The following is a 137,861-nucleotide window of genomic DNA, read 5'->3' on the forward strand; positions in this document are numbered from 1 at the left end:
CAGCTTGAAATGATATGAGGAAGAGTGACAGTAAGATGGTCCCAGGTCTTTTGACAGATTCTCCTTTTGTGTAAGAAATGGTCAAACATTTGTCTAACAGTGGCTGTTTGAACCCAGAGCAGATCAATAACCCAGCGTCTCGCTCGTGCAACAAACGCACACACACACACACACACACACACACACACACACACATACATTGTGTCCCAGTATTTAACCCATCGCACCAGTCAGACGCTTAGTCGGGAAGCTATAGCTGCCATTGGCCATGTTTTGGAGCGTGTTATGTCACCAGGATGGGACCTACCTGTCTTCGCTGCGTTTTTTAACCTTTAATCTTCGCGACGTTGTTTTATGGCGTCCACAGTTACATCCTGAATAGTAGAGGTACACGGGGGGGATCACAGCTGTTAGGAGTGTTGGAGCTCACAAACATGTTTGCTGGTTTTTCTGTGTCCTTTTGTGGTGGTTTTGTTAAAGTTCTCAATGATATTTTATACTTTTTCTACCTCTGAGGTTTACCACTGTAAAAAAAAACACAAAAAAAAACAAGCTAGAACGGCCCATTTTAAGCTTCTTTTCCTTTTGTATTCCGTGTATGTTAACATGTGAAAGTGTGTAGCTGTGTTCAGCCAGCGAGTTTTTTGTTTTTTTTTACTAGATTTTTAAAATATATATGCTATTTATATTCTTAAAAAAATATGTTAACTGCGTAGAAAGTAAAAGACAAAGTCTGGTAGAGGAATGTCTGACTTCCTGGTGAATATAAATATTTATCTCAAAATTTAATGTAGATTTGAATGTGTCTAGAAGCTCTTGAAAGGTACAGGAGGGAGAATCCAGGGCATCCCCCCCACCAACCAAGACAATGACGGAGGTCATTTACATTTCAGATGTTTATCTCCCGTAATCAGAAGTGACAAAAAGAGATGATTGAATCAAAACATGTCACTTTTGCACATTGTCACTACTTGTAACCACCATAATTACTGCTGCAAGCACTTAGGGAAATACAAGCACAACCTTTTTGTGTCGGGAACCATTTTTGTGTTATTTTCTGTTCCTTACAGCCACACTGTGTTTGATTGAAAACTGATTTTATTTTATTGACAATCTCCATATTTATTGATTTGGATCAACATGTTCATTTTGTAACCAGCTTTTAAGATTTGTCAGAGGGAATAGTTTGACATTTTGGGATTGAGCTAGGTGAGGAGATTGATGCCACTCTCATGCCTGGACGGTAAATATGAAGCCACACCCAGCTGCCGCTTAGCTTAGCTTAGCACAAAGACTGGAAACAGGGGGAAACAGCTAGCTTAACCCCCTGTAAAACGTCAACGTTTACACTTCCTCCTCCGCTTTAGTAACGGTGCTGGTAGGCGGATTTTGTTACCTTTGGACAGAGCCAGGCTACCTGTTTCCCCCCTGTTTCCAGTCTTTATGCTAAGCTAAGCTAATTGCTGGTAGCTACTTATATACTGTACATGTAGCTACCATATGAGAGTGGTATTATCTAACTGTCGGCAAGAAAGCAAATAAGTGTATTTCCCCAAAATGTCAAACTGTTCCTTTAAACATTGTGCATAAGACAGCAGTTGGCTGGGAAATTGGAGGTGTGTGGCCAACAATGTCAGATTGAATCAAGTATTTTTTTGTTTTGCAGCTTTTGTGTCACAATTTCATATGTGGAGGAATTTTTTTTTTTCCTTTACAGCCTTGAGTTACATTTGCTTTTCTTATCTCATACTGTAAGAAAAGTTGCCTTTAAATTCTGTAAGGTTGAAGATGTTTTTCTCTGTGTCTTGTTTTTTTTTTTATAGTGATGCTTCCTTTCTACCATCTGCCAATTTATTTATCTGTGTTTTACATGTTTGTGTTTTCTCTAATCCTGTGGTTGGTTTTCCCGTCTTCATTTGTGTTTTACATCACTGACTGGCAGACTTAAAATCAACACAAACAGGCTACAATTATCCTTTTAGCACCTGTTCTCAATAAACCTCTATGAAATGTGCTACTGACCCAAACTACTCCTGACTCTTGTGAGTGTAGACAGTGTTTTGTTTTTTTTTCCTTTTTCTTTGCCAATTCTTAAGTGCATTTGCAGGAAAGTGCACTTACTTTTCGAAGGACTTTCAAAGGAAAAAAAAACGTATTTGTGCAAAACATGATGATGTTTCATACATGACTTGGCCAACTTTGCTCTCGACTGGACTTTTGTTTTTGTCATGTTGAGATATTACCTGCATGGGTATGATGGAGCGGTGGAAGTAATCGGTCCCTCACAATGAAAAAGGATGTGCGTCTTTTTAGGGCTGCCATTTTGTATTGATATTTAACATACCTGGGAAAAATCCATAGTAAGCAGAGAGAGTATTTTCTATTCTCAAGGTAGCAGAAAAGAGACCTGAATGTAACATTTTCATTACACCATAAATTACAACACTTTGTCAAAAAAAAAAAGACCCCTGGAATGTGTTTGACGTCACAAATCGATCAAACTTATCACATGAAAGTATCTGAAAGTGATTTTTTTCCTTCAAGATGAGGCTTTCTTTTTTTTTTTAAGAACCTGTCTGTCTTGACGTCACAGTCCAATTTTATTTCTCTCTTTTTTTTTTTTTTCATCCTGTTGTCTTGCAGTTTTCCTCTGTGCCAGTGGCAGCTATAGATGGGCAGCTTCAGAGCACCTTGCTGGTTACTAACACATCTGAATAGGGTCACTATTAGAGGCATTCCATCACCTTCCATCACTTCAACGCACCCTGCTTCCTATTTAAACTACGCACTCAAAGCAGAGACACACAAAAGTAGCGTGGCATCGATATGTAGCTCAGTTGTGCTTTTGTTCTTGCCCCCCCTTCCCCTTCAATAAATGCAAATGGTGAAACACACAGCAGGCTTGGTCTGATTTTTTGTGTGTTAGCTCGTCCCTGAGCGGGTAAAAGATTGTTTTGGCCAGGTCACTTAATAGTTAAGCCCCCACCCCCCACCTCTCCCCTCTGATCAGCAGCAAAGGGTTGAAAGTATTTTTATTAATGGCTGGGAACCACTGTTCCCCGCCCTGCACTCAACTCTTGCAGCTGCCTTGGAAGTTGCAGTGTCTTTGAATGCACCACAAAGAGATTTTAAAACCGTCCATGCTTGCAACCAGAATAACTGAAATAAATGAGACTTGTGGTGTGCTATGGATAATGGTCATTGAGTAGTTTGTAGCTGAAACATGCCATGCCACTAATGATGAAGGGGCATTCAAACAATTACACACATGCAGGTCAGTTTACTCGTCACGAGGAGCACTACTCGGCCTGCGAAAGCAGCTGTTTAATGTCTCCTGTGGCTCTAGAGGAGCTCAATCAAGTCTGAGAAAGTAACCCCTGATGATGTCATAGTGATGTCGTCGGGGGTTATCTCAGCTCGTGCTTGGAGACGACACTGTTTTAAAAGAAAGCATGAAGGATCCAGCGTTTTTTGAGTTTTATCTATACCAGGGATTAAAAGTCAGGATATCTCAGCCTCTGCTGCTTCAGTTATGACTGTTGTTCTTCTTCTTGTTTTGTTTTTTATCTGTGTGTTTTCAGTCTGCAATATTTTCTTTAAGGGGTATGATATAGGCATCCTTTTCAAAATGTATAATAGAGTAATTGGAAGTAAAGAAACAGCTCAGGCAGAACATTCTTTTCTCTTCTAATATAACGTTAGAAGTATGTGAATACGTATTCATTCAGAGCAAAAGCAAATGAAGACAAGTATGTGAACAAAATATGGTTTTATTCATTAATCTGCAACATTATTCCATTACTATATTACTATGGAGTAATAAGAGACGATTTCGCCAACAATTAAAAATGTACCTAAATCAGCAGTAAAGTCAATTATTTGTCATGATGGTCCATCCCGATGATGCTGAATGTTCCACTCACTCTTTTTCCAATTCAACAGAGTCATTCTTTACAGTGGCAACACAGAAAAAAGACACACTTAGCTAATGTTATCAGCTTTAATGGATTTCATTAAATAAGCAAACTGTCTGAAAAGACACAAGGGTTACATGTACATAGTTTTAAATATGATTGAAACAATATTATAGATTATAGTTCAACAGTGATGGATAGTGATATGCAGCAGCTCAAATTAATTCCAGTTAATTGCAACATCTGTCCTGGTCAGACTGTGTGACACTCCATGTCCCGTTGATCAGCAACACGACTGAATAGGACGTTACAGTTGAATCTGAGCTCTGATTATGGTTTTTAAGGTGTCGTTTTTGTTTCATTTTTCATCTTTAGTAAGAGTCAGATTTCCATTCCTCTTCCATATCTGGAAATTTGGAGAGAAAGAGAGCAAGATATTAGACTCCGAGTTGACACAAGCTAGGCATTTCTCAAGCAGGAATACCTGAGAGGATGATGGCACGAAGTATAAAATGTTCACAAGCAATGAAGATGAACTGTTAGTAAACACATCTCCCAAATAACCGTGAAAGATCCGAGCAGGTTGGAAAAAGTATATTTCCTGAAAATGTAAAAGTCCATTAAGGAGATGCATTACCTCCACCTAAACTCCTTTTGCCCATGAGTCCAACAAACATTTCCCCTTTATTTCCTGACGGAGACAGAAAGACAAAGATAGGGGGAAAAAAACGATCTTCAGGAGGGTTCAAAGAAACCCAATTATATCAAATCTGGTGGTAATCTCAAAAGGAAAAAGACAACACTCATAGCTTTCTTATGGTGTAATTATACCCACTTTTCCTGCCCAGTCTCACAGGTTGAGATGCGTCTGAAATAAAGGAGGGATAGAAATGTTATAGTGATAGTAAAAAACTACTAATAGGGAAACCACGTCGTGTCAGCAGGAATATTATACAGATATTACTGGAGATTAAGAAAAAACACAAAGTGCAATATAGCTACTACAAAAACACAATAAATCTCTTATAAAATCCCCACAAAGTGCAGTCGTGCATTTGTTTGTTTACCCGCGCTTCTTCCCATGAGGCCGTGGAACTGCTGTGCTTTGGAGCGCTTGATGAGGTCTGCCAGCCTGATGGTTATACCTCTTTCTAGCGGGTAGCCCTGCACACACACACACACACACACACACACACACACACACACACACACACACACACACAATAAAGGCAGTTGTGAGTCATTGCAGTTTTGGTACAAGAATGTATGAAGTTCAAGTTATTCCTCCCTGCTGTCTGATGGACTGGAGCTGCTGCTGTCCATGGTGCTGAAACTGAACAGCGCTCTTTAAGTTTAGCGTGCAATTCTGTACTTTTTGTAGTTTTAAATACAGTTAGAATAGGCTACAATATACATTTCACCCCCCCCCCCCCCCCCCCCCCCCCCCCCTCGATACACTCATCTGAATCGCTCACAACAGCTAATGCCTTGAATGCTTTCTTTGCCCTGGGTTTTGCCTCACGGGCTACTGCCCGAGCCTCTGATAGGTGTCGAGCAACATAACTGAATGTACTTTTGAGAGGGGGGGGGGGGGGGGGGGGAGGGGTAGTTTATGCAGTAACTCACACAGCTCTGTAATATCTTATGAGACTCATTCGGAAAGGCGTGACAACACGTTTCACAACAGTGTGTTTGATTTCTAAATTAATATACAGATGGAAACAGCAGGAAACAGCATTCACAAACTTCTGTCAACTGTTTGCTCAGTTGGTCTCATCTTCATCTTCTTGTTGATGATGAAGGGGGAAATAAATATTTCACGGATTACAGTTCATGTTGCTTTTCTGTGTTTCAGTATTGCCCACTGTCCGCTCTTCCGCCTAGAGGCTCTCGGTAACCGGGAGGTGACGTGACATCCCGACCGGGTGTCGCTCTCCGCGGTGCCCAGATGTGAGCGCCAGCTTTTTAAGCGCGTGGAACTCTTATTATTATTGAGGAAAAGCAAAGAAGGAAAGTTGCTTCGCCCTTTTTATTTCTTCATTTATTATATTTTTTGAAGATTTCACCTAAATCTGACACAGTTCTTCAGCTGACCACTGCCTTCATCTGATAGTGGAGAAAAGCGGGGAAACCGTAGAATTTAGCTTAGAAGGGAAAAAAATGTATCTTATCTTATTTCTATTTTTATTCTTATTTTACCTTTTATATTCTACATATTTGTTGTCAAAACAATAGCACCTTCAGACCACGGCAAGTTCCTTGTAATGTATGTTACTTGGCAATGAACAGTTTCTGATGCAGATACACTCCTTTATAAAGCTAAAGAAAAAAAAACATCTCTAAACACATTTCGGATGATTTATATATATATATATATATATATATATATATATATATATATATATATATACATATATATATATATATATATTTGTTTTTTTTACCTGCCAGTTCTCCACCGTCCAGATCTCTCCGTCTTCGTCTTCGCCGGAGAGCGGAGTCCCCAGCGCGCCGAACACCTGCACGAACACCACCACCAACAGCACGGCTACGAACTTCAGAGCCTCCATCGTCACCTAAGGGTGTCACAGTAAAAGTGGCTGCAGATGGTCAAGAGAAACCTCCCCGATTAGGACGCATACAGTAGCCAAATAACTTCAAGCCCCCCCCCTCAAAAAAAACCGAAATGTGTATTTTCTTGTGCACTCGTGTGCGTTGGTCCCGACTGAAGGTCTCCGTGTGCTCTTATAAAGTCCCCCTGCTCGCCCCTCCCCGCTTCCTCCAACCTCATGTTAAAGTGAATATATCCTGCAGGCCAGATATATATATATTTTTTTTCTTCTCCTCTCTGACTCAGAGGTGATGTGCGTCGACAGTGTGAGTAAACTTCACCTTATCTAAAGCTAACTGACCACTTCCCAAACTGTGAAGGATGGACGTGTTGATTCTGTTTGTCTCTGTTAACTCACCTGTGATTCCTCCTTTGTCCCCTTGATTGATTGACGAGGTCATTAAACGGCAAAATGTGGTATGGATGAACAGAGTGGGGGCATGAGGGCCGATGTATGACACTCCAGTGTGTGTCTGAGTTATCAGCTCAATGAACCACAAGGAAGAAGAAGAAGAAGAAGAAGAAGAAGAAGAAGAAGAAAAAGGGGGCCACGGGCAAAGACCGGACAGGCTTGATTTTACAGGTGGAAGACTGCAATATGCCAAACCAAATCACAAATAATACTGACAAGGTTATATTTTCAATTTCAGGCCTGCCTTCAAAGCCAAACCAGATCACATCATGTTTTGTGTCAACTTTATGGCTTGTGTCACCTTCTCCAGGTGCAATTTGATTTTCAGCTGTGATGTATTCATGCTTTGTTTGTGTGGCTCTGCAGGTGCCCAGTAGCATGATGAAGTTGTGCTTTAAATATTCACTAATTCATCTCTTCCCTCGCTCCGTGACCAGCACAAACAGTCGGGGGGGAGGAGGGGGGACTCTGTGATTCCTCAGACTCTTGTAAAATTTGTCAGACTGTAGATTTTCTGGGTTTGTCAATACTGTAGGCACTGTGTCTTTCTTTACTTTGTGCATTCTTGTGTCCCCCGTGACTCTAATATCTACCACAGTGGTTACCGACCTGGTGGTCAGGACCCCAACACGGGTCCCAGGGTAAATGTGAGGGGGTCACAAGATGATTAAAGGGGTGGGAAATGTAATCTCTAAGGCAAAGTATATTTTTGTTAATTTTATTCTGACATAGATTTTTTTTCTCTCTTTGAAATTGCCAGATACTTTCACCTCTTCAGGCTCAAATAAAACAATCTGAAAAGTAAAAATCACTCTGTAGTTGAACTGCTGACATTTCATGTTCACACTGAGGCCATAACCTTTGATGGGGTGTCCCAAGTAGACATTGCTTCATTTTAAGGGGTCACAGGAACATGCGCAGTCCATGATGTTGGAAGCTAAGATGTTGAACAGGGTAAACATTGCCTTCTAAACATCAGTATGTTAGCATAGTGAGCATGTTAGCATGTTGATGTTAGCATTTAGCTCATACCAAGTCACCATGTGCTTTAGTACGGTGTCACGGAACAGCTAGCATGGCTGTAGTCTTGTTCAAAAGATAGATGCTCCAATCGCAGGAGAGGAGAGGTAGAACTGTTTTTACTTTCTCAATGACATTTTTCCAACAACCAATCCATTTTGCTGGTGCCACAAAAAAAAAAAACACACTGCTTCCCTTCATGGGGTCTTATCTGTCTACACAAACAGCTGCCCAGGGATCGGCCTTGATAACTCTTAACCTTTATGATCATAAGGGAGTTTTCTGAGCCTCTCCGTAAGACTCAATTCCTCCTGGTGCACTGGGAGTCAGAACTGAAGAGGGATTGAGGAAATTAGACTTGGGCTGTATACAGATACGGATACACACTGTAGGGTTAGAGTATAACTCACAGGAGTGGAAGTGAAACACACGAACATGCACACACACGGCATCTTTACTAATACCTCAGTACACAACCTAAGAAGCTCTGCGTACATATGTCAGACAGATAATGACTAAATGACCCCCGATGATCTGCTCCACTTGTAGGGGAACTAGCTCTTCAAACATCGTCTTACTCATCTGATTTAAATCTTTGTAAAGTGTTGTTTGATGAGTTTTGACCTCATCAAACGCTGCCTCAAAACGAATTGTAAGGAAATATGTCTTACTTCCGTAAAATGTTCTGAAAGAAATGTGGTGCATGTGGTCTAGTGTGCAGAGTTGTTTGCCAAAGAACCTGTAATATTTTCTTCACTATCAAAGTACATTATCTCTAAATATATGTAAGGAAAAATGACACCCTCTGTCAAACGGGAGCAACATACATTCAGAGTGTCACCAATACCAGCCTATTCCACTTAAGGGTCACGGAGCTGACCCTCAATCAGTCATCTTTAACTGTGGCCTCCGTTATAAAACTATGGTTGACCACTGATTATGTCATTTATTCATTATTCACTTCTTTAATCTAAAGACAGTGGTTGTAGTGGTTGTTGACACTCATTGTTTTGAGGGTAGCTCCTCTAAAAAATACTAGCTGCAATCAGTCTCCTTTGACAATCAGGAACTATTGAGAATCAAAGAGGGAACATCATTCTGTAGTTCATGACTCTTATGCAACATGTAGGGAATCTTATGAAAAAAATAAAGCATCAAAGCATTTTCAGGCTTTAGAAGCGTCTACAGCCATGCTAGCATTTTCACAATGACAATGCTCATATGCAAATTATAAATGTTTACTGTATTCAACATCTTAGCTTAGTGTGCTAGCATGCTAACATTTGCCAATCCGCACTAGATACAAGTACAGCTGAGGCTGATGCTGGGAATATCGTTAGTTTTACAGATATTTGGTCATAAACCAAAGTATTGGACAAAATTGAATTTCTGACCTGATGAAGACATCAGATGAAAGGTCATCACATTTGTGGGAAACGTCAAATCCTGTAACTAATTTCACGGCAACCAATCCAATTTTTTTTTTTGCGACATTTCACTTAAAACCACAAATGTCAACCTCATGGTGGCGCTAGAGGAAGTCAAGGGATCACCAAGGGCTTTAGGGTTAATCATCTGGGAACCATGAACCTCTACATAAAAGTTTGTACCAATCCCTCCAGTCGATGTTGAGATACTGCACTAGATAAGTAAAAAGGTTTGTCTTGCTGGTGGTGCTACAGGAAAAGTCAGAGGATTTGTTGAAGTCACTAGAATTAATCCTCTGGGGACCATGAACAACATTTCGTACAACAACATACACACAACATTTCATGGCAATCCATCCAATAGTTGTTGAGATATTCGGTCTGGACCAAAGTGGTGGACCAACAGACTGATACTGGGCCCCAAAGAACCATGAAATAACCTTTGCAATTATAGGCGCACTTTGTACGCTTCTGCCAACAAATCTGCTATTTATCAAGTAAGCGGGAGACATCAGACTCGGATGTCACTCCCTGAGTTGCAAATGGTTACAAACGATTAGAGTCAGGTATTACGTCAGAGATTGTCATGTCAAACAGCACCGATAGATTGTATGCGATGTTTTTATTGTTTTTTGTTGGGAAAACTATCTCTCCTTTAGTTGAACACCTGCATTGTCCTAAGTTCCGGGGACCGCCTGCCTTGGCATGACGCTGGACTGCTCCATGGTTCACTGGGCAAAGTCGCCAAGTCATTACCTCCGTTATGTTTAACCATTCTACCATGATGACCAAGTGACTCACGTAATTGTTGATCTGGAGCTGTATAGAAATACTTAGTGCTCCTGCCTCATTTTCTGCAACTGGTCAGTTTGTGAAATGTAAGGCCCAATCACACACACACACACACACACACACACACACAACATTTATACTTATAAATAAATATAATAGCTTCCATCAGATATGTGTGAAAACAAGTGTGTTTTTTTTTTTGGTTTGTTTGTTTTTACATTAAAGCGACGGAAGCCGTCACTGACAACCCTCATCCGCTCTTACTAAAGGAACTAAAATATTAATAAAGGGTAAATAATTCAAACTGAATGTAGCACCTCATTAGAAAGCATTAGAAAGCACACCTCTGCCAGGAGCTGCAAAATCCTCAGAATTGATCGGTTACTGACTGGTTGCTAAGTACTGTGCTTAAGTAAAAGTTTGAGGTACTTTACATTTTATGTTACTTTATACTTCTGCTCCACTACGTTGCAGAGTGTAATATCGTACTTTTTTACTCCGCTGCATTTGTCTGACAGCTTTACTTTGTAAAGTACAACACACTGTTAAAGATTAAACCAGTGGTTCCCAACCCTTTTGGGTGACATTTAGTCACTTTTCAGATGTATATGAGTTGTTGACATTTCTTTTCTCTCTAACCAGCTCTCTCCATCTCTGGCTGTCAATAACTACAGAGGAAACTAGCCTTCTGCTAATTTGAACTTTCAGCAGCTGTTTGCCAATAAAGGTCCCAGTGGAGAAGTTTAAGTACAGATTAGATCACAAACACAAACACCGCCGGGTTCCATATCTGCGCTGAGTCGAGCACAACTGCACCGACTCTCAGCTTAAACATATTGCGTTCTACATTTATTGCCAGTGCCTGGGGGTGCGAAAGACAATTACGTATACAATGCGGTAAAGATTATGTGGATATTAAAATTCAACATCAAACTCTCAGCGTGAGAGTTGCCAATGGAGAGTTGTTGCTTGAGAACCCCAGATTCTAGTGCTGGCTGTCTACTCTGAGCTCTGGGAGAGATTTGACTCAACAAGATGAGCCGTGTGAAGATGAGGAAGGCGTGGATTTTGATTCAGGGTTGATTTCGTAAAGGCACGATTTCAGCTCTGGGTTTTCCCTGACAGCATATTATAGCGGTGGCGTCTTGGTGGCATCAACCCACAACGCAGCGATGATCATCGAGGATGCCACCGGGGTGAAAGTCGCTGCAGGTCATTTTATTTGGGCAGCTTTTTAAAGGTGTTTGTTGCCAATGGATGTTACATGAAAATCACATGGAAGAGGTTTCTACAACACAAGCAGGTGTTGTTATTTTTGCCTCTCCTCATTTGACTTTAAGGGTCCAACGCAGAAAGTTGTTGACTCGATGAGCGTTTATTTTCCCTTTTCTTAGCTCCCAGTCCTTCCTTTTGTCTCCCATTGCTTTTGCTTTTTACAGTAAATAATCTGTGGACAAAGATGAAGCTAAGCTTAAATCCAGTTAACCACCAAGGGAGCAGTTTTTGCCAAACAAAATAGGGGACATCATTCTGGCTGCCACCCCTTTCTCCAGGGATAAGCAACGGCAACTCATCCGGTGGGACGTGCCAACACACTACAAGATTTCTGTAATCCATTTAAGGCTAATTCCTTATTACTTTTTCCTCCCGTGTCCTCACGGCTCTGGTCTGCTTGGAAGGAGCAGAAGAGCCAATAAAATCCAGAATGTTAATCACCATAATAATGATAATATTAAATCACAATAATGATACCCAAAAGAAGAAGAAGAAGAAGAAGAGGAAAACAAATACATTTTATGCTATGCAATTGACTGGCATTCATTTTCACTTCGTTGTCAGCTTTCAAGCAGTTGTCAAGCTATTAAGTGTGAGCTAATGCTAACGCTAAAACTCGATCTAAGTTCCCAGCGGGCCTTTCGATTTTTCCACCTGGTTTGTTTTCAAATGAGAACCCTGTAAAAAAGGGGTTTTAAGCATGCACATGGTGGCTACATACATGCTATCGTGCTAAAAGACTGAGGCTAAAGCTACGTGTTCCTGTCAAAGAATGTCAGCATCCTCACCAATTGTTGCCGCTGGATTGTCACCAGCTGATGGTCCATGTAGACCTCTTGGAAATAAAGACACATTGTTGTTCTTGTGTTGAACCAACCCAGGTATTATAGTACAGTATTATACATACAGTGAATAAATTCATTAAAAATGTCATTAATGTTACTCGCTTGCAGGGTTTAGATGATTGCTATTAAAAATGCTTTCTTGGACAAGCAACGCAGTGGTTACATTTATGCCTCAGGCTGCATTCTTGTATTTGTCTTGGAAAGGCAAAAAAAAAGACAAGACCCTCTTTAGATACAGAGTATCATTCTAAGCTCCGTTATAGCTTAGTAGAAATCTGGCCGGGGGTTTATTTCATTTTATTTTCAGCCACTGGATTGAAGTGTTGGGAATATGTCGACACATTCCATTTTGGCTGGCTCATGACTTCGGTCGCATGCCATCTCCTATCACCCTGTCCTCCATCTTTCCGCGAACACTCCACTGTATTTCAAGTAACCCAAAGTGACACCGGTGTAACAAAAGAGAAAGGGACGTTTCCGTGCGGCCGCCCTGTAAATGAGTTGTGGCTGGTAAAAATTGAAAGGAACACCCGGGTCCGGGGTTGGCGGTGACAAGAGGCAGCTTCTTGACACGCGGCCAACCATTTTTCTGCCGAACCAATCAGCTTTTATTCGCCTGATCAGACTCGTCTCACCTCTCCCTCCCTCTCATCTGACCTCATTCAGCTTCCTCTCTCTCGCTGTCAGCGTCTCTGTCTGTCTGAACGGCAAATATTGCATATGCTAAGTCTAGTGATTTCATATTTGCTCTAGCGTGTGCCCAATTAGCCAGCTGTAACGATGCTATACACAAAGTGTATACACCAAAAGGTACACGACAAAACCTGACCAATGTGAATAATGGTATAAAACATTATTTTTGAAATGAAAAATGTATGTTTCATTTTGTGTTGCTTGATTTATTATTCATCTACTTATTTTGGTCATGCATTGTAGTGTACTTTACATCAATACTTTTCCAGACTCTCGGAGGAACGGCGAGAGATGAAAATAAACAAGGAAAAGCTTTGTGTTTAAGGTTAACAGTAAAATCCCCAAATCTTTCCACCTGCCATTACATGTACATCAGAGGAATTCAGCAAAACTGTATATAATTTCTAGTAGATTTTTTGGCTTTTGGACAACTCAAATTTCCGTTGTTTTCCGTGTAATTCCCTCTCTGGCCGGAAAGGTATCCTTATAGTTACGAAAACATTCAAGAGGTATATTGCAAAGCCATAGAAGCTGGCTCTCAGGCTATGAAATGGCAGCAGAAACAGCTATTGCTCCCTTAAGAGATTATGCAACTTTATGCATGTTTATGCGCGCATGCATCTCTCTCAAACATGTCATCCCAGCTTTTAAGGCCGACAGCGCTGAATCCATATCGCATTAATGTGCTCCATATGTTACAGGTCTCCGCTGAAATCCCTCCTGTTGAGCGGCACCACTACAGGTAATAAATACTGGTAGTAAACATGACTGGATGCTCCCCCCCCCCCCCCCCCACAACTTCATAATTAGATCGCTCAATCATTTGCTGCGCAGACCTTTGCCTTGCTGGGGGCTTTGAGAGAGGGAGAGCATTTGTGAGTGACGCTGTGTGTATTTAGCATGTGCTTCTGTGCAGCGAGTGTATTAGGGTGGCTGCATGTGCACGCTTACATATAACTTATTGATGCACGTGTATATATGTAGAGAGTTTATGCCCATGTGTTACAGGACTGAAGCAGGAATGGATCCTATTGAAACACTGGCTTGTTAAATGCATCTATCTGAAGCGTATGGAAGGGTTAGGGTGCATCGAATTTGTGTCAGAAGGAGAGATGCATGCCGCTAATTTCCCTGTTGCATCATGGCTTGGGATCACTTCCATGAAACAAACGCCGCTTTGTCTTTGCTAATTGCACTCAGTACTGTTCTATTGTTTCTACACCATAGAAAGAGAGAGGCTGAGCGTAAACTAACAACTAATTGCATGCGTTTTTCTTTCCAACTTCAGCCGCCGCACTTGTTCGCTCTCTGGCGGACAGGTGGATGGGAAGACTGATACCGCTTTCATGTCTGCACAATGATACGAAGCTTCCGCCGTCAGCCGGGTAGCTGAGCCTGAAGACGGTTAAAAACGGCGGGTTTAATCAGTGCAACTGAGGCTCCAGGAAGTTACTGGTCCTGGCCAGGAAATAGTCCCCCCCTGTAAATCAGTGAATTGTGGTTTTTACACTTTACAGTTTCTGTATGGCTTAAACCAGCACGGTATAACGCAGTTTATTAGTGAGCTTTAGACGTTCTGCTTGGAAAACTGTGTTATCTTTTGACAGAGGCTAGGCTAGCTGTTTCCCCCCTGTTCCTTTTGCTACGTTAACTTTAAACTTGAGAGTTGTTTAAATCTTCTCTAACTCTCAGCAAGAAGGCGTCTTGTTTTTGTTGTTTTACTACTTACGAGGTCTGTGCTGGGCCTCCCTCAACACACACACACACACACACACACACACACACACACTCACTCACTCAGTCAAGACCCCTGAGTTCACGCCCTGGGGTGTACTCCATTCAACCCTTGCTAACTGATAGCCTTTGTGTTAGCCTGGTGCCTGTTTGGTGACAATCCGCTCCACACACTTGTCATTACAATTCATATTTATGAATAAAACAGGTCCAGACCGGCATCCTTTGATTGATTGTATTTACCCGGTCATATTCACAAAGGCTCTGGAGGAGGACAGAAGTGGTATTTATTTGTGTGTGTGGCAGAGGATTGATTGGATTTATCAGGCACATTTAGAATGCGCACAGCTGTATCAGCAGCTGTATCAACATTGAGGAGCGGAAGATGGGGAATGAACCGAAGAGTGAGTGATGAGGAGGTGAAGGGGGGAGATATGAAGTAAACATGTTCTGCAGATAACATGTTTTATATACACACACACAGAGACGCGGCACTAGACTGGCTAATCGTGTCTTTTCACCAGTGAATCGAGCCAAATGAAGTGGCTCTCAAACTGCTTAAATGCACCAGCAGGAGGGAACTAATGCATTATTGAGAACACAAGGACATTTTCACTCCCTGTTTAATAATAGTGTCCAGCAACTCTGGACAAAGAGGCCTGACTCTTCAGCTGCTAAATGCTCCACTATGTTCACCAGCCAGTTGCTAACTTTGTCTGTCTGCTGTTTGATCATGGGCAGGTAGGGTGCACTGGTTTATCAGAGTTTGCACGGTGGGAAACCAAAAACAATGAGGCTAAAAGAGGCTAAAAAGCTCTGCATGTGTAGAACCAGAATGCACTCTCGCAGCATCCACTAGTGAATCCCCTGCGGTGCCGAGACACTGAGCATCACACAGTGCAATAAGCATGCTGCTTCATCGGCGTCGACCTGTATGGGGTGAATGCACACCACCACGCAGTAGCCAATGGACAGGTCCACATAGAGTTTCTCCTCCAGACTTTATGCTGGAGCGGGTGGTGATAAGGTGATAATTGCACAGCTACATGAGAACTGTAAGATTGGCCATTGACCGAGGAACCCGATGAGTCGTGTACAGCAGGGAAATAAGAATGTAATCAAATGTGATAAAATGTCCTTCTGAGCTGAATGAAAATGGAACCTGTTATGAATTTACCATGTTTACATTGAGCAGTGATTATCTCATCATCGGGGATATCTATTATTACAACTCTCTATTTGTTCACAAATGCTTCATTAATAGTTTGTTAAAAATCTAACACTTAAAAACGTTTCAACCCAAACTTTCAAATTATAAGTATTTTAATAGTTTGAAAACTCTGTTTGTTGACTTGCCTCCATTAGAAGTTCTTCATATGCACCTTTCAGATCTCTGAACCACAGCGCCACCTGGTGGTGGAGACTGCGCCACGATTACACTAAAGAATCAAACACTGGAAGAATCCAGACAACTGGACACCCCAGCTCCCACACCGTACTGAGCACCCAGAGCTCATGCTGGATGCCAGCCAAAACATGTGTCACACCTTTTTATGTTTGTTGTTTTTATGAGTGAAACCTCTCCTCCGCCCATGACAGCTTTTTAAGGTGAAGTAATCACCCTCACACTGCCTTAGCACCAGTCACATAAAGTAGTAAGCCTGTTTGATCGCTCGATACCTTTATTATCATCATCAAACATCGTGATTTCAGTGTCACAGTGCAGTCCTGTGTGTTTAGTTTATACTCTCCTCTTGTTTCGGTCTACTTCACTTCCTGCCCTTGTGTAGTCTGTGCCAGTTCATTGTATGCCACTGCTGTGTGTTGCCTGTCTTGGCTCCTTGTTTCCCCTGCTGTTTTCCCAGCGTCTTTGGACTTTTGGACCGTTTTTGGACTCTGATTCTTGCCGGTTCTGTTTACCTGTTTGGTAACCAGTTTTGACCCCTGCCTGCCTCACCACCTTGTCAGTCTTTGTTCCCCTGTTTTTTGTTTTTTTTTTGCAACAAAACCTTTTATCTGCATCTGTTCTGCCTGTGTCTGCATTTGGGTCCTATTCCCCCGTGTTCCTTGCTGCCCTGCTCCACCAGCCGTGACACAAAGCACAAATATGTAAGAGTTTACGCAGCACCTCACCAGAGCCTAAATAATAACATGTAATGGACATAAACAAAAAGGAATGAAATGGAAAAACCTATAAACTCATAAAAGCAAATAAAAAGAATAATATAATTGACTACACAAAAACAATTCATCAAAATTAAGTTTATAATTAGCATATTATAAAAAGGTGAGTAGACTTTAAACATTCAAGCACTGTGAGGTTGGGTAACACTCCACAACAAAAGAATAATACTCAGATTTTCACCACAGAAAATGTACCTTAAGGTATATGGTGTGGGGGCATAAGCCAGTAAGTTTATCTATAAGTAACCAGTTATTCTAAACATCTGGAACCAGATCAGATAGCCAGCCAGTCTCAGTTGTTCTTAAACCATGCTTAGCTGAAAGTGTCCTCGCTGTGCTATCAGGCCGTCATGGTGCTTGTGGGAGCTCTGGAAGAACTCCTTTCCCTTCTGTGGGTTCTGGTCTGACAGGAAGCGCTCCACCAGAGTCCGCCTGATGGCCCCGTGTTCGCAGACTCTATGGTGAACCCCGTGGCTCACGTTTCTCAGGGGCTCCACTATCAGCAGCCCGCTGGGGCCGGGGCTCAAGGCCGGAAACACTTTAACCTGTTGACAGAGGGAGGGGTCGTGGGCTGAGGCTCGTGCTTTATATGTTGTGTCCATGATCAGAAGTACGAAATTCTGCAACTTTGAAGTCATAACCGGAAAAAGCTAAATCTACAAACACCTAGCTAAAACGAATACAGTTTAATACAGCAGTCCTGCAAATAAGTCGTCATTTGTATCAATGTGTTCCATGATACCCGAGTTTAAAGTGTGAGTCAACATACGATGGACGCTGGTCAAAAGTGTATCGGGTTCATGCTTATGAATCATAACACAGTGGGAAGGCTTCCTCTACTGCTCTGTTTCCCAGCTGTATATTGTTCACTTTTGGTTGCATTTCACTACTGCTCCTGTAGACGGTAGCCTACTGACCTCTGGTGGTCATTTTGGGGAAATTAATCTTATGTGGGGGTGAGTCTCCCTGGATGTCTACAAAAGTTCCCGGGTCTAGCGGCTAGTAAATCATCATTCATTTCCCCCTATCTACAACCAGCAAGTACCGCTTTGAGCAGGTACTCTCTGTAGGTCTTGAGCAGGGGGTCAACGCGATGCAGGTAGTCCAGACTTAAGACTTCTCCAGCTGACGGGCTGGTCAGACGCTTCCAGTGGAGGAAGGTGTGGACGTGGAGGGCAGCCCCGTTCATCCATTGCTTCACCTGCACACGAAAGGTACGAGGCTTTAATCACCCTCACTCTAACGCTCACGCTTTTTAACACCAGCCTTACTACAATTGTGTTTGGAAAATTGGGCAAATTTGAGCCAACCATACAGCAGGGCAGGACCAGGAAGCCCCAGGTTAAAACAAACAGTTATCACACTTATTAAGTCTAGATTAACTGATGAATTATCACAGGGCCAAAAGCACTACTTGTGGTTTTTATACATCCAGCCAAATACTGTTAGTAGTGACACCAATAGAATTTCAATAGCAATGCTAGCATTAAAAGTAGTTGCGCAAGAAGCAGCTATCGCAGATGTACAAGCACCCTTGTTAATATAATATTAATATCATTTGTAATTCTGTAGTTGCTTTGCATCAGCAACAAAGCCAACCCCGGCAGAGCTGAGAGCGCCCCCCTCCGGCGACACCATCCTCCCGTAGAGATCCATCAGCTCGGATCGCAGCTTTCTCTCGTAGCTCTCCAGCAGTGCTGCCATCTCCTCCTGGTCATTGGCTGCACCAGGAATCTGCCGCGGGAGTTGGAGTTTAGAATGGATCGTCATGTTTCCAGACTTCAGGCTGGTTCATTGCAAAACATATTGTATTGTGTTGCTCGGGTCACAACAATACAAGAGTGATACAACTTGATCCATCATTTTTTTTTGAATGGTTCTGCCTTGGAGACATTTTCGAGGCCGTTTTGCCCCTGCAATTAAAATGCAGAGGTAACGCTGAAAATTACCAGTTGGGCTTTGTCAAAATTAAAGCGAGACTATAAAACTTCTGAAAGGAGAAATTGCACATTCTTCTTCTTACAAATGAAAAGTTAGATTTGAAAGTAATAATGCGTATGTTGCTACAGTACAGCCTTACTTGGTCTGGTGTGACCAGTAGCTTGTGGTGGCATCCCCATTCCTGTGTTACTGACCCTACTGAGTGAGTTCACAGACTCTTCTCTACTTGTGTGTTTGTTACACCATATTTTAGCATGTAATATTATCCTGTAATTGCCACTTGTGGCCACAGTGGCCGCTGTTTAACGAAAGTTGCAGTCTCGCTTTAAGGCTCAATCCCAAGTTTTCTTTTAATTTAATAATTCATACTCATGAGTGTGCTTAACCCATAATAATACAATTACCATGATTACTGGCCTACATCTGAAATCCATCCACCTGTTTGAGAAACTCGCTGGCAATGGAGCTGATGTCCGACCCCACGTCAGCCCCGAACATTCTGCGTATGGGGTCTGGAGGAGGTGGGTGGGCCTCAGGGCTCCACAAGCCCAACCTTGTGGTCTGGTGATGGGCTAGCATCTCAAACAGGACTGAGAGGGCAAGTGCAACAACACCCACACCCCCATAACTCACCTACAGACACACAGAGAGAGAGAGAGATTTGTACTGAATCATTTGGACATCATCAAACCCTTTCAGACAAAGTTGGTCCACATGGTGGATGCAAACCAAACACCAGTATGATCTGACCGTGGTGTTTCCCCCAAAGAGGGTGTGGAGGTCACGGTTGAAGGCAAACCTCTGCTGTCGGGTCATGCCGCTCTGCAGGGTGGAGTACTGCTGCTCCAGAGCCAAAGAGGAGTTCAGGGACAGCAGGGAGGCCAGTGAGGCATCCAGGGAGGCATCAGGAACCAGGCCTGCATGGCTGGAGAGTTACGGCAGTCTGGGTTGGACTGATGCAGTCGAATTTTCAGAACTTATATTTATCACACAGCTGCCTCAAAACCAGTCTTTCTGTTGACCACACGACCAAAATGTTCATCCTTTTTTGCATCAGTTGATCCAGCACGTCATCCCTGTGCCAAAACTGGGGTTACGTCGCGGTTAAGTTTTCACTATAGGTGATGACATTCTTTATAGGCTCAGTTCACCCAAATCACAAAAAATATACCACACTATACCAGGGAAAGGTGTTCAGTTGGCTGCCTCTTTGCATACCTGGCGGTGTCGTACAGACAATCTACGGTCTGTGGAGAAGCACTGCAGTTTACTCCCATCTCAGCGAGTGACTGGAAACGGCCGCGCACAAACTGGTGTGAAAATGAGCAGAGTTGCTGTCGCTGACCACTCAGCAGGAAATCAACAGTGTGTGTTCTAGCTTCAGTCACTTGGTACAAAGTCTAGACACACGCAGGGCAAACAAACTGTTCAAATACAAAGATAGCCGTACATACAGTACATGACACATCCCACAATACACGAAATCTAATGATCTGCTTTAAGGTTAGGGTTAGAAAACGATTATATTCAGTCCATAAGGTTTCTTGGGACATTATTGGGACAAAATGTCTCCATCATGTCTAAATGTTTGAAAAGCTAGCTATAGAAATGCAGATAAAAAGCAGTGAATTTACACGCAATTACACACAATTTTCCTCTTGTTTCGGCCTCAACATGTTCCAAATTGCCCATTTTGACATTTTGTTATTGGAGCATAGTAGAACTAAGCAGCTGGAAGATTAAATTGTTGGTGTTCGGCAGATTTTGGTTTTCTAGGTCTTGTTAGGAAGAAGAAAGGCATCAATCCACCTACAGACTGTAACAATAAAATACTGTAATGCAACAACCTGTCACTATTTCAACATACACACACCCCACTGTTAAATACAGTAGCAAATAAATACACAGCAAGCAAAGCTTTTAATAAACAAATGGCAAAAACAAAAAATGAACAGAAACACGATACAGTACTAATATTAATAGATAACTATATTGATATTATACTTGTGTCAAATACAAGCAAAACATTCAAATATGGCAGATCCTTGCATTTTAAAATGTGCACAGTTATAACAGTCATACAGTAACTATATTATGAGGCATACCAAGATGTAAGATTAAGTTTATTTAGATTTATGATATTATACAGTCTGAGTAAACTACGGATGTTTTGGGTTTTTTTTTCATTTTGAACATTTCTCATTCTGATTTGGAATCAAGTCTTTACTTCATGTTCACAAAGACCTGATCTCATGGCCGGAATGGCCTGGATTACCGATGCAATCAAATCAATTGTCCCTGAGCCCCGAGGCCAATCCGTCCTCCGAACTTCAGGAAATCCATTTTGAAGTGTTTCCTGCTGACAGACAGAGAGACTAACATGGGGGAAAACATAACCTCCTTGGCAGAGGTGATAAAACCTCAACTGCGAATCGAATAAAGGCATTTATATCAGTGTCCGACACATCAGGACACGTAATGTCATCTATATTACACCAAAACACATCAGCTGGTATGAAACTACATGAATCAAAGTGATAGCCCTATTCAATGTGTGTGTGTGTGTGTGTGTGTGTGTGTGTGTGTGTGTAATGTATTTTGAGCAGGCCACTGTAATTAAACTTATGTACACGTAAAATTTCTTCTGTATAAATAAACATATTGTTGAAAGTACCTAATTTGAAGTACACACATTAAAGTCAGTTATCCCTACTTTACAAAAACATTAAGACATAAGATTTTCACTGAGCCAACTGTGTTGATTTTTGGCTGGGATTAGTTTTTTTTCTTTACTAATCCTAGTACAATATTCACATTCTATATATATATATATATACAGAGAGAGTTACTGGTTGCTGTAATCATTCCTCCGGTCCATACTGGCTGTGAAGCGATCCCCTTCTGGTGGGACTACAGTGGAGGAAATGAGGGACAAAATCCACAGTACTGGGTCTACACTGGTATGCACTGCCTCCAGGGAATAGCCATATGCTCGCACTGTCTCGCACTCAATCTGACACTGACGAAGGCTCAAAGACACTCTCATGATACAACATACATACCAGTTGGGGTAGATGCGAGTTAAGTAAAAAACACTTCCTGATTTCATAGGTTGTCATCTTTGTGTAGCATACAGCTTAATAAATCCCAAAATACTCTATACCTTTAGAGGTCCGGACCAGGGTTTACCGAGGCAACATAACACTCAAACTTCCTGGCACTAGCCTGAGTTAGCTAAATCAAGTGAGTTCGTCCTGGCAGTCACGCACTGTAGGTTTATTGCAAGTCCAATACACCTACATGTAACCACGAGGACGCATGCCTAAGTCTATGGCTCAGCAAGGAAACATTGACCAGGGAAACACAAAGAGGGCATTTTGTACTAAAAGAAGAAATCCTCTTAAATTGTTTAAATCCTCATGTTAGCTTCGCCTGAACTTTAGAATGCATCGTTGAACAAAACAAGGACAGGCTAAGAGAAAAGCACAGGTGTCACTAATAACATTAATGATAACGACGATTAATGATGGCTCACATTATGCATAACGTGTGACTGCCTACCACTGCCCAGTAAGCCATGACAGTGTGACAGTGAGCCAGCATGCACAATACCAGGACCCTATAACTGAGGCAGCTAAATGGAATCCAGCCATGTGTTCCGTGAAAAGGCCTGTTGCTTCACCGCCACGAGGAATGATTACAGCACCAATAACACAGACTTAAAAAAACAAAAAAACAAACGTATCCTTTAAGTTAGCTACTACTATTTAGACTAGGCATAAGCACAGGAATAACCATTTGCTGATTCCAGTGTACGACTGCACAACATTGGCACACCTCTATGGTGCTTTAAAGGCGCAATCTCTGGTCCAAATATAAATAACCAGGTAGCCCTACCACCACAATTAGTAACTAGTTACTAACTTGACTAGTAATTGTAGTCACTTATATGGTCATGGCCTTTGCAGTCCCACAAATGACCACTATACAATTTGTACACTGATTCATTGAAAAGCAATTAAGGTTTAAACAGAGGCTGCAATGTGTTTGTTTGCTTGATTGCTTCCCTTTTTTGCATGCAGTGTGTGGGCGCATTTCTGCGCGCACGGCATTTGCCCTCACAAAGTGGTCGTGGAGTGCCGTGCCGTGACTGTGCGCAGGTGGTGAGACTGTGTGTGAGGGAGTGTGTGCGCGAGGCTGTGCACAGCGTGTCTGTATCTGGCCGACATGAGGTTGTACAGCAAAGGATTGACGGCAGCGCTGAGGTAGAAGAGGACGGAGGATGCCAGGTTGAAATACTGAGACAGATAGTACAAAAAATACAAGTGTGTGTCAGGGAGTGTGTACGTACTGTTGAAGCGCGTGTCATTGTGTGTGTTGTCATCATACAGGTCTGTGGGTGTCACAGTGTGTGCGTTTGTGCCTGCGGCGGGAGGTGTGTTATTTTGTGGGTTTATCCAAATGAGTGCCGTCATCTTCCCACTCTTGGAGGAGGTTTTGGAGTCTGAGTCGGCGTGTATATTGATATGTCTGTCCATGCGGACATCAGAGAGAGCGTCAGTGTCCAAGTGTGAGTTTGTGCCCGTGTATGTTTCCTGGCTGTCAGAACCGGTGCCCAGAGAAAAAGAGAAAATGGTCCGACCCACATGGAAGGGCAGCCAGCACAGGACAAACGCCAAGACAATCACTCCTAGAGAAGGTGAAGAGGCAGAGGGGCAAGGTGGGGGGAGAAAAACACAGGGGTGAGGACATTAGAATCATTCATACCGGAGCAAAGGTGGCGAAATATGTCTTACACTAATAAACACAGATCCCTATAATTAAGTAGTGTCAAAATACTGTTCTGGATTGGGTGGGACCAGCTATTCCTAAATCCTTCCTAAATTTACTAGCAGAACTAACTAGTTTCAAACTAGTGATTTAAAACTCAAAACTAAAGAAATGTCTTGGCTAGTAAAGAATTTAGTAATGTATAAACTGGTTGTTAGGAAATATATATAAATGTAGCGCCGTCCAATCAAAAGCAATCAACTATTTAAAGGGGAAGTCACTGTAGCATCATGAGCTGCCTAACAGCTAACATAAGCTAACGTAACTTCAACAGTTACATTACAGTTTTACGGAAGCAAACAATATATTAAACTCACGTGTCAATCCTTTGTAAATGTAGTTATTACCTTGTTTCTTTATATGTGCACACACCATTTCAAGTTTAAAATGCGAGGGAAATATCCAATTATCCTAATCTAACCGACTTTATTTGTCTTGCAAATTCAGGTTTAGTACATAATTTTCAATGTAATCGAAATATTCCAAATTTACATACATATCATTATGAAACACCATTTTGAAAGTGTCAGGTCAGATGTGTTGCATATTGCCTCTTTGGTGGCCGCTCAATAGAGGGCGCACGTGCAACACCCCACCAGCCAAAAACAAGTGTATTATGTATTCTCTTTGCTAATGGCCGCTGTCCCAGCCATGCAGTCGCACTAAGTCACCACCAGCTTCCCCCCCTGGTCCCGCCTCCATCTAATACAAGTAAATTGGGTTTGAAAAGGACGTCGAAGACAGCGCAAAAAAAGTGGTTAGCCTGTTTTTATTACTCACGCTATCGATAATTGTAGCTTATCGTTAGAGAAGCAGAGCCTTTTAGCCGCTCTAGTCCACACTTTTAAGAAATAAAGTATTAAATTAGGGCTAATATTTGTGTTATCAATACGACTTTTGTGGGCTAAACTCTATTTTTATATGCACTATAGCATATTTGCTGTAACTATCACAAAAGCAGAAAAGCAGAACATGACAACCAGCAGAAACCTGCAATGCCTGTAGCCCCACCAAAGTAAATACTGCTGTTTGTCAGTCAGTTCAGTTAACGTGGTTAGTGTAAATATTTAGTAAAAAGCTAATCTCTATGTAAGCACTAGTTTCTCTCCGGTTTTGTTACAATAAAGAAAGTGCCTATGGGTGGCGAGTGTGTGTTTCTCACCCAGCATTTTGACAGTATGCCGGTGACTCTGGTCTCTACGGCTGCTCTGTGGACGGAGCCACAGCGTGCGCCCAATCAGGCCGTAGACCAGTCCCAGGATGCAGAGGGGTACCAGGAAGTACAAGTTGGAGAGAATCATCATGGCCGACAACAGGCCGGAGGAGACGGCGTAGTGTGTGCAGCGGCACTCTCTGTTGTCCGTCTCTCCTCCGCGACCTCCATCAACACCTTCTTCCCTTCCTCCTCCCTCATCTTCTCTCATCTTATTTTGCCGCTCTCCCTCATCCTCCATCTTCCCTTCTTCTTCCCCTCCTCCCTCATCTGCTTGTTTTTCAACTTTTATTTTTCCTCCATCCCCTGGTTTCCTCTCACGTCTTTCTCCAATTTCCAGCTTTGTCTCTCCTTTTTCTCCAAACCATTTTAACTCTCCAACTCTTTCACCCCATCCCTTTTTCTCTTTTTCTTCCCACTTAATTCCCTTTAATCCTCCATCCACCGAGGCCATGTGTCCACTTCCTCTTTCCCCTCCACCTATCATAAATCCCCCCTGTTCTCCTTCCCTGCCCGTCCACCCTCCGTCCTCCCTCCATCCGCCGAGCCCTAGCTCCTCTCCCCCAATGTCATCCACATCCTCCACTCCAACCATGACCAACACCGGTGCTGCACTGACAGCCGCGCCCAGCCAGAGGCAGCCAATGAGAGCCCTGGTTCTGCGTCGTGTCAACAGGGTCTTGGCTGTGATAGGCCAACAGACCGCCAGGTACCTCTCCAGGGAGAGGAAGGTGATGTGGAGGATGGTGCAGAAGGTGCAGCACTCTGAGAGGAACATCGTCAGCTTACAGGCAAGGTCTCCTAAGGGCCAGGGCTTGGGCCTCCAGAGCTGGAAGAGACAGAACAAGTACTGTACCCTGACGTCATCTTCATCTGCACCTTCATCCCACTGCATGATAACACAGCTGTCACAGCTTTGACCTTATTTAAAGGGCATATTCTCAGTTCACAAACCAACCTTGAATGCTTAATTTGGAGTAAAAACGTGTTTCACAAAGAGGAAGAATGTTGATACAGGTCATCTAGACAGGTGCCAACAGAAATTGATCCCCACAAAGGTGAGAATGACAGTGAATGTGTGGTCAGAGCAGAACTGGCAGGGCATCAGTCACTGATTGGTTAGGACAAAATAACAGTTGAGGTAAGAAGAATTGAGAATAATTCTTAAACCCTAAGATATTGTTTATTTACGTTCATTTGATCTTCCATTGCAATTGTGCAGAGGAAATGATGGAAGAATGATCTAAGAGCTCTCTGGGTATGACGTGACCCTTGAGTGTAATAGAAGAAAACTTCATTTGGCAGCAGGGATTCCCCTGAGGGAAAGGCAGCGAGGCCTTGTGTAAACCACTAGTGGAACACAATTCTCGAAAGGAAGCGAATGCATCACGCCCCCGACTTCATTCACATCAGTGGTCTGCAATTTCTGTGTGTGTGTGTGTACCTTATACAGATCCAGAGGCAGCAGCAGGAGTATCAAGAGATCGCTAACAGCCATGCTGCTCAGGTAGAGGTAGGTCGAGCTTCTCATGTGAGGTCGGAGCCAAACCACCAGAATTGTTAGTATATTTCCCAGCAGGCCGAAGAGCATCAGTGGAATGTAAATGACAGTCACACACACTAGAATATGAAATATTGATATGTTTTTATCAGAACCACTTTGTATTTATTTCAGAACAGTACACATTGTCAGCTATGAACTGCACTCTGCACAGTTCCTATAAGAGCTAACCTGTGAAAAAGGTAAAGGAATAGTTTGGCATTTGAGGAAATATGCGTATTTGCTTTCTTGTTAAGAGTTAGGTGAGAAGATTGATACCACTCTCATGTCTTTACGGTAAATATGAAGCCACTGCCACTTAGCTTAGCTTAGCACAAAGACTGGAAACGTCAAAAGGTGAAAAGAAAACCAGCAGCACCTCTAAAGCTCATTAAGTAACATGTTGTATATGAAAACCAAAGCGCATAAACAGCATGTTGTGGTTTTACGCAAGTTTATGTGGTGAACCAAAAAAGACAGATCCTTATTCATTTTATTTATTCATTTATCTATTTAACAGGGACAATGGACATGGTCATTGACTGTCCCAGAGTTTGCTAGATAGCTAAATTTCATCGGTTCATTGCTAGGTCCTGATTGGTGCACAGAAGCATGTGTCACCACTGAGCCCAGCTTTCCACTGAAACCAGTTAGACAACCAAAAATACAGAAAAGCTGTGAAATGACCAAAACTGTTCAAACGTTTGCATAAAATTATGTGTTCATATAGAACCTTATCACTAAGGTGTATGAAGCTAAGTGGAAAAATGGTTTTCTGGGCCTTTAATGCTAAGCTAAGCTAACTGGCAGCTGGTGGTTGCTTCATATTTACCGTACAGACAGGGGCGTGGTATCGATCTTCTCATCTAACGCACTGCGAGAAAGCCAATAATATCAAAGGAACTAGGGAAACGATCTAATGGTGGTGAGTTTTGAATAGTGCAGTCCAGACACCACAATTTTCTTCAGTCAAACAAGATAAAGGTCAAAGTCAAAGGGGATGGGAGACTAAATCAATTGCAGCCCCACTTTATGATTTATGTTTTGTTTTTGTTCTGTTTTTTGTTTTGTTTTTCCCAAAAAAATCTTTCCTGGTGCAGCTTTAAATGTCCATTAACAAAACATTATGCAATAGTATTTGTTTTACTATTGTTTTTTACCCACCTAGCTCAATTAATCCAAACATAGGTTCCTCCCACTGGCACTCTTGGCTCGAGCAGTCCTCCTGGAAGCCCGATGCGAGGCCACAGTCTTCATCTCCACAGCCACTGCCCATGTCTCCGAACTCCATAAGATCCATGATGGCGCAGGGCGGGGTTGGACAGAAAAAGTGAAAGCTGGGAAAGCGGCAGGGGATAGGAGTGTGTCCCCCAGGTTACAGGGAGCAGAGGTGACGCACACAGATGGATTTCCTATGGCGCTCGATTGCAGCTTACACTGAAGTGGGGGGGGTCAGGGTGGGAAAGTGGAAAAGTCCTGTCTAGTCAGAACAAAAGAAAAAAACAAGTATGAAGACATTTACACAGAATCACACATACAAATGCATTTGATATACTGTATACTATATTCTGTATGTATACTATATAGTGAGTAAACACACTGCAGTTGCACATGCACAGAAGATGTGTACTTCGAGACAGCTAAACTCTACACTACAAGCCACTGTCCACCCTGCCCTTATTAGTTCCAAATCCCAAAAAGATCAACCTTTCGTAACACTGGCGAAAGGACTGTACACATATGGAGGCATACGCCTTCAATATCAACACAGTTAAGATCCATTTATTTTATTTCTTTTTTATCAGTGAAACCAGCAACACCGATGAAAATGACCCAATTAAATGGTCAGCTTGTCATGTTTGCATCCACCCACAAAAAAATCTGTGCCTAAAACTACATTAGGAAATGTCCTACACACACACAATTTAACTAAGGTTAAAATGATATACTCACTGGTTGAGAGGAGCCTCAGTGCCGGGCGCATCTCTCCGCTGCGGTCACACACTTGTGCTTTGGCAGTGACTTTAACACCTATGATCTACTGTATCTCTCCCCCTCACTCACTCTCCCCTCTCATCGCTTTCTCTCTCTTCCTCTCCGCCACATCTCTTACAGTAAGAGATGTTCAGCAACAGGCCAATTTATCAATTTATTTATATTAACTTCCTATAAGATGACTTTTTCATGACTTTTTCACCTTACTAACTAATTAATAGTCTCAAGACCAGGATATCTTGAAACTCTTAAAATGCTGTTTCATTAGTTCTATAATATACAGTACAGCGATAACCAGTGGTGAAGTAAGTACTCAGATCCTTTAGTTAAGTAAAAGTACCAATAAAAATACTCCATTACAAGTAATGGTCCTGCATTCATATTCCAACTGAAGTGAAATTACAGTAGTATTATCAGCTAAATGTATCTAAAGTATCAAAAGTAAAACTACTCAATGCGCAGAAAAATATTACTTTATTAAATCATCAATACTGGTGCATCTATGTGTGAGCAGCATTTTGCTTTTGTAGCTGGTCGAGGTGGTTTAGAGGTTGGTTAGGTTGACAGCGGTTCCCAACCTGGGGGTCAGGGTCCGGTTTAGGGTCACATGTCAAATCAGAGGGGTTGTGAGATGATTAAAGCGGCGATCACGTGACATTTGCCCCTCCACGTGAGTAGGTGGAGCCGGAAGCTTGGTGACGTAGTGACTATACTCGCAGGGCTAGTTGGTGAACTGCTGTAGCTGTAGCTGGCTAGCTGCTTTCTGACCAGGAAAGCTTTTCTAGAGTTGATCAGTGAGGGACTAGGACAACCTCTGGCCCTGAATCTTTACGGATACACAATAGATACGACATAAATTAAGGGCATATTATGTCACTGTCTTTTTTTCTTTTTTGTTGTTGTGTGTTTTTTTGTTGTCGTTGTTGTTTTGTTGACGTTTGGGAGGTATGGGAGTAGAGGGAAGGAATGGGGATGTGGGGATATGACTGATACTCACTCCGTACTGTTCTGTTTGTATGTTTATCCTCTGATTAGCGTACACTCTCCTGAAATAAAAAGACATTAAAAAAAAACAATAAGTTAGTTAGTTTGTTAGCTTAGCTCGGTTGCTAACAGGACAATAAGTACACATTCAAAAGACGTATTTGTACCATTGACTCCTGTTTCATAACTGTCTGCCAACCATTTCTCTTCTGTACTCCAACAGAGGAGGCTAAATAAATGTAGATGGTGCTAGCCGCTGAGAGCTTCCATTTTGGATTCTGGCTTTTTGTCTCCTCAAAAGTCAGCACTGTCAAGATGGCTTGCTATTATTGCTTATAGTCGATGGCGCAAATTCGCGGGTCAAAAATCAGGGGTTGAACTCTACCTGGAACATATGCGCGGATTAATTTCGCCTCCTCGAGCAGAGAGTCTGATCTCCAGGATTACATCGGCATGAATTTTTGAAAAGCATATTCTGAGAAGTGTAATGCAGTGCCTCATAGAACAAAGTCATCTATTTATTAACGGTGTAATAACTCCCTGCGCTGCTCTGTTTTATTGTTTTCATGTCTGCATGAAGCACCTTTCCTGGTCTATGTTTTGTTTTGTTTTTTTCAGGTTTTATATCTACCTTTGTGTTGTCACACCACTATAAAAAAGTTATTAGGAAAATAGTGTTCATGGTTAAGGTTTCATCTCTGGTCCACACTCCAAAGCAGGAGGTGGCGGCAATGCTCTCAGAAGAAGAAGAAGAAGACGAAGAAGAAGAAGAAGAAGAAGAAGAAGAGAAAAAAAAAAGAAGAAGAAGAAGAAGAAGGAGGAGCTCATGGTCCCGCCCACAGACATGTCTATGGTCCCGCATATATGAGACCCTACAGTTTGCAGTCTCCATCCAGAGCCTGAGCGGGACAAAATGGCACTGAGAGCTGCACTGAGGAACAAGTGCGGCGCACTGGGTATGTCTCTATGTGTAGGCACACTGTGAAGAGTTGACATTTTGTCAGTTTTGACAGTCATTCTAACGCAATTTCTTAAATGGAACAATTGCCACCTCGCCGCCTGCTGTTAGCCGCGCTAGCTGCGTTAGCTGCGCACCACAGAAACTGGAGCAAAGGTCGCAGGACACCGCTGGACTCTTTAACTTGAATAAACCTTTTTAAGTTAGTCTCAGCCTGTGCGGCTACACTTTAGGTCACAGCTGTTTTGATGTTGACAAAAGAGTTTTTCAGACCAGCCCCAGTATGTGCCTCTCGTGTCAACTTAAGAATATCTCGCCCTTCTTGTTGATATTTCACGAGATATCCACACATCATGAAAGTACGTTGAACGATATGTAGTGTGGATTTAATGGCCAAGCAAATGCATTTGGTTAAGGGTAGCTGCAGACTTATGAGTTCCCAAACTGACTTGTTCCCCTTGACTGTGATGCAGCTGTTAAGACTTAACTCTTACTGTGACAGTATCGACAACATAGCATTGATATGTTAGAAGAATTCGAAACACCTTCAGTGTTGTAATAATATGACTCTAATGGTGTGATAGTTGTAACTAAGTGTGGTTTATTTTAGATTTTATTATCTGATTTGCAAAACATATTTTAACACTTTGACAGCTACAGTCACCTGCTGAGTGATGAATGTGTGTGTGTGTGTGTGTGCGTGCAGGTCTTCTTTCCCAGTGGTCCTCCTGCAGCAGTCATGGCCGAGTGTGTGTGTCACCTGTCCTCGTCGCTCAGCGGAGGAACAACTCCACCTCGCCTAAGATCAAAGTGGATTTTGACCAAAGCACAGGTAAAGAATTTGCCATCATCCCCATCACTATTTTTTTTTCCTCTTAGCAGGTGGCTAGAGAGTAGCAAGTTGGGTAATACAGACACAGCTGAATTGTTTTGACGTCGGACGGCAGGCGTAAATATTTGTTTTTGTTGTTATTTTGTAGTTTCACTTTGGGATGAATCTGTAGAGAATTTCTGCCAAAGTATTCAGGCAGAAGATGATCGGCATCTCTGTCTCTCTGTAGGTGTGGCGGTGATGCACTTGCAGAGTCCGCCGGTCAACAGCCTCAGTTTAGATTTCCTCACGGAGTTCTGCATCGACGTGGAGAAGCTGGAGATGGATAAGCGCTGCCGAGGCCTCGTCATCACCTCGGTACAGTATAACCTCATCGTTTAAGGCAGCAGAGCGTCGGTGCAAGAGGTTTAAGATGCATCTTTTTCGGCCTTGTGGTTACGTGTACAGGGAAGTTAAAGTGCATTATAGAAATTTTTGTGATTGTGGTGTAGGAAATACTTAGTTATTTAATCAGTGTGGCTAGCACTTTCACTGCTGGAGTGTGGGACGCAGTACAATTGTTAGTAATTGACAGTTCACCCTGTGTGTGTGTGTGTGTGTGTGTGTGTGTGTGTGTGTGTTTTGCTTCAATCCAGAGCCAGCCCAAGGTGTTCTCAGCCGGGCTGGACATCATGGAGATGTACGGGAAGAGTCCAGAGCGCTGTGGAGAGTTCTGGAGAGCTGTTCAGGAGATGTGGCTGAAACTGTATAGCTCCAACATGGTCACTATCGCTGCAATCAATGTACGTACACACCTCTATTGCGGCTCTGGAAAAATCCCGCAAGAAGGGATGAGTTCTTACATTTACAGCTGCAGCAACAGTAATTCGATTGGAACCAATAAACCCTTGATAGTTAGCATATTCACTGTGGTTGAAGAACAACAGAAAAATAAGAACAATCTTGCACATAAGCCCCTTAGCCTACCTCCTCACTCCTTCCACAGGGTTCCAGTCCTGCAGGTGGCTGTCTGATGGCTATGACGTGTGACTACAGGGTAATGGCGGACAACCCTCGTTACAGCATCGGCCTTAATGAGACGCAGCTCGGCATCGTTGCGCCTTTTTGGTAAGGAATTACAAGTATGAAGTAACACCCATGACAGTTGTGGTGGCAGTGGTGTTTGTGTTCATGATGATGGCAGTGTTAGTACTACAGTAAATAAAACAAGTCATTGTTGACTGTAGTAAACAGTTACTGCTGCTGTCTGCAGGTTTAAGGACACCATGATGAACACAGTGGGCCACCGAACCACAGAGATAGCTCTGGAGTTGGGGCTGCTCTACAACCCTTCTGACGCCCTGAAGATAGGACTGGTGGACCAGCTGGTACCTGAAGACCAAGTCCTCACTACAGCCACACAGACCATGACCAAGTGGTTGGCTATTCCGGGTACGTTACACATTATATATCACCTTTAAAAAATATTAAATATACATCAGTGTGGTGATGTTGAAGTGTACTCCAGGGTACACCGTGACATCACTGTTGGGTGTGGTTCCAGGTGATCAGAGGTGCTATAGACTATAAACTTGTACAACAGGCCCCCATTGAATATTATTAGTTCTGGCCCTGCTCAAAATGTAAGCAATAAAATAATATAGCAAATATTTATTTAATTCTTTCACTGAGAGCCATCCACAATCAATTTAAAGGCCAATGGAGGTCCGCTAACTCCACTTTTTGGAAACGGTGAGCTAACTGTTCCTGTTCATCTGTCCACTTTACAGACCACGCCAGACAGCTCACCAAGTCCATGATGAGGAAGCCAAGCATCGACAAGCTAACGTCCAACAGAGAGGCTGACATCCAATACTTTGTCAACTTCATCACCAAAGACTCCATTCAGAAGTCTCTCCGCATGTATCTGGAGATGCTGAAAAAGAGGAAGGCCTAGAGGAGGGAGAGGGAAGTGTGTCTATATATATATATATATATATATATATATATAGACACACACACACACTAAGGTTATTAGAGGGACATCTACCTTCATTATTATGTGTTAATTGATGTCAAGTGAGCTAAGATCCTCAAATACAGCTCTACACAGCTAGCTCAGGGGTGACATACCTAGTGACAGAATGTTTCTATCGACATTAGTACTTCAACATTAATAAATTACAATTTTCAAACTTTATTTTGAGGAAAGTAATCGATCATTCAAATTGTCCGTACACTGAGCCCAGCTGTTGCTAGCTAACATAAGCTAATGCTAACGCCAAAACTGTGGAGTTGGTTGATACCTTACTCTCTGGCTGACTTCTTACTGTTTCCAGCTGTCTCATTTTAAAATGGGGAACCCCATAAAGGGGTCTTAAATATGTTCATGATGGCCACATACGTGATATAATTCTAAAACAGAAGATAGAGCTGCATGTCCTGTGCAAAACGTCAGAATCCTCACCAGGAGCAGCATTGTTCGAGTGTATACCTAGTTTGCGCTCGTGTTCTAGTACAATATTATAAATAACCATGTCATTGAAATGGTATTCGTTCTAACATAGTCCTTGAAGGTTTGTTTAGGAAAACATACTTGATTAAGGAACCCAGTGGTTAGATTAATGCATCAGTGTTTGTATTTTCAAACCGTATTCTTCATTTATACATGAGAAAAGGATTTGAGGATGAGGGATACCCGCTAAGTTTAGCGAAAGTAACACTGGCTAACGCAAGTTTGGTTGAAGTTTCTGGGATGTAAACTCTCCCCAAATCAAAGAAGTTCCAGTCCAGAGCAGGTACTTCTTTTAAACATAGCCTGTAACCCCACAAAATAATGTAGTTATCTTAACGGCATCCTCCTCGGCTTTGGCTAAGTTATGTTAGCTTACTATTGTACTTAGTAAGCTAGTTAGCCGAACATGCTGACATTTGAAGCTTACGTTGAACACACTTATTTAATCCGTTCGTTACACTTCTGCTCTTGTGTTTTTGGAAAAGCTAAAGAAATGTAAAAGTCAATTGCTGGGGGAGGGGTCAAGAGGGGTCTTCACCATTTAAAGTGCCTAGCCTCACTCTACCTTCAGGTACCAGAACAGGTAATGAAAGTAAACTTGGGTACATCGTAATAACCCACAATAGCCTTTATCATTCAATTTTTCTAACTGTTTTTTAGCCGTACTTTCTGAATAAATGGGTTCATGGTTACATTGTGTCATGATACGCAGATAGCTTCAGTTTTATGTGGCAAGATATCTAATTCCTGCCAACTAATACAGTAAATGAAACTTCCTGCTTCATATGTTGAAAAAAATCACAGCAGTGTGTCCTTTCAAAAGAATTGTCCCAGTTACTCTGGATAAACATTGCACTTTCCTTCAGAGGAAAGTGGTTAACAAATTAAAAAAAATGATCTCTCAGTAAGTGTTTGCAAGAGGCTTTTTTTTCATGCACCTGACCTTCTATGCACGTCAACAAGAGACTTAACTCATCTTTTTTTTTTCTTTTCTTTTTTTCTGTTCCAAGAAGCAAGTTTGCAACAAAATAATTAGGTTTATTTTGGTTTCGTAATTCATAGCTTCATGATTGGTGAGATTGCCCCCACTGAATTATCCTCATTCAGACTCCACCTGGAGGTCTGATGAACGGTGTGTGGGAGTCATGATTCAGGCAGCAGCAGCAGCAGCCTGGCCAATCAGCTTCACCTCCACGGGAAAATGGTCACTGACAGCCAGTGCCTGAGAGAGAGAGAGAGAGAGAGAGAGAGAAAACATGGTTGAACGTTTCCCTGGGGCGCAATTTGTTTGCTTTCCATGTTGGTCAGGATATTGCTTCAGTTTACACAGTTAAACAGAAAACCGGTGTTGCTTTCCTTGTTGTATTATGTACTTGCATTATTTAAAGACTATATACATGCATACATACATATACTTAAAATCTTGTATAATGCGCATCAATGCTGACCATTTTCCAAAGCATAAACAATCATTTTTTTTCTTGCCTGCAAATGTATGTTTATGCGAATGTATGGCCGTTTTATTGGGGGCAGCTAACTTCCTTGAGTCCCCTCTGGTCGCTTGTTCTACACTTCACACGAGATTTAACATGTTAATTAGTGAGCTTTAGAGATTCTGGACTTTGTTACCATTGGACATAGCCAGGCTGGCTGTTTCCAGTCTTTGCACTAAGCTAGCAGGCTGCTTGCGGTAGCTTCATATTGACTGGAGTCGTATCAATCTTCATCAGAAAGCAAATAAGCATTTTTACCCAAAATGTCAAACTACTTCTAAGAGTAACTTGCCCCCCACCCCCCCCTTAAAGAGTCTGTTGCACCTGTAACCACACCCAGCAGTGATGTCACCGTGCACCGACCACGCCCTGACTACGTCACTGCTGCAAGCAAGAAAAAACAAGATCCTTCTTTTGTACCTTGCAATTGAAGTGAATTGTATGATGGAGAGTTTTTTACCAGACTGTGGCTGAGATTCAAGTCCACCATGTAGTCGTAGACCGCAGCACTGCCGCGCACCACTCCCTTCATCATGTCAGTAGTGACCACAATCCTGCAAATACAGGACGAGGGGGTGGAATTAAGTGTGTGTGTGTGTGTGTGCGTGTGTGTGTGCGTGCATGTGAGTGTAGTGTGTCGTGTGTGTCTACCTGTCGTAAGGGCAGTTAGTGTGTGACACTGTGGTGTCAGCCTCGTCGGTGATCAGCCAGTGGAAACTCTTGTCGGTGAAGAGGCGGATCTGCTGCCAGTCGGAGCCCGCTACGTAATTGCAGCCTGTGTTGAAGTCGCCCAGCAGCACGATGTCCTGCAGGGTCAGAGTGTAGCGCTTCAACCCCTCTCAGTCCCCCCCCCCCCCCCCCCCCCCATCTCATATTTTACCAAATGAATTATCCTTTGCAATATGTTTTTGTAGATTCATGGATTTTTAGTACGTGGGTGTGTTTCTAGAACTGAAGAGGGTACTCACGTTGGTGGTCCAGCGGGTGCGGACGTCAGCCACCACATCGTAGAGAGCGTTGGCCTCCTCCACAGCGTAGTCCGGAGAGGTGTGCTGGGGGATCAGGACAAAGTTCCTCACCGCTAGAAGACAGGGAGTGAGTGAAGAGAGGAGTGCTCGAAGGAGAAGAGACAAACGGAGATCCCAACCCTATTTGGCTGATATAAATCCTCTATGGCAGTGAGAATTAGAGATTTTTAAAGGGGCATTGGTGACCAACAGACCTCATGACCTGCTACACAGGTCAAGTCTGGTGCTTAGTTCTCAGCTGATTCACCTAGTGAATGAGAAAATCCACTGCCGTCCAGTGGTGAAGAGGCAGTACCACTCTTACCGGTGTCTTTGGAGGAGAACATGACGACGAAGGGCTCCCTGCTGAAGGTGTCTGTCCCGCAGGGCTCACAGCCGTCATCGTAGGTGTAGTTTTTGGCCACGGCCACCGTCTGCTCCCTGAAGAAGAAAAGATACTGCGTAACCACATCTGTTTTACCGTGCTGTCGTGTACTACTTCTTCCTTCTAACTATGTGGAGTTGCTCCTCAGGGCATGTTCCCCCCCGTGGTTCAGCTTCTTCCCAGGTGGAGTTATTTCCTGTCAGACTTGACTTTTGAAGACGTTTTCCAACAGTTTGCGAGGGTCCTTCATCTCTATATCATAGTCAGCTATTAGCAGCATTGGTGGAGCACTTTCAAAAGTCATTTGTGACATTTACAACTTCATCAGTCCTGTACCCTATCATGACCACCAGGGGGCAGGTTGGCTCATCCTGAATGTGTGAATGAATGAATGAGGTGTGCACTATGTGTCACATACTGTATTTAACATGCATTTTATGCCAGGGAAATCAATGTAAGTGTAATCATCATAGCATTTTACATAGCTGTTTTACTAAATAAAGCTTGACACAAATGCATTTTGCATTCCCCAGCATTTTGTGCCCAGTGTGTGACACTTTCAAACGCATTTTGAATTTCACATTTGTGAGCATTTTGCACCCAAAAATAGGCTTCGGTGACACTTTAGGTGCCTTTGTTCAGAAATTACAAAAATTAAAAGATAGAGAAGAGAAAAGTGTAACAAAAAAACGTGTTTTCTGTCACAGGATCACCCATATTGATCTAAAACTGCTATTATCTATATGGAACCACCTTTCATGGAGCCAATGGTGGAAAGTAACTAAGTACATGTTGCATACTTTATAATATATGATCGATGGGGCAGATTAAACAGCCCAACAGTATATCTAGTGGTTCAAATGGGCTCCACCAAGACCAGCTACAACATTAAGATGCTTCTCACATGTTTATGCATCAGCATCAATAATCTGATAATGTAACATATGAGTAAGTGCATTTTGAAAGCAGGACGTTAACTTGTGGTGGAGTGTTTTAACAATGTTGTATGGCTACTTTTACCTAAGTATAGGGTCCTCGCAGACGAAGACACAGCAGAGCTGAAGTACATAAAGCTTTAGAAGAGAAATATTTCTGTTTCTGTTCACTGATGTTTGGTCTCAACGATGGATCGCTACGAAAGATGTGATGGCTCTGTGTTTGCCTTTCTGCGTACCTGTAGAGGAAGAGATATCTCTCCTTGTAGGAGCTGCGACCCAGTGGCTCACTGACGATGTGACTGTACCTGAACTGAGGAGAGCCTCTGGGAGAACACACACACACACACACACACACACACACACAAACAAACGAAGAGCATCATTTTGTTTATCATATGTCGTAATGCAAGTTCATGAACGGCCCTCCTTATTGCCATACTCTGTGTGTGTTAATACTGTGTGTGTGTGTGTGTGCTCTGTATAAGGCGTGTGGTCAGTCTAACTTGTTGACATGCTCCATGAGTTTTTTGGTGGCTGACAGGTCGCTGTCTCTGACCTCCTGGATCAGGATGATGTCATAGCGGTGGACAATCTGAAAAAAAAACGGAAAGCACAAAACATCTGGTCAAAGCTGATTTCTAGTGTAGTTCATTAAAGTAAGTAAGTAAAGTTTATCTATAAACATAGCTTAAGCTGACCAAAGGGCTGTACAAGAGAGGAACATGCCAAACCTGTTTCCTTGTTTAATTACATAATCTGTGTTCTTTATTGTTCCAGTAAAGGGGCACAAAAGTTTACTGGTCATGGGCAGCACTACTCGGCCTGTAAAAACACTTGTATTAATGTCTTCTGTGGCTGTGGAGGAGAAAATAACCCCGGTGATGTCATCCGGGTTATACGAGCTTGAGCTTGGACAAAACAAATGAATAACAGAAACCCTGCGTTACAAACAAGGGCATTTACCAGGAAAAGAGGGTCTAAAGAAATTATGTAATGCTAATGATTGCATTATGGGAAATGGAGGATCCAGTGTTTGGAGCTTGACCCATACGAGGGACTAAAATTCAAAATATCTCTGTTTTTTTGGCAATTTTTTTGAATCCATCTCTTGTGAGTCCCACAGCTTTATGAATGTGAAATACTAAAACTGAAGCGCCCCTTTAATATCCATATTCCTCTGAACAGCTGAGTGTAATGCCATCCTCATATTTCTGCTTATTACAATGGAAGGGAGGCAGAGTGCAGGCTAGACTTTGTGGTAGGGGCACTCAGCCCTCATTCAGAATATATTGCCTTCAAATGTGGTGACGACACACAGTCTGTGGACAAAAAGGAATACTGGATGCAAAGTGCAGCTTCGGACCGTGCTGATGATGCTCATCAGGGTCGCGTTGGAGGATTTCTTGTCCCCGAATGACTTGATGTTGAAGGCTCCCAGCAGCAGAGGGGTAGACTGCTGCAGCAGGGCCAAGAAGAGACCCAAAGCACACGCCAAACGCATTCCTGGGCCAAAGAGGTCACATAAATTCAAAAAAAAGACTTCAGGGGTGCGGCATAGCAGTCATAGCTATGATTTATGATTATCCAAATCTTGATCTTGACAGTTTGCATGTAATAGAAAGCAGGGAGCAGTGCATGCTGTTTGTCACGGGACCCTGAAAGCCCCCTCTTCCCTCAGCCTTACTGTGGGAGCGAGAGATGGACGCAACACCTGCCCCCCTGGCAGTTTATCTAAGGGCAAGTCGGCAACTCCTCCAGTAGGAGAATATGTTACCCCGTTGCCCTGGTTACACTGGTGTGGAAGTGATTACTGGGCAAAGGTTGTAAAATATGGAAATTGAAAGCAGCAGCTCTGGCGTGGTGACTTTTTGTTGTTACAGTAATCCTACTTACACAGTTTTTGTGTGTTACATTTAGCCAGCCAGAGTAAAACTACATCCGGCGTGAATGTGACATGAAGCACCATATTGGCCTTTAAAAGAAACAGCAGACCCAGTCACGCTGCATTACAGTTACTGTGCATGGGGTTACATAGCCTGTAAGAATTGTAATTCTACGCAACGAGTCTTGCTGTACTGAATAACTCATCTATGAACGTACTTGCCATGAGCGTAAGTTTTGTTCTGCCCTTTCTGCCTTAAAGAAGAGTCAGTGGTGCATATCTACCTGCTTCTGTGAGTCTGTGTGGAAGGAAGGAGGAGGTCTGTCGTAAAGCAGAGCACAGAGCCTTGCCTGTGTGAATAGTGTCTCCCGTGAGGTTTATATTTACCTGCAAGTGCATGTGACTGGGTCAGGCTGAGGGGGGGGGGGTTAAAGAAAGGAGGTGTGTGTGTGTGTGTGTGTGTGTGTGTGTGTGTGTATGGGGGTACAAGGGCTTTCAGGTATCACGGCAGCCATGGAGGTCCTTTCTGCCGATGGTTTGATTACAACGTGGCCGTTTCTGCGTTTCATTTTGCCACTGATTTGCTTCAGTTTCCAGCAGACCAGTAGCCTAGATCATTTCCTTTACTGCAGAAATCCCCACAAATAGGTGAACTTATACTTATTATGGTGTCCTGTCATATTATATCATCAAGCAAGGAGCCAAATATACACTTTCACTCACAAACAAAGACACACTTTGTTGAGGTTTATTGGAACGTGGCGAGCTATTGGTGATAGAGCCTTAGCAGAGTTTGGGATGACCTGCCGGTGGAGATCAGGGTGCGAACTCTGTCTCGTCTTTTGAAACTCACTTTTAAAGTTTTTTTTTTAATTGCATTCCATCTTGTCCGCTGTCTGTCTTGTGTAATTATTTAATATGTACTGGGTATTTAAAAGAGTACTTACTGTGTAATTCATTTCTATGTATGTTACCCTTTCACTCCCTGCACTTCTTCCCTTGCCAGAGGGGGGCCCGGTGAGTATTTCCTCGGAATCTACAGTGTCTCATCCGCCATCTTCAAGGAGCTGCACTGTGCCCATCTGCATCAGCTGTAGAGAGAATCGATGCGCTAACTTTGTTCTTATGGTGAGATTATGTTGCTGAAGAGATGAAAACTACCACTGAGATCTGAAAAGTTGCCAAATCTGGGGATAGAGTTGCAGCAGCCATGAGTCAGACACAACTGCAAGTGCAACTTTACAATGCAAATATATTTATTCAGTTACCAAATAGGTGTGTTGACGGATAATGCTTCATATGATAACAGTAAGTAAGTGTAGAGTCTTAAGATTAAGACATGTGTCATACCTTTTTTGACAACTATTATGGAAGTACATTGAAACAATTTAAAATGAAATGTGCAATGTGTTGTCTGAAAGGAATCTAAAAACAAATTTTTATGCTCTTGCAGTAAGTAAGTTTGAAAAATATCTGTAATGCATTAAAAAAAAAATTAGAAATGCATCAGATTTCCAAAAATATAATAGTATAAATCAACTGACGTTCAAAACTTGTGTATCGTTCATGTTTCCACGCTCACCTCTTCAACTCAAGCGTGCAGATGATCAATAAAGGCTATTTTTAGCTGCAGTATTTGCAGCAGCAATGAGAAGGCAACAGATGGCATGAATATGTGATAAAGAGAGTTGATTTAATGGTCATGTGTGATGGAAGCCTTTTTGCAGTATTGAGCCACGTTTGCATGGTTTTCATGCCAAAATGCGATATCTTCCAATAAATAAGTCAAAAGTTTGGACACACCTTCTCATTCAATGGTTTTTCTTTATTTTTTAGTATTTTTTACACTGTAGATTCATATTGAAGACATCAGAACTATGAAGGAACACCAGAATATGTTTTATACTTTAGATTCTTCAAAGTAGCCACCTTTTGCTTTGATGACAGCTTTGCACACTCTTGGCATTCTCTCAATCAGCTTTATGAGGCAGTCACCTGGTTTTCAAGGTGTGCCTTGTCAAGAGTTAATTTGTGGAATATTTTTTGCCTTCTTAATGTGTTTGAGCCCATCAGTTGTGTTGTGCAGAGGTAGGGTTGGTACACAGTTCTATACAGTGAATTGCCCTATTCAACTCAATTCAATAATACAAATAAAGAAAAACCATTGAATGAGAAGGTGTGTCCAAACGTTTGACTGGTACTGTATATAAAGTACAAGTACAAGTGAATATATATATTTGCTGTATGTGATGCAGGCAAAAACTAAATCTTAGCTCAACGTCCATATACCAGCTTTTTCCAGAGCTTTCAGCAGAAGACATATGGATATACAAACAAATATTTATATCCATAGATTCTAATGGAGAAGAACTAGATGTAATTTTAAACTTTTTTAACGAGGTAAGGAACTTTTTGTGGAGGAGATCCTCAAGATTTTATTGTCAAATTTTATAATGACTTTACCCTGGGAGGTAAACAGCAGATGTGATGGATGCCGCATTATTGAGACGGTTGACCTCAGAAATGGTTCTATTGTAGGCTACAGGGTGTTTTTTTTCAGGGAAATAGGACAAGTGAGTAGATGCTTTATTTTCTAGCTCACACTTCAGCCCAGTAGGTGGCGATAAAGCGCTGCCATGTTTGATACCAGCCGTCTAATCACTAGAAGAAAACGCTTTAGAGTGACGTCATTCGTGTAGCCGCCACAAACAGGAAGAAAACATCCAGTTGTTATCTAAGCAGGGAGAGCGCTGGCTAGCTTGGCAGCCTGTGTAGCATTGGCACAGTAATGAAACGGCCTTGCGAGTCGGGAAAACACTGGTGTTTTATCATGCTGTGTCCGGAGTAGTGACAGTATCGGCAGATACCCAAGGAATATAATTCTCCTCGACTTTCTTCCGGTTCGAGTGTTGAAACGAGGTACGTTGGTTTAGCAACAGAACGTTAGCTAGCGGCAGCTAAGGTTAGCCTGTATGCTAATTAGCAGGCAGCTGTTACACTTGTTAGCTAACTTTACCAGGTCACTGCGTTTTCGTCCGTTGTATTGTGACTGTGTGAGTGTTATTTTCTCACTTTAGTAGTGCGCTGGAATGTCGTTAGACCTGCAGGTAGAGAAGCGGTGTTGTTGATGTAGCAAATAAGTCAATAGTAACTAAATATGATGGATGGCATCAGTTACTCCTGTGTGTGTGTGTGTCTGTTCTGAAAGCACTTGTCATAACTGAACCGTTAAACACCATGAACTCCACCACGGCTTCCAAGTTCTTTCATTATAACGTTAGTGAGTTTTCAGCTACATTTGTTTGATGTTGTATCGATCAAACTATCGAGAGAAAAAAATGGGTGGAAGAGTAATTGCGAATGGAAATAATCGTTACCTTCAGCCGTAATATTATATCAGCTCTAGGTGTTCAGTGCAGATTAAATCTTGTCTCACCAGCAGCCCGAAACTCAAACTTATCCAGTTTACCGTCATAGAAGTGAACCAGTGAATTTTTGGTGTGTTTGCCTAAAAAGTGACATAAACAATTAACCGATTATTAAAGTGGTTGCTGTCAATAGACTTATCCTTTTAGCATTCAATTTCCCGGTTTGTTTTTGTTCATTTATCATTCGGGCTTTTAATAATTTCTCAACTTTCGTTACAGTTGTTCAATAAGAAATATCACTGGTTCTGGCAGGTTTGACCGTTCATTTCGCTTTTTAGATTGGATTCAATTCAACTTCATGTTGTAATACGTTCTTCAAAGTTTTACATTTCTGACAATGTTAACACCAGTAAAGTGATCAGTCAATTGGATACACACACACACACACACACACACACACTCACACACTGACATGTAGCCTCCTTCATCCCACTCAGTGCATGTTCTATGTCATGTAGAGTGAACCCCATTTTGATCTGTTTCAAGCTTTGTTCCTGGAGTTTGTTATCAGGTGCAAGATTAAGTCCTGATTCTTTAGACCGCTTTAACTCCAACGTTGTTTGTAAAATTTAAATTGCATTCCTGGCGCTGCTACAAAGCCCTCACTGTCGTAAAGGTGTTTTTCTCAAACTTGTACATACTTTCGCTGGAGCTAGGACTTACTGTTTCTCTGTCACTGGCTGTAAAAACTGGGGTTTCATTCGGCGCGATCGCTTAACTGTCTGTTCAGGTCGGAGTTACCGACACCTTGACCCATCGGACCTGTTTGTGCTCTCTGTTGGTCCCTGCAGGTGTGAATGAGTGACGTGGTGCCTCCCACAGCTCTCAGTGAAGTCCAGCTCCGCTTCCTCTGCCACGATGACATAGAGAATGTCAAGCTGCTCTGCGGTGATTGGTTCCCAATCGAGTAAGAATCATAATTCAGTGTGTAAAGAGTTTGAAGCTTTTTATCAAATCTGCATCCACTTACTCCCATTAGTTGCCTATAGCATACATAATGATTGTACTATTTACAGTCAGTTTTGAGAAGAGTGCTCGCTTGAAATGTAAGTTTGTGACATTTTGGTAGTTCACGGGGCATTTGAGTAGAGGAATTAATGAATTCAGTTTTTGTTATTATGTCATGCACACAGCCTGCACGGGCTTACAAGACACCAGAAATTCATATTAGCCAGATCCAGAGTGCTGTGTATACATTTTCAAACAAAACTACAAACATGTCTGAACTTTCACAATCAAACAAAGTTTTTAGACATCATTTTCATTTTCTACAACAAAATGAATAAATCAGTGACAAAAACACTTACTAATTTATATATATATATATATATATATAAGATCTCTGGCTTCTCGATAACCAAAACGTGCTGCATGATTTGGAGCCAGACTGTCAAATATTATGTATGTATTATGTATATTCTGTGTGTCCCTAATCCCATTATTTAGCTACCTTTTTTACCACTGGGTAACATATTCCTATACATGCCCATGCTTGAATGCAAACCTTGCAGGTACCCAGACTCATGGTATCAGGACATCACCTCCAACAAGAAGTTCTTCTCCCTCGCCGCCACCTTCAGAGGAGGCATCGTGGGAATGATTGTGGCCGAGATCAAAGGCCGGACCAAAGTACACAAAGAGGTACGATGTTCGGCCCTGGTATACAATCGCTCGCACACAACACAAGGCTTTTGTAAAGTGTATTCTTTGAAGTTGTACTCTGTAGAGTATGATGTCACTGAGTGTGTTGTGTAGTTCAGTTTATCCACTCACTCGGCTGCCATTTGGAAGTGTCTTAAGTGGAACACAGTCTGAAGCTTATGACTATCATACTATGCAACAGGCTGTATGCCGTGGTGGTAGAACTTCACTGCAAAAACAACAGGATACCTGGCAGTAATGAAATACTGGAAATGAATGCATTCCACTGGACTGGTATCAGAAATCTGCTTCTCTCACTTTCTTAAGTGAGGAACTTAATTTCCCTTCGGAAGAGTATTTGCATTTTGGAATCTGCCTTGCCAGTGGGTAATTTGCCTAGGCAAAAATGAAGACTTTTTTAATGAGCAGAACCCAGAGGGAGTGACTCCAAATTACCAAACTGAAAGATGTAGTGATGTTTGTGAATTCAATACCGAAACAAATGTAGTTTTTATTCCAAAATCCGTTCATCTATTTTGTGTTCATAGAGAATGGTAGGTCTTAATCTGTCATTTTCTCTCTGTCTGTATCTGTGTGTTTGTGTGTGTTTCTGTGTGTGTGTGTGTGTGTGTTAGGATGGAGACATCCTAGCCTCCAGTTTCCCTGTGGACACACAGGTAGCCTACATCCTCAGCCTGGGAGTGGTCAAAGAGTTCAGGAAACATGGCATAGGTACTGCCCCCCTTTCCCACTAGCTCTCACACTCACACACACACACACACACACACACACACACACACACACACACACACACACACACACACAAACGTGGCTTTGTCACTTTGGAGGACATTGTATTGACTTACATCCACCCCCATGACACTTGCCCTAATCTCAACCATAACCACTCCGTGCTGAGCCTCATCCTTTACCCTAACCCAGAGGCTTTCAAACTGTAGGAAGCACGGGAAGTTGTTTTTTGTAGTTTGACAGTTGCACCTGCAGCAGCTGATACGCAGATCGTGGAGGCAATTAAGAGACTTTAAACCCTTAGCCCCCATTGCTGCAATTTGCCTCAAAAATCATACGAATTCTCCGAGTTACAACTCACTGAAGTCTGAACACGCAGTCATATAACACATATTTTAAAATTCAGTGTGACTTACATGTCCTGAGGATAACTTTATCTCTGACCTCCTTGGCGAACAAACGTCCATTAATCTGCTCAAAAGTCGTAGAAAAAAGGTGCTCCTTATAACAGAACTTGCCTGAGAATCATCACCTTTTTTAAGTTTTCTTCAGTATCAAAGTAATCCAGTGATAGTTGTCGGTACATCCGTGTGTCCATTGCAAACGGGAACTACTAATAGCTAATTCTGCATAGTTTTAATGGAGCCAGTTTGCCAAAATGTAAACAAATATGGGCTAAAAAAAACCAAAAAACTAGACAAACGATTGAAGGTGAGTTGATGCAAATTGATGTTTTCATGTCGTCATCCACTCTTCACTCTGAAGAGGACCTGCAGCAGTCCAGTGTCAAAAAAGCATGAAAGGGAAAATCTCATTATGTATGACCTGCGGTCCACTTAAATGTAAATGACCTCTAAAACGTATGTTTAATTCATTTTCATCAGAAAATACTGTTTTGTGTGGAAAAACGCACACAGCACTGTTAATGTGAGATGAAAGGAAACTCAGATTGAAGTCAAGCAGTTGAGTCATCACATTTGATGTAGTTTGGTACAGAGCAGCAGGCTTCAGGCTCTCTCCCTCACACTGACTGAGCTCTCTCTCGCCACTCAGGCTCCCTACTGCTGGACAGTTTGAAGGAGCACATCTCGACAACAGCCCAGGACCACTGTAAGGCGATCTACCTACACGTCCTCACCACCAACAACACTGCCATCCACTTCTACGAGAACAGGGACTTCAGGCAGCACCACTACCTGCCCTACTACTACTCCATACGAGGCGTGCTCAAAGACGGATTCACATATGTGCTCTACATCAATGGGGGCCATCCACCCTGGACAATATTATATCCTTTTGTGGAAGAACTTACTCACTATTGTTTAGTGGACAGATTGTGTTTGTATTTCACTCTTATGTCAGAACTTTTCTCGCTCCAATGAGAAGAATGTGCAGCCTCTTGATTAGAGGAGATGTTTGTATTTTCAGGCAATCACACAGAATAAGCCCTAATTCTTCTCTAGTTCACATTTCCCTTAACGTCCTGTCCCACTGACTATATCCAGCACATTGGTTCAACCCTGGCCAGCCTGAGCCCCTGCTCCATCCCCCAGAGGCTATACAGACAAGCCCAGTCCCTGCTGCGCTCTCTGCTGCCCTGGTCCAACATCGCCTCCAAGACCGGCATACAGTACAGCAGAACAATGTGACACAACACGGTGGGTGGGAGTTGTGGTGACAGGAGCTAATAACATGGCTTTTTCTGTATGTCGATCCATGTCTGATGTTCTCTTCTTTCTTTCTTTTTTTTTTTTTCCAGGAGTACACCTTCCATTCCTCATCAGTCTTCCCCTGTACACACCAAGATGTACACGCACACTCACATTCTCGATCCCGTACAGCTCTCCGCACCCTGTGTATGACACAGGACTCAGGTTCGACCTGCGTTTGGCCGTTCCCACACTAGAATATTAGTCCCGACTCCATACGCATTTCGGCACCGTTCACTCAAGATCCGGGTTCGCAGCTGTGGTTCTGCTAAACAGGGTTGTTGTGTTACAACGTCATTAAAAGTGCAATGTTGGTTTTTACACTGACGGACGGTGTAATCTGGTGAAACTGTGGGGTTTCTTTTAATTATTCAGTTACTCTACTGTCCCACATATACTGCACTCTCCCATAGGCACTATAGTAACCTGTCATACCAAAGCTGAGCACCGTCAGACCCCCCCTTTCAAACCAGGCAGCAGACAGCAAACACAGGTCGTGGTTTTGGTGTGAAAGGGGTGTCACAAACACACACTGGGAACCCTACAGAGACTAAAGGTTCAACCCTGCCTATCTTTCTGTCCCCTCATCCTGTCCACCACTGTCACAGAGACTATGTATACTGTTTGTATATTATATATACTAAGCTAATATATAAATTTCTCTTAATATGTGTGTCTATTCTATGCTGTCAGTAGGCTTAGTTCAAAGATCCTGCCCCCCCCCCCCCCCTCCCCCTTTTGAGTATAGACTGAATCCAGAGTCAATTCCAGTTTGTAAAATAGAGACTCAATAATATGTAAAATTTTAATTGGACTGTGAATCTAGCTGTGTTAATAGGCTAATAGGGTAGAGTAAAGCTAATTATACGCAGGACACCTTTGACACAATGTAGATGGGTGATGTGTTTAGTAGTTGCTGATATTGTCTGATTTGCTGTGTGCAGTAACTGTACTGGAAATCGTACTAATGACATCAGTACAGACACATATGAACATGTTCTATCATGTCAGTACTTACTGCAACACAACCTCACATATTATGCACATTACATAAAAATATGATCTTAACTCAAAGCAGAATGGCCTTTCTACATTGTTTCCAAACGTTGCCCGTGTATAACTCATGAGAGAGAGAGGGAGAGTTGCTGGGGTCCTTATGTCAGAGGTTTTAAATGGCCGCAGCCCTGTCTGTCTGTCTGTCTGTCTGTCTGTCTGCTCTATGGCTGTACAATCGCTGCTAATGTAGAGAAATGTCTATTTGTTTGTCCAGTTTTTAAAAAATGTGGCCCAGATTAGATTTTTATGTCGGCCCGTAGACGAGATGAGAAAAAGGAAGTAATGCTCCCAAACACACACACACACACGTTGTACACCTTGTGTGCCTGCGTGCATGCAGGTATGTATGTATGTATGTCTGTCTGTGTGTGTATGTGCACGTATATGCACACAAGGTCCGAAATTAGCACCTAGCAAGTGCCAAATGTCTGGTCTGGTCTGTCTGTGAAACACAAATGAGTCAAGTTCACCCAGCAAGTTGACTGTGAGTAACATTGGAGGTTCTCAGTTTTATTGCATTCTGTTGCATTTCATAGTGAATTTCAAACCTTGATCCAATATATCAGTCAATGAGCAAATCTTAGATTTTATACATGACATAGCACTGAAAAAGGGTAAGGGCAGCTGTGTGGAAAATGTGTGTTCATTGTTCAAAGGTGAAGGCTTCTCAGTTTAGCAGCCATTGGCGGGCAACCCTAAAGTAAATTTCAGACATTGTGTATGCAATAAATTAGTTTCATTTCATTGATTGTAAAGACTGAGTCCGTGTGACTGTCCCTGCTGCGTGACTGTATTTTACACTGTTACAACATTTTCTTTGTGATTGTCATATTACATCCTCATACACCTGAGCCTTGTTTTCATTCACAGTATGCCATGGTTTCAACTGTTTGTCTTAAAGGGGCACTCCGCTGGTTTAGTGTTGCACTCCCATTCATTTTGGTGGGACTTGAGAGAGAGAGAGAAAACAAAAAGAGAATGGTCAAAAGTAAAGCAGCAGAGGTCAAGCTCCAAAAACACGTATACTTTGGAAAGCTCCTCAAGAGTCACAGAAGACATTACACAACTGAATAGTCCTCCCCACGATGGATGAACTGATCTAGGCGTGTAAAGCTGCTGGAGTGCCCCTTTAAATACATGGTAAAAGGCTTCCATTGTGTCCTTACCACCTAAAACATCTGGTGCCACACAAGCGCAACAGCAACATTAGCATCCTGCCAAAACAATGCATCTGAAGAACCGAGGCTCTTGTAGGGAATGGAAGATTTTCTCATTAAGCCTCATTCATTTTTAATATTGAGTGCATATGAAGTGGCTTTGCTTGGTCCAGGATCTGCACTTGATATTGTTTCAATATTGTGTTGTTGTTGCTGTTGTTTTTTTTTGTTGTTTTTTGTTTTTTAAATAGCAGGTTCCTGTTCCTGTACACTACCTGTCTGTGTCTTGTTCTCAACGTTGTACATTTTGCTGTTATTTAGCTGATGCTCTCATCGAGGGCAAGAAGAGAGGGTGTGATTGTTCCTGAAGAAGAGTAATCCGTAAGGACTCGTTTCTCCTACAAACCTTTGAGCCTCTTGTAATGTTACTCATAGACTGTACAGCAGCAGTCAACTTCCAATGTTTGGCTGCCCTTGAGGGACAAAAGACACTGCTAGATTTAAGTGTGAAATATTGGATGCCCCAGAGAAGCAGACTTACTTTCACAATTGATTATCTAATACACAGAAATAAAATGAAGGTCTCTACTTTGTGGTAAATCTGAATTGGTTTTTTTTTTGTGTGTGTGTGTGTGTGTGTAGATTTTGGTAGATGTTCCACCTCAAAATTGAAATGTACAATCATACTTTTTGGAAAAGTCCCTGCACATTAGAGTGGTGTCTGTTTCCAAACGGGCTGCACGCACACGTTGAAGATGGTCATTACAGACCTTCCCTTTATGTGAGCTGTTTTTAGCTATGAAAAGCTCAGACTGGATTTACATTTTTCCTCTACTAATCTGGTTTAAGAAGGCCAGGAAAATCATCATCATCATCATCCTCATCAGAGCATAGATTTGAAGAGCACACTGCCAGCCAGCGTCCAACTGTTATGATTTCGATCAGCCTCTGTATGCACAGCATGAGTTCTCCGTCGGCGCAGGACAAAAGAGTTAGGAGAAGGGGATCAGAGAATCTTTTTTTTTTTTTTCCCTACATGTTTGCTCTCAGCCTGTCTGGGAAAATGTGTCTGCAGCGAGCCATTTCTGCATTATGCGCTCTGACTACTCGCTGCTGTTACACGTTCAGAGAAACTGCAGACGGTTTTGAACACACTGACAAAGAATCAAGGCAACACGTCTTCTTCCTGAGTGGCACAAATTGTTGAATGCAACGTCTCTTTTTCAATTCAGGCCGATTTGATTGTCCTTTGTGGCAGTGTTGCTGTGACGGACAAGTCGCATATCTTTAAAGTGGTTTGTTTGTTTGGCCTGACCTCTGTACATCTGGAGGGCAAATGGGAGGCGGTCAAATCTCAGCCTCACCCTTTCTGAGCAAACTGTGCTCCCACAGTCTCATTCCTAAGGCAACACCAGTTTGCATGCTCTGCTCCGGCCTCTGTTCTCTGTTTTCCCCTCATGGGCCGTACACAAAAGTGTTCAGCAGTCTGTGGTGGCGATAAAAGAGACCGATTAAAACACGAATTCTAGTTATTACACATTACACAGCTGCAGCATTGTTTCATCAGCATCACATTACACGCAGTAATTCATAGAATTCATTATGTAACCAAAAAACACAGATACAGAAATTAGGCAACAGAAATCCAGTTCCTAATTTCTTTCAGCTGAAATAAAAATGCAGTTATGTCTCCCTCTGCTGAACCGTAGGAGGTGCTTCATGAGAAGCCTTGTCATTTTCCAGTTCAACCAGTTTCTTTTCCAGGTTATTTCTCGTAGCGCATTCTCTTTAAGTTTTCAGGTATCCTTACGTCCTCTGCCAGAGGACACAAATTGTCTCTAAGATAACAGGAAATAAAGACCTCTTAAAGTGACTCTGCGTACGTGTGTGTGTGTGTGTGTGTTAGAGCATGCATTACTCCTGTTGTGGGGACATATATCTGTTTACGCAGTCATATTATGGGGACTCGCCTTCTTTATGGGGACAAAACACAAGCCCCCATAACGTAAATCATAAAGTTTTAGGTCTTAAAGTAAGACTTGGTTTTGGGTAAGTTTAGGTTAAGGTTAATGTCAGGGGTAAGTAGTGGTTATGGTTAGGCTTAGAGTAAGTCTGAATGTGAGGATTGATGTGTGCAAACTAAAATGAAAACCATTATATTCGGTCATTTAATACTAGTTTTTCTATAGGCACATTAGAGAAATACAGTGATGTTTTTCAAAATTTTCCACCTGCTCCGTCATCATTGTCTCATATTAGGCCTTTTTCACAGCAGACATTTGGACTCGTCACAGAAAAAAAGCACAAACATTAACATGGCTCTGTTCTATTCAAATTCTACTCAAAGGTAAGCGACCTATTATTCCCTACTCTTGTGTTTTTCCCATTGTAGTTTATTTCATTTATTGTACATAATTTGGCTTTTATTGCTGTTGTGTGTTGTTCTGAAGGTATTTCCATAATTCTCAAAGACTTTTTTTAACCATCTGGATGGAAAAAAAATAATCCATCCGCTGCACCATAAATAAGATATTTAACCCATTTCCCAAGTTGTGGCTGTATTTCCTAATCCAGGTTGACAGCAATCACATCTCCTCGCTCGTTTTGTGTCAAACAGGAAAAATACAAACACGCTGTTTTGAAAATATCAAATAAAAAAAATGTAACAACAACATAGAAACAACTGTTAATAAAACTTTTTAATTGCAAATTGCACATCATACCAATTGACTAAAGACATGACATTACCGGGCACCGTCTTTGTTTCGATTCTGAAACAGTGGTGCAATTTGGGAAAGTGCTTGTATTGTTAAACGACCCTCTGTTTTTTTTTTTTTTTTCCAAGAACACGGGGGAACACAATCCAGCTGCCAACATTTGAATCCTCAGCAACTGGCGTCGGAAGCTTTGGAGGTTGTGGTTTTTAATTATTTACGGTACACTGCGTGTTTTCGAGGTCGCACTGTAGCGTCCGTTACGGTAAAGAGCTCACAGGTGTCGTCACTGTTGAACCAGTCACGCCCACTCAGAAACAGAGAGAGAGACACAGAGAGAGAGAGAGAGAGAGAGAGAGCTACAGACAGAGAGTATTTACGCCGCCTTGACTCTTGCATACTGAACCTGGACCCCTGTCGCGTCCTGTACGGCGGAGGAACAGACAACCAAACTCCTCTCAAAAGTTGTATTTTTTTTTTCTTTTTTCTTGGTGGACGCGTCCTCCTCGGCTCGAGAACATCCTTCAGCAGTGAAGTTGGAGGAAACAAGGTGAGTGATGCGCCCAAACACTCACAAACACACGGACAGGGTTTGTTCCGTGAACGCCGCGTTTAGCTAAGTTTGTTTTGGGTTTTTTTTTTTTTTTTATCACGAGCTAGCCGTCAAGTTGTAGTGCAAGTTGCTAGTTGTTAAAGAAAGAATTTGGTTCATGGAACGTTAATAAATGTGTTTTGTGGTCAAAGTGGAAAACGAGGTTGCTCTCGTGGCTGTCACTTGGCTTTCTCTTTCCAACTTGTTAGTGGCGTTCAACGTCCACCGATTTCCACACTCTTTCCTTTCCATTACTGATGGTGTTTTCCTGGCGCGGTCGTTTCCTTGGGAGGTGGGGGCCAACAGGCGAGTAGGAGGACACCAGCCAGCAACAGAAAGAAAGAGTGTGTGTGTATGTGTGTGTGAGAAAGAGAGAAGCTTTCATTCAGGGACTTGAAAAGGTTTTTCTCTCAGCACACACACACACACACACACACACACCTCTCATTCTGAGTTAATGAAGTGCTGGGAGATGAGCTTCTGTGGGCGCTTAAGAGCTGTGGGATGTTGCCAGTATCTATCAGCAGGCCATTATAGGATTGTGTGTTTGTGTGCATGTGTGTGTGTGTGTGTGTGTGTGTGTGTGTGTGTGCGCGCATTAATCACACAGGAGAGCAGAGGTGGAGGTAGAGGAGGGAAAGCCCTTGAAAGCTCAGGCCTGTTGTTGGTTGAAACAAAAAAAACATCAGCTGACGTGGTGGGCAAGGGGTTGTGTGTGTGTGTGTGTATGTGTATGTGTGTGTGTGTGTGTGTGTGTGTGTGTGTGTGTGGTTTAAAACAAAAAAAAACTCCCAGATTTGTAATGACGGGTAGTGGCTGTTGACACAGTTTCAGCCAGGATGTGGTTGGCTCCATAGAAGTCATCTGTACACAGATTAGCAATAGACCAATAGACCAGACTACTTCTGCTCTGCTCCACAGTGTGTCACACTGAGGCTGGACGAGGCTGTTGTCAAAAAAACACCTGCATCAGAATCAGAAATACTTTATTGATCCCAGGGGGCAAATTTTACAGTACACGTGAAAGGCTGCATGTTTTATCTTGCTCAGGGGCTGGCCAGACTTTCTGTCACTTCAAGTGAAGAGGCCTCTTACACGATCCGAGTGAAATCTAAGGTTGCACTGGTATTTCCATTTCAGGCGTCCAGTGGGTATTTTATTTCATTTGTAAACGAATAAGCCTCAAATTGTTTTTCAGTGCCGTATTCTTCTTATTCACAACACGAATAATGTGTCAAATATATATATATAATGTAACATTTCCAACTCGCCTTTAGTGGAATTTGCTCACAGGAATTATGTTTAACCGTTTAAAATAACAACTATAATCATTGAATTTGGTGGTAGTCCACCTGACATGAAGAGCAAAAGAATGTGCATCAACAGCCCACTCAGAAATCAAGTGTTTTTGTCAGCATACCAAATGTTTTGAGTGTGCTTGTTTTGTCACTATTCCTGTGTGAACACACTACAAAGCTGCTTACAATAGGTGTGTAGCATGGGGCAAAGCTCCAATGTCGGCAAAAGAGGACTAAGTGATATGATGTTGAGGATATTTCATATAGCCTGCACGACACTGCAAACATCCAGGTGAGGTCTTGGCCAAAAGGCCCACACTCTGCAAAGCGCCGTCCTTTTATTTGTCCACCCCATCATAACTGCTTGTTTACAGACCACTGTGCTGATAACTGGGCTGTTATGCCACCTTAAAGGCTAACTGTGGCGTTTATGGCCGCGCCTTTTACAGCCGTGGAGTCTGGAGATGGTGCTTGTCGTGAAGGCCTCGCATGTGGTTGTGCAATATGATCTGCTGTTATAGTCCCCTGTGAGCGCTGGCTGTAGGCAATAAAGCAATGACACTGAGTGAGGGATAGAGTGAGAGAGAAGGTGGGGGGGGGGGGGGGGGGGGGGGTGAGAGACATCAGATTTGATAACACGGAAGAAGAGGGAGGGAAGGGGAGGAGAAGAGAGGACAGTGGGTCCGTTGCCTCGTTGAAAATACACTGCATGGCCAAAAGTTTGTGGACACCTGAGCAAAAACCATGGGCATTAAGCTGCTGCTACAACAGCCTCCACTCCTTCTGGGGAAACATTACGTAATGTTTGTGAACCTGGCTGCAGGGATTTGCCCCCACTCACCCCTGGGGGCACTGTCATGTTGAAACAGGAAAGGGTCTTCCCCAAACTCTTGCCAGAAAGTTGTGAGCTCACTGCTTTCACATTCGGTTTTTGTAATTAATCAAATGAGATAAATAGTGTTAATTAGTGAGCTTTAGAGGTGCTGGTAGGTGGACTTTTGTTACCTTTTGGACGGAGCCAGGCTAGCTGTTTCCCCCTGCTTCCAAGTCTATATGCTAAGCTGCTGGCTGTAGCTTCATATTTATTATAGACTGACATAAGTAATCAGTAGACATCAGTATTTCAGCTCTAAAAGCAACAACTGGCACAAGCACATTGCTGTTCGATGGCCAGGCGTGTGTTGTTTTGGTGCAGAAGCTGAAACCACTCCGCAGTAAAACAGACAAAATGCGGATGGCAGTTTGGAGAGAAAACATGTAGGTGACGCAGGAAGATAAAACAGGTTGTTGTTGTCTGCATTCATCCACCTCTGTAAACTGTGTATATGAGTGTGCATGAACCAAATGCATGCATATGTGTGTGTGTGTGGATATACACATGTGTTTATTACCTGCAGTTTGCCTGAGGGGAAAATTCCACTCACTCCTTGAAATATGACTGTAATGGTTCCTGGAGGCCTTTCTGTGCTTATCTCCACATGACTCGAATTTATACACTCCCTGTGTGTGTGTGTGTGTGTGTGTGTGTGTGTGTGTGTGTGTGTGTAAGGGACATCATCAAAACAAAAAACAAGGTCGTACTTTGCTAAACCGGTATCGTAAAGATGTAGTCCTCAAACGTTGCATGTACATGTTGCTGCCAACATGAATACAATAAAATGATAAATGCTGACATTTATTGTAGCTCCAGTTGGTCTTTGCATATGTTTCATATAGATGATGGCATCCACAGCTTTAAGTAAGGATCTTTCTTTTGTGCTCTTGTAAAACCCCCATTAGAAAACCTGTCGGGTTCCTCTAGCAGAAATCTTGCTGTGTAATCTTGCTGGTTTTCCCTGAATCCCTCACACTAATTAAGAAAACTGTTTCTCATCTACATTACGTTCAGGAAATAAAGTGCACTGCAGAAAGCCAGCAATAGCTACAATACTCATGTGCATACAAATGAACGATTTCAGACCAGGGGGCCGTATTCTCTAAACACCCTAAGGCTACAAGTAGCTCCTAACTGGTGGGTTTAGGAGAACCTATAAGGGGCGTGTTAGTTAGCGTAACCTCTCTTTTTGGAGCAACACTCCTGTAGCTCTGAGGTTTATTGCCAGGAGTGGCGTCGTATTACACTGTGAGAAAGAGGTGTTCAGCAGCGTGTAAACATATCTACATGTAATACATGTAATAGTGTGAGTTTACAGTACATACAATACAGTACATGAGTCAGTAGAGCCGGGTGACTGTGCTGCACGCGACAGGTCAGGACACACACAGGTCAGATCAGGTTTCATGGGCCGTGTGGGGGTTCGCCATCTGCAGCACAACCTGCATGTGAGAATACCTTGATAGAGTTATACGCTCTATTTAGAGGACAACAACAGGAAGTCCTCACCCACAGGAAGCGACAAATCAAAAGTTGTGGCCGAAATCCAAACTGTCTCCCAAACAGCAGTGAATGTGGGCTCCACTCAGAGAAAGCTGCACTGACCCCTCCGAGATCTCTTCACTCTTTCGTCCTAGTGGATAGTCTAAGGCTCACTTCAGCCGAGGCCCCCCTTTCACATGAATGAGACCAGTCCGCTCATAGATGTGTCCCTCAAACTTCCTCTGTTCTCCTCTCCTCTAGCTTGGCCTCTGTCTGCCTTTTCTCTTTCAGTATCCGTCACTCTTCCCACTTAGTTGTCTTAAAGAGACAGCGCCAGATAAACCAGGATCCTGGGAACTTATGTCTGCTCCATTATTCTGCAGAAGCACACGTGCAGAAAAGTACCAACAATCTGTTATGTTTATAATTATGTAAGTAGGGGTGAAATAATAGAAGATAGATTGGCTGATTTGAAAACCAAACTTGAGCAGGAAAGGAATTCTGCTGCTGGCAGACGAGGAACATCAGAGAAACCGGATTCTACAAATAATTTAGTACCACATTGACAAATCAGACAATGAAGATGCATTGGAACGCAATTGCAAAACAAAATCGATGTCTGCTTTATTTTTGCATTCTGTCCTCCAGAACATGTCTCAAAAGTGTGTGTGTGTGTGTGTGTGTGTGTGTGTTTTCTATACCGCAGTCATCAAGCATCTACTCTTAACCAACTTCAGAGACCTCTGGTGTATTTCTTAAGTCTTTAGAAATGCGAAATAACTTCACTCTTATAGAGCGACCATGTAACTGTTGAAAGAAGACATTGCACCAGTTTGTGGAATCGTGAGGATTGCCGTTGTTAGGGCACCATGGGAAGTGGTCCTCCAGCCCTGCAGTATGAATCCCCCCCAGAATGTTTGAAACAGTCTGGGTTGTGAAACTTTCTAAGGAACACACTCAACACATTTTCGTACTCTCTGTTTGCAACAGATTTGTACTTGATTGCAGGGTTATGAGGGTAAAAATGTTAAAACCAACAGGAAATTGTAATGGGGGGGGTTGTTAACGGTGTACATTGTGTGAAGTCATCAGCACAGTGAGGATGTGACCGGTCACCCCGACCCAGGCTTGACATGAGTCCATACAGGGAAAAGGCAGGGGGGGAGGGGGGTTTGGGCCGTTGTGAAATTCAGTTTTTATCAGAAGTTCAAAAGTGGTACAAGTCTGTGGTTGAACTCCTTTGACTGAAAATGGTGCTGATCTGCCCATTCATGGTCCAAGTGAACATTAGTCTCTCCAACACTTCAATACTGAGGGGAAGAGAGGAGCCATTGTCGTTTTGAAGCTGTCAGCTGGGTGCAGCGCCTGATTGGAAGCTCTGCTGTTGATGCTGCTGTAACAAGCGCTCCATTGAATGATGGGACCGTCTCTTCTCTCGGTGTCTCATTCTTTTTCTTTGCGTTTTTGCTCTGTCACTCTCCGCTTATTGCGAGGCGGCGCTTCTTCCCACACGCCGGTGTGTTTTTAAAATCCGATGTGGTATGACGTATACGATCAAATATTTAATTCTTGGCCCGTATTCCAGCAGTATTCCATCAGCGACTAATCTGCCAATTATTTTCTCGGTTAATTGATTCATTGTTTTGTCTATGAGATGTCACAAAATAGTGAAAAATGCCCATCACAATTTTCTAGAGCCCAAAATTGTGTCTTCAAATTGAAGTTCAAAACCCAAAGACATTCAATTTGTAATGATATAAGCCAACGATAAGCAACATGCCTCGTGTTTCACATTTTTGCTTGAAAAATGACTGAAACACCTGGTTTGAAGTGGGCGGGGGTTCATTTGGAAAGATGTGATGATGAATTTTTGAGAGTTAAACTCTTAACTCTTATTTTGTCGCTCTTGGTATTATTCTTTTGAGGATAATCATGCTCTACAGTTCCCATAATGCTCTGGGGGATTTACACAGGAAGTATAATGTTGCTATGGATTCAGTGAGTTACACTGTGGGCTACAACTCAAGCCCTGTTTTTGTTTTTGTTTTTATTTTGGCCTATATTTGTGTACATTTTGGAAAATTGGCACCATTAAAAGCATGCCAAACTAGCTATTAGTAGTTCCTGTTTGCATTGTACCCGAGGATGTACAGACAACTATCACTGGATTACTTTGATACTGAAGAAAACTTAAAAACATAATGAATCTCAGGCAAGTTCTGCAGTTACAAGAAGCCCCTTTTTTCTGTGATTTATGGGCGTTTATTCGTAATGGACATCAGGGAGAATGTTATCTTCGGAAAGTGTCACTTTGAATTTAGTCATGTGTGTTCAGGTTTGACTGAGCTGTGACTCATTGGACAATTTGCGTCAAACTCTCCAGTGCCCCCCTGAAAGCCCCTATAACTTGAGCATTTCTGACTTTCTCCACTCTTAGTGATGGTATCATCATCAAGACACTGTAGTAAACAGCTGTATACGCCCATACCTTTCCGTTCTCCCCCTCATTAATCACCCTGCCATGGGGCACAGAGAAAGTGAAAGACTACACCAGTTTTCACTGGGAATATCTCATTTTTCTCCAGACAAAAACTTATGCTGTCAGAAGGATTTGAAAGATGATATAATCATATAAGAAGTATACACATGGGGGGTTTAAGAGAGCCCCAAAACAACCAAATCACACCCTCAGCAGCTAAAGCTGGTGATTGCACAGGATGAAACCTGACTGCTTCCCTTTCCCTGCTGTATCAGGAAGAGGCGGTCATCAAGTTTAGTGGTGACACCCTGAGGAGAGGGTCCAACCTGTAAGAATGAGGGGAGGACAGGACAGAGGAAAGGAGAGAGTGGGAGGAGGGAACTTGGTGGGTCGCATTGTCATCCTCGAACTACAGGAGCAAAGGATTGAGCGTCACGCCTGTGACATCTCACGTTGCTGTTGTTGACACTGACGGATCCTGTATCTTTAATACAGAAATATCATGGAGTTCACTGCCATTGTCAACAAGGACGGGCTTAATCCCACAAACTGATCAACAGCTGCTGAGTCTTAACAGCAGAGTATAGAGAGTGCCTCCAAATGTTTTAAAATACTCCACCACACAAGCTGCATAAAAGAAGGACATGCTAATTAACAGCTATTATGAATTTCACCTTTAATACAAAAAGCTCCTCACAAGTGCGCCGAAGTGCTCGTCTCAACATTCATCGGTTTGCTTTGTTTCGAGTTGGCTGAGAGGAGCTTCGTTTCCATGAGCTCCAAGGTTAATAACAAAAGATGAGGTGAAAAGAAAAATGAATAAAATAGTTTGATCAAAGGCCACGCTTTGACTCCTACAAGTATGAATAGATCGTCTGTTCAAAAGAGCTGCCTCTTTTGATTTTTATTTATGAAATGAATCAACCATAGACTTTTACAGGGCACTTAAAGCACTGTAAACTTAATCAAAAAAACAAATTGAAATTTGACTTTTTGTTTGAACGTGGAGAAAGAATGTAGTATTTGAACTGTAATGAACATGGCAAACATTACTCTTGCTTAGCACTCGCAGGTTAGCGCGCCCCTTATCTAAACAGGCCCTGAGGATCGCAGCCCAGATTAGCGCATGATGTAACCTGGTGCCCTCCGGCGACTTTATGAGCAGGTAATGGTTTTCGTTGAAGAGAAGTGAGTCGATGACGCAGCTCTTAACAACACGTCTCATTCACAGTAGGTAAGAGACACAGTAGATCCCTCCATTTGATTTTAAAAACTGGATCCCAGTTACCTGGAACGGTACGTGCAAATAAACATGACACCAGTGCTCCTCGTGTGAAGTCCAGGGAGGGAGGCCGCTGGTGTGAGTAACGGTGTGTACATTCGGCCGTCACGAATGTGTGCATGATTTGAAATACGTGAGATACTGCATTGACGCACATCAGAGGGTGAGTCATCAAATTGTAGGATCAGGACCATCTCTCTCGCTGTCACACACACGCACATCACATTTGGCCTTGCACACGCATACACAGGACCGTACACACATACACACCGACCCACTCACCCACACTGACTCCCAAACGCACAGAGAGCTCAACATAATAGGCCGTCTCTGTTTAAGGTTAATGCTTTCTGCCTTCAGTGCTCTTCACTGCATAATGAGTCTGAAGCAGCTTGCCTCATCCTTTGCGTGCACACAAGTCCTCCATAACCTTCCTGCTTAACAACGGAGACGTCACAATGACCGGGCGACCATCAACTACAAAGGTTCAAAGGCCGTTTTTCACTATTTTCTGACATTTTGTAGATCAAACGATTTGATTGTAGGCCGATCGGATAAATCGATAAATGCAGCAGAAGTCGTATATATATATTTTTTTTTTTAAAAGGACCGAAGTTGCAGTGTCAGGTGTCAAGGCTCACCTTCCCTGATTAAGAGCTAGTTTAAAGGGGCACTCCAGCGATTTAGCGTTGTACTTTCCCTACGTTTGGGGCATCACACCAAACAGATTTAAAAAAGAATGGTCAAAATCAAAGCAGCGGAGGCCGAGATATCTCGACTGTAAGTCCCAAGTATGAGGACAAAAGGCTGGATATATTATTTCCCACAATGCAACGTTGTGGTATCTACTGTTAGACTTTCCCAGCCTGGTAAATGCCCACATCTTTGAAACCCCACACCCCCAGTTTGTAACACAGGCTGGCTCTAGTCATTTTGTAGTCTTCATGCCCAAACGAATGGGCTTTTGTTCGACTTTAGAAAGTTCCCCCAGAGCCACCGAAGACATTAGACAACTTGTCTTCACAGGCTGACCTAACGAACCATACCAGTTTGTTGTTGTTGTTGTTGTTGTTTTTGACATATTTTGGATATTTTAGCAGCTACATTCTACAACAACATTATATTCCTGCCAGTGTGACGGAGGCTTTGAAACAATATTCACAACTCCATGTGGAGAAATATAATTGAACAATTAACTGCATAAATAAGGTGTGAAAAATCCTAATGTTTTTGACAATTTCACAGATTTTGGTATCTGGTCAAAAGCTAAACCAGCTGCTGGCAGAGTGGCATCTAATTTGGCATCCAACTCTCTCTCCAGGTAAAAGAACTGAACGTGGAGAAACACAGAAGGGACTGTGTTGTCTTCTGTTCGCTGGAGAAGGTTGTCGCCCACGGTGAAAAATGTTCCACTCCAGTACAAGGCTTGCCTAACACGTAGTTACAGGAGACCTTCGCCTCACTCGCCCTTAAATCTATGTTCACATTCAGGCCTCTATCTTCACGTTGCCTTTGTGTCACCTCGTTCTCGTTGGCGTTTCTGGGGGGGGGGGGGGGGGGTGAACAAGTAACTGAGTGAACGTCAGAGAGAGACAGAGGATAGAGAATAAAAAAAACGTCTGGAGGAAAAGAGAGAGCGAGAGATTGGGATGATAGTGTTAAAACTTTCAGCTCCTCACACGGTCATCCTGTTCTGCTCCCTCTGGCTATTTTTCTCACTGTGATCTGTCCTTTCCTGTGTTTTGTCTCCTGTTTTAAAATCCAGACAGTGTTTCCAGTCTGCATTGGTGTGACGTGATGTGTGTGTGCATGCATGCATGCATGCATGCAGCATAATGCTCTCAGAAGATTTGGGTAGCCTCTTGTGCATTTACTGGCATTCAGCCTTCAATAAACCTTTTCAGTTTTGGATGACAGCTGTGACATGGTGTTTCACTTCTTCTTTCATTTTGTTTTCTTCCATCCTGATTGCGGTTATATAATCTGTCAATCTCTACGTCTTTCTGTTCACTTCTTTTTCTCCCTCAATCTGTGACTCTTGTCTTTGTTTTTCTGTCCCTCGTCCAGCAGTAAGCCCTCAGCAGGATGGGAGGTGACGGGACTTCCTGCCACAGAGACACCCTTATTCAAAAGCAAAGCAGCAAAGAGCTCTAATGTAAAACCACAGCCGGCGGAATATACGATTATTACATTTTAGCCGCAAGTTAGATGAGAAGATTGATACCAGTCTTGTGTCTGTACGGTAAATGTATTGCTAGAGTCACTTAACTTAGCTTAGCTTAGCATAAAGACTGAAGACAGGGGGAAACGGCTAGCCTGGCTCTGTCAAAAGGAACCAAGAAATAGTCTGGCACATGACTCCCTAGAAAACTGCAACTTGACGGTTTTATGGTACTGGTACGAGGGAAGAACCAGCTATTTCCAGTCTTTATGCTAAGCTAAGCTAAAGAACGCAAATACATAAACAAGTATTTCCCAAAACTGTTCCTTTTTTAAACAAACTAAACCAGGCAGCATTAGCATTTTGTCTGTGTCACTGCACCAGTTCTTCGACGCCCTGATGGATTTAAAAACTGCTGTAACTTCTACATTCAACACAAATCCTGTGCAGGAAGTGAAGATTTTACAAACTGGCAGCAGGTCGATTGCCATTACCGTCACATTACTGTTTCATAAATCCATAATACAAAGCACCGACACAAACAATTACTTCTATAGAAATGTCAAGGACTATCCCAGTGCAAATGAGATTCTTTTCTCTGTGAATGCAGCTTTAGATGAATGGATCCGTTCTCGTAGAGAGTGCCAGACTGAAACTCTAAACCAGCCAATGGATTCATGAAGTGTATTATCCTGCCTGTGCAGAGACTGTGGTCATACAGTATAATGGCCTCATCACATGGGCAGTGTTTGTCTCAGCAGAGCCGCGTGTGAGCTAATGTACATATGCACATGTGCATGATAAAGTGTGTGTGTGTGTGTGTGTGTGTGTGTGTGTGTGTGTGTGTGTGTGTGTGTGTGCCCCACTGGGCTGGTATTTGCTGTATCAGCAGGGTCTCTGGGTGGCGTGGTGGTCGGAGAGCACTATCATGGAAAATTCCATAGGACACAGGTTTAGTCTAGTGTGTGTGTGTGTGTGTGTGTGTGTGTGTGTGAGCGAGAGGTTCAGTCAGAGTCGATGGCTTTGTTTCATATAGAAGGAATTAAAAAGAAAAGAAGCCATTTATTTTCCAAAGCTCCAGATCCACTGTTATAGTAGTGATCATTACTGATAGTGATGATGACAGGACAGGGGGTCAGACAGCTGATTTCATACCAAAATAACTTTTCAGATAATGTGATAATGTTTAATCTGATGACTTTATTCTCTCTATTTGCGTAACGCTTTACATCCCACAATTATGTAATGTGGTGTTGGGGTAAAGCTGTGAACTTCTGTGGAAATTCTGCAATATTCTGCAACATCAGACCTGTTCTGCCTTTTTAAAACCAGCCGAGGGAAATTCTCTTGTTTTTGTTATGGTGTTGCTCCAATTATATTGCAAAATGAATGATTAATACACTTTTTATATATGAACGTTTGTGCTAGTTTTTCGGTCGGTCCACCACTTTGGTCCAGATTGAAACATCTCAACAATTTTTGGGTGGATTGCCGTGGAAGTTTGTACAGATATTTATGGTGAATGAATGGATTAGGATGAATCCTAATGATTTCATTCCAGTGAAAATATGAGTGAAATATCTCGACAATATGATGTTGGATGGATTGTCATAAAATTTGCTAATGATATTCAAGGTCTCAAGAGTATGAATTCCAAAGACTTTGGTGATCCATATTTGGCGACACACCCGTCGGCCTCAGCTGGCTAATTAGCAATTGTTAGCATGCTAACATGCTAAACTAACATGGGAAACCTGGTGAATATTACCTGCTAAATATCAGTATGTTAGCGTTGTCTCTGTGAGCATGTTAGCATTTAGCGCCTAACTACAGCCTCACAGAGCTGAAGTTGCTGTAGACTCCTAGTTGTTTCATAAAAAATCATGCAGTTTTTAAATGATAATTTCATTTATTAAGGGAAACTGTGATTAACCACATTTTTTGCAAAGCTGAGTTCAATTTCACTAGCCACACCCAGGCCTGATTATTGCCAGACCTGTTGAATCAAGAAATCGCTTAAATAGAACCTGTCTGACAAAATGAAGCAGGCTGAAAGACCTCAAAAAGCAAAACATCATGCCGAGGTCTAAAGAAGTTCAAGGGGGGCAGAACGTAACTTTCCCTCTTATATGATCCCCAAGAGGAAAATCAGTCCGCAGCTCTTACGTCAGCAGAGCAATTGTGGTTTGAAGTCCTTCTCCGAGTTTCCCATACTGATTAGTGTGTGTGTGTGTGTGTGTTGGGGGGTGGGGGTCCTTTTATGTAAAGACACATTTTAGGTGGCAACTTGTACAAACACACACAGGCGTGTTATCATGTCTGACCTCCTTTCGCAGTCCCTCTGTTCTTATCTTCGACTCCTCACACATATTGCTCTTTTATCTCCCTGTAATGACTCGGCTCGTCTTCTTTCGCCATACATGTTTACACACAGCTTTTTACCCCAATCTGCTGTCTTTCATCACTGCCGCTTTTCTACATTTTTACTGTGGTTTTTTTTTTTTTTTCTTTTCTTCCATTTGAAGTGGGTTTTTTTTACGCTCTGGGATAAACTGCTACCCGAAAAGTTACAGTGCGTTTGGGAAAGTCGTCAGCAGGAATGTAAAGTTCAGCGTGTGGATTTTGTAGTTTGTAGTGGCCCTTTTTAAAGCAGCATGCAGGAAAGAGCTAAATCTGTACTCACCTTATCGTGTTTTCCGAGGCTCCCTCGGGCTTTATCTCTTGCTTATCTTTTCTGTTTCATTCTCCTCCTCCCTCGGAGCTCCTTTTTTTAAAGACCCTCGCTCCTTTCCTGTCGCTGTTCTCCACCAACTATTTGATAATGTTTCCTGTTTTATTTAGATCTCTTCAGTAATTTCAGAAAACAATGTGTTTGAGTTGATTCACATCCCTATTAGCTGGGGGGGGGGTCACAGTGTAAATAAACGATGGAAAAGTATATGTGTGTGTGTGTGGACTGTCAGCCATAACCCTTGCCTTCCTCCAGCAGGAAGCGTGCTGTGCAGAGAGGCTGTGATTACATTAACCACACGTCTATTGAGTTAAGACGTATGAGACGCTCTGCTCGCTCTGCTCTGCGCCTCGAAACTGTAAAATGTACTCAGGCTCCTGTCGCCGATGTGTGTAGCTGTATGAACGTTACGAATGCTGAGCAAACCTTCCTGGATAAATATACACGTAACTCTCACCTAGGAGATAAGACACCCGCTCAGGATTAGCACTCATCAATGAATCATTCAAAGTCATTCACCATTGCTGCTATTCTATTATTATTCCTTGTCCAGTAGAAGAGATAATTAGCTACTTAGATAATCCGTCACAACAAACACAAAGCCTCCATCTGCCTTTGTTCCATTTTATCAATACTGAAATGTGCCTGACTGGATGTTTTCTTATCAGTGCTGTTTTCTGTCCATCGCCTGACAGCCGCAGGAAGTAACAGAAAGTCTCTTGAAGACAGTGATCCTTGTAAAGCAGCTTTCCTTGTAAACTTTATTGTTACTTCACTTGGATTTCATAGTCAGACAGAGCTTCATTTCAAGCTTGACACACACAAAAAAAAAAAAATGAGCGTTAAAGAAGCGTGTTGTACTCAGCTTGCAGTCCTGCAGCGCCTCCGTGAGGCTGTACTTAAGCTAAACGCCAAGGTCCACATGCCGCAAGGCTAACACGCTCACAGTGACAATGCTAACATTTCAATGTTATGCAGATAGGATATTTACCATGTTCACCATCTTAGTTTAGCATGTTAGCATGCAAACATTTGCTAAACAGCACTAAACAAAGTACAGCTGAGGCTGATGGGAGTGTCAGTTTTGCAGATATTTGGTCATAAACCAAAGTATTGAACATAATGACAATATACATCGACTGCTGTGGGTATAAAGGTATTCTGTAAACTTCAGGTTTCGCAGTTGCATTTATAGTCACAGTTTAGATGTGATGGTAAAGGTTCTGAGAATCTGGAAATGTTTTGTTTTAGGTACCTTGAAAGTGCCTGAAGAGTGCTTGATTTTTACTGTTAAAAAACTGTACAAACCCCGTTTAAATGTCTGCTGTTAGAATATTCATCAGCTACAGTGAGTCAAGGACGCGCAGCTTTTTTCCATCTTTTTTGGTCTTGAACTCACAACCCGGTATCTGTAATAGTCTTAAATCCTGTCTTTGGAAACCTGGAAAATGGAAAATCTGCTCCCCCCTCTTCTGTCAACAACTATAGAAGTCCAGGATCTCACTGACCTGCCCCGGTTGCCTCAGTCATTGTTTCCTTTTATTATATTTGTCTAACAGCCCTCTCTCCCTCGCATGTGTTTTTTTCTTCTCTCTAGCTCTCTTTGAACAATATGCCAGTAACGGAAAGTTGAAATCAATGGAGGTTTTCTTTTCCCTAATTGGTTGACAGAGCTTGTGATGTAATGCCTGGTGATGTAAGTCCTGCGCCGAGGTGAATGAGGGGACTGTTCTTCTTCTCTGTCAGGTGGCATCTGCGTCGGCCTGTCCTCAAATTGGCGTTGCCATGGTAACAAGGGTTCTGAGAATGCCACAAGCAGGTCACAGATTCAGTGTTTTTTTTTTTTTTGGGAGAGGGGGGGTTTGTGTTTCAGGGGCTTTTTAAAGGAACTGAAAAAACATGTTTGAAATGATACTTTGACAGACTGATGCTCTTACATTTGTGTGTGTGTGTGTGTGTGTGTGTGTGCGCGCCGGTGCATTTAGCAGGGAATGTTGGCGAGACGTTTGCGCGTCACTACGATCAGTTCAAAGACTCTAAATGTCTCCTCCTGTCCTCCTCTCCCCAGGTGTTTCACATCCTCTGCTGTGCTCCCTCTTGAGTGACCTCCCCCCCCTCCTTCCTCCCCACCCTTTGACTCCACCTCTTTGGAGATGTCCGCCCAGGCCACGCCCATCCAGGGGCCACGACCAGTGACCCCTCCGCTGACCTCTGCAGGATCCCCACGTTCTCCACTGTCACCAGGTAACGGCATTATTTTTTTTTACTGAGACTAGTGAGAAAAAGTACAGTGCTGTATCGTCTTAAAGGGGCACTCCACTGATGTTACACATGAAAATCAGTTCACTACCGAGCCTGTGAAAACTGTCATCTGTGGATCTGAAGTCCAAAGTCTTAGAAAATAAGATTGAGCTTGAAACTGACCTTGTAATGGGGATCTAATGAAAGATGTCAGCTTGCATTGCTCAGTCAGGATACCTCGGCCTCTGCTGTTTCGATTTTGACAATTCTGCGGCCGTCCTCATGATTTCAGTCCGGGCTGATTTGGCGATAGCAGTCATTGCCGTGGTAACAGCAAGTGTGGTGTAATACTGCAGCGAACACTTGGGCAGCTTCTTTATCAGAGACGCAACAGAACAACAACTGGTGTATCTGTTTATAGTCTTATTAAGACTTCTGTCCTGTAGCGAGTATCAATCTGATTTCATGCACACATACAACGGCAGGGCACAGTAAAAAGAGTTGGAGGTGTGCAGCCTGTCGCCTGCAACTCTTCATCTCACGGCTCAATGTGGCTTCTCCTTCTTGCTCCCCTGCAATATTTAAAACTGATCTGTTGTTTTAGAATGCCCAAAATGACCCATGAATGATAAAAAGAATTATCAAAGCCACTCCATATTTGTTACCATTAGCAGTAACGTAGCACCGCTAGCGTAGCGGTAAACCGTGAGGCTGATATCAGTGAGATGAAATCGCAAACAATAACACTGGATTACGTGCATGCATCATTTCCTGTGAATCCCTTGTGTGTGAAGGCAATCTGAGTCAAGCACGGGAATGGCGGACTCCGCCTCTAACTTTGAAAAACTACTAAATAGAGAGGTAGTTACAGAATTTAAATACACTGAATGTCTATTGCTGACGAAATGCAGACCATAAATTATATCGAAAATGGGGTCTGATTTCACTTTAAAGGGAAAATGAACCCAGATGGAAGTCACATTATTACCTCAGGGGTCTTCACGTTACTTGATGGACCAAAGAGAATCTACCCATTTTGTAGTCAGCTTTTAGAAATAGTCCATGACATTGTCTCATATTCAACGTGTTGTTTTGCTGCAATAATTCAACTTTCATGAAGACTCTCACATTTGTCCTCAACACCCACTTTTGGGGAAGTAAAGACAAGCGTCTTCAGCCACCAGTTTCACCTCGGCATGCAGGTCCCAGGTCTTCACACAACGTAAATGATGACAGAGTATCTTACCTTATCATCCAGCCTCCTGTTTCAACTTGTCCCTTGTTTACCTTCTTCTCTACTGTGCCCGCACATGTCATGTAGAAGGGGCAATTAGCTGGGGCAAAACATAGGGAAGTATAATTGTGTCGATTGTATTTAAAATGTAACGTGTTACTGGGAAAAGTGACTAGTCTACACAAGGATAAAAGCACGTGCCCACCACAGCAGAGACCCCGATGTGATCCTGTCGGGGCACTTCATTGACCATATTTGCATTTGTGGAAAAGTGGTGAGGGATCACGTCCTTGTCGCTGCACCTGAACCTCCCACTTGGTTGGTTGGGGAACATCTGTCAAGGCCAATAGGATTTGAGGGAGGGGGGCACCTTGCAGTTTGGTGTAAAGAAGCAGCCGGGTGTATCAGAGGCGGTCTATACCGTCCCCAGGGAAACGGCGGGGAATAGCAGCAACAAAGAGCGTATTATGTAATAATATACCGTCTCATTTCATTCATTAAAGATGTATCGCTACATACAAAGACAATCGTGCTGTGCTGCACATGATTATGTCACTCTACTGGTGATTTTGTCTCACATTGTGTCCTGGAAGTGTTGAACGCAGAGAAGCACCGTACTGCTGTGTGTTATTTGTCATGATGTAACACACTGTTTTTTATTGTCCCATCAGAGTCCCTGCATCCTCCAGCCTGCAGACACAGAGACCGCTCGCCTTCCCCCATGAGAGGCTACCTCGTCCCCAGCCCTCTGCCCACGCGCCGAAACAGGACCTGCTCAGCGTGAGGATGCGCGCACGCACACACACACACACACACACACACACACACACACTGTAGAACCACACAGGATGAAGCGGCCTTATGAGCCAGCGGAGCGAGTGTAATGTCAGCTGCTATGTGTCCAGTAATAGTAAGTGTGGCTTGTTGAATTCCATCTGGAGGACTGCTCACGCAATGAAATGCCACCACAGAATGCGTGGGAAACTTTCTTTGGGAGCAGTATTGCTCTATACACGTATGTATGATGTACGATGTATCATCCACCATGCTGAACATTGACTACATTTTATTGATTAGTGTCCCTGTGCTTGTGGCAAACTGCAAGTTCTCCACCATTTTTTATAAGAGTCGTCATGGCAATGCTAGCATGCTCCTTTTAAGGTATAATCCTTACAGTTTTCATTGTACCAAATCCCATTTTTACACTCTTTATGGCCAGCGTCTTTTCAGCAATAGCCATTTAACGAATGTGCACTCTGTAATTGCCTCTTTATTTACTCTGCTTAGGGTTAGTTGTTTACTGACGGAGTCTGCCTTTCCCGCAAAGGACTCAAATTGTGCACAAGGGATTCATAGAAGCCATTAGACACTACCTGCCCAGCACCAAACAGCAGACAGAGAAAGTTAGCGGCTAGCTGGGGAACACAGTGGAGCCAGCAGCCAGAAACACAACTCCAAATGCTATGCTACTGTTGCTCTGTATCTGCTTGATGTGTAAATAGGCTGTTAGCTAACATGTTAGCCCCTTTTATAAGGTGATAATATGTCAAAGTTATGTCTTGTGTACTGTCATGTGACTGCAAGTGTTTGACGGGATCATAATGTAACAGGAAAAGAAAGAAATGTTCATCTGCTAGCCAATCAAAACGCCCTATTTTCAGGCGGATCAGAGTATTTTGTTGATACACTCTTCATGGGACGCTCTTCATCACTCCCCCCCCCCCCCCCCCCCCACTTCTTCCATCCCTCCGTCTATATATCTGTCTCTCTGCGCAGGACGGCTCGTGCATCAGAGGGTCCGGTGTTTACTGGTGTGTGTAAATGTTTTTCCCGCTCCAAAGGCCATGGCTTCATCACGCCATCCGACGGGGGCAAAGACATCTTTGTCCACATCTCAGAGTAAGTGTGTGTGTGTGTGTGTATGTACGTGCACACACAGTGGTTCAGTGAAGCTGCTCTGCAAGTGAAACTTGAGGATGACTGTGTTTAACTCATTGTCTCTGATGAGGTGTGTCAGAGGGCTGCTTTGGTTTTAATCGCCGACATCAAAACGAAGTCAGGTTCTGTGTGGGAGTAGAGGGAAACACACACACACACACACACACACACACTGCTGCAGGAGTGTGTAGGAGGACAACAGAATATCTGATGACCTTCAGCACGGTGCCTTTGTTATCACCCACAGGCTTAAAACACATAGACGTCAGCAGTGTGTACACACACACACTCTTAAACACACAAAACACAGCAGCACAATGCATACTGTAAAAAATGAAAATAAATAAAGCCTCTTCCTTCAACAGTCTGGTTGCGTCCTTGTTCCTCTCTAACTGGCCCAAAGGAAGCTCTGCTGTGTGTGTGTGTGTGTGTGTGTGTGTGTGTGTTACACTATGTCCACACTAAAATGTGAAGAATGCCTGAGAGTTAGGGTGTAGAAGAGTCTAGAAAAATACCTTCAGAGCAGCAGCAGCATTATTAAATGAGAACATCGATACATGAGGCACATGAGAGGCACAAACTGGGGCTCACGGCAGCCATGTGAGTCAAATGGACGATTCATTTGCAAAGGGACCACTTCAATATAGTCGATGACACTATGTGAAAATGTTAGCAGTTGAACCACAAACCCGTGTTTGACGTACAGATTTTGCCTTGCAGGGCTGCTTTGACTTGCATTGCTGCGATTGGCTGGAAAATGGAACCATTTCCTTTTTTCAGCCGCGAGTGTCAGCATGTAGAGTGCAACAGAAGAATAGCTTCCACTGTTTTTTAATCTGCAACTTTTGAATCTTTCTTTTCTTTCTTCAGCATTGAGGGCGAGTACGTGCCGGTGGAGGGCGACGAGGTGAGCTACAAAGTCTGCTCCATCCCTCCCAAATACGAGAAGGTCCAGGCGGTGGAGGTGACCATAACCCATCTCAACCCGGGGACCAAACACGAGACCTGGGCAGGACACGTCATCAGCAGCTGAGCACTGACCCTCGTGGCGGTGGGGGGTGGGTGGGCTGGGTCAACGAGGCCAAGGCGGGCGGGAAGGGAGATATGGAAGAAACTGGGAGGGTTAAGAGGGGCGTATTGGATGATCGGAGGGGGAGAATTCCTGGGTTTGGCTGGTGTATATGATGATTACAGTGGAAGAGATGTTTATCATAGAAACATCAGGTGGAGGCTTAGATTTTTAGAAATTTGAGGGTGCATTGTTTGAAATTGTACTTCATTTGATGACGACATTCATTTCAGCTGCAATTATTACTAAGGTGGAGAGAGCTGAAGAACAGCTGGACGAGCACTCCCTTGTTACATGGTCCAGCACCATGGGGTTATTTTCCAAGTATACTATGTGTGCCTACTTCTACCCAGAGAACTGACAGCTCTGTTTGTGCCTACTTATATCAATCTATCACTTGTATTTGATCATGTGTTGGGTGGCTATATGAGTGAATTAAAGCATTTTCAACCAGTACATAGTAGTGGATTCAGTTTTTCATTTTATTTATTTTTTTATTTTGCATAATCATCTTTGGCAGTGAAGATGTTCAGTCAGAGATTGCGGTGTGTTATGCTAGTGGCGGCTAATGTAGCCTCAAGCTCAGATGAGGAGCGGGCTACAGAGGTCTGGCAAACTCTTTCTAACACTACACCCCCAGATCTCTGACACTCACTCAAGTGATGTCACTTGGGGCAGTTTTTCAGACTTCACACAGCTCCCTCTGGGGATGCAAATGACTTTTTTTTTTCCACACATGCAGTAGGCCTAGTTCTCCCCAACAAATGGGGACAGACGTTAAATATGTAAAATCAGTGGAAGTGGAAACATGATTCACTGTCAACATTTTGAAAAAGTGAGTAATGATATGAGTAATAATGAGCTCATGCATGGCACCTTGTTACAGACTCCTATGAACAGGTTTGCCTCCCTGACATTTGGTATCACATGTTTGATGCTGTGGACTTCTGTCATCACTACCACTGATAAACCTCAATCTGCTGCCCTCCTCTGTCCATGTGTGTCTACTACAGCTGGACACACAGTTCAGAGGCCATACTGTATTATTATAACTGTTCACAGCAGTCATTTCCTATGGAGGATCATTTTACTCAATTTATTCTAAAATTACAATACAAATGGCAAATAAACTAGTATTATATTTTAGTACTTGGGATAATCAGCCCAAAGCTTGATGATTCCTGGCTTTATTGAGAAAAGCCCACATGTACACGCAAGCTAGAAAGGAATGCAATCAAACAATTTGTTGCTCAATAAAATTCATCAGGTACAATGAATAGATCTACAGGGAGGCTGTTTGATTGATAAGCAACACTGCACTGTTGTTATTTATCTTATCTTATTTTTTATTTTTATTTTTATTCTTATTCCTATTTTAGCTTTTATATTCTACTTATTTGTTATCAAAACAATAGCACCTTCAGACCACAGCAAATTCCTTGTAATGTATGTTACTTGGCAATAAACAGTTTCTGATTCTGATTCTGATCACGTGGTGCATGAGCTTTTATTGTTTGATAGATAATACTAACATGACTATTAATGCCATTATTGATACGTCTAAATAATAATAATAATAATAATCAAATATAATATATGTGTTCCCATTGAGAAATGGGAATACAATGGGAGTTGTATTCTGTAACTGCATTGGAGAACAATTATTATGTTGATTGTGTTATTTTCTGATTTCTTCAGTTTATTTTGAAATTACCTCACCGGAAGTGTACATGCTATAACTTTGGACACTAACAACATCTGTAGTTGGCTGTAGGTGGCCTTGTGTACCATATAGACCTCTTTATGGATATAACTATAAGCAGTAGTCATGTGACAGTCGATGTAAATGTCATATTAATTGTAATTTCACTGATATTAGCAGCACTGTGTGCTGTAGTTCTTCACTGTGGCCACTAGGGGGTAGTAAACACTCGTGATTACAAATACACTAAAGTCATCGCAGCCTCGCGTCAAGGCAGACACAATACCACCATACACCGTACTACCGGTTCCGATGAAAATATTTCAAAATAAAACAAGATTACTTGCTTATTTGCGTTTATCACACGAGAAAAACAGCTGCCACTGGCGCAATAGCTAGTGTTAGCTGAATTAAGTGTGTGAGAAAAAGCAAAGGATAAACACAGGGGCCGTGATGTTAAATGTTTGGGCATGTCCAGTGATAAAAAGTAACGAAGTACATTTACTTCATTTTGAAGTGATGTGTATTATTTGATACTAATCATAAAAGTAGTCTTTTCGTAAAATGATATGCAGTACAAAGTTGCCACGTATGCAATGATCCAGGTAAACAACTAGCAGATGTTGGGGCCCATAAAGATAAGATTTATTGTTGTTTAGGAGAGGTCTTGGTATGTGAAAGGTCATTCTGAGAGGTCTCTTTTCCTGACCCCTATATGGGGAACGGAAGTTTACAGACTAGTGTGTTGTAGTAGGACCCCATGTATGTCTAAAGGTATAAAAGACGAGGTTGAACAGTGTTCAGGGCAGCAGTACTGATTTGGCTACGGGTGCTGTCCAGGTCTAGATGCGCATGCCTGTTGATCCTGATCTTTGATGCAAATAAAGAATATTATGTGAAAAGTCAGTATCAGCGGAGTTTCCTTCCATCATCGGATCATCGCCTACATCTGGGGAATGAAGAAGAAATTAACAACAGAAGTACTTGTACTTGAGTCCACTACATTCATTTGACAGCTGCAGATACTGGTTACTTGTCAGATTAAGATGAAGCCAGCGGTTGTCATGCACTTCCATTGTTCATGAGTTGGTCAGCAAGGTCAAAATAACACGTGCAAATACATTTGTGTATCAGAACTTTTGTTTTTTTCTTCTTTCCGACCCCATTAATCATCTGAGGACCCTTCATATTTATCTTGTCCACTGGTTCCTGAGGTTGGGAACCACTGGACTAAAACTACCTGAATGTATATAAAGGAGCAGTTAACAGTGCCATGCTGCTTACACACTGATGCATCAGTATTAACAATCTAATAATGTCAGATATAACAGAATATCAGCGAGTACTTTTGTTGCATTGTTTTTGTTTTTTTTCCCATCTATTTGAGGATGTGAGTAGCAGCGTAGTGGTGTAGTTGCACTTAGCTGGCTTGGTCAGCAGAGGTCGCTGGATCTCCATGTTGTCACTGAGAGGCTTCCTGCACGGGGCTGTCATCTCTGCCAACCAGCTTGTAAAAGTCAGCCAGCCACCAAAACAGGTAGCCAGTCCGTTACAACAGTGAGTCACGGGACTCCTGTTGTTGTTCTATGAGGCCAGCTGGCTGCTGCTTGCTGCTCACAGTCCTCGATGACAACACAGGACGTCCCACAGTCTGCCAGTGGCTTGTTCGCCGAGGTGACATGTTAAAATAACGCTCACCTGGGAAAGAGGAGCGAGGAGGAGGGAAGGATGAAAGAGCGTGTGGGTAGACAGAGAGAGGGGGGAGGAAAAAGGGTGTAAAGGAGGAAGGGAGGAGAGGTGGGAGAGAAGAAAGGAGGAAAACAAAAGGGTATGAGGGGGAAGAGAGAGGGAAGACAGAAAAGGGAGGAGAGGGAAGGATGAGGGAGAGGACGCAGGAGGAGAGAGAGAGAGAGAGAGAGAGAGAGAGAGAGAGAGAGAGAGAGAGAGGGAGGGATGGAGGAAAATGATGGGAGGAGGGGGGAGGAGGAGGAGCAGAGAGGAGGCTGGCGCTCAGTCTGTTCGCTCGCAGGACGAATCAGCAGCAGCAGGACAATGGACTGTCTCCACCACGGATCCTAACGGGCACCGGGCTGTTTTCGACACGCTGGAATATAAGGTATGGTTGACTGGGGGGGGGGCAAAGCGGCGGACAGAGGCTCAGAGGGTCTCGGTGTTGGCGTGCTGAAAATCTGCGCTAAAACCTGCTGTTTGTCTGCGAAAGAGCAGAGGCTGCAGGAAGGAAGCGACGCGGCGCAGCAGACAGACACCCAGCAGGGCCCGCCGTCCGTCCGCCTCGGGGTCCTAAACCGGCCGGTGACACGTTATAACACAGACACAGCTGTAAGTGTTCACTGCTAGTGTCTGTATGTGCTGGGTGTTAACGACGTGATAAATCACGTCAGAAAAAAAAACACATCCGGAATGCCCGAGCCGCGTTCTCTCGTATCCAAAAAGAACGTCATGCCGAACTCCTTTACCGATCTTTCTGTTTTTAATTCCCATGCTTACAGGCAGAAGAAAACACCTCTAAGGGTGTGAATTAAGATTGATTTGGATTCCTCTACGTCTTCCGGCGAATTCGGCGTATGGGTGATTCATCAAACCCTGTTTAATTCAAATTAAGAATCCAATCTTAAAGTGCGAGCATAGTGGACGTCGCCTTCCGCTGAAGTGTATTTTGACGGAAGGGAAATACGGGGACAACACGCGAATCACAAATATTAGTTGTCCTTTTTAACCGTAGTAAACGCTGCTCTGCGTATTACATGCACGCCGAATTAACAAGAGGCTCGTGGTGATACGCAGTCGGCGTTAGATCGTACCTGGTTATGACACATTTAGCTCCAAAAGCGACGCCACAATAAAGACTATGTTTTTGGATGGAAGTTCGGAGCTAGCAGCATATGCCAACAAAGCCCCCCTCTCTCTCTCTCTCTAGCCAGCAGCAGCAGCAGGAGCAGCAGCAGGAGCACGCAGTGTGCGTCTGCCAGAATGAACCTTTGCACTAGGCCAGGCCTGGGAGTCTCCTCCACAGATGCGGGGATTGTGGTGTGAATGGATGGACTCATTGTAGTTGCCATAATGTGCCTTCTGTTGAGCATTATGTGCGTGACGCACATAGACACGCATTGATACGGAGATGTTGTGCGGGCATGGGCAGCATTATTACCATGTCAGTGTAGAGGCATCTACATCAGTGGCTGCAGTGTCTGTCTCATAGACTGTATGTGAGTATATTGAATATATATATATATATATTGAATATGCACACACACACACACACAGATGTGACTGGTTACACAGACTTCCAGTCCTCAGTGTGACAGTATGTGATGAGACAAGGTCATTTCTGCCTAGCCACCCGAACGCTTCACACATGTCATTTAGAAAAACACAGGCCAGGCTGTCTGTGTTGCGTAGCCTGTATTTAGTGAAGGGAGGGCCGGGTTCTCCCACCAATAGATTGTAAGTCAATAGTCTTTTACCTCCATATGCTGAGGATTAGTGGTGCGGGCAGGCAGTGGTCGTGCTGTGATGTTTTTATTTTAGATTGCATCGACCTGACTGAGACATTCGTGGGAGGAGGAAGATAGCTCTGTGTAAATACAATACATTGGACTCTAGTTACAGAATAGAAAAAGTATGGACAGAAGTGCAGTGATGGAGGCAGATCCGAGGAGCTGAGGCAAATCAATGACAGTAGTGTTCACAGCTGGGGAGCACAATGTGCCGCTTTCAATGAACCAACGTCTGCAAATTTTATCTAAAGATGAATCCGATTATTACATAAAACCCAGGTTGTAATAGCCCCGGATTATCCTTTAGCTCTGCACTGTTCAGGTGTTGCAGTGATGCCCCTCAAATAAGGAGCGCCACGATGCTTGAAAATGCCCACATCCTCAAAGAGGACAAAACCAAAGTGCAGTTGGGAGTGAGAACCCAGACCAAATGACAGGAAGCAAGGTCCCAACCGCAAGGGATTAGGGGTAGCAGGAGACAGATGGAAAGACGGGGAGTGTAAAATGAAATCTGGGCTGATGCTCTTACTGTATTTAGCTATTTCTCTCACCAACGAAGAAGAGATGGGAAGTCCTTCGTGCTGTGTTGTGCATTTCAGGTTTGTGTGTTCGTCAGTCAGACCAGGAGCCACCAGCTTCGTCTTAACAATAACAGGAAAAAGTCTAGGAGCTCTGTGTGTGTGTGTGTGTGTGTGTGTGTGTGTGTAAAGGTTGTTTGCTTTACATTGGATTTGCTCACTTAAATTCACATGATCAGTGTGTGAGAATTTGGCAAGACAGTGGTCACAAGACAAACTGTGGTCGCAGTTTGCGCGTGTGTGTGTGCGTGTGTGTGCGTGTGTGTGTGGGTGCCACCGTGGTCAGCTGTGCCATCAGGAGCATAAACGTTCTTTCCCACGTTCCCCAGAATGCCTTTCAGCAACGTTAACAACCGTGTTGATTTTATTTTAGTTTGTCTTAGTAAGTTTTCCCTGCCTAAAGACAGTTTCATTCTCTAACAATACAACGTCCTGTCAACATCCAGTTTGTTAGCGTTGCCATGGAGAAGGATGTGAACAACCACACAAAACAGCAACATGATCCAGCATGTTCAGTTCAGATGCTTGTCGCAGCACATTGTTGCAAAGTGTGTGATGGATGAGAGGAGGATTGCGCGCCAAACACACCAAACACAAATCTTAGAGTAGTTCTTAGGAAGCGCCGAAAGTTTGAGAGTGAAGGTTTGAATTAGAGCTGAAAGGTTCAGTCGATTGACAGGAAAATAATCGCTAACTATTTGATAATTGATTAGTCGGTTTTGTCATTTTTCAAGCAGAAATGCCCCAACATTTCCTAGTTTCAGCTTATAAATGATGAGGATTTACTTTGTCTTAGATGGCTGTAACCTTTCGGTTTCGGACTTTTGGTCAGACAAAACAAATAAATCTGGTGATCCCCTGACTTTTCCTCTACCGCCACCGTGAGTTTGACATTTATTGAAGGAATCGCCATGAGATTTGGTACAGATATTCATGATCCCCTCAGGATGAATTGTAATATATCTGGTGATAGCTTAATGTTTAGCGCCATTATCAGCTCATCATTTTTGACCCAATACCAGCAGAGCTAATGACATTCCCGTCAGCCTCTGCTGTGCTTTGTGTTCAGTGCTGGTTAGTGCATTAGCAAATGTTAGCACGCTAACACCCTAAACTATGATGGTTAATATACTTAACATTATACCTGCTTGGCATCAGCATTTTAGCATTATTATTAGTAGTCATTATGGGCATGTTAGCATGCTGATGTTAGCATTTAGCTCAAAGCACTGCTGTGCTAAAGTACAGCCTCACAGAGCTGCTAGCATGGCTGTAGACTCTTTCTTGTTCATCATCATCATCACCATCAATCAATTAATTTGACTTTAATATCAAAGAAACACATTACAAGGCAGGGGCTGCAATGAATCCAAGGACGTACATGTTGTATCATGGTGACAATGTAACTTAAACGTCAGTATGACTCTTCACACCTCAGCTGTGAATTTTCACACAAATCCCACAGTCTAGGAAAAATTAGATGTGTCCCTGGCTCAGCGCACATTTGATTAAGTAATCGCCTGAGTCGCAAAACCCATTGCTTTTTCATTTTAAAGTGGTGAACAGCTAGGTCCTTGTTTTATTAGTATGGCGCTCAGCCCTCCTTGCCGCGGTGTTCTGCTTGCCAGAGATCAGCTGCTGCATGTGGAGCTGAAGCGTCTCCAGAATTTCGTTGATTTGTCTGTTTGGTCTGTGTTGGCTATCGCTGCTCATGCTAATTATTCACTTCTTCTGCTACGCCTTCGCATTGACTGTATGGCTATTCCAGACAAACTAACTAGAACTGTAAAGCACATTACTTTTAGGAAGCACTTTGGTAAGTTACCTTTACCATTACCATTGTTGAGTTAAGTATTTTGGGAAATATGTTTAGTCGTTTCCTTGAATGAGAAGACACTGGGAATGGGAACAGCTAGCTAACTCTAAAGCTCATTAATTAGCCTCCGTGTCACCGCAGTGAGGGTGTCAGACAACTTCTAGCCCAGAAAACCCCCCCACAGTGTGCCGTTTTTACACTGTGGTTTTGTACAGATTGAGATATACTGCAACATGTACAATACGTGAGCAAGAAGTGCTGGCAGGGATTTTTTTTTTTTTACCCTTGGACAGAGCCAGGCTAGCTGATTCCCCATTTTCACTCTTTTTGCTAAGCTAAGCTAACTGGCTGCTGGCTGTAGCTTCATATTTACTGTACCGTACGGATCAACCGCTCGGCAAGAAAGCGAATGAGCTAATTTCCCAAAATGTTGAACTATTCCTTTAATGTGTTTGGTCCGCTAAGCTTGCTTTCTTGAGTTTTGTAAGCTAGCCACAAAACTGCTACTGACGCTCAAACCATTGAAAGCCAGACAGCTAGCTAAAGAATAGCGAAGAATTATTCAGTTTATGAGAGCACCGACATCCTCCGAAAGCGGGCGCAGTTTACTGCTGTTTTTCTTACAATCCCATAATTATAAAATCAATTATAGCTTAAATTATTAAATCATCATGATGAAATAAACATTATCTTGAGAGTCACAAACTTTGTAGCCACCATTTCATGTGGTCTCACACACTAAGTTAATGTCCTCTCTGTCATTTGACCAAACATTTTCGGTTCCTTCATGTTTCTTTTTTTTAAGATCATAGCTTATTTAATAATTGTGTGTGTGTTTCACAGCTTTGGCCTCAATGCCGTTGCTGTCATAAGATGCAGAACTAGAAATCAGGCCTGATGAAAACGTCAGACTGTTACTGTAGCTCAGATCTGACGGGACAAACTGCAAATGCAATCAACCAGTAAATTAGATTGTGGTCATTAGCAAACAGTTTGATATCTGGGGACCAAAGTGAGTGTTCTGTATTCATGCGCTGCACTTTGTCACAAAGTAAGTTTGGCATCCCGAGCTGCAACATGAAGACACACATGACATGTGAGGTCACAGTGCGTCATCATTTTAATTGGATTATTTTGACGGCTCCTGGAGCGCCATGTGGGTGTTATGAAATACACAGTGAAGCAGTTGTTGTGCTATGTGATGTCTTTGTGCAGTGCCGACATCATACTTAAAGATATTATAGTGTTTTCACAGGCTGAGCAGTCCTCCTCGTGACAAGTGCCCCTTGTCAAGGTTCCCGGTTCATATCCTGCGGACATGTGTTGCATGTGGTTTCTCATTTTCTGTCAGCCCTCTACTTTCAACTTTCTAAAAGTAATAAAATAATAAAGGCATAAACATTAAACATCTTGTACAAAATTGTCCGTTTCAAAAGATGTTGTCCAAAGACAGTCAGAGCTGCCGTCAAATCAAAGTTTGAATGCAGATTATGTTGATTATTGATTGATGGAAAATAAATCAACGGCAAATTTGACAGTTGATCATGCTTTTTATCCTTTTAATCAAGCAAAAATGCCAAATATTCGCTGGCTCTAGCCTCGTTGATGTCAGTGTAAATTGAATATCTTTGGGTTTTGTTGCTTGGGCAAAAGAAGACATTAGAAGACATCACTTTGGCATCTTGGTACTTGTGATAGGCATTTTGAACTATTTATTACTTTTCATAAACTAAACAATTAAGTGTATTGACAATCTAATTGGTGAATAAATAATCTTTTGTCGCAGCCGTTCTCTTGATTACCAGCTGCCTTTTGACATTTAGTAACTTGAAAACGTGAAATATTTGCTGTTTCCAGGTTTACAAAAGCTAAAATGTACATATTTATTTCTGTTTCATGTCATTTCAAATAGAATACTCTGGGTTGGTTGGTTGGTTGCATGTCAGACTAAGGAAAAAGTGTGACGACCATGGTTCGGGTTATGGCAGTGGTTCTCAAACTTTTCCTGTCATGGCTCCCCTTCAGAAGCCGAAAAAAAGGTCATGACCCTCACCACACGTAAACGGATGGAATTCTCATCAATCATTAACAATATTGGAGGAGCAATAATTTGAATTTGATTGAAATAAAAGAAATGATTCAAGTCAGCACGATAGCATCAGCAAACTTTTTTTTCCCCTTACTTAAATCATGTTTGTTCAACTTGGTTACACTCTGGGTGGGTATCTGTTATCGGTTAGATGTGATAGAAAAGGTTTGATCACAAATATAAACAATCGATCTGTCTGTCTCTCTGTGTGATTCAGGTGGTGAATGTCAAACAGCTCCAGGATGCTGCTGCCCTCATCCCTGCTAACCTGCTCTTCACCAGGGGGCATCTGATTTACCAAACATGATGAAGACTGAGCCCCCGTCGGCCACGGGGGGCAACGGGACCTCCGGTGGCAGCAGTGGGGGAAGCGGGAGCTCGAACCTACGGAGTCCCTCGCCCCACCGCAACGCCTACGAGGCGGGCCTGGCGGCGCTCAAGAAGGCCACCGACCACCTCAACAATGCGGCCAACGGAGCCTCTGACCCCGCCTCAAAGCCCGCTCCTCTGCCCCGCCCAACTGGGAGGGGCCGAAAATACGGATCGAATGTACACCGCATCAAGAACATGTTCATGCAGATGCAGTCTCCCGGTGATGAGGAGGACGGAGCCAAAATGATTGGTAATTCACCTCACTGGTTACATTTTTGTCAAAGCCTTTCGAATAAACAGTGTGAGGAGAACTAGTTGATGATGATGATTATAGATTAAATTCAACTTGAACCTTCCTAGTCATACCTCAGTCCGTTAAACAATAAAAATACAAGAGGTAAAGTGCAAGGAATGGATTAAACTGCTCTAATGCAAGCTGCAAATGTTAGCACCAGCCAGAACCGTTACCCGAGGTATTCCCCCGGCGTTACGTTTGCCAAACACGTTAGTTAGTCCTGTCGTGCGTGTCCAAGTATGTGAGCTAAGCACCCAAACAGGGTTATATTAGAACAAAACTAATAGTCTAAATTTTACATTTTTCCTTATCGGACATGAAAAAATCGTACTAAATAGCTCTTTATTTCCAGGTTTCTTTATTTCCATGTCTTGTTATCAACTGGTGATGATGCTAACTTTTTGCAACTTTAGCTTTAGCCTCATTCTTTTAGCACAATATTAGCTAGCTAGCTATAACTGATAAGAATGTATGTATATTCTAAGTATTATTATGTGTAGTTTAAGTATAAATATTATGCAATGAATGGACAACAGATAATAGTGATTATATTAGCCGTGGACCAATTTATTTTGGTAATAATGAATTATTCAAAGTAAATCAAGCTGATGAGTACTGTATGTTTTTTGTTTAAAACTTGATGAATTAACAGCTATATGTTTTTAAGTGGTGGTTGAAGTAAAGAAAGCTGATTTTTAATGACTGTTTCAGCTGTTTCCGCATCAGTTCAAATAAACCTACCTAAGACATACTTGTTCAAATGAGTTTTCTCAAACGTCAGACATCTACGACTCATTTAATCTGGAGGAAACGGAAGAAGTGATACCTTAGTTTCCTGTTTTTGATGACATTGATACTGTGATACTGTGTGCAATTTAAAATTAAAAAAAGTTACTCAAGTTACACTTGACCAGAAAATCTGGTTTATTACAACTAAGGTTTTATTCTTATGTTGTTGGCCATCATCTACAACACACATTTGGACCCACCAAAGTAATTGCTGAGATCTGGGAATATGGTGATATCGCTACCCCGAACGAGCCAACATGTTTTGTTTGCGTAATAATTTTACTGTTCACCTTTTCTCATTCAAATAATTTTGGCAAAGCTTTGTTTACCTGACTGCTCATATTTGCTGCTCTGTTGGCCGTTGCTCAGTGTTCCCAGATTTCATCTGTTACAAACGATGGTCAAAACCGTGCCAATAAGATCCAAGTTGTGTGAAACTGGATTTTCTCTGTAGCAAACCTCCCTCTTTCCCTTTTCGCTCTTAACTATCTTTCCAATTAGCTTTGCTGTCATTGGCAGGTAAAGAGCAGGCAGTGAAACTGTCCCTGCCGAGGGCCTCCAGCCTCAACGAGAACGTCGACCACAGCGCCCTGCTCAAACTTGGGGCCACAGTCTCAGAGAGGGTCAACCGTTTTGACAGTAAACCAGGCGCGGAGGGTGGAGGCTCCTCTGTGGGCTTGTCTAAGCTCCAGGAGACCAGGAGGATCTTTGAACAACGGACTCTACAGGTCAGAAGGCGCTTTTTTGACTTACTTGTTTATTCTGATTCTGATTCAAGACCACCTGGTTGACTGACTGTTGTCTCCCTCAGGAGAAGCAAGCTGCCACCAACCGGATCTTGCTGAAGAAGGAGCGGGCGTCGGGCTTCCAGGACAGCCGTCTAGATGTCGTGGCTCGATTTAACGGCTCCACCGAGGCTCTGGACCGGCTGGACGACCCCCCTGCTCCTGCTCCCGCTCCCGCTCCCACTCCCGCTACTATTCCCGCTGCTGCAGCTTCAGTAGGGCCCGGTGACGCTGTCAGCCCCACCGTGAGCCAGCTCAGTGCCGCGTTTGAGAAGGGCGAACTGCAAAACAATCTCTACCTCCCCCAACGTCGGTCAGGACCTGCCCTAGCACCAAAGCCCAAACCTCCAGCCAGAGCCGAGGCTACCGGAAAGAAGGTGAGAAGAATTTGCTTATTTTCTAAAAATGCAGGAAATCACAAACTGCAGTGGAAGTAACAGAAGCTGGTTGACAGAAAGTGCATAAACCAAAAACTATGAATTGATTAAATGATTAGATGATCTCTCCTTGTCTCGCTCTCTCAGGCAAAGGTGTTACCTCCAGGTAAGGCGGACCGCGAGGAGGAGAGCACCCAAGCTGCAGAGCTACCGGACGTGACGGGCTCTCTACAGAGGAGCTCAGGAGGAGTGATGGCCAGCGAGGAGGAGGAGGCGTTCGGACAGTCAGGAGACCATCTCTCCAACTCCTCATCGTCCTCAGTGGCTGTCACTTCCTCCTCTTCCTCTTCGGAGGTCAAACCGGAGTTTGAGGCCCAGCCAACAGCGACTGAAGCCAGAGGCTCAAGTACAGTGGCTGGGCCAGAGCGGGGACCACAAGCTGATGAGCAGGACGGCTCCACCGGGGGGTCTGAGGCCGGAGCCAGGCTGGTGCAGGCCGAGGTTCATGCCTCACTCGAAAATGGAGAAAAAGAGCCTCCAGGTTCCTCTCCCTCCTCAGAGGACAAAGGAGCGGACTCTGAGAGGAGGGGCGAGGAAGAAGACGAGGAGGAGAACGATGAGGATGGCTCAAGGAAGGACGATTACTCGGAGGGGGATCTGGTAGATATCAGTGCATACAGCGGGCTTGGGGAGGAGGACTCTGGGGGCAGCCAGCTAGACGATGAGGAGGACGAGGAAGACGAGGAGGTGTATCAGCCAGAGACCAGCTGCTCGGAGATCCCGGGCCTCCCCGAGGAAGAGGAGCCCCCGCCATCCAATAGGAAGATTCAATTCAGCACTGGGCCAATCAAGGTGAGCGAGTTTTTGTCGGATGTATTTACTTTTACTTTTCAACTCTCAGACCTTAATATCTCCTCAGTGGAGCAGTCATTTTAAAATGGCGACCATCACACACATCAGAGGAAGTCATGTAAATGTTGCATTTGTAGCTTCCTATGATGACAGTGCCGTCGGTTTTATTGGAGCCCGTGCTGAGCGCCATAAGAGGAACTCCTTGAGGCACTTCCTCTGTGGCTTCAACATTCAGCCGTGGTGGTTTTCACTCGAGTGCTGCTTCATTTAATCAAAACTAAAGGTCCAGTAGCCACAGAATCTGGGTCAGATAGAGAGTCGAAATTCAAATGCTGAGTGTGATGCTATTAGTAAAGTCTTAAGAAAGTTAATACTGTAAATGGACTGATATCTTCCGGGGAACATGACAGCTCCTTGACTGTTAATGCGACGTGTCTGATTAGGTTTTTATATTTAATATATATAATATACTAACTCGAGCCAACCAAAACAGAGGCAAAGGAAAAATAAATATCGGACTTTATCAGGGAGCAGGTAGCCAGAAACATGACTCCGAGTGAACGCAACTTCGCAAAAGGTTGCCTATCTACACAAAAGCTGCTGTGTTTACAGCTTGTTTCATTGCTGCCAAGTCAAATCAATTAATGTAGGTTTAATGATGACAGACTGTGGGCTTTAGTTGTTTGATTGAATATTTTAGCACTGGACAGTTGGTATCTGGTGATTAAATAATACAAGGGACGAAAGAAGAGGCTGAATGGATTTAGTGAAGGCCCTCATAAAGATGTGTACGTGTGTGTGTATCTACCGGAATACGGAAACTGAAAGAGAAGAAAGTAAGAGAGTAAGGAATTCATTGTAAAGACTCACTGACTTCCTCCTTCTTTAACATCACACACACACGAGTTACGAGGGGGATTTGCTCCCTTTGATTTCGCCACAGTATTTCCTGCTGACTCTAGCTCAAGCTCTCTGTGTGTGTGTGTGTGTGTGTGTGTGTGTGTGTGTGTGTGTGTGTGTGTTTGAACATAGATCTTCATTTAACAGAAGCGCTTTTCTATAGGGGAGCACTCGTTTCTCCTACAAACCCACCCAGCCCCCCCCTCCACTGCGGCAGTCAGCTGGTTGAGCTCTGTGGATTGCGAAACATGTCTCAGCGCGCCATGATAGAGCTGTCATATTACTCAGTGAGAGAGACAATTGAATAGCATACCACATATATAGAGTATAACATGATGATATAGCATGTAGCAGAGAGATAAGAACAGGAAATAAGTCGCAACAGTCTTGGTATTGAAACACAGGATGTTTAGGCAGAATTGAATGTCTTTGGGCAGGACAAAGACTACATAATGGACATTGGCGGTGTTCACTAAGGATCACTTTTCCTGCTCAGTCATGTCCACTTATGCGGGCGGTAGACGATCATGAGGGGGAACGTGTTTTATTTCAGGCCAGGCGTCAGGTCAAAAAGGAATTCTTTTCATTTTCTTGGACCTTTTAAAGCATTCAACCACTGACCTCTTCAGCCACAGCACAGCTAAAAGTAGAGATGTGGCCTGAGGCAGCGTTGTTTACCACTAAGACTAAGGTATAGGCTACAGTTAGATGCCTAGCGAATCGTGTCAGACCAGCGTCTGGAGCCACCTGTTCTCGGAGTCAGAAAACCTTTTTGTTCAGTGTCATAAAACACACAAAAAAAAGCATCACAATTGCCCCACGTTTGCTGATCACTGGTGTACAGTTCACGTGTCATCTGATGTTGGCACACTACAGCCTGACGTGACACCTTCATGAAGGTTATTGTAGGCTAAATGAAACCTACAAAACATGCTTCATTACAACTTTTAACAAAAGATACAGAGACAATATATTTATTGGGGATAAAATGTCAAGTGGTTGCTAGACATTTCTGTCGTAATGATTCAGCTGGTTGCTACTTTGCTACCGCTTTGAAACTAGCTTCACAATGGCACACTTCCTTTAGCTGCTCTCTCTCCCTATCTCTGTCTCATCTCTTCAGAGGGTAGTGTGACTGTGAACGACGCGCAGTCGCCAATAAGATTCATTGTAAAGCTACATTAACCTTACCCGCACTTTGACAGACATCTGTCGGATCTGGTTAGCCAACATGTCACATGAAATGAAAGAAATGGAGGCTCGTAGCAGTGATAACGCCAACCCAGATGACAGATGTTCTCAGCAATTATATTTTAAAGAATAACAACAACAGCAGTGACAATAAGAACGACAACATGTGGTGGGAACGAAACCCTACGAGAGAAAGCGACATGTGACTGTCATGCCTCGTTGGGATTTGAACCAGTAACTTGTCTTGCATGTTCAGAGAGGTGTTCTGCTGCAGGGCACAAAGCCAGTCATGAGACTGCCTGGGCATGTTGGGTGTTGTTACTCAATTTCAGAACTGGTTGGTAATTGTTGTTCTGACATCATGAGTTACTTCATCAAGTAAAAGTCAGCCAGGAGAGCTCAGACCTCCTCCAACCTGCCTACCACAGCACATCATTTTGTGAAGTGTCACATGTTTACAGCGCTGTTTAGTAGCTTATTTCAGAGTTCTGGATGATGTGTTTTTTTCCACTTGCACATGATCACAGCCTAATGGTGAAGGGTAATAAATGATTAATCACAGGCTGTAGGAAGCCTGTTGAAGTAGCTAGGTTGTCCTGCATCTCACTTTTACTGACACATACTGGATTTGCCTGTGCTGAGTTGTATACAAGGCCACCTCTGTAAGTCTGCAAAAAAGCAGTTGGAATGTGGCTGGGTGTGTTTGTTTTCCTTGAAAAATGCACGCGTGTACACACATACATCCACGCACACAAAGGTAGGGGGAAGCTGATTGATGAAAATCACAAAGTGGAGCTTTGTTTGGAGGGAAAGACACCTGGTGTGTGTACTTATGTGAGCTGAAAAGCTAAGTAAAAAGTTAAGAGAAAAAAAGGTGTAAAAATCCTTTTTACAGAGTTTAGAGATGAAATCGATTGAAATCAATAATGCGATTTGGAGGAGAGTGGAGTGTTATAGTGGATCTGTTGTGGCAGGAACTCAGGGAGGGTTTGGCGTCTGTTCATCTAAAGCATGAACAGCTCTATAAAGTGTCAGAAAATGCCAAAGTCCAGCGACTCATCGGGGTCATCATAAAAACACATTACTAGGAACATTCAAATAGGGTAGGCATGAAGCGGGAAACAGCCACACACATATCAGCCAACAGGGCACCTACGCAGACGGGCTGGGTATATGGTCATGTGGCTTCAGGCCAATCGCATTCCCAGACTGGCAGAGAGGCAAAGGGAGTGCCCAATGAAAGACATAGGTGACACGATATTTGGTACATAATACATAAAGTGCAGCTAGGGGGTGGTACTTTCCCAGAGGTCAAAATGTACAGAGGAGGTCAAAATGTGCCTTTTTGATGTGGCATACTCCCGAGACACCTCACAGCCTAAAAACTGGAAACAGCTAGTCTCTAAAGCTCACATATTAACACATTTTATCTCCTTTGTTTAATCCGTACAAAAAAGGCCAGTTTTGCGATTTGACTGGGATTTATGTGCCAGATTGTTTGGACAGAGCCAGACTAGCTGTGTCCCCCAGTTTCCGTTCTTCATGCTAAGCTAATGTAACTGGCTGCTGGCTCCATCTACACACTTACCTTAGAGATGCGACGGTGGTATCGATCTTCTTAGCCAACTTTCGTCAAGAAAATGAACAAGCGTATTTCCCAAAATGTCGAACTATTGTTTTATGTATTATTATTTATTATAAATGCAGTTCAGTACCACAGTAGCGTAGCACATTTAGCTCTTTTTTTTTTATTGTATCAATGTTCCCATTGTGTACTGTTGTCTTTCATGCCAGTGAAGCCTGCGCCTCTCGTAGCGTCCTTGCCCAGTCTTAAGCCTGACATCCAGCTGACTGTAGTGACTCAGGCTAATTCACTTCTCAGTCAGCGTTGGATTAGCAGCGAGTGATGGGATGAGTGTGTTAGCCTGCTGCTGTTTTTAGCTTCAGTGTTTTTATTTCATGTCGTTTTTTTTGTTCTTTATTGTTTTTTAAGTAATTGTTGAGCAAGTGTAATGTGGTCGCCGTTGGTTGCTGTTGTTGTTGTTCATAGCCATGTTGTGGGGATTGAGATTAAATTAAAGGACCTCATGTGATACTAGATGCTAAAATCGATTCAGCAATTCGATTATGGTTAAAATGCTTATAAATTGCAGAGCCCGTGTGTCCAGGTGTCCTCATAACATCCTAATGGACAACACTTTGACTCATGTTCCACATTCAAACTGTTGATGTAATGTCATGAATTTTGTTTGGCATGTTGTAATTTAACGTGGACTTAGATCAAGACACAACGTATCTTTCAATCGTAGCGTTTCTTCCAGAGCGTCACATGAGCAGAGCCACACAGCCAAAGTAAAATGCATAGTATTGTTGCAGTAAAAGGTTAAAACCTCGGTGTGAGTGTTGTGACTGAAGTGATGAACTGCTGTTTTTATTTAAATTGAATACCTTTTTAGGTTTAGTTGATTCAAAGATGTTACCTTTGGCACTGGTGAATTGGTACACCATTGTTGTTAGCCATTATCATGCCAATGTTGATAGCAATGTGTCTAATTGGCCGAGACATCTATTATGTGAGGTTCTTTTGCATACCATTGTGTGTTGGTAACCTATATCAAGAAAAAGGCACCCACACACTGAATTGATGCTCCTTAAAGTTATTTTCACATTAGACCTCTTATATAATGTCCAAATCCTGTTTGTCCTTCACTTTGTTTAATTATTTCAGTGCCTGCAAAACGAATAACATTCCCATCAGCCCCAGCTGTATTTGGGGGTTTATGCTAAATAGCAAATATTAGTATGCTAACATGCTAAATTAACGCAATGAATATGGTAAACATTACACTTGCTAAATATCAGCATGTTACCATTGTCATTATGACCATGTTTGCATGCCAATGTTAGCATTTAGCTCAAAAGCACAGCTGCTAAGTACAACCTGACAGAGCTGCTAGCATGACTGTTGACGCTTAGTGGACGCAGGGAAATCACAGTGTCACAGGAAGTAAAATAAGTGATGCATAGTATAGATTAGTCATCTTAAAAAACTAAGACAAAAATACTATATACATTGTAAACATCTACAATATATATATGTATATGTATGTATGTATGTATAATGCCTATCAATATCAATTTACTAGTCATGCTACTTGGGCATGTGGTAAAGTGTCTTGTGGGACTCTGTCGAGTCTGCGAGGATAACACTGACGATGTCGTAATGATGCGATCAGTGTTATCTCAGATTGGGCCTCGGGGGCTACAAAGTTATAACAGAAAGCCTGTCTGACAAACTGGAGACGACAGAGGGGTGAAAGATGCTATCAAATTGCATTATCTAGAATAGTTGAAGCCAGATCTAAACTAGGGACTAAAAGTCAGTATATCTCTGCTGGTTTGATTTTATGAAAATGCACGCTTTTTTGGGAGCATCAGTACAGCGTGTCGCTGCCTCTTTCTTGGTGATGTTTGTGTCTTCTTGCCCAATGATGTGGGAACCTGGGATGTGCATGCACTACTTTGTGGCATTGGTAACCTATGAAAACATCATCAATCCTGCATTGTCCCGCAGAAACCCACTGTTTTTGCTGACATTTTCTCACCCTCATATGCCAGGCTTTGTGAGAGATTAGTCAATCAGCATGCAGCCGCTCAGTTTATAGATTACAGCTCGTATGCTGGCCAAAGACGTTGCTGCTGCACAGGTTTTAGTGTTTGTTGTGTTGGTGGTGTCATTGGGTGTGTTACACGTCACATTTTGTTGTTGTTGTTGTTGTTGTTCCACCTGTTGGCTGTTGTTTCTTTGTGTGTTGCTGTGTTGGTATTTCTGTGGCAAAGTAGAGATGTGTGTGTTCGTGACGTGTACAAGGAACGCTTTGAAGCTTCTTGTACACACACAGCTTTAAAGTTGCTCAACAGGAAGGAAGTGTGACTGCAGGAAACAGTTTAACAATCACGCCCTCTGACCCTGTTTGTCAGAATGTGTGTGTGTGTGTGTGTGCCTCAGTCTTCTATGTTCAGGGGAATGTAAATAATACTTTAATAAGCACCTCCTACACATTAAGGCCTTTGGCTCTGTCTCTCTCTCTGTATGTCTGTATGTTGTCTCTCACACACACACACACACACACACACACACATACACACATTAGCATATCTGCCAGACAGGGACAGAAAGTGAGAGAGAGAGAGCGGGTTAGTGCCGGTGCCAAACTCACAGTGGGCAAGCCTGTGGTTGCCACAGAAACGAAGCCACGTGACCACGGAGATGGTCACCGGGGAGACAGATGCTGCTGACCTTTTAGAGAGGGGGGGAGGGGCGTGATAGAGAGTGGAAGAGAGGATGGGAAAATACATGGAGAGGGGAAAAGCGAGAGCGTACTCACATATATGTTGCCCTATGAAAGGGAAAGGAAGATTTTGCAGATATTTATAAATAAATAAATACGTCTATGTATGTATTCTCCTGCATTAGCTTCTTTTCTAAGCGTTGTGCAATATGAGTCAGCACTGGTGCAGACTGGCCGGTGGAAGATTTTGTTGTCCGATTCTACTCTCCCGAAGGTGTTGTGGCTAGAGTCAGATGGAGCTTTTAGCCTCTAAATGTCCGTGTGGTCCAATAAAAAGATGTGTTGCCACGTTGACACTTACAGAGCTGCTTGATGACAGGTCATTCTTTGGCTTACAAGGGCATGCATGCTAATGATGTACCATGAAAAACTACATCAGTGTGTGCGCCTGTGAATGCCTTGAATGCATCCTGTATGATAAAGTATCTACATATTCATTCTCGGCTTTCTGACCTTTGACCTTTGCTCTGCGTGTAGGTCTTCACCACCTACTCTAACGAAGACTACGATCGGCGTAATGATGATGTTGACCCCATGGCAGCCTCAGCCGAGTACGAACTGGAGAAAAGAGTCGAGAAGCTGGACCTATTTCCTGTAGAGCTGGAGAAAGGTACACGCGTGCGCACACACACCTTTTCAACCATTGAGAGTCACTCAGTCAAGCCTCTTATGTAACACACACACAGACACACACACACACACACACGCACGCGTGCACACAGTAACTGACAGGGAGCTGTTGGTGGACATTCACTGTCTGCGAGCAGCTCCATTATCCCCTTATGGGATTAAATTTAGCACGGATTAGCCTAATTAGCAGCTAGTAATTCTGGAGGTAATGGGTTTGAACCAGCAACCATCCGTGATGGCTGCTCTCAGCACAGCATAGTAGCTATAATACTGACTAATGCTTCACTGAATAAGGATGAATATGTTAAGTTCAAATATTTGCATTGCTTTGACTGTCACCTCATACTTCAGATCAGTTGATGTAACTTTATGGTCATATCAATCAGAATCAGAAATACTTTATTGACCCCCGGGGGGGAAATTGTACAGTACCGGTGCTCCCATTCAAGAGTAGAGAGTAAATTTAGGACTAAAAGTATGTACAAAATATAAAAATAAGAAATAGAAAATAGAAAATATACACATTTACAATATTTAAGTGAAAAATAGAAGTAAAAAATATACACAACAACAATGTATATGTATGTGTATATACATATAGGGAGGAGGAATTGAACAGTTTGAATGCCACAGGCAGGAATGATTTCCTGTGGCGCTCAGTTGTACATTTAAAACAGGAATACTTATCGTACCTGATGATGAGGAATAGATGATAAAGATGCACATCAGTATTTTGATTATATTATATTTACATTGCGTCTCTGTGTGTCTCTCTCAGACAGTGATGGTCTGGGTATCAGCATCATAGGTATGGGCGCAGGAGCTGATATGGGTCTGGAGAAACTGGGGATCTTTGTTAAGACGGTCACCGAGGGCGGAGCTGCGCAGAGAGACGGCAGGTATCCCCCCCGTCCACCTGTCCTTTATGCATCTGTCTTCAAATATGTGTCTCCCTTATGCTTTTTAATAGAGGCGCTCATGCTCTGTTGTCTGTCTTCTGTCTTCAAACCTCATGAAAAGTCCAAAACCACGTCGGTCCGACTCTCAGCCCTTAGCATGTTTGTTCCTATACAAATATATAATTCCAGTTAACAAATTTAAATTCAAATGAGCTTTATTGGCATGACGGATCAGAAAGTCTATATTGCCAAAGCAGTACAGAAAATGATGAACATTGATTGAACATATGATTAGTAATAAATATACAATAACATGTGCATATCAACAGTTATATGATACTTTTTCAGATTATATTATTCCGAAACGTTTACTGTAGAGCTTGTTTCTCTCACTGTGTGACAACAGTCAACATATTGTGCAGCTAACAGTGCACACTGACTTCTCTCTCCACATAGATAGGGCAGTTTCTGGGGACCAAAACAGCTGGGCACTGTGGTTTTTACTAAACGTTACTCAAACAGGAGTAGATGGTGCTTTTGTTAGGGACTATTTTCAGCCGTGGATTAATACACATTTCAAGATTCAAGGTATTCTGCCTTTGTCGAACATTGCTCTGTTCATGCAGTACATTCTGTTTGTGTGTGTGTAGGATCCAGGTAAATGATCTGATAGTGGAGGTCGATGGGACCAGCCTGGTCGGGGTCACTCAGAGCCTTGCTGCCTCCGTCCTCCGCAACACCACAGGCACAGTCAGGTATGACACACACACACACACACATTTTTTGCAGATTTGTCATATAAATTGCATAATTTTCAGGTTGGCTGTCAGTATGGTGTGAACCTTTCTGATTTGTGTTGTCATGTTTGCAATTGTTGTGTGTTTGAACTTCAAATTCAAATTCAAAGATGAGTTCATCAACTTGACTGATTCGAATGTTTTCCAGGTTTGTGATTGGCCGGGAGAAGCCGGGGGAGCAGAGTGAAGTGGCTCAGCTGATCCAGCAGACTCTGGAGCAGGAGAGGTGGCAGAGAGAGATGATGGAGCAGAGATACAAACAGTACATGGACGAAGATGAAGAGGTACGGGCTTAGACTAACGAGAATATTCCCTCGTGCATCCTTCACACGTCTTTTGGAACATCACAAAATGTGCAAATGACCCCAAAATAATTCCATTGTCAAATTTTGCATGAATACAACAAGACCAAAGCGATCTGGTCACTCAAACGACCTCCTCAGGTTCTGAAGCCACATTTATTAACTCAGAACATCTTCAGCTAATGTTGCTCCTTCGTTAGCTGCAGGAAACAAGAACGAGATGAACAGATGAAGAGAGACGGCGAGAGGAGTGCTACATTGTGGTGTGTGTGTGTGTGTGTGTGTGTGTGTGTGTGTGTGTGTGTGTGTGTGACAAAATGTCGGTCTGTGTGCCACCACGTGGCCTGTAGTTTCAATCTCAGTCCAGCTTCCCCACCTCGTGGTCAGAGAGGGTAACACACAGTTCAGTACTACAACAATAACCATTTCAATACTATATTCTACAGAGTGTGGCAATAAAAGCAAATTACATTTAATCATTGAAAATTTATTGAATTATTCCAGTGCTGCACTCCATTCTCCATAACACTGGGGTCAATGGGCTGCACACAAATTCTCCCTGTAATTACAGCATAACTAGACAGTGAATAAGGTTGTCCAGTGCGATTAAACTGATGCCTGAAAGTTGCCATCATTCCTCATCACCAGGGCCGTAGCTACCATTGAAGACGTCAAGATCGTGCCCTCTGTAATATATCTGGAAATGTAGAGGTTTATAATGACATAAAGAGGAGTTTATATTGTACGATTGTGCACATATTACACATGTTGAGTTTTTTTAAGGCTGATTCGAATGTCTTTTAGACACAATTGGACTCTTTTTAGGCAAAAAGTCTCTTTTTTCTCACCAGAATTACAAACCTGACACCAGACCATAATGTGGTGAGGTAGAAATGACTGCAAATATAAATGAATATTTATATATATTAAATATTCAGAAAACACTACAAAGTTTGGTTGGTGTCTTGCTTATAATTTGTTATGGGGAATTCTGCCATGGGAATTTGGACTTGTGAAGTCTCTCTGGCTACTGCACTCATCAGAACGGGGATTTCCACCACCAATCTGTCTTCATTCACCACACCACATCATGGTGGTCATGAGTTAATGTGAAGCTGATTTGCTTTGTAATATAGGAGAGGAGAGGAAGACAGTTACAGGCAGTGGCTGCATTCGATTTCAGAGGGCTGAGTCTGAACTGTCAGACCGCCAGCCATATCTTGCTTCTTTCACTTGAATTTGTAATTTCATACTTCTTTGGTCTGCTCCAGGCTAGTTGCCATTCATACCATTTTATATGACATGTACTCCTCCAAATGTAATTATACAGAAAATTATGAAGAGAGAAAAGAGTGGAACTGGCAGTCTGAACAGACATGAGAGTATCACCCACATGTCTGTATATGAAGATGAAGCTAACGCCAGCACCCGGTTAGCTTAGCGTAGCACAAAGGCAGGAGACAGGGGAAGCAGCTAGCTTAGCTGTGTCCGAAGGTAACGCAGCCTGCTTACCATCAGCTAAAGCTCACTAAGCTGTGTCTTTTTTACATTTGTTTTTATACAGTTTAAACAAGCAAAATGTAACATATGAAATAGTTAGCTTTAGAGGTGTTGGCAGGCAGACATGAGAATGGTATCATATAAGTCTGACAAATAAGCGTGGTTCTTAAACCTGCCCCCACTCTCCTAACACACAGACACAATATGTATAAAGTATTGTAGTTATTAACAGATATGTAATAACTTTGCTTTTCTTTTTACCTTTCTGTTTACCTGCAGACAGGTGAATATGCAACAGATGAGGAGGAGGAGATGAGTCCAGTGTTTCCAAACTCCATCGAGGTTTTCGACCTGGCCGAGAACCAGGACATGTTGTCCCCCGTGGAGCTGGACCCCGAGAAGCTGGCCCACAAATTCAAGGAGGTGATTTTGATCATTTGAATCAGGCATTTGTATGTTTTTTTGAGGGGGGGTGGGGGTTGTTTTCATCTTTGTTTTTATAATCTGTCAATCTGTCTCTGTCTGTAGCTCCAGATTAAACATGCAGTAACCCAGGCGGAGATCCAGCTGCTGAAGAGGAAGGTGAGACCACTTAACTTTCAGTGTCTTCCTAACATGCAGAAATGAAATACACCGCAATATCCAGGTTATACTGCAGTGGAGAATGTACACCAGCATTACATCAGGTTTTGTTGTTGGCTGAACGATGACTTAACGCTGGCTCTACCTCCCACATATCACCTCATCCTGCCACACTCCCACCCCCTTACCTCCAGCTGGCTCATGCCGAGCAGGATAAGTTGCGTTGGCGGATGGAGCGCGCTCAGTTGGAGCAAAACATCCGGGACAGTAAAGAGAGGATGGAGAAACTGGAGGGCTACTGGATGGAGGCACAGTCCCTGTGTAAGGTAATTTATGAGAGAACATGAATGGATGAAGTATTCTTTTTCATCTCTCAATTGACTAATGGGGTTATAATCTCCCAAAAGCTAGTTGTGTTCACTTACTGAGTGTGTGTGTGTGTGTGTGTGTGTGTGTGTGTGTGTGTGTGTTTTCAGGCAGTGGACGAACACCTGAAGGAAACCCAGGCTCAGTACCAAACCCTAGAGAGGAAATACAGCAAAGCCAAGAGACTGATTAAAGAGTACCAGCAGAAGTAAGGACAGAGGAACACATTAGAGGTTTGAGAGTTGGAGTAAAAAACACAGAAACTTTAATGTGTATGTGTGCGTTGCAGGGAGATCGAGTACCTGAAGAAGGAGACGGCTCAGCGTCGAGCACAAGAAGAGAGTGAGGCAACACACAAAGAGGAGGCGGACAACCTGCAGGAAAAGGTCAGTAAGATACTCACCTGAACCACACTGGTCTCAAGTGACGAGTTCTGTGATCGCGTGTCGGCTCTTCACCCAGAAAACACTACTTCTGCCTTGTTTTCCTGTTGTAATCTGTTTTTTTTAAAAGACTGCGGCATTTTGGTACACTACACATTTGGAAACACATCACTTATCCTAATGAGTGCTCCTGTGTTTTTTTAAGGGTAGACTGACCTAAATTACAAAACAGCATTATTTACTCTGGCTAATGCTGTTGATTGTTCAAATAAAACTTGATCTTAGCTCAGTTTCTGACACTGATGAACATGCAGTTTTGTTGGATTGCGTTGAAAATACTTCTCGGCATAACTTTTTCAGTAGTTGTCGGTGATGCTCCCTCTGCTAGTGGTGTTCCCCAAGGCTCCATCCTTGGTCCCCTTTTGGTCCTCTTATTTTTTTTACACACCAGGTTACGTAGAACTTCTCTCCATGCTAATGACTCCCACAGGACTGTCTGTTCCTGCCAGTCCTCCCCCAGTGTCTCCATCCAAGACATTGTGTAACCATGGCAACGACAGCGCTTCATCTTCTTTTTAACAGTGCGGCCATGTGTCGCCTGAAAAGCTCTGCAGTTGAATTACAGTGCCAGTAATTCTGTATAGTGGTGTCACCGAAAAATCAGGGACTGTTATTTTTCTTTGAAAACGTAAAAAATTCAACATTCAAAACACCAGGCTACATTTTGTTATGTTTTTGTCATTTTATTTTTGGCAGCACGGTGGTATTTAACTGCAGATGGTTATGGTATGGATCATTGTGCTGACAAATTCGCAAAACATGGCGATTGTCGGATCTTGTATATTTGAGTATATTTGAGCTGCTGTATGTTCATACAATATATATTCAATATGTGAAACTCTGCATGACAATAAAACGTTTTCTCTGAGGAAAACAGGCTTTCTAAACTGTCGATTTGCACCACGGACAACAAAAAATTGGTATAGTTTAAATGTATATAGTTATCCTCCGCTATGTTTTTGTTTCCACAGATTACAGACCTGGAGACCAAAGTGGATGCCCTGAAGACCCCCAAACCATCCTAGACTGCTGCTACTTCCTACCTCCTGTCTGTGACTGGAAGAGGAGGAGCTCTGCCTTCATTCTGACCTGGGCTGTATTTTATTCCAATCAACCATTTACTGCACGGACCGGTATTGGGGGGGCAAAAAAAAAAAAAAGAATAACACGGATGAAAATTGTAAAAGAGAGGACGAGGAGGGCGACATACAAAGAGGACAAAAAATCAACCTCTCATCTGACATCTTGCAGCGGCTTAGAGCTCCGTCACTCAATAACCAATCCCAGAATGCTCCTTCTGTAATACCCAGAATCCTCCTCGTGTGTCTTCCTGGCAACCTGGCTTGGCAACCAAATGAAACCACATTCAACCACCTGTACTTTATTTATGGATGATCTGTTTTGGCTTCTCCTCTCTTCAATAACAGTATGTTATCGGGTTATTGATTCGGATTTGTTTAAAAAAAAAAAAGAAGCTTTTATTAAACAGGCTCGTCACAAAGTGCTTTATAGAGTGGCAGAGGGCGTGAGTGCAGAATAAAACAGAAGAAGAAAGGACAAAGGTCATTTTGATTGTTGTTATACTACTCTTGAACCATTTCTTTCTTTTTTTTTCCCTCTGTCTGGGACTGGACTGGATTGTCATGAAGCGGATCGCTGATTGATGGCTCCAATTAAGAACTACAAGGAGAAATGGCCGCCTAATTTTACACCTCAAGACTCAACACAAATTCTGAAGTGGAACCTTGGTATTAAGACACAACAAAAACTAACTTTGAAAAGGAAATAGCCACCGCCTGCTGATAGTTAGGTGATTTAAAAAAAAAACAACAACTTTAAAACGAGATGGCCGACAAATTTCTGATCAGCGCCAAAAACTGTGAACTAACAGAACGCCCACCCCAGCCTTTGGTTTCTCTTTTTCTAGCCTAACTCTCTGCAAGCGATGGAAGGAATCGGGGCAGAAGCGTGCATTTCAGGTCCGAACTGTGGTGGCATACTGTTTGTATATATTCTATACATGTATTTAAAAGTGTTTAAATGGCTTAAGCAATTAAGTGGGTCTCATATCCGAGGGTAAGGCAGTGCAATGAGTGAATGGCGACGTCTTGCTGTGGAGGGTGAAATGGTTCAGTAGTCCAGATTCAGTCTGTTTCATCTCTTTCCTATCAACATCAACGGCAAACAGGGTGTGAATAGTCTCATGTGTGCGTCTAATGGTGTGTATTTGTCGGTATCTGTGGGTTTACATGCACACCAAGATCCTGTTCTTCAGGATAGTCATGTGCTATCTTCTTGAGTTGGTGCAAGGTTTTTTTTCCGAAATCTCCCCTCATCCAGGGTCACAAAAACACTGAATACACTGGTTTGAATACGCTGCTGTTCCGAGGCCATTTTGTGTTCGGACTCAACTCGCACTCACTGCATGGTTTCATGAGCTCACACCATGGTGAACGGAGAGTATTCAGGTAATTGTCGTTCAAACATTTCTTGGAGGCAGAGTCGCTCTAGAAATAATCCCAGTAGTTGAAGTGAACATACTGCAAGTGGGTGCAGCCAAAGTGCCAAAGACTCATGACCGAAACTGGACTTTTGAGGCAGATATTGAATCTGTTAACAATATATCAGACTATAGTATTTCTATTGAGGACGCTTTAATTTGGTCATTAAAGAATTGTGGCCAGGATATATACTGAACAGCTGAAATATGAACTTTCTAGTGCTCTCTGGTGGACAAACTATTTAATGGTAACACTGTTTCCACCATTTCCTCTTACTCATCAGCTAAAATCAACTGATAGTGTCAGCTTCTACAGAAGCAGCGAAAGGCCATCATTATTAGATTTTTTTAATAAGCAACAGTATACCTGATTGTGAAATGTAACTACTACTGAATACTTAGTGTTGAAATGTGAATAGGTCCAGAGGCTTCCAGTCACTCATCTTTAATTGGCCACGGTCTGATTGATTCCTTCAGGCTTGACTTTTTCATCCTCAACGTCGCTGACCGAATCCAACCGGATTTAAATGAGAGTTTTGTGAATAATGGATGCTTGAACCTTTTAAAAAAACATTTAAATCACATTTTGGAAATTGTTCAACTTGAAGTACCTTCTGGAATTTAAACCCCATAGAGTCAGACAGATGGCTTTCAACAAAAATGTTTCACTGCTATAAATTCAGTGGTATTTAAATTTCAACAGTGACTTTTAACTAGTAGTTCAATTTCAAAATTGGCTATTCAGTTGCTCATAAAATCCAAATTATTGTGGCCTTTCTTTGCTTCCATACCAGCTTGCCAGTATACCGGTTCTAATAGCTAGTTATCTAGGTTAGCTAGTTAGCCTTTCTGAAATGTGGAAGTCCTGTAGCTAACCATATGTGCTACTTTAGCCTACTGACGTCCTAAAAGCGTAAAATACAATCGCCATGTATGAAAAGAATAAGTCCTTGCCAATTATATTTTTTATTGATATTTCAGTCAGTATTTGTCTTTCCTAATCAGCTAATGAAGCCTAGTTATGCTAACGCACCAGGGGAGTTTTGCCTCTGAGAAATGTTTGTGAAACTCGACCTTCTCGTGGATACGATACAGTGTTATTCAGAAAACTGTGTGCATGTAAACACACTCCACATCTCTTGTATTAGAAGAGTAGTAAGATCCCAGTGCCAGTATTATGACTTTAGAAAATGCACTTAAGTTAGTGATACATGCCTGACATAGTCCAAATATGGGTTGAATACAACAAGTGTTGCCGCGGTAAAGGTCCGACCTTCTTCAGGAACCCAAAGAACCACTGGGGGGTGCATCAGGTTCATCTTTGTTTTCTTTCCACACAAAGTTTCTTCTTTGGTCAGATAAATCGGATAAGTTGCGAGAAGTTTAACAGTGTTGTTAAAAGTGCTTGCTTGAAGCAACCACAGAAATAGTATTGCTTGTGCTCTTTGGGTCAAATCTTTAAAAAATATTCTTCCAGGAATTTGAGTCACTTACTGTTGATTGTCCTTAAGAGTTTTCAAATTGTCTTAATTTGTCAGTTGAAACAACAGTTTCAATTGGCTGTTAAGGATTCAACACTGTGGTCACAGTACAGTCTCTGTTTATAAAATGTGATTATATATTTAACTATTCTGATTGGACAGTTATCCAGTGGTCAAAATGGTGCTCAGTAAGACGGTGTGTATTTTGCTGCTCTAACGTTGTCACCATGGTGATTATTATTCACGTACGTGTTTATCGAGATCATACAGCTTGCTGGCAAGCTCTGATTGGGTTGCATTGATTTAAAACACTGAATCAGAAAAAAAAGTTCTTATCAATGATCAACTATTTTTGATTTTTTTTAACCTGTTGTAAGAAATAGAGAGAGAAATCATTTGGCGCTTCATGATCATGGAGTTAGAAAGTCTGCAAAAGTACGCTATGTCATTTTTTAGCCACACTGTAATTTATCACCTTTCCAGCAAAACGTCAAAGCGACTATTTGATGGATTGCCATGGAATTTGGCGCACACGTTCATGTTCCCGTCAGGTTGAATCGGAGTAACTTTGTAGATCCCTTGTCGTTTCCTATTTATAAAATAATTCATATAAAATAATTAGTTAGCATGCTAACATGCTAAACTAGTATGGTGAACATGGTAAACTTAGTACCTGCTAAACACCAGCATGTTAACATTGTCATTGTGAGCATGTTAGCATTAGCATTTTAACTCAAAGTGCCGCCTAGCTATGGCGTTAAAAGAGCCACTAGTGTGGCTGTAGAGTCTTAGTCTTAATATCAAAGATATTTCATTTGTCTGTCATCTTACAGCTACAAAATAACTTTCACAAATATGTGACCTGCTTGTCAAGAAAATTCAAATCTAATGTTGCACTTCCAAGCTAACGAACTGCTAGTGGTTGTTCATGGAAGCATAGAGCAACTCCAAGAGAGCGGAGGAGATGAAACTTCTTCTGGTTCAGTGTTTTACAGTACCTTTCATGTGATGACATGCCTTCTAAAATAAGGTATTTGCTCTCAAAACTTGTTCAGCGCTGACCGATCTGTCCCCGCGCACTTCACACCCACTCAACTGGCAAGTCGGAGCTGACGCGTCTGAGCACCAGCTCCTGACTTTGACCTCTGACCCACAGGAAATGATGTGTGTTAGATTTTCAGTGACTCATGGGTGCAACGTTTTTGTACTGCTCAACTCAAGAACTGTTCTGTTCTGTATAAATGTTCTGAATTATTTACTCACAAACAGGAATATGAGACATTTTAACCGACTGACGAAAGCTCATTTTTCTGTTTGTAGATTTGTGCTGCTGCTCGCTCTCACTCTCTCTCTCTCTCTGTCTCTCTGTCTCTCTCTCTCTGTCTGTCTGTCTGTCTCTCTCTCTCTGTCTCTCTCTCTGTCTGTCTCTCTCTGTCTGTCTGTCTGTCTCTCTCTCTCTCTCTGTCTGTCTGTCTGTCTCTCTCTGTCTGTCTCTCTCTCTGTCTGTCTCTCTCTCTCTCTCTCTCTCTCTCTCTCTCTCTCTCTCTCTCTGTCTGTCTGTCTGTCTGTCTCTCTCTCTCTCTCTCTCTGTCTCTCTCTCTGTCTCTCTCTCATGCCCTGGATATATGGTGAAATATGTCATATTGTGACAGCTGAATACCCACCACAACTGTTTATGAATTATGTTTGAACCGGACAAACACAGTATAAGGTTGATGTTTCCATGTAAGATTTAATCTTTTTTTTTTTCTTTTTTTTTAAAGACACCAAGTATTTGTTTAAAACTTTGCAGTATATTTACATTGTAGTCCTGTTGGACGGGAACAAGGGTCTTAAGAGACATTTTTAAAGGAATGAAAATCAGCCATAAGCAACTCACTTGAGTATTTTTATTTCTTAAGTATTTTTTTAATCGCAGTTTCATCTTGTGAGCTGTACAGTGGCTGTTTTATCACCAAATGGAGTCCTGGTCACTTTGGGTGTAAAATCTAAACACAGTGAGTGATCACGTTGCCTTGTTACGACTTGTTCTTATTAGTTACCGTGCTGCTTTTTGCCTTTACAAAGCCTTCAGATGTGTGCTAGCTGTAGCTGACTACCACAGTTGTTATCAATCATGTCCATCACTCATGCCTGCATTAAAGAAAAAACAAAACAAAATCAGTGTACCGGTGTTTAAAGAGTGTTTGCCAGCGAGTACAGCACAGACAGACGGCCATGTTGGAAGATTGTAGCACCACAGCATTTAACCGTTATTATAGATTGCAGACAGATGGATGCCTTTCTCCGCAAAACTTTCCCCCGTGTTTTGTCATTATTCCTCATACTTTAAATCAAACTCTTTCCCCTGCTTCACATCGTAGGAGCTGATCCTCAAAACCATTTTCCCCACTGGTGGCCTCTGAGCAGCTCTGCTGGAGCAGGTGAGAGGGTTTAGTGCCTTGCTTAAGAGTTAAGAGCAGCGGGAGTTGAGAGTTTAAAACCGACTCTGTAGTCAATGGACCCCATTATACCTGCTTGGCCTTGTTGATGCGATGACCATTTCACGATGGTCAAGGAGGGAAAACTACCTGGACAACTGGCAAATGCTGTCCTGTAACCAATGGCAACCAATCTTTAAACACTGAACAGCCAGAGCCGATAGAACTGGTACAACATAAGTTATGTTGATCAAGTATAAGCTTGAAACTTTTAAGAAATTGGGGGGGGGGGGGGGGGGGGGGGGGTTGGAAGGATTAAAAATGCAAACAAAAGCACTACAGGAAATGTGGTAGTTTTGAAAAATAGTTTTTTTGTTGGAACTTTCCATCTGCTTTGTTCCATTATCCTCCTTTACCCAAATTTCACTGCATTTTGGTGCAATTTCAGTCCTTTTTTTTCTTTTTCTTTTATAACATCAACACTTGGCTTGACTTCTTCCATTACACTGATGAACTTAGAGAGACATGTCATGTGGTAGATGAATGATCACGGGCGGAGCGGTGCCAAACTGTGTGAACAGGACAATCTGACCCTTGAGTGTATCTTGGGTCTGAAACGGATTTCCTTCTCTGCCTGGTTCTGTTCCTTAGTTGATGCCACCATGTTTGTCTGAAACCAGTACCTGTCTGTAAGCATTAATAAATAAACATAAAACATGTTGAGCAACAAAAACGGGAGGGGAAATCTGATTTCACTTGAACTAATTCTTACTGGTCTCTTACTTTGGATGTGTGCATGTTTACTACCCAACCCTAGCCAACTGTCGCCATATTTAGAGAGAACTGGAGGAGGATCTCAACCTGCTGCCTTCAAGGAGGATGTCTGTATCCAGGATCCACGCTCCGTTTCACGACAGCTACATGCAGTGCTGCAAGAGGTATTCAGATCTCTTTTTTTTTTTGTTGCAAAATATTGGATAATTTGACCTCTTTCGGGCCTCCAACGGTAATATTTAAATGAAAGCACCGGAGACGTTTGGAGGGTAAATGTCTCTTTGGTGGAACTGTTAACAGCTCACGGGGGGTTCCAACGCTGCTTTAGTGAAGTGCCAGCAATCTTTTTATTGTATTTTAATGTGAAATCTAAATCTTAAAAGTGACTCCAGCGGTCACATAGATAAAAAGGAGTAAAAGTGCAGTATTTACCACTGAAATACAGTGGAGTAGAAGTATAAAATAGTATAAAATGTAGTAGGCAGTAGTACTGCCATGGAATTTCGTCCCCTCAGGATGAATTGTGATTAACTTTGGTGATCCCCTGACTTTTCATGAGGTCCAAAACTACCTGCTAAGCTAATGACATTCCCATCAGCTTCAGCTGTAAGTAGTGTGTTGCGTTAACCATGCTAACACGCTAAATTAAGATGGCGACCACCGACATTTGACCTGCTAAAATAAAAACGCCACAAAACAATCACTTTCATAGGTCATATTTATTCATATTAAGTGCTGAAAATAAATACAAAACATTTTTGGAACACATCTGGTAAAGTGACAAAGACCTGCTTCAGTCAAGTTTTGCTCATCAGAAAAAGTTTCAATTTACTTTCCCAGCGTTCGCTGCAGTTTTGGAACTTTTTTTGTGAAACTCAGGTAGAATGTGTTTTAGAAAACTTCATCAAGCTCTTTCACAATGGATTCATTTACCCATTTCCAAATGATTAAGAACAACCGCCCACCTCTGACCGGGGAGTAAAACTGCAGTGACTTCAAATCTGAGGGGACTGCCCGTTTGTGGCATGAACGAATGTAAAATATGAGCAAGCACTGAAACGATGACCATGTTATGTGGATGACTCGTGGATACATATTTCACAAGAGCACTGCCGTAAAACCAGTTTGAAACGTCCAATTACACCAGACTGAGACAATATTTCCTGTATTCATTCCAGTTTTAGCAATTTGTAGATTTGACACCAGATTAGCATCTAAGTGCTATGGCAACCAGGAGTCTAAACTAACTAGATTAGTAGCACATTCACACGCCACATGAATAAACACAAATCTGACAGAGGGTTAAACATGCACTCTGATACTAGCTCTGTTAGCTGAGACACAGTTGTGTATCGGAGTAGTGAAGGCCTGTGTGTCGTGAGGGTGTCCTGTAGAAGGCACTGGCACTCTTTCTGATACTATTAGTAAGAGGAGATTGTACTGCAAGAGACATTCGACGCTAACAAATACCATGATCTAACACTAAGATTTAACATCAACATTAGTTTCTATGGAAACACATACCGAAGAAAATGCAGACAAAAGATGGGAGAGGTGAGTGAAGGAGAGAAAAGAAACGGAGGCGCGTTCTGTTCGACGAGAGGGCAGCCGCTGGAGAGATGAGCAGTAGTTATCGTCCAATGAGGACACGGAGAAGTGTGTGTTCAGTCGCAGTCCTGTTTCACTTCCGAAAACGAGACTTATTTTTAAGGAAAGAGTGTGTATAGTAATCTTCTATATTAAGCTGCACTCAAAGGAAAAGGTTAGCGTTTCTATTTGTGTGTTATGATACAAGTAGGAAACGGATATCTGTGTGTGTTTGTGTGGCAATTTCAGTGTTTCACATTCACCTCTATGTTTCTGAAGAGATCTGAGAAGGCAAACTGTATATATATATGTATATCTATATGTGTGTGTGTGTGTGTGTTCAGTCATCCACTCCTATGTTGCGGAACAGGTAGGACATGGACTCTCCGTTGTGGATGCGGCGAATGGCCTCCGACAGGATCATGCTGATGTCGACCGTTTTGATCTTTGGACACTGGAGCTTCTGGAGCTCGTGGGGGATCGTGTTGGTCACCACCACCTGAGGGGCGGGGGGCGAGAGATGTGAGGCAGCCTAAACACTGTTGATGCTGGAGGCAGGATTTCCAAGTACACACTCACCTCGTCAATAGCCGACTCCTCTATGAACCTGGGGGCCTCGCAGGACAGGAGGCCGTGTGTCGCCATGACGTAGATCTTGTAGGCGCCCCGCTCCTTCAGCGTCTCCGCAGCTGCCACAAAACTGTCCACATCATCGATGATGTCATCCTGTGGGACAAAAAGACCTCAAGACTCAAACGAGCCAATCAACTCCCAGCACTCAGAGGAAGGTGCTGCTTCTACAGGCTGCTGTTACGGATGGGACTGTGAGGGTAACTAAGGTAAGTTTAGATTGTTCCTTTATGCATGCTGAACGGTGTATGTATTTTCACCAGATTAAAACGAGTACTAGTTAACGGTACTTTCACTGAAGTTAAATCGTTTAAACCGTTTAAAAGTGGTATCATTTTTCATCACACAGCAAAACCACGTGTTAAAAGCCACAATGATGCGTTCAAACCAATCAAACGGTTTGCTCTCACCACTATGATGGCGATGCGTCCTCCTACATCTCCTACCACAGTGATGGGGGGCTTCTCTTTAGGGATCAACACTGTAAACAGAGAGAGAGAGAGAGAGGAAAATCAGTGTGTGTGCATCTGTACATCTACCCACACATAGTAATATTCGGTTATACGGTGGATTCATCACTGTTAGCGTGTGCTTGCATTACATGGGATCTCCATGCTGGGGTGAATGGCTCCGGTGGTCTTGACGGTGGGTGGGGAGTGTCTGCCGTCTACCTGGTCTGACTCTGCGTCCTGAGCTTCACCGTGGATCACTGCTATACCCAGACGCAGCCGCTCAGCAAATGACTGAGCCCTGCGCGTACACACACACACACACATACAGGAAAATTGAAATACTACGGCTGTTCATAACAACCTACTATAAGCCTCATGGGTTAAGAGGAAGCAGAACATCAAGTCAGGAATATACAGAAATATGGAACATAACTTTTCTTTCCACAAAGCAGTCACTGTATAAAATATGAAGAGTTGTGACTTTGGCACCACCTGGTGGTGGTGTCAAAAAAAGACTGTGGCAGAGAGCAATGCATGCTGCTAAGTTAAAGCAATGCCTTCCTCAGGGAGGGAAAGAGTGGTGAAAGGGAGAACAACATAAGTTCATGATTAACATGTTAGTTAACGCAAAATACTTCTAATTCTTATTGACACAGTGCTTGTCTGCTGTGTGTTTCTGCACCTTTCTGTCTTTGCTGCTGTGACTTGTAAATTTCCCCACTGTGGGATTAACAAAGTCTAAGTCTAACAAGATTTCAGAAATCGCGCCTACCTTTTGGCAGAGGCTGGGGATTTGGCCACAATCACAGCATTTCTGTAGTCAGGGATCTGGAGGTTGGTGGGAAAAAAAGAAGAAGATATAAATTCATTGTCAGGTTTGCATGTGATTGACAGTTCGCCAACTCGCTTACCACAGTGGTAACCCAGCATTACTTCCAAGGCCAGTAATTTGTTGGTCCTGGATGCTGTCAGAGTTTAGGCTAACGCTAGCTGCTGCGTCCTGTGTTATTAGATTTTTTTTTTTATTAGATTCTGGGAAGCAACAACAAGCCAAACTTGTTACCAGAGTTAGCCTTACGTTTGGCAAACACACTCTTAAAAGCCTTTTCTCTTGTAAATTGAAACATACTGTTTGACACATCTAATTTGGAAGTCCTTTAATATGCTAATCATGTTGTGTGTGTATGCACGTGTTTTTACCTCTTCCTGTATGTACTGCAGCAGGAAGGGGGAGGCTCTCAGATTGTCCACTGGGATGTTGAAGAAGCCCTGAATCTCTTTCTGATGGAGGTCCATGGTGATCAGGTGGGTGAGACCTACACAAACAGTCGCATTATTACAACGTGGAAAACGTGTGTACAGACACGTACTCTCATGCTACGATCTGTTAAGTGCTGTAATCCCCTCCCACTTACCGGCTTTACACATCATAGAGGCAATAAGCTTGGAGACGATGGAGCCCCTCTTCCTCATCTTACACTGCTTGCTGTAGGGGAAGTACGGGAGGACGCCTGTGATGCTTCGGGCACAGGATGTCCTGCACGCGTACACCAAGATCAGCATCTCCATTATGGTGGTGTTCACATCCCTGACACAGCCGAGAGGATGGAGAGAAAAGACAGGGGATTATGAGTGGGATGCTTCAGGGGGGAAAGCCTTGGTGAAATGTGTGTGTGTGTATGTGTGCATGTTCTTTCTTACTTGGACACTGTCTGGATCACAAAGACATCTTTGCCTCGCACCGACTCCTGGATCTGTACCCGCGTTTCTATGGAAACAAAGGGGACGAAAGTATGAGAGAGCAGCGAGGAAGCACGCACGGACACACATCCGTGCACACCCTCAGGAAGCCTGCGAGGCCGGTCAACTTCATCAGAGGGCTATCTGATCCCTCCGTGCCTCTAACACCCCCCCCCCCCCACACTCCCCACCGTGAGAAACTGTAGATACTAGCATTCCACAAATGAACCTCCCACAGAACAGAGATTAGAAAACAAAATGCTTCCTAGGCAGAGCCAAATGTCCAGCAGAGGGTACAGTCTGAACTGCAATCAACCACAATGTGTTCTGTGATGCTTTCGTGATGTGGAATATTCATCTCACTACCTGTGCTACTGCTAAACAGTTGATGACAACAGGTGATCCAATACTGGACTTTTAATTAAAAAGGACCATGGAAGCTTTACATGATTTTGCCCATTAACTACAAAACAAGTATATTCTACATTCTGACTATTGTTAGACAGATTTTCCACCTTTCAGGGAGTTTTTAACTTCTCAGTACGCCAGGAACACCATCTGGCCCGTATTCGAAGGTGGCTTGAGATATGTAATCTAACCTCTTTGTTTTGTCTAACTTGCATCAGCATTGTGCGATAACGCATGTGCAAGCAGCGGCTGTTTGAAAAGTCTTCCCGAGTATTGGTAGTCTGCTGGCAAACACGTTGTACTGGCCAGCTGTATTGTCCACAAAACAAACCACAAGGTCCAGTTTGTGATTTGTTGGATACGAGTAGAGTAGTTGTTTGTGTCGTGCTCAAAACCACCTGGACTTATATGACAGCACAAATACTGTTGCAGTGGTGAAACATTTGTCAGAAAAGAAAATTCTTCTATATAACATTGCAAAAACAAAGAACTATGTCTCCTCTCCCAGACTCTACAAACAAAATCTGACACAAGAAAGGTTCTCGTCCTAAAACACACTAAAACCCAGCCAGAAAAAAAAGTCGCCAGAGCTGGAGTCTCACTTAATTTACATATACAACTGTCTTTCCTCCTCAGGGAAACCAGTAATCCTGCCTGTTATATAGCCAATAACAACTGACCTCATCATCACTATGTAAACAGAGATCTTTGACTTTTTGTCAGTGTCTACACTTTCCCATTATGAGACGATAAGCTTCCTAGCTATAGTAGCTAGCAATAGAGACACTTGCTATTGGTCTGACTGAAAATCCTGTAGCACAATCCACTGTTCATAATTCAGGTTAGTACCAAACATCAACTGACCATCTTTCTTTATACATTCCCAATGCTTCATACGTCTGGAAGCTGATTTCCTTCCCACAGTGACAGATAGGAAATCAACCTCAAAGCTTATGTAATACTTGGTAAAAGTGTTCAATGATATCCAAGTCTCTGGACATGTACAAACATTAAACCAGTAAAATGCAGGCTACAGTGTTATAACAGCAGACAACATTATATATTACGTTATGTAACTGACTGAAGTTCAAAGAAGTTGCTACTTCACACACACACGCCATTTAATATTAACAGTTAACCTGGTGACATGCACAGTGAGACAGCACTGTGATCATGTATCTGTGACCTCATAGCACTCCACCACTATCAGTCCAGCAGTCTACAGTGTCGTACATGGTCACTGCTCTGTAGGGCTGATATATATATATATATATATATATATATATTATTACACCAACGCAGACTTATAATTAGGGCTTCGACTAACAACTGTTTTCATAAAATCAATTCATCTGCGCATTATTTTCTCAATTAACTGATTAAACATTTTAAAAATGGCTCCAAGGTGACGTCCTCAACTGTCCAAAACCCGAAGATATTCACTATCAAATATTTGGCATCTTGGCTTGAATGATTATCAATAATCAAAATAGCTGACTAAATTTCTGTCAATGGACTAATTGTTTCAGCTCTACTTATAATATCCACTTTTATGCAGACGATGTAGCCTTGTGTGCACATAGCTCTTATCCAGCTCAAGCCATGTCTCGATTACAGTCTGCCTTTTTTAGTGTTCTTCAGACCTCAAACTTGTACTGAATGCTGATGAGGCAACATGCGTTTCCTTCTCAAGAACCCATAATTCTATTTTACATCTTCCGGTCACACGGTTTGTAGGTGCCTGTGTGTGGCTCACTGTTCTATTTCTTCTGCTGTACTCGGGTCTCTCTCTCGCAAAAGAGATCTTGATCTCGATGTGACAACCAGATTAAATAAAAGGTTAAAATAAGAAGTAAATATCTACACGTGCACGAGGAGACGTCATCTTACCTCTGTTAGCTTCCTGGTACACCTGCACCTTGCCAAGCTCCACCCCTAACCGCCTGAGAGAGACAAAGGGAGTAAGGAGAGGGACAGAGCTTCAGCTTCGGTTTTCAAAGTCACAAGATCTTTATTGGCATGATGGGGAAAAGCTGTTGCTGCTACAAGTTATAAAGATGAAGGAATGCTTAAAAAAAACACTGGAGTTACTTTCTCAATAATAAGAAAACATACATTTAAAAAAGAAGGAAAATACACGATAACACACTATAAATACAGATATTTATTTGTTGTTTCATTGCTTCTCTTGAGACAACCTGACCTGCTCACTCAGCAGTCTGTTAACAGTTAACATGCTGTGTTTTATATCCTCTCTCCCACACATAGCATGGAATTTAGTGTCTGATAAGCCATGGCCTGATACTTTATTTGTCCTATAAATATGACTCCTTGTGGAGTCCAGGAGTGCACTGTGTGCATTTGCAGTTTTTGTTTACACATGAAATATGGAGGGTGCTGCAACTCATCATGCAACTAGAATTGTTGTTGTAAAAAAGGTTAGTTAAGAGGTTAGTGATGAATTGTCATTGAATTCATATTATTCTAGCTGCAGGGACAATTTGCAGCTGCCATGATAAGACTGTTTCACTGCTCTGGGGTGAAGACATTATTTCACCTTAGCATCAGATTCAAACTAAATTAAAGTAAATTAGCTAGCCTGAGCATTACTATTATTTAACTTCCTTATTTTGTATAACATATTTGTATATATTATGTGTGCTTTTCTTACAAGGTTTGACAATGTTTAAGAAGCACAGAGAGCAGGATTCAAAGTAATAATATATATATATATGTGTGTGTGTGTCAACATTAACCTTTTTTCAGCAGTTAGAATGCCATAGTCAGTTGTAATAAAGAACAAACTTGATTTTATTTCTTTTTGGATAAAAAAAAGTCAAATATCTATTTTGCCACGCACACTCTGAATGTTCACTGTTTATCACTTGCTTTGCTGGAGTTGTATACACTAGCATTAGCTAATTCTGGAGCATTATGGCAAAAAAAAAAAAAAAACCCACTCTGCATTCTGATACCAAGCTGCAGGAAACACTTTGTCATTGTCAATGTGACAACTCGGCTACGCTTCGGAGTGCTAGCTCTGGTCGGGCATATTGTATTGTCAACACAATACATGTGTGTTGACACATTCATAACCCAGCGATTCAGACGGAAACACAGCACAACCAAATGGAGCTTTCACGAAGCGTAGGTGAAAAGCATGTTTCTTAACAAATATTTGGAACATTGAATGGCTGCTTCTATTTATTCAACACAAAGAAGGTGACAGACCTGTTACTGAAGGACTCATGTGGTTTGTTTACTCCAAGATAACCCGTTTTGCCTGCATTACTGTGCTCTATTTATCAATGTGTGTGTGTGTGTGTGTGTGTGTGTGTGTGTTTGTGTGTGTGTGTGTGTGTGCGCGTGTAATATGTCATCCATGCCTCCTGTACTCACTCTGCAATCCTCTTGCCCAGCTCGCGGCTGGAGGGATGGGAGTTAGCGGTGAAGATGACCAGGCCACCCTTGGTGTGGTTCATGTCTCTGGGGTCTCGGCCGCTGCTCTCCCCGCACTCAGGCAGTGGATCCCTGGGCACCCACGCTGCGCTGAGCCCTTCCTGCAGTGGAGTGAAGGTTAGTCCATGAAGATTTACAATAAGCCACTGAAAAAGCAGCTTTCTCAGATAAAAGCATAATCAATATTAACAGACCTCTTGTTGCCTCGTGGCACACAATCATGAAAGTTAACTGGAGTCACAAACAAGCACAAACTGCGGCATAATATTCTTTAAAAACAATATCCATCTTAACAGTCTGACCAGAATTTGACCACGTTATTTATGAACTTCCTGCAAGCAGCAAGGAGGAGTTCTCCTTTTACACTGAATGACAGCACTGTCTTCCCACACACAACTGCAGCTGAACCCCCCCCCCCCTACTTTTAAAAATTATTTTAAATCAATAGTTATGGGGTTCTACATTTCCATACCAAATATATTATGTGCCTCTCATAAATCCTCGAGGAACAGATGGCTTTCCTCTTTTAAGAGAGCTCATGAAATGCTTTAACTCAGGAGCCTGAAAGTAGCAGAATTTGCAATAGTCGAGATCTATTTCCTATTAAAAAAAAATCATAATCAATCATAGGATGAGTTTTCACTGTGAAGGGCCAGCAGTCTTTGCAGCATCCTTCCACCTTCAACAGTACTATCCAAAAATTCCCAAATTCCTTTTAACACCTGCTACTTCTGGTTGTACTGCTGTGCACGTGTGTGTTGACTGATTTATTGTTTTACTGCTAAAGTTTTGACTATGACTATGTATTTTCGGTTACTTTCTATCTTATTGTACAGTCTGTTTTGCTTCAAGAGGCTGTGTGTGTGTGTGTGTGTTGTGTGTCTGGCAGCATGTGTAGTGTACAGGAGGAAAAGGTTGAGAAGGTTTGTTAAACAATAACACAGAGCAAACACAAAGGCTGCACTGCAACCAGATGCCATATGCAACCATGTGCGACTTAATATAACTAGGTGCGTAATTACTATATTAAATATGTCTCTTAGCATTGCGAATGTACTTTTAGCGGGTCCATGGCGTTTAATGGCGTTTAATGGCATTTAATAGGAAATAGATCTCGTTTATCCCAACTATCAACACAGTCACGACATTAGCTTCCTCATGTTGCTAAGCTAGAAGGACAACACAGGATTTCGCCGTCTACGATGACGTATACTATTAAAGATTTTATGTCATACGAAGTTAGACCGAGTGCTAAAATTGTGGTCGCAATGACCATTACATAAAAGCAAATAAATAAAGTCAAATTAACGTCAGCTAACACTAACTGTTTGGCTGTAACACCATGAGATAGCGTTAGCTAACGTTGACACACACACGTACTAACTAACGCGATAGCTCGGAAGAAATAATCTTGTGATGGTAACGTTTTAGCGCTCAATGCGCGAATTGATTTTTCATGCATCGGAGAGCAAGTCTTCCTGCGTAGCAAGTAGAAAACAGAATGGCGACTATCAAATGAAACAAAGCACAACAATACTCCTCACCAGTTTGTGTGTTAGGTCCGGTCACAATCTGCAACCAACAGTATTACAATGTACAAGCCTCCAGCTCTTCTCAACCTGTTCCCCTCACTCCGACTGTTTGCGATGTACAGTTTTGATGGACGAACAACTCGACCAATCACAAGCCAGGAAACGGAAAAGGGTCCGCTCTTGAGATGCATTCAGGTGCTCTTTGTTAACCCGTAAACAAGAACATTTTCCAGAGAGAAGTAATTCGTAAATTGACTACTGATTGCAGTGGGGTCTAAAGTCGACACTTGATTTCAAAATACAAACGCTATTCTTTTCAAATGATTTGTATGTGTAGTTTTTCCCAATCAGAGTTTTGTCACTAAATCTAATTTCAAATTACCGACAAAATGTTACACAGAGGTTTACTACTTTCCTCAATTTCCCGAAGATCATGAACTCTACCTTCTGATGTTTCAAAAGTGAAAGAAAAAAACACCACAAATATTGGACAAAGTGTTTTTGTTTATTAGCTATTTCTTTTGTCCCTTTTCCTTTTCTTATCCTGTGTATATTCCAGCCGCTGATTTATCTTAAAATGGGCACAGAAAGTCAAATGTTTTAACTCATCATTGCTCATTCTCACAGTGAACACAACAGCCCTCCCTGGAGGTGCATGCTTTGTGACAGGCCACTTGAGGGCAGTGTGTGTTTCTGGATGCTTCACACAACATCCCCACTCCAGTTCTAGTGAACTGAAGTGACTTTCAAGTTTCAAACAAACGTGGTGTAAAAAATACTTTACTAAACAAGAGCAGCTATTCTAATCCCTTATCAATTACATACCAACATGCAGTCAAGATGAGTCACTGCAGGAAGAGATTCTTTGGGTTTGAAATGGAAAGAGATGGTATACATACATCTCATTTAGTTATGAGACACATTCAATGGGCAAAATATCTACTAAATATTTTGAAGGTGTTTTCTTATACCACCACCACTACTACTACTACTACTACTACCATCAATTAAATATGCATTTGAACAGCTCTTCTCCTGCTGCTTCTTCTTTCATCTACTTTCAAAGATTGAAGTTGTCCTTGTCCTTTGAAGCATTGCAGGTTCTCTGTGTTTGCTTGATCTCAAACAGTCCCTGTCTCGTTTGCTTGTTTGTTTTATTGATTGTGTGATAAAATAGTAATCATGCTCACAGAAAGTACCACACTATTACCACACACACACACACAGATAGAGAGAGAGAAAGAGAACAGGACTCTCTTTGAGTGTAATGTGATGCGGCTAAATGGCTCACGTTTCCTCCCTTGGACACATATTGAGTCTTGTCTCAAAATCACTCTTCCTGTCTAAAAATGCCATAAGACAGACAGTAAAGAAAGGGGGGGGGGGGGGGGGGTCTCTAAAATGAAGCATGTACTGTATGCTTCAGTGTTAATGCAGCTCCAGGGCGGCAGAGCTTCTTTTGCATTAACAGAGACAGATTTATAAATACTCTCTCACTACCATATGGGCTACTCTTCAGTGTTCTTACATAACTCACTGAATATGTGGAGGAGGCAGAGAGCAGCATCCAAGCAGCACTGCACACTGCCCACACACACACACACACACACACACACACACACACAATGGAGAGGAGAGTGGAGTTAAAAAATCTGGAGGAGGTTGGACAGAGAAAGAAGACAAGTTAGATGTTGCAGTTAGAAGTCAGGGTCAAATTCACTGACATCAGCTCTTCTCTCTCTAATTGTCTTTGCGACCATCCTCTGTAGGTTCTGTATGCAGGCTATATACATTTGCGGAGAGAATGAATTCTTGAACAGGCATTAAATTATTCCTGATATAAAAACTTTGTGTGCTCTGATATGTTACCTGAAATGGAATTTAAAGGAAAAGTTCAACATTTTGGGAAATACACTCAACTGCTTTCTTGCTGAGAGACAGATGAGAAGATTGATTCCACAGTTAATGTGAAGCTACAGCCAGCAGACAGTTAGCTTAGCTTAGCATAAAGACCACATGGGGAAACAGCTAGCTTGGCTCTGTACAAAGGTGACAAAATCTATCTACCAGCCCCTCTAAAGCTTACTAATTGAACTAAAACAACACACAGTGTTTGTGCTAAGCTAAGCTAACCTGCTGCTGGTGGTAGCTTCATATTTACTGTATAATCATGAGAGTGGTATTGATCTTTACGGCTAACTGTTGGCAAGAAAGGGAACACAATGCATTTGCTAAAATGACAAAATATTCCTTAAAAACAGAAAGTGCAAACAAAATATAGAAAATTGATTTAAAACTGAAAACAAAATAAAAATAAAGAAAAAGTAAATGAAAATCCTTCTAAGATCACAAGATAATTTTTGATCTTTCAGAAATGAGCAACACAGCTGCTGGAATATTACCATTTGGTTAAGGCAATGACTGAAAAGAATGGGTGATTCCTTTTTTGTGGAATACCAGATGGAAGAGTTTGTACTTGGAATTCTTCGTGGGGAACAATGTTTCCAATTTGCCATCAAGTACAGGGACTTTTCAGAGTAGTGGAGGATGATCTAAGTCTAAGATTTCCACTTCTATGCCACTTAAATATTATATAATCAAGAAAAGTCCTTTCATGGCAGTGAAAGGCTGATGGGTTTTTTTGTTCTTGTTTTGTTTTGTCTATTTGGGCATAAGGGGGTGGAGGGAAGGAATGGGGAATAAGAGGATCCTTAATGTACTGTTATATTTGTATGTTAACCCACTGGTGCTGGTTATTGTGCACTCTTCAGAAATGAAAATGTGTTTAAAAAAAAAAGGCTGATCATTCATTAGTTTTGCAAGTTAGGTAGGTAAGTTAAACCAATTGTAATTCAACAGTGTCTGCTATGGCTAGGCTTCCTTTTAATCTGCAGAGTTGATTAGCGTTAGCATTGCACAGATTTGTTGGCTCTTCTGAAATTCTTCCCACCAAGCGTAAGATATCAGCCATCAGATATTGTCCATTTCTCCTATAACTACAAGTGAATGTCTTTTATCCATGCCAGCCGCATGGATTTAGGGATGGCACTGCTGGATGATTGGTCCACCACTTTGGTCCTAACTAGCCTATTGGATGGATTGCCATGACATTTTGCTCAAATATCCATGGACACATCCGAATGACCCTGGCGATCCCCTGACATTTCCTTTAGTGCCACCATGAGGTTTTGAGAAATGAGTTAATATTGGCATGAAATTTGGTATAGGCTACACATGAGTGAATTATAGCAACTGTGATCCCTTTTCACCTGGCGCCATAATCTGTTCGAAGTTTCAATTTGTCCAATACTTTTGTTTTTTCGGAGAACATACCTGCAAAATGAACGACATTCCCGTGAGCCTCAGCTGCTCAGTGCTAATAAGCAACTGCTAGCGTGGCAGCACGCTTAACTTGAGTGACGCCATGTTTGCGGACGATTTGATTCTTTTCGCAACTGCTCAGTTACATCTAACTCTCACCTGGGGTAAAGACTATGACGCTAGTGTAGCTAATACAGCCTAATAAAACTATACAGAGCCACTAAGGAGGAGAGAGTCGGACACATTGTTTATTCACTTTGTCTGTGCCTTCCTTGGCAGCTGAATAAATCTCTGCAGCTTCTCTGTCGAGCGAAGACAGAGGGCCATAGAAACAGAGCCAGGGAGAGATGAGAAAGGAGGCGGGAGAGCACCGCGCTCCTGGTCCGCCCCCAAGTTGCAGCACGAGCCATTTAGCTGTGCGAGCTGGGCCAGCTGTAGAGCGCGCGGGCGCGTGTGCGTGCCCCCCCCCCCCCCCCCCACGCGGAGAAAACCATTACCAAATACAGAGCCCGAGCGCACGCGGAGTGATGGCTGCAGCAGCGGCAGCCCTGGATTGTGTTTACGACGCAGAGCACGAGAGCGGCACAACCTCGGGAGAAACGGACGCCGCGCGCGCACCCGATTTTTAAACGCACAATCATTTACACGCTACGAGTGAGCCCGCGAGGCGGCTCGCCACATCAGTCTCCTTCCCCTCGGGATCGGCGCCGTCCTCCGTTCGGTTAATCGCTGTTTTGTGGAGCGCAAGCTGCACGGGAGACCGACCAGCCTCCGGCCGTGATCACAGATGAGGAGGGCGAGCGAGCCGTGGAAACGCGACCATTCATCTCCAAAATATCACGCACGCGACGCCAGCGCGCTGTTACAGGAATCCAGTGGGCTAGACCCCGTCCCCATCCTGTGGCGCTGCGCTTAGCGTTGGGGGGAACCCGAGAGCATCCCTCCATCCCACTCTCTCTCTCTCCCTCTCCCTTTCTGCCTCTCTCTCTCTCTCTCTCACCCCATCATATGCCAGAGCTCTAGGGGGTCTTCATCTAGTCAGGGGCCCAGCGGGGGAGGAGGGAGGCGGCTGTTCGTGGCCGCGGTAGACGCACCCTCCGCCTGGTGAGGCTGGGCTGAAGCGCCGCTGTGTCGGAGGATGCTGCGGGAGTAGAGCGGCTCAGAGCGGAAGATGGGAAAGGACCAGGAACTGCTGCAGGCGGTGAAGACCGAGGACCTGCTCACCGTGCAGAAGCTGCTGCAAAGGCCCCGGCCAGGGAAAGCAAGTAAGACCCTCTATTCTACTCCACTGCAGATTGTGGGACTCTGATGAGACCAATAGTTAGAATGCTATTTCTCACATACCATTGCTGGCTGTTACTGCACTATCAGGCCTGTAATGATGATGATGTCTGTGTGTGTGTGTGTGTGTGTGTGTGTGTGTAACATGTATGTGTGTGTGATTGGGAGAGCGAGATGGTGAGAGAGGAGGGGCTGTATGCATCAGGGTGTATCAGAGAAGATTAGTGGTGTGATAGGAGACTGACAGCCCATCTTGAGACCCCTGTCTGAGTGCACTGCAGCAGAGAGAGGGCGGGTGGGAGAGATACGTAGGGAGGGAAAGAGAGTTGTGTTTTTTGGACGAGGGATATGTGTGTGTGTGTGTGTGTGTGTGTGTGTGTCTGTGTGACCCAGTCTCACAAGTGAGCGATGGTGCCTGTGTGGCCTTGTGATTGTTAAGGTCAGGGATTCAGATACATGGGTGGTTAAACCTCGTATAAGTGAGGAGGAGAAGCAGACTTCCATTCTGTTCTATTCTGCTTCCCCTGGTGTCCAAGTATGTATGACGCCTATCTAATTGTTTATTTTCTGCATTTTCTATGTAGCACTACAACATCCAACAACGTTTCGCTTCCTCAGCCCACTCTAATGTGTGGGCAACACAGAGTGAAGCCAGGGAGAGCTGCATAGATCATTGTGTAGAGGCTGCCATACTGATACTTCCACTGATAAACAACTGGCTGATACAGTTATCAACGGACAGGGACGGGTGCTATAAGGGCCCAACTGCATGGACTCTAATTTCTGCAGACATGATTTCAAACATTTAAGCTTGGACACAGTTTTAATATGCATTTATAAAATCATCCCCCTTTAAACCTAGATTGGCTCACCTCACTCTCCAGTCGCTAAAACTATTCCGGTCAGGCGGGTTTGCGGCTTCCGACCCGGCGCTTTACACTGGAAAGGCTCCAAGCAGCAGGTGGGCCTCATTTGAATAAAAGGAGCCGGTGTTTATGACAAATAATGGTCCAGAACTGTGGCTTCCATTTTTAATCACAAAGCAAAATCAGAGCATGATTCTTATTACTTATTACTCTTGGTCTAGCTGAAATCCTTGTCTGTCTTCAGTGATTTTGGTTTTCCAGAATAGGACAAGGGGTAGAGACAAGACAGAAGGAGAATGAATAAACTGTTTCAGATCCATAGGATCCATAGTTCGAGAGGTTATTTGATGTATTTTATGACGAGGCTGTTGCTCTTGCTTTAATACATTTCTGAAAATTGAAATTGGTAATTGAATCTGACAGAATGTGGGAGGGGAGAGAATATTCAGCCGTACTGAAAACATCACTTTTGATTTTGACTTTTTTTTTGTACGAAGCTAATGTGTCTGCTGCTATACCACAGATGGCAAAGCTCACTCCGCAGGACTCAGTGAGGTACAGCACATGGCCTCAAAACAGTTTGTAGGAATCAGTGGGGGGGGGGGGGGGTTGCAGTGGAGCAGAGCGCATACAGGAAACCCCTCGGATTAAAGATAGTCTGCAGCCTGTCTGGTGCAAAATACAGACATCCCTTGAGTTGGTAGGGTCCAGCATATTCAGGTAGAGCCCAAAATAGTGGAGTACATTATGTACAAGAGCACATCACAAAATAACCTTTAGGCTACAGTGAAGTGCACTTCAGCTGGAAGCCCCTCTCAGACTGCTGTTTAGTACATCATATACAGAGGACAGGTAAGCCCTCCAACAAGTTTTTGTAGGCAGCAGCCCGTGGCTTGCTGCACACACAGTTGTGCACCGAATTAGAGTCAGTCCTCAGTGGACTGCAGTGCACACACACGGCAACTAAAGCACTTTTAAAGCCTTTTATTTAGAGTTGATTTCTTATATGAATAATTATATTTTTTGACAAATTTCAATCTGCTCTTATCAAAGTGACAAACGACACCGTAGATCACTCTATTCCATTGGATCGCTTTGAAAAGTGGGTTGGCATCAGGGACACTGCCCTCAAATGATTTAAATCCTTTTCATCAAACAGGACTTTCTCAGTAGTTATGGGTAACTCTTCAGTGGACCTTCTGACCTGTGGTGTTCCCCAAGGCTCCGTTCTTGGCCCTTTGTTGTTTATATACACATGCTATCACTGGGCCATAACATAAATAAACACAAAGTCCAGTACCATTGTTATGCAGATGACACTCAAATTTATGTCCCATTAAAAACCACTGAAGAAGGCAATTTAAACCATCTTTTATCCTTTCTGTCAGAAATAAAGTGCTGGATGTCCCAAAGCCTTCACCAGCTAAACGAAAACAAATCGCAAATAATTGTCTTCGGTCCCCCAAAGCCCATCCCTATTTTACAGAAACATCTTGGATCCCTGTCTTCAAATATCAAACCTGCAGCCAGAAACCCGGGTGGGATATTTGACAGGGACAGTTTCATTTGAAAAACAAATGACAATTAAGGGGCATCTCAAAGATCAGGTCTTTTTCTCTCTCGGCCTGATCTCGAGAAGGTCGTCCATGCTTTCATATCGTCTCGGTTAGATTATTGTAACTCATTGTATTCAGGGTTGAGCCAAAAAGCCCTGTTTTAGCCTCTCTTCACTGGTTACCACTCCGTTTTAGAATAAATTTTAAGATCTTCCTGATCACCTTTAAAGCGCTTCCCTGCTACATTGTTGAATTGTGGCTCCCCTGTGAGGCTCAGATCATCAGGTACTGTTGTGAGGTACTTGACTATTTACATGTTCTCCTACTTTATACTTCTTGAGGGGAAATATTTTTTACTCCACTATATTTTTCTGATAGCTGAAGTTTCTAGTTACTTTACAGATGACGATTTTTTTAAGAAACTCATGACAAGCTTATAAAATACAATGCAATGTTATGAATCAAACCAGTGGTTGCCGGCCTTTTTGGATAATACGTTGTGCGGCAGAACTTTGTGTGCCCATCAATCATCTCACAGCCTCTGAATCAGTATTAACAATCTAATAATGTGATTAGTGATTAGCAGTTGGTGATTTCCAGAGGAATGTTCTTTTAATATAACATTATAATGACAATTAAACAGCAAATAGACCTTCTTGGTGTCTGGGAGGTGGGTGTTGGAGGAAAGTGACAAAGGGACGCCACCTCTGCTGCAGCTTCAGAGTGACAACGTGAAAAGTTTCAGCTCCACAGAAGCAGTATTAATCACGGGGTGATTCTGCTGTCAGGTGTTCCCGCTGCTTCGCCTGCTCCCTGTGTACTCAGTCGAGCAGCATGCAGGCGGACGTGTTGGACAGCCAATCATTCAAGTGGCTTCTAATGACACAGGCTGCCATCCCTCCTCAATAAACACTCAATCCCTCGTCATCATCGTCACGCCATAACATAAACCGATGTGTCTCTCAGTTCCTGAAAAGTGCTTTGGGGTGTGCAGGACGCCGATATTCCCTGAGGCGGACTGTGGGCCAGTCTTTCACCCAAAAAAAAAAAAAACAAAACAGAGAGAAGCAGCCAGGCAATAATGACAGAGTGCAGCTAAGAGTCCCAGACAAACAGCAGGGAAGTGTAACGCTAGGCTGATGTTAACACAGACCTGTTTGTCATCTAGCATTAAACACAAAGCTCACCGGACAGCTGTGTGTGTGTGTGTGGTTTGTGGTGGTAATGAGTGCATGTGGTGGTTGAATTGTGTGCGCGCAGAGGTAAGATTGGGTTTGGTGTGTGTGTGTGTGTGTGTGTGTGTGTGTGTGTGTGTGTGTGTGTGTGTGTAATGGGTCTGGCAAAGACTCTGCCCTGCTGCAACTCATTTACTCCTCCTCAGGCCAGACATACAGTCTGCACACATTCACCTGCAGCACAGAGACACACATTAACACACACACACATGTGGACACATCTGGCACCATCTGGAGAGTCATCATCAGTTTGCTGTCACTCAATGTCCCTTCTGCACGCAGCACTAGACGAGGTCATGAGTGTGTGTGTGTGTGTGTGTGTGTGTGTGTGTGTGTGTGTGCGCACGGAGCAGACCTTGAGTGTGACCTGAGGTCTGTGTTTGTTAATGGGCTGTTTCAGTGTTTGTGTGTCAAGGCGGATGGTGTAATCTGTATTGATGGTTGTTTATTGTGTGTCATTAAAGGCTGTGTGTGTGTGTGTGTGTGTGTGTGTGTGTGTCTGTCGCATCAGTGAAGTGATTAGCATTCAACCTCTGGCACGTTTGCTGCCTTGAGAGGCCGACACATGCTTCCACCGCTACACAACACCTCCTTCCTTTTTCTTTCTTTGAAGCCAGGAGAGATGTTAATGCTCACAGACCAGTCTCAATACAAACCCCCTGCCCCCCCCCCCCCCCCCCCCCCCCTCCTCCTCTCTCTCCCCCATCTTTCTGTGTTGATGTGCGAGGCTGGCAGAGGAGTAGAGCAGATGATTGCATCCACACCAGTGCACATTCACAAAGGAGCAGGCAGGCAGAGAGGAAGCGTCACATACTGTCAGCCAGAGTCTTCATATTGGTTAACTGTGCTCTGTCTGCAGCTATATGCTTCAGTGTGTGTGAAGAAGCTTGTTTTTTTTTTTTTTGCAGGGTGCGCTTATATTATATAATGCACACTACTGGATTGTATGCACCATAGTGCCCAGGAGAGCAAGAGCTTTTTTATGCTGGAGTGCTAATATAACAAAAAAGTCATATCAGAAGTCTGAAACAATGAGCTGAAAGACGACGGAAGGAACTGCCGAGTAATTCTCTGTGGGTTCGTCACTACGAGCGACCCCTTTCATATTACATATCGTTATAATGATCCACTGTTAAATAAATAAAAATACCGATTATATGCACTTTAAGTAAAAGTAGCAATACCGCAATGTAAAACTCAATTCTCAATTTTAATGTTGCAGTACTGCATTAAAATTGCTACTCAAGTAAAGCCACTGAAGTATTATCAGTATAAAGTAAAAGTATAGTGTTATTACCTATAATAATATTGGATTGTTATTACTGATGCAGTAACATATACACAGCATTTTGGTATTGTAGCTGGTGAAGGTGAAGCTAATTTGAACTACTATATTTTCTGAGATGGTTCTAAGCTCATATGTGTGTTCTATATGAAATATGAATCTGTAAAGTAACTAGTAACAATAAAAAATAAACGACTATGTATTTACGTAGAAACATGGTCAATAATCCACCATAAATCATAATAGATAGATGATATTGATTACATCAGATGTCCTGTACTGATCTTTACACTAGTACAGGTCCTTCAGACGAAATGAGGTGTAAATGACCTGATGATGAAGTGTGTGTGTGTGTGTGTGTGTGTGTGTCATAATAATTCTGTTAGTTTACTCAGATAATAACCTGCATTTAAGATAGCACGTCTCTGTTTGTTTTGCATCAGAGGAAACTGATGAAATGCTCCTTTTATAAATACAAGTCTGTCTTGGGGCAGGCCAATGAGCAGTTCATATTAAATATATTAATGTATTGAGACAGAGAGACGGACACAAACACAGTATTATTGATTCTGCGTTTTATCTTGAAAATGGAATTAGAAATGATAATATTGAGAGAGTGGAGGATTGGCTGGCTGAGTTCCCCGCATTTTCCTCCAAAGCATCATCACTCACCTCTCTGCTGACGGCCTCCATGATTGAATTACAGAACAAGAAGGGGAGAGAGACAGAGAGACAGAGGTGGATGGGGATGAAAAGGGAATGGTGAGAGGAGTTGCAGAAGAGAGCAAAGCAAGATATAGGGAGAGGGAGATTTATATTTTAGTCAGAGGAGGAGGGGAAGAGTGTTTTGATGAGCAGGTGGGACGGATGGAGGAGGGTTAACGAAAGGCTGAAGATGATGAAATGACAAGGGGACAAGGTGATGAAACACAGGGATAGCTGTGCTTCCACCTCACTTTTATTCTGATTGCCGACTGCTTCTCTGTCTCCCTCTCCCTCGCACACACTTACTCATCTGTGCGATGCACTGCACCAAAAATAACATCCACATAGTTTAATGGGTCAGCGGCAAGTTCAGGGACAATAGGAGAGAGCACAGGAGAGGTGAGGAGATGGGAGGAGGGGAAAGGCTGGGATGTGGAGGAAGGGAAGGAAAGGAAAGGGAAAGGGAAGGAAGAGGAAAGACAAGACAGCACATACAATGGAAAGAGAGGAAAGGAAAAGAAATTATAAGGCAGCAAAGTAAGGGAAGGTAAAGGAAGAGAAGGACAGGACAGGAAGGGAAAGGGAAGGGAAGTATTTATATATATATATTGCAGATATGGAGGTGGAGGTGATAATAAGGAGAGAGGAGCAGCACAAAGGCGGGACAGAAATAGAAAAAGTGCCATATATATATATATCAAGTGCGATATGACAGTTACTGGTGAATATCAGGACATCTATTCTATTATATTGTATTCTACTCTATTGTAGCGACAGTGCAGATTAACAGGAGGAGGGGGGAATAAGTGGTTTAGACCACCCACAAAATGAGAAGGGCAGCGGGGTGGGACCTCCCGGGCTCAATCAGCACCGATTATAGAGGTGGCATTACCCACCTACTGTACTGGCTTATGCGCACACACACACACACACACACACACACACACACACACACACACACACACACACACACAAACACTCACCAACACGATTGTCCCCCACCATCATAGGACTGGCACAGAGCGGTACAGACTCTGCTGGAATTTACATTATCAGTGTTTGTTATAATTGTTAAGGCGGAAGTCAAGCATTGCAGACAGGGGACAAAAGTTGTCACACACGCACGCACACACACACACACACACACACACACACACACACACACACACACACAGCTTAATATGCTAGCAAAATCCTCTGCAGACATGAGAGTTGAATCTCAAAGATATATGAGAGAGAAAGGGGAACAACAGACAGCTGAGCCATGTCTGCTGAGAATTTTTATGTAACTAATACAGTAGCAGTGCATGTGTAGGTGTGTGTTAGCTTGCAAAGGTGTGCGTGTCTCCCGAAGAGCCGCTGCAGAGTGTCGACTGTGCAGGATTTTTCCACTCACGCCCTGAATTCATAACATTGAGTGTATTCTCGCTGCTTCAAATGAATGTTTGAGCTGCTAATAAAGGCAGGAAATGATGCTTTTTTTTTTTTCAGACTCAACTCCTAAACTTAAACTAACATGGTCTGGACAAGGTTTTACTGTACTCTACATGGGAACCTTTCAGAAATGTTCCGCCCTACACCCGCAGTGAATACATTTAGCATCGCCTTGGGACTTTTCTGAATGAATGCTGGTGCTCTTGCAATGCGAGCGGCCGCTAAAAACAGGGCTGTGACATAGTTTGGGCGCGGGTTCAGGTCTTGGGAAAATGGGCCGTACACTGACACACCCTCGGGCTTTTGATATGTGTGAGAGTGTTTGGGAGGTTAAAGTTGGTATGTGATGCACTTCTGATCCCTAACGTCTACGAACCCTATCCACCTTAGAAACGGTCGCTACGTCTGTCAGGTTTTTCCTTTCTCGCGCGGCACATATGCAGTTTTCAGGGATAACGGTGACAGATTTGCGTCAGTTCTTAGTAATGTTAGCAATGGATCCTTGTTTCCAGACGGGGGAAGACAAAAGGACAAAAGCGGGCTTCTTTTTTCTTGAAATCAGGTGTAGCAAGCTAATTAAGCTACAGTTAGCTCCCGTAAATTTAAAAGGCTGTCTTCAGCTGACTTTTTAATGTTTCCTGCTGTCTCTTTTTCAAACCAGCATCCTGTAAAAAAAGGGTTAAATATGCATTTGGCGGCTGATGATACAATAGTAAAAGACTGAGGCTAAAGCTGCTTGTCCCAGGCAAACAGTCAGCATCCTCACCAGTGGGTAATCCATGTAGAAGACAGGTAGCCATGCAGTAGCCAATCAAAAGTTAGATATGGAAGAATGTAAGATGATGCTTAGACGCTCGAAACATGTCTGGAGGGGATCTTTAACGTTACCAGAGAAAAGCAAGGACTAACCGTTGTGTTTGGGAAACGTAGCTGATGCTCTCTCGGGTAACGTCTCTGGTGTTGTGAGTGTAAACTTCCCCATGTCTAATAAAGAGCAGGACAGAGCTGCTAATGTTAGCCTGAACTCTGATAGCATTTAGGACCGCCTACTACACTAAGATAGGTAGTAAATGATGTGATCCTTAGCCTTGGAAGTAATGCTCGGTTATTGCAGGTAGCAAGGTAGGTTTGCGGACATGCTAACGGTTGCACCTTACGTTAGAGCAGGTAAACATGCTGTTGAATCCATTGCTTACACTGTTGCTCTTTTGTTTTTGGAAAGAAAACATATACTAATATATACTTTAAAAGCCAAATATCTGTATTAGGCTGTTTCCCCAAAACTGATTTGTGAAATGATTGTCCTATAGAAGGGCTCTGTGTGGTCCCACCTCTCTGGCTCGACCTCTATGAAAAGGCGGCTGTCCATTAATGCCACTGTATGCAGTAACCTTACCATCTGGTGTAACAAAATATCTGCGCGGCCGCTTCTTTCATATCATGCGCGTTGTTATGTGTGTTGCGACCTTATACAGGAGGCAGTGATCAGAGGACCAGAAGGGACTCGCCAGCAGGACAGATGTTGAGTCTGGCCTTGTGTGCGCATGTGTTTGTGTATGTATGTGTGTGTGTGTGTCCGATAGCCATACATGTGTGATCCAGCGGCCGAACAGATGTTTGGTGTTGGATCTCGGCCCGCGCAGATGCAGATTTGCAAAAGATTCCATATAATGTACCTGACCTCTAAATACACGCACTTACAGTTTGTGCTGTATTTGTGTGTGTGTACAAAAGATCACGTGCAAATTCATCCAAATCCAGCTTTTACGATACTTACTTATTGAAGGCCATTAAACACTATTTTGACCCAGATGTGATTCTTTCCCCCCCGTTTTGTCGTTTTCTGTTACTCACCGTCTCTCTCTCTCTGCCTGCTTTGGTTGGACGCTTTCCATCTGGTAAAAGTCAGCACTGTGAAATCACTCTCTCCCATATTAACCTTCTTCAGGCCCTTTTTAAAGAGGAAACTGAGCATGTACGTCTTCACACACTGATTGGTGGGGGGGGGGGGGGGGTTATCATCGCAGCAGCCTGGCAGCAGGTGTGTTTAAAGTAGCTGCTGCTGTAAATGTTACAGTCAACACATTTACTGAAAAAAAAAGTGCAATTTCATTCTCAGCAGTGCAATATTAAATTATCCAGAAAAAGGATGTGCTTTGCATTACCTTTCTTTCACACTGCCCTGATTATCCGTACATATTACAATGGGATGTGGCCTTTACTGTTAAAACAGTGAGCAGCTCCACGGGGGTTGAGAAATGAACAAATAGCTCCTCAGTAAAAATACATTATTGGTGAGAAAAAAAGGAGCTGAAAAGTAAGTAATGATAATCATTTTATAAATCCAGTCTCCATCCAAATGTAGCTCAAATTTGAACCGACTCTCAAGGAAATGTGATAGTTAATTGGGTTCACCAGTGACAGGGCAGCACTAAGAGAAAGGTTAAGCTTATTTGTAGCTCAATTTGTTGCACTTGTTTCAGTATGTTTTTATACGGTGATCTGGTATTGCTTTTGTAAAATAGCAGTCCATTTCACTGCGAAGCTTGCAAAACAATTATTGAATTAAATGTGCTCTATTGTTGTTGAAGGAGAAGAGAATGTCCCGGCCTCCTTTTGTCACTTTTTCTGAAAAAACATTGTGAAGGTGTCTTCATTTGTGTGAAACGCCCATGTTCACAATATGTTGTAGGGAGGAGGATCAGACTGTTTCCCAACACCAGCATTGCATCTGTATAGTGGTTTAGGGCGTGTTATCAGATCTGAGAAGGCACACGAGTGTCGACTGGTAGTGTATAACTTATGTTTAAAGCTGGATGTGAAGCTGGCGATGAAGGCCTCCCCTTCACCTAACTCATAAATATTTCAGCCTTTCAGTCTCTGTAGTCTCGCTGGCTGTGAGGAAGCCTCTCCTGCTGATTTGGAGGCATTTATCTGGGTCAGATTTATTTTCCAGGAAGCTTGAACTCTTCTAAAATATGCGTATTGACTTATGGTTAGAGATGATCGGTGAACTTGTGACTTGAAGACTATTCAGACCATCTGAACCCAATCCTCGGAGCAGCTGGGAAAAATAGAGCATATTGAGTGAGTGTGAAGCCTCCATCCTCCCTAATAAAAAAAAAAAAGAGAGGGGAAAGGAAAAAAAAAAAAAAGGAACAAATCAACTTGAAGGAAGATAAAATGATGGAGAGAGAGAATGGAAAGTTGTATTCAGAGTGGATCTTGCCCTGGGTGTTTTTAGTGTGTCACTTTAAACTGAAACATCTCTGTTTGTCTGCTAAGTCACCACAGACCTCATGGTAAGACATGTGATCCATCGCGCGCACACACACACACACACACACACACACACACACACACACACACACACACCAGCAACACAAACCAAACACACACGTAAAGGGAGTGGACACACACAGGCACACATCTCACTTTAATACATGGATTTATATAGTTTTCCGTTGGTGTCTTTTGTTTGTTTTTCGTCCTAACAGTAGCTGGCAGTGAACCTTTATGTTCTTCTTGTGACCAGGCCATGTTTGACCTTCTTGCTTCCTGCTTTTCGATAACTTTAAGGGGCTCAAGGGATGGCAATGTTGGTCGGTCCATCACTTTGATCTCGATTGAAATATCTCAACGGCTATCAGATGGATTGCCAAGAAATTTTAAAGATATTCATGGTGCCCAGAGGATGAATCCTCTGACTTTTCCTCTAGCGCCACCATGAGGTTCACATTTGGGGCATTTATTTAATACTTTGGTTTATGACTAACTACCTGCAAAACGAATGACATTCCCATCATTTGTGCTTATTGCTAATTAGCAGATGTTAGCATGCTAAACTAAGATGGTGAACATGGTAAATATTATACCTGCTAAACATCAGCATGTTAGCATTTTCACTGATAGCACTTGGCTCAAAGCACTCACTGTGCAGCCTCACGGAGCTGTTAGCAAGGCTAGTTTGGTTGGTTGTTATTTTGGTAACATTTGCTAATTAGCACTATAGACAAAGTACACCTGAGGCTGATAGGAATGTCATTAGTTTTCTCCAAGGTATTGGAGAAATTAAAATTTTGAGCTGCTGGTGGCTCTAGGTGGAAAGCTGAGAGATCCCCAAAGTTATTATGTTTCATCCTTAATGTGTGAATAAATATGAAACTACATCCTCATTAGTCGGAATGTGAAAAGACCACGGCAGATGTCATTTTCTTCCCCGTGCTGAATTCTGATGGGTCATTTTATGCCAAAAAAATATATATATATTGCAAAGACAGTCCAAAATGACAAGTGCTAATGCTTGTTGTCACATATGTTGCAGGGACTAGTTACATCTGCATTTGTTAGTGTGGTTGCACAGATCATGAATTCCTGGAGAGTCTGTCATTTGCACTGCCTACCCCCGTCTTTCTCTCTCTACATCTCTCTTTCCGTCTTCCTCCTGGCCCCCACCCCACCCCCTGTTCGTCACTGCCCGCCCAATGAATCAGTCTGGCTGGCAGTGTGTTGCTGTCAGGGAGCCGGTGAGGGTGATTAGTCATGTCGAACTGGGCCAGGATCTGGACGGCCCGAGCTGACAACAGGAAAGAAGGGATTCTGGAAGATTCCACTAAAACAACAGTGGCCCCCTTCTCTCTTTTGTTTTGTTACTTTTTCTATTTGCACGTTTTCAGTGGAAAGACAGGATGGGAGAGAGAGAGGAAAAGGTGGCATGAAAAAGGACACATGCTGGTCCCAGACCAGATTCTAACTAAGTACACCTTTTATCCAGATGAGCCACCACGATGGTCCAACATCTGTCCTTCCTTTCTGTCCCAGAAAAGACCATGTGGTTGTGGGTTATGAGTGTGTGCATCTCAGGATTGCTTCTTAGACTGTGAATAGCTCTGTGCGCAGTGTGTGTACACATGTGTTTACATGCATTTGAACAACTTCTTTATGTATCTGTGTGTGTGCGTTTTTAGCCATGCTAGCGGCGAGGCTCCAGGGATAGCATCTGACGGTTGGTGGCTCCACCACTTTGCTCCAGACTGAAATATCTTAACAACAGCTGTTGGATGGATTGCCACAAAATTACAGTCATTCATGGTCCCCAGAGGATAAAGCCTCCCGACACAGTTGGTCCCCTGACTTTTCCTAGTACCAACATGAGTTTTACATTTGCGGTTCCGAGAGAAATATCTGAGAACTTTTGAATGAATTTGCCACAGATATTCATGGCCCGCTGAGGATCATTTCTTAGCACTTTGGTGATCCCCTGACCTTCATCTGGCGCCATCATCAGGTCAAATTTTTCATTTGTCCAATACTTTGGTTTTTGACTGAATACCTGCAAAAGTAAGCGTTGACTTAAGTACTTATTAGCAAATGTTAGCATGCCAAACTAGGAGGGTGAACATGGTAAACATTATGCCTTCTGAACGTCAACATGTGAACACTGTCATTGTGAGCATGTTAGCGTGCTGACGTTAGCATTTAGCTCAAAACACCGTGCAGTGCAATATGTTGTTACAACATCAGACATTTTGTTTCACAAAGATAGAACACTTAATTTCAAGCAAACAAATAAGACTTTCTTGGAAACTTTGAAATGGTTAATACTTTAGATTTTGTGATGGCTTTGGGCAACATTAATTCTTAAAGTGGACATTCAGCGTGAGTGTAAAAGCACAACTTTCCAAAACACGAACGGATGTGAGCTCCTCGATGCAGCATGTGTGTGTTTATATAGTATCATACCGACATCCGTGTTCAGTTAACTCACCTCCTTTGATCCCTTTGCTACAGTGGGTGTGTGTGACTTTGGGCCAATCAGACGGTTGTTTTGCAGCACGTCGGCCAATGGAGGAGAAGTAGTGGCGTCCCTGAGCCAATGAGCACCGTTGTTTGTATGTTCTGGCTAATAGGCCGGTTTTATGCAGCTGTTCAACACATGCAGAACATGTGGGTTTGGCTCCACATGCTTGTGTGTGTGTGTGTGTGTGTGTGTGTGTGTGTGTGTGTGTGGCTGGTGCCAAACCCGCCGTGGCCCCGGTCTCAGTTTTCGTTCACTTTTTTCCATCTCTCCCCCCTTCTCGTCCTATCTTATCTTTCCTCACTTTCCTGCTCTCACTCTCTCCCCTCTCTCTTTTTCTGTCTCTCTCCCCCCCCCCCCCCCCCCCCCCTTCCTGGAGCCATCACCATGGCAACAAGCACGCAGTGCCGGGCCAGGAAATTTCGGGATCACCGACAGTTATTCCAATTCAGCTCCGCGGGGTCCAGTCAGACACTTTAGCCCTGCGCTGTGTGTGCGTGCGTGCGTGTGTGTGTGTGTGTGTGTGTGTGTGTTCTACCATGGGATTACACTATAATCTGACAATGCGGATTAGCACAGCAGACCTACTGGCCCACTGGCTATTATACATTCAGTACTTTTATTTCTTTCTCTGTTTTCCCTCTTTCTTTTCATTCTCTAAACGCTTTTTCACCAGCGCCTCTCTTCCCTCTTTCCTCCGCTCTCATTCCTCCGTCCTCTCTCATCCCTTCTCATCTTTCCCCCCATTCTTTCATTCATGCCCTCCCCATACGTCCCTCCCTCCCTCCCTCCCATCCATCCTTTTCATCTCTGCATCCATCATCTTTTCCCTCCTGATCTCCCTTTATGCCTCCCCCATTCTGCCCTTCTTTCCTCTGCTTGCCTTTTCCAGCTTGACTCTCATCCTGCTGTTCCTCCTGTCCTCTTTCTTCCCCTCCTTCCTCCTCACCTAACGCCCCCACCCACCCCGCCACACGCTTTTTCTCCTAATAACCCTTGATCTCTTTGTCCGTATCATCTCTTTTCCATTTCTTTCTTCTGCCCGCTCTCTTCACCCCCCGCCCACCCCGCCATCCCCGTCACCCTCGCGGGGGAACCCTGGGCCCCCTCTGCGTGCTACTATAGTTGCAGGGCCAAGTGCCAACATAAGGGGGGATGGTGCTGGGTGGGTAGCAAAGGGGAAACTTGTTTGAGTTCAGCTCAGTGCAGTTGTAGTAAGGATGTTCATTCTTTCTTTCTTTAGTTCCTTCGGCTGAGTTTGTTTTGCACAAAGATCGCAACATCGCAAATGTCAGCACCGGTTCTGCACTGCATGTGCATTGTTGACTTAATACTGGACAGGGTCAGTAGTACAATCAGAGCTTTAATGATTAGTCGATTCATCGATTTATCGTTTAGGGATTTGCATCATTAATGTAACATTTCTGTCTTTTATTTGGGCAAAACAGCCCATTTGAAAATGTCATTTTGGGCTCTGGGATATTTTAATGATCATTTTATCAATTGTTTTTGACATTTCAAAGATTCAAAAAATAATAATCAATAATGAAAATAATTGTAATTACTTGCAGCCCTATGTACAATACAGACAACTTAATTGCCTACCTTTTTGTAGTTACTCAGCTTTGTCTCTTTAATTTGGTCCATGAATTCATTTAAAAGTATGTGAAAACATCAACAAAGACAGAATAATAGAACTTCATTGGTAGATGCTGTTTGATTGGAAAAACACACAAGCAAGAAACTATTTAAGGCATCTCTGCCTTATTAAAAACCATACATTTAGTTGTTTGTAGCTCCCGATACTGTAATCGGCTGCAGAGTATCGGACGGTGGTGGTGAAGAGACAGCCGAGCCACAAAGAGATGCTTGTCTTGGTCTTTGTTTCAGTCCTTACCTTTGGCCATGAGTGTTGAGTAGAGACCACTACAGAGACTGCAGATGGGTATTCCTCCACAGGGGCATTGTGGGTAATGTAGGATCTAGCACCTTTGGAGCTTGACCTATGCTAGGCACTAAACATCAGAATATCTTTGCCTCTACTGCTTCGATATTGAACTTAGTGAAAATAAGCCCTTTAATAATAATAATGGCAAAAAGTGATTTAAAAGTTAATGCCGAACCCTTTGGAAAAGTAGAGCCCATGAAGCAGCATTGCTTCCCTTAGGAATAACCAAGTCTGCCAGCCCCACCTAAATGATTTACAGACTGAGATCTGATCACAATGCAGGCAGAATCAAGATGAAGAGAATCAGTATCAGAAATACTTTATTGATCCCCAGGGGGAAATTGTACAGTACTGGTGCTCCCATTCAAGATTAGAAAGCAGCATAAATTTAGAAATAAAAGTATGGACAAAATATAAAAATAAGAAATAGAAAATAAAAATATACACATTTACAATATTTAAGTGAAAAATAGAAATAAGAAAATAGCAATGTATATGTATGTCTATATATATGTATGTATTGCATCATCATCATTTAAGAATAAGTAATGGTGAGGTAGTGTACCAGGTATAAATTGAAGGCCCATGGATCGGATGTTATTATGTATCCAGATGTGTAAATGGGGCCTATGTGTTGGCAGAACAGGAAAGACTCTATGCTATGCTACGTGTTAACATGCAATGTGTAGACGTTTGAATGCTTGAAAGGTACTTTTCTGTCGCCTAGGAGGTGTTTGGCAGTAAATCGTCACATTTTTTCGTTATACCCCGCTTTGACACACCGGGGGAAACCTGCAATGATCAAAGTCACCATGGAGCTCACGTGTGAATGGCTTAATTCAGGAATGTTGAACTTAATCTTAAAAATGATCTGTTGTGCAGAGAATCAGGCCAGCAGGCTCAGCGCAGAGCTGGACTATCGACACAAGACAGACAGTAGCTGCAGACACAGGTACAATAAGGCTATTGTTCTCCATGTAACTCTACCACATACACACCACTCTAATGCTCACAGTCTCTCTCTCTCTCTCTCTCTCTCACTCTCTCTGCATGTCTCAGTCACACACACACACACACACACATGCAATGCATTTAGTTTCTAAAGTAGTAAAATCACATTGGTGCACTTACTGCCCCCCAAAAAAAGCTGTCAGCAGCTCCGTTATGACAATCACACACACACACACAAACACACACACACTTTCTCTCTGTCAGTGAGAACGGTCCAAAGCTTTCCATTGGTTAGTGTGTGTGTGAATAGGCGAGAGACAAAGAGACATTTAATAGGTTGACAATTCAGAGGGAGGGAGAATGAAAGAAAGAGAGCCCTTGCGTGCCTGGTTTCAAAGATCTCAGTGTGCTCTTTAAACTCAGGATATATCAGTTTGAAAGCCTGCTTCCTTAACTTTCACCGTGACAAAGGCGGCCTCCCATCTTTGCGTCCCAGGCTCCTTAAAATCTGTCTCTGTTCGTGTCGAGGCCCACGGAGGCCCATAAAATAGTCCAGAATACACATCAAAAAAAGAATGCCAAAGGTATAAGAAATGATTCTCAATCTGCATTTAGGCATCAAAATAAATGTCTTATTAAAAGTCATAATGACATTTTATTTCATCTCACAGATGCTTTATGCCAGACTCTTTTTAAATTATATTAAATCAACTCACTTTCACTGTCATTAGATTTGTGTGATTGGATAAAGTGAATTGACAAAAGTGAAAACTCAAAGTTGTGACTGTAAATAGGACACTTAGGAGTGGGTTAACCGATTCTAAGTATGGTGCAGACATTCATGTTCCCCAGAAGATGAGTTGTAATTAACTTTGGAGAGCCCTTAACTGTTTAATTTTGCACCAGCATCGGGTCAACATTTTAACTTGTTCAGTGCTTTGGTGCATAAACACACATGTTTAGTGCTGATCAGCAACTGCTAGAATGCTAATATGACAAGCTAAGATGATCACAGTAAAAACTGTACCTGCTAGTTACAGCGTGTTACGGTAACACCGTCATTATAGGCAGGTCAGCACGTTAGCGTTAGCTGTAGACTCCCTCCTGGTGATGTTGTTCTGCTCCTGTTTCAACAACTAAACTTCTGTGTGAGTTCAATCAGCAACATGTATCGTCTTACTTGAGTCGGAAGAGGCGAGCTGTTACATTAGGCTCGGGGTTGGGTGCTCACTGGAGGTGAAACAGAACTGAAAGTACTGTACCTGGAGTACTTTAACAGCCCTCTTTTTTTTTATTTATTTATTTTTTTAAACCCCTTTGAAGGAGAAACACGGCCTCTGCTCTCTCTCATTACCCCCCCCCCCCCCCCCCCCCCCCCGTTAACTGTCCCACTCAACGTGTAACTCTCTCTGAGGGTTAATCCATAGTAGTAAATTAGGGGGCTGCTGCTGACACTGCATGATATCAGTTCATTACATGCCCCAGTGGACTCTACATACAGTATTCTCAGAGCCTATCACATCATCCTCTCCTCTACTCATCACGATGCAAATTTTACTATTTGTTTTTCCTATTTACTACACGCTATTAGCAAATTCAAATTTGCCTCTCTCGTTCACAAGGATTATTAAACATGCATAATTAAGGACAACTTCCTGAACAAGATATCCTGGTGCTGTGCAACATCCAATCTATTCATTTCATTCCAGATGAGAACACTGCAGGTATCGCCATTACTTTTGTGTCCTTACGGGCGCATTTATTTGGTGAGACTTTTTTTTTTTTTTTCCAAGTGCAGCTGTAAAAGTTATTATCTTTTTTTGCGATTCACATCTCAGCTCAGACAAAGGAAACAACAACTGCACTTTGATTGTTTTGGCAGAAACCCGGAGCGGGTATCAACTCAGGCCAAAACAAAAGCTCAAATGCTGTAATGTTCATCCTCATTTATTCATTCATTTCTTTCATATTATAGACGCGAGCTTTATTCAAATACGGGCAATGGAAGCCTGAAAGTTACAGACATGGGATTGCAACCACAAAGCTGCTGGTTTGGTTAACACGGAGGTGGGAAAAGACCGACATAGACCGCTGAGCAAGACATCTAAACTACCTGTACGTGTGCACTCTGCATGTTTTACAGATATCTAGAAGCATCTTTTGCAATAGGTATGAAATGACTGTATGTATGAGAGTGAAACAGATAATGGAGGTAGAGAGAGAGGAGTATTCTGTAGGCCTCTATCTGTTGGATCAGGTTCAGACCAGGGAGGGCTGGTGGTTCTGTGTCTGTGGGATTGGCTTCCTGTGATTGTAAATCTATCCCCTTGCTCTGTAATGGATGTGTATGTTTGTGTGTCCGTGTGTGTGTGTGTGTGTGTGTGTGTGTGTGTGTGTGTGTGAGGGAGAGAGAGAGATCCAGAGATCAGGGTGTGTCGTCGAACATTTCAGAGAAGAAGATCAAACTCTTGACCTGTTTGTTTTCTCTCCCATGCTTTGTACTAGAGGCAGGCCTTTACCCCCCATTTCCCCTGTTTTTACAACTTTATTTTATCCGTTTTTTTTTTTAAAGACATCTGTCTGTTTTCTCATCTGCTTCCATTTAAATTTGCTGCTGGTGCTGTTTGCTGTTACTGCAAACCCAACATTTTCTTTATTGTTTACCTCCTGTCTTGATAGATTCAGTTTTAAAGTCAATTACTCATCATTAATTCCAACAACAGAGCCATGTCATACTCGCCACTCAGCTGTTTCTCGACTTTAACACGGTTTTCATTCACTAATTATTTTCAATCTCTTCTGCCATTTTTCTAATCGCTGTCAATAAAATGCAACACTTCCTGCAGCTGTTTCACATTAAAAGCCTTCCGCAGTAACAAATGGCATAATTTCACCCTTTCTTTGCAGGCTTTTAGTGTGATGAAAAGACACATTGACTCCAAACAAAATTATTAAGAGACAATGTTTTAATCGCAGTCTGATCTTTTTGGTTTTGTTGTTTGTTGTAATTCCTTTTCCCTTTCACCGGGCCTTTAATAGTGACCTTTATTTGTTTGAATTATTTGAATTACTGGCTTTATTTTGTTTGTTTTTAGCCACGCTAGCGTCTCGGTCTGGACTCGGACTGCGGTCCGCCTGTTAGTGACCTATGGTGCAGACCAAAATATCTCAACAACTATTGGGTGATTAACAAAGGAATTTTGAAGAGAGATGCATGGTCCCCAAAGGATGGCTCCTATTGATTTTCGTGACCCCCTGACTTTTGCTCTAGCGCCACTATGAGGTTGACATTTGTGGTTTTGAGTAAAATGTCTGACTGCAGTGAAATTTAGCATAGGCAGGCATGCCCTCCTCCAGATGAATTAAAATAACTTTTGGTGTCCTATACTTTTTATTTGTTATCCCCAAATACCTGCCAAACTAATGACATTCCCCTCGGCCTCAGCTGTACTTTGTCTTCAGTGCTAATTAGCTGATGTTAGCATGCTAACATGCTAAACGAAGATGGTGAACATGGTAAACATTATACCTGCTAAACATCAGCATGTTAGCATGGTCAGCGTGAACATGCTAGCATTCTGACGTTAGCATTTAGCTCAAAACATCGCATTGTCTAAGTGCAGCCTCCCAGAGCCTCATAGAACTCTTAGTCTTGTTTCTACCACTCTTCCCATGACCATAACTCCTGAAAAATGTCCCTCCCTCCTCCTTTTTCTTTCTCACCCACCTCTCTGCATATCCCTCCTTAAATGTCTATCCTCCCTTCTAACCTCATTTTTCTACTCTATGAGACTTTTTTGGGCTGCTCCTGATATTTTTAGGTTGAAACGTCACATCAGAGGGTCTCAGTCCTGACGGGATCATTTTCACGGTTGCTGCAAGTATGTACGGCTCCTTTAAAACACCAGTGTCAGTCAGAATGCCAGCCCTCCCCGGGGTTAGTCATGTTAATTCACTGTAATTAAAATAAACTCTCAAAACACTTGGGGTGATGATTTATCGACGTTTAAATGCAACACGTAGCAGCCTCAATAAAGCGTCAATACTGAGCCGACCTATCAGTGAGCGCTTTAATCTCCACTTTTCTTCTCATCTGCTGCCGTCCCTCTGTCCTTCCTCCTTTCATTCA

General features: G+C 42.8%; 9 protein-coding genes across 10 annotated transcripts in view; 5 read left to right on the forward strand and 4 right to left on the reverse strand.

Annotated features, from left to right (window-relative positions):
- Nucleotides 1-4,285: 4,285 nt before the first annotated feature.
- LOC139299899 (protachykinin-like) lies at nt 4,286-6,484 on the reverse strand. The gene is made up of 5 exons (XM_070922847.1): nt 6,359-6,484; nt 4,982-5,078; nt 4,750-4,782; nt 4,552-4,605; nt 4,286-4,320 (listed from the first exon to the last, which is right to left on the reverse strand). Exons 1-5 carry the CDS (start codon nt 6,482-6,484, stop codon nt 4,286-4,288), a joined length of 345 nt encoding a protein of 114 aa, XP_070778948.1.
- Nucleotides 6,485-17,209: 10,725 nt separating this feature from the next.
- On the reverse strand, nt 17,210-27,731 carry LOC139299900 (uncharacterized). The gene is made up of 12 exons (XM_070922849.1): nt 27,596-27,731; nt 26,336-26,511; nt 25,213-25,720; nt 24,841-25,149; nt 23,451-23,538; nt 23,054-23,165; nt 20,067-20,137; nt 19,599-19,773; nt 19,287-19,481; nt 18,507-18,641; nt 17,953-18,108; nt 17,210-17,452 (listed from the first exon to the last, which is right to left on the reverse strand). The coding sequence occupies exons 1-12, from the start codon at nt 27,729-27,731 to the stop codon at nt 17,210-17,212; spliced, it is 2,304 nt and encodes a 767-aa protein (XP_070778950.1).
- Nucleotides 27,732-30,267: 2,536 nt separating this feature from the next.
- eci1 (enoyl-CoA delta isomerase 1) lies at nt 30,268-34,598 on the forward strand. Of its 2 annotated transcripts, none has more exons than XM_070923163.1 (7): nt 30,268-30,366; nt 31,075-31,200; nt 31,430-31,557; nt 31,836-31,982; nt 32,186-32,307; nt 32,453-32,631; nt 32,970-34,598. In XM_070923163.1, the coding sequence occupies exons 1-7, from the start codon at nt 30,324-30,326 to the stop codon at nt 33,134-33,136; spliced, it is 912 nt and encodes a 303-aa protein (XP_070779264.1). In that variant the 5' UTR covers nt 30,268-30,323; the 3' UTR covers nt 33,137-34,598. The 2 variants fall into 2 exon arrangements, with proteins under 2 accessions (XP_070779264.1, XP_070779265.1); XM_070923164.1 differs by having other exon boundaries at nt 30,324-30,378.
- A 246-nt stretch (nt 34,599-34,844) lies between these two features.
- dnase1 (deoxyribonuclease I) lies at nt 34,845-39,018 on the reverse strand. Its single transcript, XM_070922853.1, has 8 exons — nt 38,881-39,018; nt 38,021-38,109; nt 37,754-37,840; nt 36,520-36,635; nt 36,156-36,268; nt 35,839-35,993; nt 35,648-35,741; nt 34,845-34,916 (listed from the first exon to the last, which is right to left on the reverse strand). The coding sequence occupies exons 1-8, from the start codon at nt 39,016-39,018 to the stop codon at nt 34,845-34,847; spliced, it is 864 nt and encodes a 287-aa protein (XP_070778954.1).
- A 3,125-nt stretch (nt 39,019-42,143) lies between these two features.
- On the forward strand, nt 42,144-49,729 carry naa60 (N-alpha-acetyltransferase 60, NatF catalytic subunit). The gene is made up of 7 exons (XM_070922692.1): nt 42,144-42,318; nt 43,619-43,734; nt 44,339-44,468; nt 45,104-45,200; nt 46,272-46,506; nt 46,711-46,876; nt 46,978-49,729. The coding sequence occupies exons 2-6, from the start codon at nt 43,625-43,627 to the stop codon at nt 46,865-46,867; spliced, it is 729 nt and encodes a 242-aa protein (XP_070778793.1). The 5' UTR covers nt 42,144-42,318; nt 43,619-43,624; the 3' UTR covers nt 46,868-46,876; nt 46,978-49,729.
- A 2,494-nt stretch (nt 49,730-52,223) lies between these two features.
- carhsp1 (calcium regulated heat stable protein 1) lies at nt 52,224-71,691 on the forward strand. The gene is made up of 5 exons (XM_070923280.1): nt 52,224-52,404; nt 66,822-66,997; nt 68,900-69,008; nt 70,005-70,127; nt 71,037-71,691. The coding sequence occupies exons 2-5, from the start codon at nt 66,907-66,909 to the stop codon at nt 71,197-71,199; spliced, it is 486 nt and encodes a 161-aa protein (XP_070779381.1). The 5' UTR covers nt 52,224-52,404; nt 66,822-66,906; the 3' UTR covers nt 71,200-71,691.
- Nucleotides 71,692-81,241: 9,550 nt separating this feature from the next.
- On the forward strand, nt 81,242-97,930 carry LOC139300076 (neurabin-2-like). The gene is made up of 14 exons (XM_070923056.1): nt 81,242-81,560; nt 82,896-83,122; nt 83,206-83,556; nt 83,704-84,408; nt 91,329-91,461; nt 92,260-92,380; nt 93,031-93,135; nt 93,326-93,461; nt 95,259-95,402; nt 95,508-95,561; nt 95,756-95,887; nt 96,038-96,135; nt 96,217-96,313; nt 97,342-97,930. Exons 1-14 carry the CDS (start codon nt 81,242-81,244, stop codon nt 97,393-97,395), a joined length of 2,676 nt encoding a protein of 891 aa, XP_070779157.1. The 3' UTR covers nt 97,396-97,930.
- Nucleotides 97,931-104,245: 6,315 nt separating this feature from the next.
- Nucleotides 104,246-113,445, reverse strand: LOC139299631 (phosphoribosyl pyrophosphate synthase-associated protein 2). Its single transcript, XM_070922458.1, has 11 exons — nt 113,366-113,445; nt 111,762-111,922; nt 110,253-110,305; nt 107,916-107,982; nt 107,630-107,802; nt 107,415-107,530; nt 106,987-107,042; nt 106,364-106,512; nt 106,173-106,243; nt 105,712-105,858; nt 104,246-105,631 (listed from the first exon to the last, which is right to left on the reverse strand). The coding sequence occupies exons 2-11, from the start codon at nt 111,842-111,844 to the stop codon at nt 105,473-105,475; spliced, it is 1,074 nt and encodes a 357-aa protein (XP_070778559.1). The 5' UTR covers nt 111,845-111,922; nt 113,366-113,445; the 3' UTR covers nt 104,246-105,472.
- Nucleotides 113,446-117,844: 4,399 nt separating this feature from the next.
- caskin1 (CASK interacting protein 1) overlaps nt 117,845-137,861 on the forward strand; it is an 86,527-nt gene continuing 66,510 nt past the window's right edge. The window contains exon 1 of the mRNA XM_070923207.1: nt 117,845-117,939. Within this exon, the coding sequence (XP_070779308.1) occupies nt 117,846-117,939 (94 nt within the window). The 5' untranslated portion in view covers nt 117,845. The remainder of the gene's footprint in view (nt 117,940-137,861) is intronic.

This window comes from Enoplosus armatus, chromosome 17 (genome assembly GCF_043641665.1).
Source record: "Enoplosus armatus isolate fEnoArm2 chromosome 17, fEnoArm2.hap1, whole genome shotgun sequence".
Lineage (NCBI taxonomy): Eukaryota > Metazoa > Chordata > Actinopteri > Centrarchiformes > Enoplosidae > Enoplosus > Enoplosus armatus.

Coding starts and splice junctions, on each gene's coding strand:
- eci1 (XM_070923164.1), top strand. CDS start 30,324: ATGGCACTGAGAGCTGCACTGAGGAACAAGTGCGGCGCACTGGGTATG. Junction 31,558..31,835: donor GAGGCCTCGTCATCACCTCG/GTACAGTATAAC, acceptor GCTTCAATCCAG/AGCCAGCCCAAGGTGTTCTC. Junction 32,308..32,452: donor GGCATCGTTGCGCCTTTTTG/GTAAGGAATTAC, acceptor TGCTGTCTGCAG/GTTTAAGGACACCATGATGA.
- naa60 (XM_070922692.1), top strand. CDS start 43,625: ATGAGTGACGTGGTGCCTCCCACAGCTCTCAGTGAAGTCCAGCTCCGC. Junction 43,735..44,338: donor GGTGATTGGTTCCCAATCGA/GTAAGAATCATA, acceptor CAAACCTTGCAG/GTACCCAGACTCATGGTATC. Junction 44,469..45,103: donor GGACCAAAGTACACAAAGAG/GTACGATGTTCG, acceptor TGTGTGTGTTAG/GATGGAGACATCCTAGCCTC.
- LOC139299900 (XM_070922849.1), bottom strand. CDS start 27,731: ATGGATCTTATGGAGTTCGGAGACATGGGCAGTGGCTGTGGAGATGAA. Junction 26,512..27,595: donor GTTTGGATTAATTGAGCTAG/GTGGGTAAAAAA, acceptor TTCATATTCTAG/TGTGTGTGACTGTCATTTAC. Junction 25,721..26,335: donor TGCCTCTGGATCTGTATAAG/GTACACACACAC, acceptor TGTCTCTTCCAG/CTCTGGAGGCCCAAGCCCTG.
- dnase1 (XM_070922853.1), bottom strand. CDS start 39,018: ATGCGTTTGGCGTGTGCTTTGGGTCTCTTCTTGGCCCTGCTGCAGCAG. Junction 37,841..38,020: donor CTCATGGAGCATGTCAACAA/GTTAGACTGACC, acceptor GTGTTCTCCCAG/AGGCTCTCCTCAGTTCAGGT. Junction 36,269..36,519: donor GTTCTCCTCCAAAGACACCG/GTAAGAGTGGTA, acceptor CCTGTCTTCTAG/CGGTGAGGAACTTTGTCCTG.
- LOC139300076 (XM_070923056.1), top strand. CDS start 81,242: ATGATGAAGACTGAGCCCCCGTCGGCCACGGGGGGCAACGGGACCTCC. Junction 92,381..93,030: donor GCTGCGCAGAGAGACGGCAG/GTATCCCCCCCG, acceptor GTGTGTGTGTAG/GATCCAGGTAAATGATCTGA. Junction 96,314..97,341: donor CGGACAACCTGCAGGAAAAG/GTCAGTAAGATA, acceptor TTGTTTCCACAG/ATTACAGACCTGGAGACCAA.
- LOC139299899 (XM_070922847.1), bottom strand. CDS start 6,484: ATGGAGGCTCTGAAGTTCGTAGCCGTGCTGTTGGTGGTGGTGTTCGTG. Junction 4,606..4,749: donor TGTGAGACTGGGCAGGAAAA/GTGGGTATAATT, acceptor TGTCTCCGTCAG/GAAATAAAGGGGAAATGTTT. Junction 4,321..4,551: donor CAAAAGGAGTTTAGGTGGAG/GTAATGCATCTC, acceptor CCAAATTTCCAG/ATATGGAAGAGGAATGGAAA.
- carhsp1 (XM_070923280.1), top strand. CDS start 66,907: ATGTCCGCCCAGGCCACGCCCATCCAGGGGCCACGACCAGTGACCCCT. Junction 66,998..68,899: donor ACGTTCTCCACTGTCACCAG/GTAACGGCATTA, acceptor TTGTCCCATCAG/AGTCCCTGCATCCTCCAGCC. Junction 69,009..70,004: donor CGAAACAGGACCTGCTCAGC/GTGAGGATGCGC, acceptor CTCTCTGCGCAG/GACGGCTCGTGCATCAGAGG.
- LOC139299631 (XM_070922458.1), bottom strand. CDS start 111,844: ATGAACCACACCAAGGGTGGCCTGGTCATCTTCACCGCTAACTCCCAT. Junction 107,803..107,915: donor GTGATCCAGACAGTGTCCAA/GTAAGAAAGAAC, acceptor CGGCTGTGTCAG/GGATGTGAACACCACCATAA. Junction 107,531..107,629: donor CTCTATGATGTGTAAAGCCG/GTAAGTGGGAGG, acceptor CTGTTTGTGTAG/GTCTCACCCACCTGATCACC.